The sequence below is a fragment of the Cotesia typhae genome, unplaced genomic scaffold, assembly GCF_013202065.1.
Source record: "Cotesia typhae breed Kobodo isofemale line unplaced genomic scaffold, CoteBio_Ctyphae contig_81, whole genome shotgun sequence".
Classification (NCBI taxonomy): domain Eukaryota; kingdom Metazoa; phylum Arthropoda; class Insecta; order Hymenoptera; family Braconidae; genus Cotesia; species Cotesia typhae.
In genome coordinates, this window is record NW_027423768.1 from 1 (window position 1) to 137,459 (window position 137,459).

The 137,459-nt window shown below is 32.7% G+C and overlaps 12 protein-coding genes and 1 long non-coding RNA gene across 26 annotated transcripts; 5 read left to right on the forward strand and 8 right to left on the reverse strand.

Annotated features, from left to right (window-relative positions):
* Window positions 1-13,971: 13,971 nt before the first annotated feature.
* LOC141533043 (vacuole membrane protein 1) lies at window positions 13,972-17,924 on the forward strand. 6 transcript variants are annotated; one of them, XM_074251699.1, is made up of 6 exons: window positions 13,972-14,263; window positions 14,404-14,491; window positions 15,839-16,189; window positions 16,258-16,767; window positions 16,859-17,128; window positions 17,483-17,924. In XM_074251699.1, the coding sequence occupies exons 2-6, from the start codon at window positions 14,459-14,461 to the stop codon at window positions 17,612-17,614; spliced, it is 1,296 nt and encodes a 431-aa protein (XP_074107800.1). In that variant the 5' UTR covers window positions 13,972-14,263; window positions 14,404-14,458; the 3' UTR covers window positions 17,615-17,924. The 6 variants fall into 6 exon arrangements, with proteins under 6 accessions (XP_074107800.1, XP_074107803.1, XP_074107802.1 ...); XM_074251702.1 differs by lacking the exon at window positions 14,404-14,491 and adding an exon at window positions 14,353-14,403 and having other exon boundaries at window positions 13,973-14,263; XM_074251701.1 differs by lacking the exon at window positions 14,404-14,491 and having other exon boundaries at window positions 13,974-14,263.
* Window positions 17,925-19,017: 1,093 nt separating this feature from the next.
* On the reverse strand, window positions 19,018-21,818 carry Beta4galt7 (beta-1,4-galactosyltransferase 7). 3 transcript variants are annotated; one of them, XM_074251682.1, is made up of 6 exons: window positions 21,664-21,818; window positions 21,384-21,601; window positions 21,110-21,312; window positions 20,816-21,039; window positions 19,564-19,710; window positions 19,018-19,346 (listed from the first exon to the last, which is right to left on the reverse strand). In XM_074251682.1, exons 2-6 carry the CDS (start codon window positions 21,490-21,492, stop codon window positions 19,106-19,108), a joined length of 924 nt encoding a protein of 307 aa, XP_074107783.1. In that variant the 5' UTR covers window positions 21,493-21,601; window positions 21,664-21,818; the 3' UTR covers window positions 19,018-19,105. The 3 variants fall into 3 exon arrangements, with proteins under 3 accessions (XP_074107783.1, XP_074107785.1, XP_074107784.1); XM_074251684.1 differs by having other exon boundaries at window positions 21,384-21,560; window positions 21,664-21,805; XM_074251683.1 differs by having other exon boundaries at window positions 21,678-21,695.
* A 202-nt stretch (window positions 21,819-22,020) lies between these two features.
* Window positions 22,021-32,931, forward strand: Dctn1-p150 (dynactin subunit 1). The gene is given in 19 exon segments (XM_074251716.1): window positions 22,021-22,335; window positions 22,429-22,577; window positions 22,658-22,690; window positions 24,629-24,773; window positions 24,948-25,010; window positions 25,484-25,645; window positions 25,716-25,853; window positions 25,914-26,153; window positions 26,249-26,506; window positions 27,452-27,568; window positions 27,634-27,877; window positions 27,959-28,241; window positions 29,274-29,698; window positions 29,775-30,014; window positions 30,100-30,159; window positions 30,162-30,402; window positions 31,035-31,644; window positions 31,761-31,922; window positions 32,017-32,931. Coding segments are annotated over 19 exon segments (3,957 nt in total). The 5' UTR covers window positions 22,021-22,167; the 3' UTR covers window positions 32,236-32,931.
* Window positions 32,932-35,964: 3,033 nt separating this feature from the next.
* Window positions 35,965-39,879, reverse strand: LOC141533051 (casein kinase I). Of its 4 annotated transcripts, none has more exons than XM_074251721.1 (6): window positions 38,882-39,637; window positions 38,539-38,648; window positions 38,208-38,430; window positions 37,815-38,108; window positions 37,485-37,716; window positions 35,965-36,262 (listed from the first exon to the last, which is right to left on the reverse strand). In XM_074251721.1, exons 1-6 carry the CDS (start codon window positions 39,008-39,010, stop codon window positions 36,252-36,254), a joined length of 999 nt encoding a protein of 332 aa, XP_074107822.1. In that variant the 5' UTR covers window positions 39,011-39,637; the 3' UTR covers window positions 35,965-36,251. The 4 variants fall into 4 exon arrangements, with proteins under 4 accessions (XP_074107822.1, XP_074107821.1, XP_074107820.1 ...); XM_074251720.1 differs by lacking the exon at window positions 35,965-36,262 and adding an exon at window positions 39,755-39,879 and having other exon boundaries at window positions 36,584-37,716; window positions 38,882-39,249; XM_074251719.1 differs by lacking the exon at window positions 35,965-36,262 and having other exon boundaries at window positions 36,584-37,716; window positions 38,882-39,249; window positions 39,329-39,641.
* Window positions 39,880-41,244: 1,365 nt separating this feature from the next.
* Mitofilin (inner membrane mitochondrial protein mitofilin) lies at window positions 41,245-46,758 on the forward strand. The gene is made up of 15 exons (XM_074251726.1): window positions 41,245-41,561; window positions 41,907-41,986; window positions 42,061-42,108; window positions 42,185-42,400; window positions 42,461-42,528; window positions 43,173-43,280; window positions 43,504-43,714; window positions 43,799-44,207; window positions 44,278-44,412; window positions 44,557-44,809; window positions 44,905-45,063; window positions 45,720-45,823; window positions 45,899-46,086; window positions 46,161-46,357; window positions 46,560-46,758. The coding sequence occupies exons 1-15, from the start codon at window positions 41,508-41,510 to the stop codon at window positions 46,562-46,564; spliced, it is 2,235 nt and encodes a 744-aa protein (XP_074107827.1). The 5' UTR covers window positions 41,245-41,507; the 3' UTR covers window positions 46,565-46,758.
* A 616-nt stretch (window positions 46,759-47,374) lies between these two features.
* Window positions 47,375-50,812, reverse strand: LOC141533052 (oxaloacetate tautomerase Fahd2a, mitochondrial). Of its 2 annotated transcripts, none has more exons than XM_074251723.1 (7): window positions 50,685-50,812; window positions 49,540-49,697; window positions 49,313-49,474; window positions 48,338-48,554; window positions 47,946-48,280; window positions 47,782-47,869; window positions 47,375-47,621 (listed from the first exon to the last, which is right to left on the reverse strand). In XM_074251723.1, exons 2-7 carry the CDS (start codon window positions 49,674-49,676, stop codon window positions 47,559-47,561), a joined length of 1,002 nt encoding a protein of 333 aa, XP_074107824.1. In that variant the 5' UTR covers window positions 49,677-49,697; window positions 50,685-50,812; the 3' UTR covers window positions 47,375-47,558. The 2 variants fall into 2 exon arrangements, with proteins under 2 accessions (XP_074107824.1, XP_074107823.1); XM_074251722.1 differs by lacking the exon at window positions 50,685-50,812 and adding an exon at window positions 50,288-50,483.
* Window positions 50,813-51,501: 689 nt separating this feature from the next.
* On the forward strand, window positions 51,502-55,446 carry Uhrf1 (ubiquitin-like with PHD and ring finger domains 1). Its single transcript, XM_074251717.1, has 8 exons — window positions 51,502-51,745; window positions 51,815-52,428; window positions 52,512-52,872; window positions 52,936-53,118; window positions 53,239-53,395; window positions 53,464-53,671; window positions 54,518-54,937; window positions 55,137-55,446. Exons 1-8 carry the CDS (start codon window positions 51,662-51,664, stop codon window positions 55,357-55,359), a joined length of 2,250 nt encoding a protein of 749 aa, XP_074107818.1. The 5' UTR covers window positions 51,502-51,661; the 3' UTR covers window positions 55,360-55,446.
* Window positions 55,447-55,776: 330 nt separating this feature from the next.
* On the reverse strand, window positions 55,777-57,049 carry Nd-23 (NADH dehydrogenase (ubiquinone) 23 kDa subunit). The gene is made up of 4 exons (XM_074251725.1): window positions 56,808-57,049; window positions 56,371-56,629; window positions 56,112-56,304; window positions 55,777-56,036 (listed from the first exon to the last, which is right to left on the reverse strand). The coding sequence occupies exons 1-4, from the start codon at window positions 56,851-56,853 to the stop codon at window positions 55,905-55,907; spliced, it is 630 nt and encodes a 209-aa protein (XP_074107826.1). The 5' UTR covers window positions 56,854-57,049; the 3' UTR covers window positions 55,777-55,904.
* Window positions 57,050-60,593: 3,544 nt separating this feature from the next.
* LOC141533030 (uncharacterized) lies at window positions 60,594-61,781 on the reverse strand. Of its 2 annotated transcripts, XM_074251686.1 has the most exons (3): window positions 61,582-61,738; window positions 61,181-61,407; window positions 60,675-61,119 (listed from the first exon to the last, which is right to left on the reverse strand). In XM_074251686.1, exons 1-3 carry the CDS (start codon window positions 61,703-61,705, stop codon window positions 61,045-61,047), a joined length of 426 nt encoding a protein of 141 aa, XP_074107787.1. In that variant the 5' UTR covers window positions 61,706-61,738; the 3' UTR covers window positions 60,675-61,044. The 2 variants fall into 2 exon arrangements, with proteins under 2 accessions (XP_074107786.1, XP_074107787.1); XM_074251685.1 differs by having other exon boundaries at window positions 60,594-61,407; window positions 61,582-61,781.
* Window positions 61,782-67,337: 5,556 nt separating this feature from the next.
* LOC141533010 (uncharacterized) lies at window positions 67,338-74,729 on the reverse strand. Its single transcript, XM_074251659.1, has 4 exons — window positions 74,293-74,729; window positions 71,934-72,069; window positions 68,273-68,350; window positions 67,338-67,792 (listed from the first exon to the last, which is right to left on the reverse strand). The coding sequence occupies exons 1-4, from the start codon at window positions 74,727-74,729 to the stop codon at window positions 67,382-67,384; spliced, it is 1,062 nt and encodes a 353-aa protein (XP_074107760.1). The 3' UTR covers window positions 67,338-67,381.
* Window positions 74,730-101,849: 27,120 nt separating this feature from the next.
* LOC141533003 (uncharacterized) lies at window positions 101,850-103,938 on the reverse strand. 2 transcript variants are annotated; one of them, XM_074251652.1, is made up of 3 exons: window positions 103,767-103,938; window positions 103,105-103,344; window positions 101,850-103,015 (listed from the first exon to the last, which is right to left on the reverse strand). In XM_074251652.1, exon 3 carries the CDS (start codon window positions 102,860-102,862, stop codon window positions 101,891-101,893), a length of 972 nt encoding a protein of 323 aa, XP_074107753.1. In that variant the 5' UTR covers window positions 102,863-103,015; window positions 103,105-103,344; window positions 103,767-103,938; the 3' UTR covers window positions 101,850-101,890. The 2 variants fall into 2 exon arrangements, with proteins under 2 accessions (XP_074107753.1, XP_074107752.1); XM_074251651.1 differs by having other exon boundaries at window positions 103,105-103,380.
* LOC141533056 (uncharacterized) lies at window positions 103,078-108,551 on the reverse strand. The gene is made up of 3 exons (XM_074251727.1): window positions 106,074-108,551; window positions 105,766-105,887; window positions 103,078-103,344 (listed from the first exon to the last, which is right to left on the reverse strand). The coding sequence occupies exons 1-3, from the start codon at window positions 106,450-106,452 to the stop codon at window positions 103,078-103,080; spliced, it is 768 nt and encodes a 255-aa protein (XP_074107828.1). The 5' UTR covers window positions 106,453-108,551.
* A 17,306-nt stretch (window positions 108,552-125,857) lies between these two features.
* On the forward strand, window positions 125,858-127,242 carry LOC141533055 (uncharacterized). The gene is made up of 3 exons (XR_012480168.1): window positions 125,858-126,264; window positions 126,367-126,641; window positions 126,726-127,242. It is a non-coding gene; the product is annotated as an uncharacterized LOC141533055 (long non-coding RNA).
* Window positions 127,243-137,459: the final 10,217 nt, after the last annotated feature.

Consider the following 137,459-nt stretch of genomic DNA (forward strand, 5'->3'; position numbering starts at 1 on the left):
TTACCAATTTCAAACAGGAGATCCTGATATATTTGTCTTTTTGTGCTCTTCTTTGGCTGAGATGTTGTATTCAGCCGGGGCCGAGAACTCAATGACATAAATGTCATGAGTGGCCTTGTCGAAGAGCACAATATCAGGTTTGTTGTGATCTATTCGCCGGGTTGTTGCAAATGGCATGTTCCAATAAATTTTGCAACTGTCATTCTCAACAACCTGGGGAATATCTCCTGGCAAATAAGGCAGCACTGGTGTCACGTCAATACCGTAGCAATGACGAAGATAGTAGTACAGTACTCTCAGGGCAGCATTGTGACGCTGGATATATGCACCTCTCGCCAGCACTGGACATGCCGACAAAGGTGCATAAGCGTCTCCGGATGTTGTCTACACCTCCTACAGGACGTGTCCGGAAGCTGCACCTGGAGCACCTTGCTACGGTACTCAAGAGTGTTAATGACACCATCTTGGCAGGCAAATATAAACCCTTCAGTCTCGGACATCAGGCCCGCTGACTTTAAGAAGGAAAACGTCAGCTGGATGGACAAGCCATGATCACGCACGTGTTTAAAGAACACGCTGTGCATGGACTTGTCCATCAGTTCGCCAAGGAGTAGGTTTTCCTCGGCGTTCCTGATGACGCTCTTAATTTCCTCCTTTCGGAGTTCCATAAGAGCGTTTATTTCTCCAAGACCAAGGGTTCTTGCCGCATATATTGCTGCCTTATACAAGAATGACCCCTTATGCGCATTTTCATGTTTATGTACAATTTGCGTAAGAAAGTCATCCTCGTCTGCAGTGAAATTGACAACTTCGTGAGTTAAACCCAGGACCAAACGGTCGTGAAGCCGCTCCAAACTCTGCAAACCTCTCCCACCGATGGACCGGGAGAGGTATAATCTGGCGACTGATGAATTGGGGTGCATGCTCCGATTCATATTAATGATCTTACGGGTTTTGATGTCGAGATCTCGTAAATCCTTTCGGGTCCATTTCAGGACACCGAAAGAGTATAGTAAGACTGGGACAGCGAGCATGTTAGTAGCTGAGACTTTGTTTTTGCCGGAAAGTTCGGAGGACCAAATTTTCCGGAGTCTCCTAACATACTCGCTCTGGAGAGTTGTTCGGACTTCAGAGACCGCATGCATGCGGTGCTCTTCCATTCCTAGATATCTATACAACTCCCCGGCGTCTAATTGTCTTAAGACGCTCCCATCCACTAATTCGACATCATCACCAGTATCAGAGCACTTACCCCTCGCCAGATGTACGACCGCACACTTGTCCAACCCAAAAGACATTCCGACATCTCGTGTGTACTCTGCTACGATGTTGAGGGCTGCTTGTAGATGATCTTCATCAGCACTATATAGCTTCAGATCATCCATGTAAAGCAGATGGGTGATCGAATATTTTCGATCACCCGGAGGCCCCACAGAGTACCCACGAGTTTTACGGAGAGCAACAGATATAGGCAGCAGTGAAATGCAAAACAGCAGAGGGCTCAAGGAATCGCCTTGGAAGACCCCTCGTTTGTACTCTACAACTCCGGTTACGTGCAATGCGTTTCCACTTCCAATGTGAAAACGCGTTCGCCAGAGCTGCATTGTACGTCGAATGCATTCCACTATTTCGGGATTGACTCCCACGCATTTGAGTAGATATAAAATCAACTCATGTGGAGTTGAGTCAAATGCCTTGCGATAGTCAATCCAAGCCATTGACAGGTTGCGTTGATAGTAGATCGCATCTTGTAAGACGCATCGATCCACTATCAGGTTCTCCTTGCAACCTGACAGGCCTCTTTACTGCCACGTTGTTCATATATCTGTTGCCATACAGGCTCTATCTGCTGCAAGATACGGTTATTTAAAATTTTTGTAAAAATTTTATAAACCGCATTCAAGCAGGTGATAGGCCTGAAATTCTTAGGGTCAGACAAGTCACCTTTTTTAGGTATCAGTACGGTTCGCCCTTCTACAAGCCAGTTCGGAATCGGATCGTCAGCTCTAATGTACGATGTAAATATGCAGGCCAGATGGAGGTGGGTAGAAGTAAACTTCTTCCACCAGAAGACATTAATGCCATCTGGTCCCGGGGCAGCCCAATTTTTGCTGCCATTTAGAGCTGAACGAACTTCATCCACACTGACTGCAGGGCTCTCTTCATCAGCATTCTGTCGACGGTGTTCCCGACAGAATACTTTGAAGTCGTGCAGAGCTGGAGTGTTGGCGTTCACGTTTGGTTGATCTCCATACAACTCAGTCCAAAAGCTTCCACCCGCTCAGGTGTTGGATAATTCCCGGTAACATCGGTCTTTGGTGTCAGAAACCGTGAAGGGCTGGATCGAAACAACGAGTTGTCGACCAACCGCTTCAGCCTTTTCTCTAATGACTTTTAGCAGCCACTAGAGCCCGTAATTTATTAAGAGACTCTTCCTTGATGACATGAAGAGTACTCTTGTTCAGTGTGTGATGACGCCACCGAAGTTCAGCAGCAATGCGCCGAATTCGGGGCGTGTATGGTGTTTGAGTTGTGTCGTACTCAATCACACACTGAATGCAGGAGACCTGTTTCAGGACATGTCAATTTTCAAGCCAAGTTGTGAGATGCGCTGTTTCAACCTTGCCTCGATCGAGAGACATTGTCTCTCTCTCGGAAAAGCCGAAACTGCTGCACCATACACAACCTGGCTCACAGTGAGCAGGGTGGAATCCTCCAGGATGTTTGCACGGAGATCTTCGTTTACCGCGTCAAGCTGTTGTTGGGAGTAAGTTATCTTTTTAGATATACTTACTTGCCGTCCTACAAAGGGATTGTTGTTGTCAAGGAGGAACGGCGTCGCTCTTGGTGTAGTTGCGCCGGAAAGGAAAGTCTATTAGACTGCCTTCTGTCCGGCACAAGCGATCTTCTATTTCGCCGAAGATGAGCGGCATAATTACGCAGGTGTTTGGGCGTAAAATGCGCTAGCTCCGGATGCATATCACTCCAAAGAGTGTGCATCCGGGCCATATAGCCGCTCACCCCCGGCTCGCTACGTTGGTAGCACACCAAGAGATCGACTCTCAGTTCCTCCGTCCACTTAAAGTAAGTCCTTAAGGCGCCAGGGTCGTCATCATTCATCGGGTCCGGCGTGCTCCTCCCACCTGATGAATGGTCCTCATCCGAAAAGGACCGGTTGTGGGGAGCACTTCTGAGTTGATATCTTGTGGTAACTCAGTTATTTCCATGCAGTGGGTAGTTGGCCCACTGCACGGGCTACGTCGTTCGCCTACAGACCTGATGTTATGGTCTGCGTTTCCCGCGATGCGCCGCTTGGAGGCCACGTAGCAAGCATCGCTTATTATTATTATTATTATTATTATTATTATTATTATTATTATTATTATTATTATTATTATTATTATTATTATTTGTTATTAATTGCTCAGGGGGTTTTCCCGGAGTCCGACTCTCCGAGGGCCCAGCCTGAGCGCCATCCATTACTGCTGCACCACTCCACACAACAAGGCGGTTAGTGAGTGCAGCAGGCCAAATTCATTTGCCTAAGTAGACGCAGGGATCCCAAAATGACAGCCTTTTGCATCCGCACTGCTAGAGACACGGCTGCTGAACTGCAAGCCGGTATCTTCGCAAGTGAAGACACAAAAGACTGTTTCATCCCTCCAAGGACGCCGACAACCAAAACGACGAGCTTGACACGGTAACCTGGGTACAGTTTGCCAATTTCAAACAGGAGATCCTGATATATCTGGTGTTTGTGGTCTTCTTTGGCTGAGATATTGTATTCGGCTGGGGCCGAAAACTCAATGACATAAATGTCACGAGTAGCCTTGTCAAAGAGCACAATATCAGGTTTGTTGTGGTCAATCCGCCGGGTTGTTGCGAATGGTATGTTCCAATAAATTTTGGAACTGTCATTCTCAACAACCTGCGGAATATCTCCTGGCAGATAAGGCAGCACTGGTGTCTCATCGATACCGCAGCTATATCTGAGATGATAATAGAGTACTCGCAAGGCAGCATTGTGACGCTGTATGTAGGCACCTCTTGCCAGCACAGGACATGCCGACAAAAGGTGCATCAGCGTCTCCGGATGTTGTTTACACGTCCGACAGGACGTGTCCGGAAGCTGCGCCTGGAGCACCTTGCTACGGTATTCGAGAGTGTTGATAACACCATCTTGGCAGGCAAATATAAACCCTTCGGTCTCGGACATCAGGCCAGCTGACTTCAAGAAGGAGAATGTCAGCTGGGTGGACAAGCCATGGTCACGGACGTGTTTGAAATACACGCTGTGCATGCACTTGTCCATGTGTTCACCGAGGAGTTTTTTTCCTCGGCTATCCTGACGACGCTCTTGAACTCCTTTTTCGGGAGTTCAATGAGAGCGTTTATTTCTCCGAGACCTAAGGTATTTGCCGCGTAGATTGCTGCCTTATACAAGAACGACCCCTTCCGCGCATTTTCATGACTATGAACAAATTGCATCAGGAAGTCGTCCTCGTCTGCTGTGAAATTGGCAACCTCGTATGTTAAACCCAGAACCAAACGATCGTGAAGCCGCTCCAAGCTCTGCAATCCTCTCCCTCCGATGTTCCGGGAGAGGTACATCCTGGCGACTGATGAATTAGGGTGCATGCTCTGATTCATATTGATGACTTTACGGGTTTTGATGTCGAGATCTTTCAACTCATTTCGAGGCCATTTCAGGATCCCAAAGAGTAAAGTAGGACCGGGACAGCGAGCATGTTAGTAGCTGAAACTTTGTTCTTGCCGGAAAGTTCTGATGACCAGATCTTCCGGAGTCTCCTAACATACTCACTGCGAAGAGTTGTTCGGACTTCAGAGACGGCATGCATTTGCCGCTCTTCAATCCCTAGATATCTGTACAACTCTCCGGCGTCTAATTCTCTTAAGACGCTCCCATCCACTAATTCGACATCTCCACCCGTATCAGAGCACTTACCCTTCGCCAGGTGTACGACCGCACACTTGTCCAACCCAAAAGACATTCCGACATCTCGTGTGTACTCTGCTACGATGTTGATGGCCGTTTGTAGATGATCTTTGTTGGCACTGTATATCTTTAGATCATCCATAAACAGTTGGTGAGTGATCGAGTATACTCGATCACTCGGTAGCCCCGCAGAGTACCCACGAGTTTGTCGGAGGGCAACAGATATTGGCAGCAGTGAGATGCAAAACAACAGAGGGCTCAGAGAATCTCCCTGAAAGACGCCTCTCTTGTACTGAACAGTTCCGGTTACGTGCAATGCATTTCCACTTCCTATGTGAAAACGCGTTCGCCAGAGCTGCATCGTACGTTGTATGAATCCCACTGTTTGGCGATTGATTCCGAGGCATTTGAGCAGATAGAGAATCAACTCATGTGAAGTTGAGTCAAATGCCTTACGGTAGTCAATCCAGGCCATAGACAGGTTGCGTTGGTAGTAGATTGCGTCTTGAATGACGCATCTATCTACCAACAAGTTGATCTTGCAACCTGACACGCCCTGTTTACTGCCACGTTGTTCGTATATCTGTTGCCACACAGGCTCTATCTCCTGCAAGATACGGTTATTTAAGATTTTTGTAAAAATCTTGTAAACCGCATTCAAGCAAGTGATAGGCCTGTAGTTCTTTGGGTCGGTCAAGTCACCCTTTTTAGGGATGAGTACGGTTCGCCCTTCTACCAGCCAGTCTGGAATTGGTTCGTCGCCCTGAATGTATGATGTAAAAATTATTATTATTATTATTATTATTATTATTATTATTATTATTATTATTATTTGTTATTAATTGCTCAGGGGGGTTTTCCCCGGAGTCCGACTCTCCGAGGGCCCAGCCTGAGCGCCATCCATTACTGCTGCACCACTCCACACAACAAGGCGGTTAGTGAGTGCAGCAGGCCAAATTCATTTGCCTAAGTAGACGCAGGGATCCCAAAATGACAGCCTTTTGCATCCGCACTGCTAGAGACACGGCTGCTGAACTGCAAGCCGGTATCTTCGCAAGTGAAGACACAAAAGACTGTTTCATCCCTCCAAGGACGCCGACAACCAAAACGACGAGCTTGACACGGTAACCTGGGTACAGTTTGCCAATTTCAAACAGGAGATCCTGATATATCTGGTGTTTGTGCTCTTCTTTGGCCGAGATATTGTATTCGGCTGGGGCCGAAAACTCAATGACATAAATGTCACGAGTAGCCTTGTCAAAGAGCACAATATCAGGTTTGTTGTGGTCAATCCGCCGGGTTGTTGCGAATGGTATGTTCCAATAAATTTTGGAACTGTCATTCTCAACAACCTGCGGAATATCTCCTGGCAGATAAGGCAACACTGGTGTCTCATCGATACCGCAGCTATATCTGAGATGATAATAGAGTACTCGCAGGGCAGCATTGTGACGCTGTATGTAGGCACCTCTTGCCAGCACAGGACATGCCGACAAAAGGTGCATCAGCGTCTCCGGATGTTGTTTACACGTCCGACAGGACGTGTCCGGAAGCTGCACCTGGAGCACCTTGCTACGGTACTCAAGAGTGTTAATGACACCATCTTGGCAGGCAAATATAAACCCTTCGGTCTCGGACATCAGGCCAGCTGACTTCAAGAAGGAGAATGTCAGCTGGGTGGACAAGCCATGGTCACGGACGTGTTTGAAATACACGCTGTGCATGGACTTGTCCATGTGTTCACCGAGGAGTTTTTTTTCCTCGGCTATCCTGACGACGCTCTTGAACTCCTTTTTCGGGAGTTCAATGAGAGCGTTTATTTCTCCGAGACCTAAGGTATTTGCCGCGTAGATTGCTGCCTTATACAAGAACGACCCCTTCCGCGCATTTTCATGACTATGAACAAATTGCATCAGGAAGTCGTCCTCGTCTGCTGTGAAATTGGCAACCTCGTATGTTAAACCCAGAACCAAACGATCGTGAAGCCGCTCCAAGCTCTGCAATCCTCTCCCTCCGATGTTCCGGGAGAGGTACATCCTGGCGACTGATGAGTTAGGGTGCTTGCTCTGATTCATATTGATGACTTTACGGGATTTGATGTCGAGATCTTTCAACTCATTTCGAGGCCATTTCAGGATCCCAAAGAGTAAAGTAGGACCGGGACAGCGAGCATGTTAGTAGCTGAGACTTTGTTCTTGCCGGAAAGTTCTGATGACCAGATCTTCCGGAGTCTCCTAACATACTCACTGCGAAGAGTTGTTCGGACTTTAGAGACGGCATGCATTTGCCGCTCTTCAATCCCTAGATATCTGTACAACTCTCCGGCGTCTAATTCTCTTAAGACGCTCCCATCCACTAATTCGACATCTCCACCCGTATCAGAGCACTTACCCTTCGCCAGGTGTACGACCGCACACTTGTCCAACCCAAAAGACATTCCGACATCTCGTGTGTACTCTGCTACGATGTTGATGGCCGTTTGTAGATGATCTTTGTTGGCACTGTATATCTTTAGATCATCCATAAACAGTTGGTGAGTGATCGAGTATACTCGATCACTCGGTAGCCCCGCAGAGTACCCACGAGTTTGTCGGAGGGCAACAGATATTGGCAGCAGTGAGATGCAAAACAACAGAGGGCTCAGAGAATCTCCCTGAAAGACGCCTCTCTTGTACTGAACAGTTCCGGTTACGTGCAATGCATTTCCACTTCCTATGTGAAAACGCGTTCGCCAGAGCTGCATCGTACGTTGTATGCATCCCACTGTTTGGCGATTGATTCCGAGGCATTTGAGCAGATAGAGAATCAACTCATGTGAAGTTGAGTCAAATGCCTTACGGTAGTCAATCCAGGCCATAGACAGGTTGCGTTGGTAGTAGATTGCGTCTTGAATGACGCATCTATCTACCAACAAGTTGATCTTGCAACCTGACACGCCCTGTTTACTGCCACGTTGTTCGTATATCTGTTGCCACACAGGCTCTATCTCCTGCAAGATACGGTTATTTAAGATTTTTGTAAAAATCTTGTAAACCGCATTCAAGCAAGTGATAGGCCTGTAGTTCTTTGGGTCGGACAAGTCACCCTTTTAGGGATGAGTACGGTTCGCCCTTCTACCAGCCAGTCTGGAATTGGTTCGTCGCCCTGAATGTATGATGTAAAAATCCGGGCCAGATGAGCATGTGTAGAAGAAAATTTCTTCCACCAGAAGATGTTTATGCCATCTGGACCCGGGGCAGCCCAGTTCTTGCCGCCATTCAGGGCTTTACGAACCTCTTCCACACTGACTGCAGGGCTCTCTTCGGCGATATCCTGCCGTCGGTGTTCTCGACAGAATGCCTCGAAGTCGTGCAGAGCTGGAGTATCCGGGTTGACGTTTGGTTGATCTCCGTACAATTCACTCCAAAAGGCTTCCACTCGCTCAGATGATGGATAATTCTCGGGAACAGCGGTCTTAGGTGACAGAAAGCGTGAAGGGTTGGATCGAAACAAAGAGTTGTCGATCAACCGCTTCAGCCTTTTCTCTAGTGACTTATTGGAAGCCACCAGAGCCCGCAACCTGTTAAGAGACTCTTCTTTGATGACAAGAAGAGTACTCTTGTTCAGTGTGTGATGTCGCCTTCGAAGTTCTGCCGCCAGGCGACGAACTTTGGCGTGTACGGTCTTTGAGTACTAACATACTCTATCACACACTGAATGCGGGAGACTTGTTTCCGAGAAATGTCAATTTTGTGTCCAAGTTGAGCGATGCGCAGCTTCAACTTCGCCTCGAAAAGAGAGAATGTCTTCTCTCTATCGGCAGAAGCGAAGCGGCGGCACCGTAGACAACTTGGTTGACAGTGAGCAGAGTGGAGTCCTCTTGAAGCTGTGTGGGGAGATCTTCGTTCACCGTGTCGAGCTGTTGTTTTGAGTGAGTCATCTTTTTGGAGATGCTCACTTGTCGACCTGTAAAGAGGTTGTCGTTGTCCTCGGAGAAACGGTGCCGTTCTTGGTGTAGCGGTGCTGGAAATGAAGGCCGATTAGACTGCCTTCTATTTGGCAGCAGCGATCGTCGATTATGCCGAAGGTATGAGGCGTAATTACGCAGGTGTTTGGGCGTAAAATGTCTGTGCTCCGGATGCATGCCACACCAAAGTGTGTGCATCCGGGCCATATACCCTGATACCTCCGGCTCGCTGTTCTGCCAGCACACCAAGAGATCGGCGCGAAGCTCCTCCGTCCACTTAAACTTAATCCTATAAGCGCCGGGGTCGTCATAAGTCATCGGGTCCGGTGTGCTCCTCCCACCTGATGACTGGTCCTCATCCGAAGAGGACCGGTTGTGGGGAGCACTTCTGAGATTATACTGTTTTGGAACTCAGATATTACGGTGCAACGGGTAGTTGGCCCGTTGCTCCGGTTACGTTGTTAGCCTACAGACCAGATGTTGCGGTCTGCGTTTCCCGCGGTGCGCCACTAGGAGGCCACGTAACAAGCACCGCTATTATTATTATTATTATTATTATTATTATTATTATTATTATTATTATTATTATTATTATTATTATTATTATTATTATTATTATTATTATTATTTTGTTATTAAATGCTCAGGGGGGTTATCCCCGGAGTCCGATTCTCCGAGGGCCCAGCCTGAGCTCCATCCGTTACTGCTGGACCACTCCGCACAACAAGGCGGTTAGTGATCACAGCAGGCCAAAGTCATTTCCCTTAAGAGACGGAGAGAACCAAGTAAAACAGCCTTCTGCATCCTAACTGCCAAGAACTCAGCTTTTGATGAGCAAGCTGGAACTTTGGCAAGTGAGGATACAAAAGACTGTTTCATCCCTCCTAGGACGCCAACAATCAGGACGACAAGCTTGACACGGTAACCTGGGTAAAGTTTGCCAATTTCAAACAGGAGATCCTGATATATTTGTCTTTTGTGCTCTTCTTTGGCTGAGATGTTGTATTCAGCCGGGGCCGAGAACTCAATGACATAAATGTCACGAGTGGCCTTGTCGAAGAGCACAATATCAGGTTTGTTGTGATCTATCCGCCGGGTTGTTGCAAATGGCATGTTCCAATAAATTTTGCAACTGTCATTCTCAACAACCTGGGGAATATCTCCTGGCAAATAAGGCAGCACTGGTGTCACGTCAATACCGTAGCAATGACGAAGATAGTAGTACAGTACTCTCAGGGCAGCATTGTGACGCTGGATATATGCACCTCTCGCCAGCACTGGACATGCCGACAAAAGGTGCATAAGCGTCTCCGGATGTTGTCTACACCTCCTACAGGACGTGTCCGGAAGCTGCACCTGGAGCACCTTGCTACGGTACTCAAGAGTGTTAATGACACCATCTTGGCAGGCAAACCCTTCAGTCTCGGACATCAGGCCCGCTGACTTTAAGAAGGAAAACGTCAGCTGGATGGATAAGCCATGATCACGCACGTGTTTAAAGAACACGCTGTGCATGGACTTGTCCATCAGTTCGCCAAGGAGTAGTTTTTCCTCGGCATTCCTGATGACGCTCTTAAATTCCTCCTTTCGGAGTTCCATAAGAGCGTTTATTTCTCCAAGACCAAGGGTTCTTGCCGCATATATTGCTGCCTTATACAAGAATGACCCCTTATGCGCATTTTCATGTTTATGTACAATTTGCATAAGAAAGTCATCCTCGTCTGCAGTGAAATTGACAACTTCGTGAGTTAAACCCAGGACCAAACGGTCGTGAAGCCGCTCCAAACTCTGCAAACCTCTCCCACCGATGGACCGGGAGAGGTCTAATCTGGCGACTGATGAATTGGGGTGCATGCTCCGATTCATATTAATGATCTTACGGGTTTTGATGTCGAGATCTCGTAAATCCTTTCGGGTCCATTTCAGGACACCGAAAGAGTATAGTAAGACTGGGACAGCGAGCATGTTAGTAGCTGAGACTTTGTTTTTGCCGGAAAGTTCGGAGGACCAAATTTTCCGGAGTCTCCTAACATACTCGCTCTGGAGAGTTGTTCGGACTTCAGAGACCGCATGCATGCGGTGCTCTTCCATTCCTAGATATCTATACAACTCCCCGGCGTCTAATTGTCTTAAGACACTCCCATCTACTAATTCGACATCATCACCAGTATCAGAGCACTTACCCCTCGCCAGATGTACGACCGCACACTTGTCCAACCCAAAAGACATTCCGACATCTCGTGTGTACTCTGCTACGATGTTGAGGGCTGCTTGTAGATGATCTTCATCAGCACTATATAGCTTCAGATCATCCATGTAAAGCAGATGGGTGATCGAATATTTTCGATCACCCGGAGGCCCCACAGAGTACCCACGAGTTTTACGGAGAGCAACAGATATAGGCAGCAGTGAAATGCAAAACAGCAGAGGGCTCAAGGAATCGCCTTGGAAGACCCCTCGTTTGTACTCTACAACTCCGGTTACGTGCAATGCGTTTCCACTTCCAATGTGAAAACGCGTTCGCCAGAGCTGCATTGTACGTCGAATGCATTCCACTATTTCGGGATTGACTCCCACGCATTTGAGTAGATATAAAATCAACTCATGTGGAGTTGAGTCAAATGCCTTGCGATAGTCAATCCAAGCCATTGACAGGTTGCGTTGATAGTAGATCGCATCTTGTAAGACGCATCGATCCACTATCAGGTTCTCCTTGCAACCTGACAGGCCTCTTTACTGCCACGTTGTTCATATATCTGTTGCCATACAGGCTCTATCTGCTGCAAGATACGGTTATTTAAAATTTTTGTAAAAATTTTATAAACCGCATTCAAGCAGGTGATAGGCCTGAAATTCTTAGGGTCAGACAAGTCACCTTTTTAGGTATCAGTACGGTTCGCCCTTCTACAAGCCAGTTCGGAATCGGATCGTCAGCTCTAATGTACGATGTAAATATGCAGGCCAGATGGAGGTGGGTAGAAGTAAACTTCTTCCACCAGAAGACATTAATGCCATCTGGTCCCGGGGCAGCCCAATTTTTGCTGCCATTTAGAGCTGAACGAACTTCATCCACACTGACTGCAGGGCTCTCTTCATCAGCATTCTGCCGACGGTGTTCCCGACAGAATGCTTTGAAGTCGTGCAGAGCTGGAGTATTGGCGTTCACGTTTGGTTGATCTCCATACAACTCAGTCCAAAAGCTTCCACCCGCTCAGGTGTTGGATAAGTCCCAGTAACATCGGTCTTTGCTGTCAGAAACCGTGAAGGGCTGGATCGAAACAACGAGTTGTCGACCAACCGCTTCAGCCTTTTCTCTAGTGACTTTTTGGCAGTCACTAGAGCCCGCAATTTATTAAGAGACTCTTCTTTGATGACAAGAAGAGTACTCTTGTTCAGTGTGTGATGACGCCACCGAAGTTCAGCAACAATGCGTCGAATTCGGGGCGTGTATGCTTTTGAGTTGTTTCGAACTCAATCACACACTGAATGCGGGAGACATGTTTCCGGGATCTGTCAATTTTGGAGCCAAGTTGTAAGATGCGCTGTCTCAACCTTGCCTCGATCGAGAGACAATGTCTCTCTCTCGGAAAAGCCGAAACTGCTGCACCATACACAACCTGGCTCACAGTGAGCAGGGTGGAGTCCTCCAGGATGGCTGCACGGAGATCTTCGTTTACCGCGTCGTCAAGCTGTTGTTGGGAGTAAGTTATCTTTTTAGATATACTTACTTGCCGTCCTACAAAGGGATTGTTGTCGTCCAAGGAGGAACGGCGTCGCTCTTGGTATAGTTGCGCCGGAAAGGAAAGTCTATTAGACTGCCTTCTGTCCGGCACAAGCGATCTTCTATTTCGCCGAAGATGAGCGGCATAATTACGCAGGTGTTTGGGCGTAAAATGCGCTAGCTCCGGATGCATATCACTCCAAAGAGTGTGCATCCGGGCCATATAGCCGCTCACCCCCGGCTCGCTACGTTGGTAGCACACCAAGAGATCGACTCTCAGTTCCTCCGTCCACTTAAAGTAAGTCCTTAAGTTGCCAGAGTCGTCATCTTTCATCGGGTCCGGCGTGCTCCTCCCACCTGATGAATGGTCCTCATTATTATTATTATTATTATTATTATTATTATTATTATTATTATTTTAATACTATCATCTACTTATCAACAGTGATATCATTATAATAACATAATTATTCGTTAATTAATTTCTATTGTTGCGGCTGTGGTCCGACTTGTGCATGGTGTATCGCATTTGCCCTGCTCCTCACCCCTATCTCTCAGGCTCTTGGAACAGTGACACGGGGAAACCACAGAGAAAACCCATGTCGATACATATATATATAAAAATGAATCTATTATAAAAATATATATTACTTATTATAGAAATACAATTTCCAATTTACGATGAATATTTAAAAGTTATTTTAATATTTCCTTAATTATTCATGTACCAACCGTGCCATTGTTATTTGAATTTATTAATTTAAAGTTTTCTTATTTTGTATTTATATTTTATTGTTTTTGGGAAATATCATTGTAGGATATCTAAATGGTTAAGGGAATCCTTGAAAGGTTCAACATGTGTTTTCCTTTTATGTGTTTCTACAAAGGTCTAATTGTTAGGCGACACGTGTGGGTCATATTCGAGTGTATAATTTTTTATTTTGAAGAGGTTTACAAGGATTTATTTATTTATTGCTTACTCCAAAAGAGTGTTACCTAAAATTTATGAGCCATAAAGATTTCTTTTTGGACGTTCGATTTAACCGGATGTCTTATTTATTATTAACAAATATAGTTTTATATTTTATCGGACAATTTAAATTCGCGCCTCCTAATTGCAGCGTCATCTTACGGATTCCGCTGATGACATTACAATGTTCAAAACAGTTGACCACCAGATGGTGAAAGCCAAATGTTTTTTATCGGGCTAGACTTAAAAATATAGACCACAACAACATATAGTTTTCATGAAACTTCGTGTCCTATAGTTCAAAAAAATATGACCTATAGTACGAGACAGTTCATAATTTTATTCTTGATCTGATTATATTTCCATAGTAATAAATTACTAACAGTCCTTCTAATTTTTCTTCTTCTAATTTTCTATCAATTAAAAAATCGGTTTAAAAAACCGAAATTTTATGAGATATTTGTCTGTCAATTATCTTCAATTAAATGGTCAAGTAAATTTCATTGAACTCCGTTTGATGGTTTTTTTTTTGACACAATGACTCATCACTTGTGATTGTTTGCTATTATATCTTAAATGCAGTGATTTTAACCTAAAAAACTAAATTTTATTTAGATAGTGCCACTGTATGAACTAATTAAGTAACTAGTTACATTCTACATAAATAAGGTGGAGTAAAATATTTAAATACTTCTTTTAAATTATACTTTATTGATGCACAATCATTACAAAGTTAATCATTGAAAATTTTCTTTCAGACAGAACTAAAGTCAGTGTGTTTATTTATTTATTGCAAATATTATTTTCAGGTATGATAATTAAATTTTTGAAGACTCAGTTTTACTAAGTGGGGTGCAAGATTTGATGCTAGCTGAGAATAAGTCTTTTGTCAACTCAGTATGCAGCCTTATTTAATTAGATTAGATTAGATTATGGAGTCTTTGAGAAGTTACTTAATCAGTGACTTAATCTACGTCAAAAAAATATTCATAAGCAACTGTCTTGATAATTAATATCAAATATTCAACAGTAATGGAAAAAATATCAGATAAAAATTAGTGATTTTTTGAGTTTTCTTTAACAAATAATTTTTTATAAAAAAAAATATTTAAACAGTTAACCCATGTAGAAATTGAAAAAAACAGTGAGTGCAAATTTTAAAATTTGTTCAGAAAATCTATTAATCAAACTTATTGAATTAATTTGTAATTTTAAGTTGTAAAAAATCAAATTATCTACTAACAGATTTGCTTTATTTGATCAATCCACCTACAAAAACGAATGACATTGTCAAAAGACATTAAGCTTCAGTACTATTAATAAGACTAGCGTTCTTAAAAATGTATCTATGGCCACATGACAAATGGTAGATTACAGAAAGTTTTTTATCAAAATTTAAAAAGTTAATTTTAGACTTGGAAAAATTTTTAGTCCATCTATTAATTGCAAAAAAATTTAGCCCTAAGTTGTCAAAAAAAAATAATTCTTTATCTATAATAATAAAAGAATGAGTAAAACATTTTTTAGCTGACGTAGTAAAGAATTTAACACCTTTTCGTGATATGCAAGTTAAAACTAGAATTATCAATGTCACAAATTAACTAATGTCACAAAAATATACTTATAGCTTTTATATGAAAGTGGGTAAAAAAATCTATTATGAATATTTTTAATTCCCGTTATGAAATTTCTAAATTTTTAAACCCGATAACTTTTTAAAGCTTTTTAACTCTTGTTTGTCTTCGTGTCTCACACTGATTTTGTTCTGTTATTTTTCATAATCTCTGTTGATTAAATGATTAATAGTACCCTTCCAAGCTATATTAAGTATGAAATTGAGCTTTATCATGATTGAATGAAAAAGGGGGAAGGGAGACATGTATGAACTTTGACACAAATGACTTACGTGCTCTCGTTGTATTCTGTTATAATGACGATACCGATGCCATCTTTTTATTTTATTAAATTTATTGCTAAAATAGTAGATTAATATCTCGGATTTATTAAATAAATGCATAATCATATTGTATTTTTAACATCTAATTCTAACAATCATCACCGTGTTCTTAATACACTTCAAGATCATGTTATCATTGATATGGATAACAAAGTTATTAACATTTTTATGTTATTATTAAAGTCAAAATTTATGCATGTTTGTGTGATTTGTTAGAAAAGTGTAAAAAACATTGAATTTAAAATAACCAGACAATTAATTTAATTTTATTTGAATTAATGTTACAGATAAATTGCTCAAAGGAAAATATAGTAGAAATGAAACAAGCAACTCAACGACGACAAAAAGATCCAAATCATTCCAATGGTATTCAGCGGCCAACAAAAAAAAATCATCCTGCTTCAGATTCGCGGGTGAAAGCTGCTGAAATAAACCATAACAAAATAACAATAGATGCTGATAGTTTAAAGCTATGGCGTCATCCTTTCACAACCATGAGTTTTTTTTTACAAGAAGTAATGCATCTCTGTATCAATTTAGTCAAAGAAATTCCTAAATACAAAAAGACTGTATGGAGTGTGTTAATTTTATTAGTATTATTTTTCACTCTCAGGTATACTTCAGGTCGTCATCAACAAGTGAGTTTTTCTTAAAATAAATCTTAATTTAACCGAGAATGACTTTTTCTAAATAACGTAATTTTTAGGTATTACAAGATTGGGAAAACACTGTATTATGGTGGTTATATTGGGTCGGACTTGGTGTATTATCAAGTGTAGGATTTGGATCAGGTTTACATACATTCGTTCTTTACTTGGGTCCTCATATAGCTGCTGTAACAATGGCTGCGTATGAATGTGGGGGATTAAACTTTCCCGAGCCTCCATATCCTGATTCAATTATATGTCCTACGACTGTAGATGAAGCATGGACCGTAAACATTTTTAACATTATGAGAAAAGTACGTGTAGAAGCAATGTTGTGGGGTGCGGGTACCGCTCTTGGTGAATTACCGCCATATTTCATGGCTAGAGCGGCAAGAGACAGTCAACAAGTAGACAAAAGTGCTGATGATGATCAAGAAGAGCTCAAAGATTTAGAAGCGCTTGAAGCACTTGAAAATGGAGGAAATGTTCCAATATCAATGCGATTGAAATTAGCAATGAAACATTTTGTTCAAAAAACTGGATTTTTCGGAATTCTTCTTTGTGCTTCGGTATATTTATATATTTCTTTATTTTTTATTTTTATTATATTTTTTATCTGATAGTAGTCGAGTAAATTATGACAGTAACTTTCAATTTTAGATACCAAATCCGCTATTTGATTTCGCTGGCTTCATGTGTGGATATTATCGCATTCCATTCTGGACATTTTTTGGAGCAACCCTTATTGGTAAAGCGATTATTAAAATGCACATACAACAACTGGCAGTTATTATTGCTTTTAATGAAACGTTATTCGAGAAAGCCATTAACATATTGTCTGTTATACCATATATTGGCCAACGATTTCAAGAACCATTAAAAAAATATCTCATTGAACAAAAAAACAAGTTTCATAACAGCACTAATGTGGTAAATAAAACTTTTAGTTATTTTTACATTGATCTAAATATCTTTATAGTCTTTTTTTCAAATAACTTGTAAGCTTTTAAATATCCCAATTTCATTCATTGAATTATTCACTTTATAATTTTCTGTTCTTTCTTGAAATTAATAGCTCCAAGTACAGCATGTTGATTTAAGTATTGTATTACATACATCTAAAGTTTTTCGAGCATATTAAATATTAATCACCAAGTATCTAATGCAATGAATTAAATTGGTGGTAGTTTGCATTTAAAAAACAATTGAAAGTATGAGACTATAATTATTGATTTTATTCTTGGCTTAGTATTAATAATTTTTTTTTTTTTTATATTTTCTTAGGATAGTACCACGACTATTTCATGGCTATTTGATAAATTTGTTATTTTAATGTGCCTCTTCTTTCTTACAACGATAATTCATGCTTTGGCACGCAACCATCATCGTAAACGAAGTAAACCACGTGTTGATTGAAACAATAGAAAATTTTTTTTTGTGTCTTGTGTGTTATTACGAAAAACCTATCAGATAGCACTTGGAGTATTTACACAAAATGTTTTTGTACATTGGTTATATTAAGAACAAGCCTGATTTGATGAAGTGTCAATGTAAATATGTATAATCAATTAGTACACTCTAAAAAAAAAAAAATTTTTAAAAAATAGAAAATAATTTTTGCATAAAACAAATAAGAATATTTCATAATTTCTATTTAATTAATATTTATCATTATTTCCTGATGATAAAATTAATATTGTATACTATAAAAAATTTGACATGAAAACTTGAGTATAAGATTCATTTTTTGAGACCAAATACTAAAATAAAATTAAAATAAACAAGCCACATTATAAATGTTGATTAAAAATTTCATTATTGAATTACCCAACTTGACTAAATTTTATTTATAAACAATAACTAAATGTATTAACTGGGACCAACAAAAAATAAGTGATCGTGCATTTGATTGTTGCTTAATACTTTTTCATACTTGAAAAGAGCAGTATTTCTGATGGTCAAAATAAAAAAAATTTTAATTAATGTACTTAACATTTTTTAGTCGAAATCACATTTTACAAAAATAAATTCAACAAAAATGTAAAAAGAAAAAATACTTGAAGTACGATTTTATTTTAGGAATTAATTAGAGATTAGTAATTGATAATTTAAATGATTGAATTGTTTTATCCTCATCTTTTAATAGTTAAAGTCAATTGGAGTAAGTCATTGAAATATTTGCAGTTACTGGTGCGTTTACTGACTACACAGGCGGTGTATTGTCACTATATTTATATCACATTTTAACCGAGATTTTTTAAAAATATATCAGTAATAATTCCTTAATCGTATTCAATATAAAGAATAACTTTCTTCATTAGTTACTTATATGGTATTTTTCATCAAATGCACCATTCAATTGATTCCTATATAATTAATATTATCCCATTTTTTTGGTCCTAAGATTAGAAAAACAATACTTATTATTGATAACTATAGAATAAACTTGAGAATTTCCAGAAAATTTTTGGTAATTATTTACAAATGAAAAAATATAGAAAAAATTTCGATATTATCTTTTTTTGAAAAGTACATCAAAAAACGAACAATTTACAAAAAAAAAAAAAAGTTAAATATCACAATTTTCTAAAAATGTAGAAATTTTTTGAAAAATTGTGATAATCAGTTTTTTTAATTTTTAATTTTTTTATGTATTTTAAAAAAATATATATATCAAAATTTTCAAAAAAAAAAAAAAAAAATTAAAATGGTAGATCCCACTTGTAAATAATGACTAAATTTGTATTATTCACTTCAACTCGAGAATATCTGCAAAGTTTTACTATTTACATATTTATGAAGGAAAATAGATGATTCAATTTTTAATGATCTCAATAATTTTATTAATGATGTTATTTCTCTTGATATTAAATCAAGGCAAATATTAAGACTGAGTATTTATAAAGTCTATGGAGTTTTGTTCTCATTAGTTTTTGTACATTCACACCAAGGTGTAATCGTTTTATCACAATTCAAAGCGATATTCAAAATAGTTAAAGGTACATCAATAATCGTCATATTTATGACTTGTTCTATTTTGTATGATACATTACTTAAACCTGTTTGTCGATCTCGCTTTCTAGTAATCTCTCGCTGATTAAAGCATTTAATTGTATCTCTTTTTCGAACATTTTTGTCATGAATGTGTCTGCAAAATAAAGAAAACGGTATTATCATACATATCATTAATTTAGTTTTTGTTCTACAAAAGTGAAAAAACATAACATAATGCAAAGTTTACTCTAGTTATTTACACTATTCATTTTTTCCATCATTTTCTTTGTAGAGGAATGTAGAGAAAACAAATATTAACTCACTAATGTAGAACAAAAAATTTCATTTTATATCTTTATGCGGATTCTTACTTGAAAGTATTCTGAGATCCAGTTAATATATTTTGTGGCCTATATACTTTTAAATTAGCTTCCTTTAGTCTAACGTAAAATTCATCGTCTTCTAAACCCCAACCCCAATATTTATTAGACATTCCATTAACTGCTTGATAGTGTTTCCTAAAAATAAAGTTAGAATTTTGAATTTATGCAAAAACCTATTTTGATTTTTATGCCAATATAATAAAACATTAATTTAAAAAAAATTACTAGGAATTGAAAAGATTAAATTGATTTTTACATGTATTTAAAAAACAATAGAAAAAATATTTCATTTTTAAACTAGTAATTTAAAAAAAAATCGCGTTACTAATGCCAAAAGGACGTATCTCAACATCTACGCCCTTTTGGCTCTAAGACAAAAAAAATTCTAAAGCCAAAAGGGCGTATCATTCCTTTTTAATCATAATTAATTATTAGCCTTAGAAAAAAATATCAATTTAGCTAGGCACTACTCTGATGCCGTTTCCATTATCATTAACTTTTGCTTCTGAAAATAAAAAATAATAAATACATATTGCTTGTAAATCTAAACTTTGAAAAAATACTTTAATTTGATATGATTTTGTAATTTGCACAATTAAACATAATTCATTACACTTTATCAGTGGAGGCATGATTATTGGGTCAATAGAAATAAAAATTTCGTAATTGAGTCAAATACATTTTTCTTCAAATACAATGTTACTATTATTTTGGTGTTTTTTTAATTCAAATTCATATTCTTTTTAAACAAAATGAGTTCAAGAGTCATTATGTTTATCGCTGTTATAACTTTTGTTTTTAAGACTAACAATTATTAATTATGATAAAAAAAAAATGATACGCCCTTTTGGCTTTAAAAATTTGTTTGTCTTAGAGCCAAAAGGGCGTATACGAAAAAAAAATTTTTTTATTCATTTTTCTTACAGATTTGAATATTAAAAACATATTTGGGTTGAATGGAGGAAAAATAATTTTTTTATACGCCCTTTTGGCTCTGCAGAGCGTAGATGTTGAAATGCGCCCTTTTGGCATTAGTAACGCGAAATAATAGATTTGAAAGTGTTCTTGATTGTATCAGTACGATAAGAAAAATCTCATTTTTATGTTTTAAAATTAAGAAAAAAGTGCATTTTTTTATTCAGTAGATAAATGTATCAATAAAGTTAAATTTGAATTTAAAAAAAAAAATGAAATTTATATTGTACTAAAAATTTTTTAAAAGCAACTATTGACTACAAACCTATTAACAAGTAAAATTCCTCCGATAAAAGTTGGATAATGATATCGTGGATGTAGATCTGGAGATGATACGTGAAAAGGTCCGTTGTTAGGAAACCCATAAGATAAATTTTCATTTAAAGGTAATAAATCTATGTCATGCATAGCAATATAATCGTAGTCATTTTGGACATGAATAAAACCGACATTAATAAGAGATGCTCTGTTAAATCTAAATCTATCCACCTAAAAATGATATAATGTATTATGTTATTTAATAATTTACATTTATTTATTTTAAAAAAATTTTGTTTACTTGATGTAGTATGAATATGTGATATTCAATATTTTGTTTATCTAAAAATTGTTTCATGTGCGGAGCAAACTGTAACAATTCCTCGAAACGGTCTCGAAATGGTACTAAAATAGCAAGCTTGTATTGTGATATTTTAAATCGTTTCACTCCATTTTCAGATGCTTTTTTAAAACGACTAACTTTTTCATGGCAATTGCAGGAATCTGAAATACAATTACGTTAATTAGAATTACATTAAAGTTATCACTTGAATATTTTTCTTTTTGTGTAATACCTGGAGTTAATGACAAAATATTTAAGATACAAGTAAAAATGAATATAACAAAAACACTGAACAATAAATATCTAAAAAGATTTTTCTTCCAATGATTCCGGTAAGTCATTTTTAAAATATTATTTATGATACATGTTATAAATTATTATCCAGTTGAGTTATTTCATGAAATTAGATCTACAAATATTTACTCATCATGTCATAGTAACAATTTTAACCTGAAAATTTTTAAATAAATATAGAGATTAATGACAGTACAACTGTCAACAATGTTTCATACCTTCATAGCCTTACAGCTATGGAGATTTTCACGTTTGTAACAGAGGGTATTACACTCCATACTTATAATTTGTCTATTTTTGATTTTTTAATTAAAAACACACAGCTATGTTATTACACATATTAGATAGATTGTCGACTCTCTTTTCTCTACAGCCGTCCAGATCTGATGTGTCTGATGCGATGTAAAGGCAGCATTTCAATTAATGCTATTTCGAAACTTATCGCAAATTTTAAAATAACCGCTCAACTTCCAGGTAGTGACATCTGTAAGCAACTTTTCATGGTATTTAGAATTAGAGCATTTATAAGTGCTTCAAGTTGTTCATTTCACCAGCTCCATTTCTCCCACTACAGATTATAAATTTACACATTTTTGTGTTATGACATACATATGTACACATACGCTATTAACTATTTATGTACATATTTTGACAGGATTGAAATTGAGGCTGACTAAACTGATGTGAATTTAAACTGGAAAAATTAATTTTTAAATTTAATAATGTCATGCAAAATTGGAGCTAGAGTTGAAATAGCCGGAAAGGATTGTCAAGGTACCATTGCCTACATCGGACATCCATCTTTTGCAAGTGGAAAATGGATTGGAGTGATATTAGATGAGCCAAAAGGAAAAAATAATGGCACAGTTAAAGGTCAATCATATTTTAAGGTTTGTTTATATTGACAAATTAGATTAAATATTAAAAAAATAATTAAACGCAAGTAGTTTTTAAATAATGTTTTATTTTTATTCTTACCATAGTGTTCAGAAAATTATGGAATGTTCGTCCGCCAAAGTCAGTTGATTATTCTTGATGATGCAGGAAATAAAGTAGATACTTCTCTAAATACTTCCAGTATTTCAACTCCGGATGAAGCAGGTGCTGCGAGAGCTCGTAGTCGACTTACAAGGTACATGAATTAAATTTCAGAAATTAAACATATAAATTATTTGGACAATAATTATGTGCAATGATAATATTTCATGCTAGCACAAGTATACGTAGAAGAAATGAATCAACCGTGTAAGTTGCTGAATTTATTTTGAAACAAAGACATTTATTGAACTTGGTTTGTTATTCATTTTTTGAAGAAACAAGAATGAAGAAACAAGCTTAATCATTTGTCGGCACAATATTTGTTTATATAATGCTTAAAAGCAAATTCGCTGCTAATTATTGTATAAACATCACCATGGCAATTTTTATCGCTTTTCAACAATTGGTTCGATAATCAATGATGATGATCAAGTGATTTGGCCAATAAAGAAATAGAATTTTCTTTACAAAAAGTTTAAGATATTTCTATAACTTGGTTAAGCAAATCGAGCAGAGCACGCACGCTTCTTGTGAAATAAAATTCAATATCGTCAATAATCATAAATTCAAATCTGCCGTAAGATTTTTTTAATTACTCAGATGGATGAAAAATCTTTTGTAGACACTCTTGAAGATGTTAATGAAGATAGAACTATCACTAGTAGTATAGGATGTCCAATTTTCACAAACTACTATGCAACCGCGTTAACATTACTTCATGGTATTGATATGGAACTGCGGTTGATTTTGCAAAATCTTTTAGGTTTTACCTCCAATACTCGAGGATTGTTTACAATACAATTATTTTCTTGATATTTCCAAAATTAACAAGCAGAAAAAATTTATAGTTGTCGCTCAATTTAACGGAATAATTGTAAAAATTCTTTTAAAGTGGGAAAAATATTATTTTCAGCTTTATAAACGAATTTAAACATCCTGTCTTTTTTTTTTATGTACACAATTTGGTTGTAAGCAAAATTTCTTATTCACTTCTACTTTCAATAAATATTTTTTATAGGCATAGTTATGGTGAAAATGAAAAAAATATCATATGTTGTTTATAATCAGATGGGATTACATCTATGTATTAATATTCAAGTAGCTAGTTGGAACTTCATCTCCATCATTGTCTGACATGAATTTTTAAGAATGATAAATCATTTTTCATTCACTATTTTTGGGTAGATTTCATAGAAATCAATCTTTTGCATTGGTTCTCATGTCGGAATTTACTCGGAATATAACGCGAGATGTTGCCGCAATTGTGTCTACAGTTCTTGACGGATCTAGATGAAATTTGCCACACATATTCTTTGAATAATAGCCTTGAATGAGTTCGAAGATGAGCGAAATCCGTCAATAAATTTAGAGATGGTAGATCTTCAAAATAATCAAAATAATGAAAATCACATTTTCGGTGACTTCATTGATGTATAACTTTTGATTGAAAAGAGATGGCTAATTTTTGATGAAATTTAAGAGTTCTATTGAACTATTTTCCGGCAATTTGTAGTACAACCAACTTGTGAATGGTATTCTATTGAGAATTATCAACAGACCCTAATGAAATTTCGTATACAGGTTCCGTAGACAACTAGCTTGCATGAGCTTAAAAATGAACGAAATCCTTCAATTAGTTCAGAAATAGTAGCTCTTAAAAATGATCAAAACAGTAAAAATTACGTTTTCGGTGACTTAATTTATGTATAACTTTTGATAGAAAAAAATATAGCTAGTTTTTGATAAATTTATGTAAATTACCTCTAATTTGACGTAAATAACGTTAACTTTTTCATATTATTAGTTACTTTATCGAATTTAAGAGTTCAATTGAACTCTTTTCAGGCAATGTGTAATACAACCTACTTATTTATGTTAAAATAAATTTCATTCAATGTCAAACGAAAGTTATTGAGACAAGATGATAATTCATTCTATGAAATCTACCTTCCATTTCGGGTGTAGCCGAATGGCATTCTTTTTTTTTTATGAAGTTATTTCAATAATAATTTTGCTTCTTAATGACATTCATTAAATACAATTTGAATAGTAAGATTTACGATAATCAAACCAATTATTTATTTCAATTTTCACTATATTCAGTAACTTATAAATGTAAGTAATTCTTGTTATTTGCGCTTACAGTTCTCGTGTGTCATTAACTGGCAGCCGGACACAATTGAGTTACCCAAACCCGGAAACTTCATCAGCATCACAACATGAACGCAAAGACACCAATGAATCTGGAATTCCTGTTCCTACTACAATTAAACGTGCCTCTTTTGTTGAGGTATAAATAGTATATTTATCTCTTTAATTTGACTGTTTTCCGTTATAATTTAGACAGTGACCTGACGTACTAATCCTTTTATCGGAAAAGTATTATTGAGATATCAACTAAAACCATATGATGATAAATAAATAAAATATGGGATTGATTTAGAAATACACGTACGTGTTTCAGAAATCCCCTAGCAAGAGATTGTCTCCTGGCAAAAAGTTAAAGGCTGAAGATGATCGCAATAATGTAATTAATTATTATAGTAATATTTAAACTCGTACTTTACTTTTTATTATTGATTTCGTTGAACTAGACTATTTATTCGAAATATTATGAGCATCATTCAACAAACATATAAACCCGTTTGTACCAACCCGTTTAACTGACATGTCATTATTATTGTTAATGATATTATCATCATCATCATCATCATCATCATCATCATCATCATCATCATCATCGTCATCGTCATTTTTATTATTATTTTTATTTTTATTTGACTATAACTTAATGTTATGTATTAATATTCATTAATAATTGAATTTATTCTTTTCAGTGAAGTTTCTGTATTTATTTTTTATGCTTCCTTACATATTTTAATAAAGTATTTCTTTCATTATATCTCTTAAATATTTTGAGAAAAAAAAGAGTAATCAAAGAAATATTTTATAGTTCACGAACAATAATTATAATTGTATTTGTTTTTTATTTAAATTTAGACTGGTTTTGTGGAAACATTAAAACCAAATTTTGTACCTGGACAAGTAATGGCTGGCTCGATATCTTCAACTTTAGGAGCATCTAGTTCTGGATCAAATACTGTAGAAGAAAAACTCAGTCATTTACAATTAGTTCAAGAAAATGATAACTTGAAAGCTCAGGTATTTATTAGCTCAATTATTTGATAGATCAAATATACTAGCTTAAGTAATTTTTATTGTTGTGATTTAGGTAAATGATCTTAATGAAAAGGTTGAAACATTACGCCTCAAACGAATGCAAGATAAAGAAAAGATGAAGGAGTTTGAAAAAACTAAACTTCAAGTTGAGCAGCTTTTAGAATTCAAATCTAAAGTGATGGAAAGTCAGGTATGTCTAGTTATAATTTGTGGAATTTGCGAACAAAAAATTTAATTTAATATTCTTTAGACAAGTCTTCAAAGAGAACTTCAGCGGACTCGGCAGGAGTTACGTGAGACTCAGCTAGCAAAAAGCACTTTTCAGGATGAAATGGCTGATCTTGCTGAAACTGTGGAAATGGCTACTTTAGATAAAGAAATGGCTGAAGAAAAGGCTGAGACCCTACAAATTGAATTAGAACAATTGAAAGAAAAATTAGAGGAAAAAACACTTGATCTGGAAATTTTACGTAGTGAAATGTCTGAGCAGGTAAATTTATTTTATTTAACATAACTTGATATTATTTTTTTTTTACTTTAAAAAATTATGATGGATGAAATTTTTATATTTGATTTTAATTTTAGATTAGTGGGAGCAGTGTATCTAGTGGAAAGGGAATTTCATCTTATGAGATGAAACAGCTAGAACAACAAAATATACGACTTAAAGAAACCTTGGTGAAAATGAGAGATTTGTCGGCACATGAAAAACATGAGTTTCAAAAAATCCAAAAAGATCTTGATCAGAAAAAATCTGAAATTTTGGAATTAGGAAGAACTAAAGAAAAGTTATCTGCTAGAGTTGAAGAAATGGAGCATCAAATAGCTGATCTACAGGAACAGGTAAATTATATTAATTTTTAAAATATATAATTTAATGTAAATTTTTGTCCTTGTAAATGCTATAAGGTGGCGGGGGCGATACATGTAAAATTTTTTTAAAATCAAATTTTTTTTTTGCATCAATAGTTAGTATAATACCCTAAAAATATACCTGTGAATTTCTAAATATAAATTCGCATTATTTTGTGAGTTATAATTTGTTACAGTGCTCAGCGCTTATCGTATCGCAACAGTCGGCTCTGAATCTAAGCGCGTTTTTTTCGAAACTACTTTTTTTAAATTGGCAGGCAAGATTACTAAAAAAAAAATTCTCAATCGATTCTAATGAAATTTGGTACACACCTTCTATGAAATATTAGCTTCTAGTTAAACCAGTAAAATGTCAAAAAAATTTGCAAAAACTACTATTTTTGATCCAACAATCATCGGAAAATAAGGTAAAAAATCGAACTTTTTTCTGCGGCCTACAAATCTGAGATTTTTTACTTTTTTAATCTTTTATAGGTTCAATTGGAAGATACATGTTTTGTGAACACTGATTTTAACCATGATTTTGAATTTTAGATCACTACAACCAACACTAAAAATCCCGCCGATTGGCGTTTTTTTCCGCGAAGGTCTCAGGAAGTTTATCAATACGGTGGCCATTTTGAAAAAAATTAAGAAAAAATTTTTGTTTCTTGTATTTGAATACATTGTGAATGGATATGCGGACTCTCGAAAAGATTCATTTATTCTTTCTTAATTTTTTAAACCTTTGAAAAACGGCCAAAAATAAGGCAGTTACATGTATCGCCCCACATAAAAATTACGCTTCTATGCCCTAACTTGTTATTACAGCAAATTTTATAATAATCAACTCTAAGTTCTAACTTTCTAAGACCTAAAGAAAGTAATCTTTACTTTTCTGTCTATTGATTGTGATATATTTTATTCAAAAAATAGGTTGATGCAGCATTAGGTGCAGAAGAAATGGTTGAAATGCTCGGTGAAAAGAAAATGGTTCTCGAAGAGCGAGTAAACGAACTAGAAGAAGCAGTTGCAGATTTAGAAGCTCTTCAGGTAATGTAAAATAATGATTTTATAATTTGAATAATTTTTCATTATTAATTTTAATTTTATCGTAGGACATGTCTGACCAACTAGCCGAGTCTTCAAAAGAATTAGAGCTTGAACTTCGGGAAGAATTGGACTTAGCATTAGGTTCCGCTCGAGATGCACAACGTCATCGTGACGCTGCCTTAGAAACTTTAGCAGATCGTGAATTAACAATCGCTAAATTTAGAGAACTTACTAATCGTTTACAAGAACAATATTTACAATTACAAAATCGCATGCAATCAACTGAATCTGTATATTCGGGTGCTAGAGGTTATTTTCTATAAAATAATTGATTATTTATTTATTTTTAACAAGCATCAATAAGTTTCTAAAAAATTGTTTTGAATTTAGGTACTGATCAACAACTTGCGGAGATTTTAGACTTCCAGAAGACATTTGCAGAAACTCGTGCACAAACCAAAGCAGTTGATCTTGAATTACGCCGGTTGGATATTGAGGAAGCTCGTACTCATGTTAAATATTTACTTCTATTCATGCCACCAGCTTTTCTGATTCGAGGAGGTGATCATGATGCAATTATGACACTTCTCCTTATTTCTAGAATGATTCAAAAAACTGAAATATTGATTTCTCAAATGAGGGATAAATATCAAGCTGTTGATAGTATTGAAAGGTATAAAAAATATTTATTTATAAAATTTCATTTAGCTTTTAAATTGCATTGTACTTTAAAATTACAATGCAATTTTTTTTCTTCATAAATAATAATTCACGTTACTAATGTCAAAAGAGCACATCTCAACATCTACGCCCTTTTGGCTCTAAGAAAAAAAAATATAAAAAAATTTTTTTTTGTATACGCCCTTTTGGTTCTAAGAAAAAAAATTTTTTGAGCTAAAAGAGCGTATCATTTCTTTTTAATCATAATTAATTATTAGCCTTAAAAAAAAAAAAAAAAGAAAAGTTATAAAACTGGTAAAAATAATAATAACTCTTCTACTCATTTTATTTGAAGAGAATATGTATTTGATTCAAGAAGAAACTAAAATATCAATTTAGCTAGACACTACTCCGATGCCGTTTCCATTATCATTATCTTTTGCTTCTGGAAGTAAAAAATAATAAATATATATTGCTTGTAAATCTAAACTTTGAAAAAATATTTTAATCTGATATGATTTTGTAATTTGTACAATTAAACATAATTCATTACACTTTATCAGTGGAGGCATGATTATTGGGTCAATAGAAATAAAAATTTCGTAATTGAGTCAAATACATTTTCCTTCAAATACAATGTTACTATTATTTTGGTGTTTTTTAATTCAAATCCATATTATTTTTAAATAAAATGAGTTCAAGAGTCATTATTTTTACCGCTGTTATAACTTTTGTTTTTAAGGCTAATAATTAATTATGATTAAAAAAAAATGATTTGTCTTAGAGCCAAAAAAGGCGGACACAAAAAAAAATTATTTATTCACTTTCCTTACAGATATGAATGCTATAAACATTTTTAGGTTGGTTGGAGGAAAATTTTTTTTATATGCCCTTTTGGCATTAGTAACGCGAAATATTTATTTATAAAATTTCATTTAGATTTTAAATTGCACTGTAGTTTTAAATTCATTTTTAAATATTTAAAAAAAAAATATTTTCTTCATAAATAATAACTATTAAAATTAATTATATGGTTCGTTTCTAGATCATCAATAGTCAAAGGTCACTTGGTAGCTCAATACATATTCAGATCATGCTTGTGTGGTCATATCTATTCTTTGCAAACTGTGCTTGGAGCTTTTGAATCAATTCTCAATGTATGTTCACCAGAAATACTGTTGAAAGTTGGAGCAGCGTATCCGGAAATGTTGGCTCAAGAAAAGGCTGTAGATTCTCTAATTTATCTTGCGAAAAAAGATCAATTAGATGAAAATGTTTCAACAGAAGCCATAGAAAAATGTTGTGTTTATTTCGGAACCATGTTTTCTGTTCTATTTGAAGATAGTTCAATGGCTAATCAGCCAAAAATGATTCTCAATGGGACAAAAACACTTGGAAATCTTTGTGATGCTTTAAACGTTGAAGCAAGTTCTATTAAGACACTTTTGGATGGAGATAGTGGTGATATTGGTAATTTTTATTTCTGTTAATTTTTCTTTTTTTTACGATTATATATTTTATTGCTATTTTCACGATAATATTTCAGATCTTTTGTGTCAACATATTGAAACAACTTGTGAAGTGATTCAACAACATTTAAGTTCAGCAAGAAGACGAGTTCCTCGTGATCAAATATCTAATAATGGAACAAATTCTTCTATTAATTTAGGGCTAGATAAAGATTGGCTTCAACAGTTTGTTAATTGTTATCAAAATGCTGTTAAAGTAGCCAAAACGCTTCAAGACTTATTAAAGAACGCAATTCAAACGATTATTACTAATGGAGGTATGTTTAAAAAGTTTTACTTATTTTGAAGTACACGACACTACATAGAAGTTGTACATTTATAATTTTAAACTTTTTTATTTAGATTTGGACGTTGGTATAAATGCATCTAAATTGAAAGAAATGGCTGCAATATCTAGTGAAAAATCTATGACACTGATGATTTAGGGCCAATTTCAACATTAAAAGCAAGTTTAATTATCGTGCAGCAAATGGCAGCAGACTTAGCCCAAAAAATGGTCGAATGTGAAAATGAAATAATCACAGTTAAGCAAGCACCAGTTAACCAATCAGCATTAACAGATGGAAGTATAGAAAATCAAATTCCGATTAGTATAAGAGCTCAAACTACTCGAAAAGAATTTGAAGAGACGAAAAATCTGGCCAGGTAAAATAAATCTATATTATTAAGAGAATAAGAAAAATTTTGTGTCCAGGATAAAATCGGTTTTTTTAAATGAAATTTAGTGTCATTGCAAAGATCTTGATTTGAATTTGTGCCTTTTTGAGCTTTCATATCATTCTCATCGATAGTCAATTTATTATGATAAGCATTTAGGCTGCATTCGAAAATGCTCTATCTCTAGTCACATAATTAAGAAATGACCTTGTATCTTGTGAACTATTGACATTTTTAAAGATATAAGCTCTCCCCGACATTACAGTCATCGAGACCTTTCATTTAAGTACCCACATCAATTTTTCATATATTTATATGTATACATGAAAAATATATGAAAATGCATGTGGGTACTCAAATGAAAGCTCTTGATGAGTGTAACATCGGGATGAGCTTATATCTTTAAAAACGTTAATATTTAAGAAATAGCAGTGCAATTTAACAAAATTCACTATTTGATAAAGCAAAATTTTATTTATTTATAGTTCACAAGTCACGGCAGTCACATAGTGACTGCAAGATAACTAGTTTATTATTAAAACTTTAAAGATGAGTCATAAATAAAAAGTCGCTAAGTTATTGCATCTAATTATATTTAATCTTGATGAATTTATTTGCAGAAAATTGGAAACGAAAGATGTTGACATACGAGAAGTAAAACTGGCCCTCCGAGAGAAACAAGAAGAACTTTCAGAGATGATGTTAAGAAAGGAATTGGCCGAAAAACGTCTTGCAACTCAACAGCACGATCATGAGCTTACTGTTGAGAAATTAAAACGAAAATTAGAAGAAGCAATTAATCAATTGAAACGAAAAGAAAAAGAGTTTGAAGAAACGATGGATCATTTACAGACAGACATTGATAGTCTTGAATCAGAAAGAGGTCAATTAAAAGAAAAGTTGAAATCTTTAGGCAAAAAAGTCACAACTCCTGTAGTCGGAATTCCTTCGCCCGGAAACAGATCAGATAATAATCTTACATTGTCTGGAAGTAACGATACTAATATTATGTCAGGAGCTCCTATTGCCTTTGATAATAGATTATTAGTACAAGAAATTTCAGCTTTAAAAGAAGCACTCGCAAGCGAAAATCGACTGAAAAACAAACTCGTAGCAGAGTCTCTTAAAAAGAAAATGAATAACTTGAATCCTATTTCTACATCACTTCTACATGACCAGCCAGATTCTAATATTGAATCATTACAAGAAAAGCGACTTGAGTTGCTCAAGGTAATATTAATTTGATTTCTTTAGAGGGTTCCGAAAATAGTCTATAAATGTATTTTTTATTTTTTTTTTTAATTTACCATTTTTCATAATCATTCATTTGATAAAATTGATTGTAGGACATACATAATATTATGGTATACAACGCAATTCCGGATTTAACTAAGAACTCCCAACCTAACATAGAAAATGTAACATTTGAAAAAACAACTCCTGCATATGAATTTATTAAGCGGAAATTACTCCTAAAAAATTTAAACAATAGAGTAGAAAATCTAACGGTAAGTTGATCTAATCAAAAACTAAGATAAAAAAATTATTTACAACCCATGTAAAGAACAACTAGCATTTGTATCATGTGTATATAATTTTCAGAATGAAGTTTATCAAACAAGTGTCAAGAAGGCAATAGGCGCAAGAGTTTCAACAAACTTTTCAGTATTTCCTAGCCGCAAAATGGTTTCAGCAATGCAAGAAGTAAATGGTATATTAGCAGCACAAATTAACATGCCATGTTCCGGACCAAGTCAAGTCCATAGTATCAAAATCGGTACTCACGAGTTACGAAAAGTACATTCACTTTTATGTTATTAAAAATGATAATTATAAATTCACGGAGACATTATATAATTTGACTTAAGTTTTATTATTATTTATTAAATAGATATAATAATTCGTCTGTTTGAAATTTATAGGAAATTTTTTTTTTTTTTTGACTTTGTTGAATTTTTTTTTCTTTATACAAATGGATATATTGTAAATTATATTTTGCTATTTTACTAACTTAATATTTAATACTGTAAAGTTATCATTGTCAGACATTCAGTTAAGAAATCATCTTAATTAAAATTTCCTTATAATAAATAGAATTTGAATTTTCACTATATCATTTGTGGTATAGACGACTTCTTGCTCTGGTTGCTTGAAGTATATATTTTTGCTGTATGGTATGTGTTTTTATTGGTCTAAAATGCCTTAATATATACAAATATGCACTTTAATTAATGAACACATTGCGAAGTTAACAGCATGTGCTTTTTTTTTATACGGAGTTTAAATAATATCTTTGATAATGTTTCGTACAAATATTAGGAAAATGTTCATAGACAGTAGAGTGCTGTACGAGACACGACTGGTTAGTGCCAGAACACGAGTCAGTAGTGTGCAGACAGTAATCAGTACTTTTTAGATAGCGCTCTCTACTGTCCCAAACACTTTAACCTTATTTTCTTGTAGAACAGTACTGAGTACTGTACAAAATAGTAATCAATGCTGTTTTTTTTTCTCCGTGTGTGTATAGAATTGTATTGAGGCTTTAGTTTTTTTTTTACAATTTTTATACAACAGATTTTTTTTTATTTAATTTTTGCAGTAAAACAATAAACTTATCTTTTTATTGCAAGAGATTTTTTTATTGAAATTAAATTAATCCAAACCACCAATGGTCCCTCAAGATTAAATTCACAACAAAATACGTGACTTGAGTTATAACGAATAGTAAAGGAACAAGTTATATGAAAAAATTTCTTGTGTCTAACTAAGTCAATATTAAATTTTGACCAAGGAAAATATTGATTTTTGAGAGTTTATTTGTTGTTTGTCAGGAAAATATTTAAATAAAATTTATTTTTGAGTTTTTTTATAAAAATTACTGTGATTTCCTTGTGTTTAAAACACTTCGCTCTTAATAACAAGATTGGTAGTGAATATGTCATTTTTCGAAAGTGCTCATAACAAGTTCAATGTAAAGTACATCCGAGTCAAAGTCAAATTGTAGGTCAAATTGTTCTATTTTTATTGTTCAAGAAGTCGGTTGAACTTAAAAGAATTAATTAAAAGTTTTTTTTAGCTCTAAGAGTATTAGATGAATAGATTTAAGAGTTCTCAAGAATGAAAAATTTTGAGGAAATTAGGAAGTAATAATAATAATAATAATAATAATAATAATAATAAAAACAACCTTTTTTTAAAGTTTTTGAGTAGCGATATCTTTTGAAAGTTTTTTGAGAAATTTTTTTGAAAGTTATTTTAAAAAATCCTATTCTAAAAATTTTATAACTCCAATATTTTGATCAATTCAACTAATCTAGATACAATTTGGGGAATTCAGATGATTAAGTTTTGAAATTGATCGACACATTAGTTTGAAAATTGCACACGCACAAACGCACAAATTTCCCTGAATAAAAAAAATTTACAATTATCCTAGAAAGAAGTTGGACTGGATTTTTCTCAACAGTAAAGAAATAACTTTTTTGTACTTGTTCGAATCATAACTGAACAAAAAAAAAGTTTTACTCTAAAATATTAAGCGTTTTTGAAGAGGATGAGTAAGTTTTCAAAACCCACTTTCCATTCCATTTACAAAAACGATAATATAAACAAATTGCACATAAAAAATACTAAATTGAAGCTATAGTATGTAATAATCACAGATAAAATTATGAAATCATTCTACTTTAAAGCTCAGAAATTTGTTTTTGATTCCGAGAGCGGTGTTGAAAAAAAAAAATGGTTTTGGAATTTTTTGCGTTATTTCGTTTGATTACTTCGAGTGATTTCAAAATAAATTTTTATCCTAAGATTCGCAAACTTAATATTTTAAGCTCCGAAATAATTTTTTTTTTATTTTGCAACACGACTATTTTTCGACAATATTTGGAAATTTTTCTGCTTCTTAAAATTTTTTGGATGTAAAATTATTTAATTTTTAAAAAATTAGCATTTTATGATAAATGAAAAGTATAAGAATGATTGTGAATCTTATTTACCATGAAAATTATCCTCACGTTCTAATTAAAAATGCAGAATGTGTAACAGATAAAGTAAAACAGTTAAGAAATAAAAATACTTTTAACTAATTTTTTTTTGTTTTTCTTTGATATCAAAATTTTTCAATAATTTATAAGAAAAATAAAAAAACATTGTAGTATGTACATAGGTTGCCTTACCATACATTGATAATACGTATGCACAAGCAATTGTTATTTGTAATTAATGACTATCTTGTGAAAAAGGAGTATAATTACTTATATTTTCAAAAAAAGAAAACATTTTTATTGTATTTAAACATTTTATGTTATTATAAAATCTTTAGTTTAAATTGATAAATAATGAAATGAATGAAAGTATGAGTTGAAGACTTTAAATAGTCTTAGTTTTTAAGCTTATAAATAAAAAAAAAAAATATGTATTTAGTTTGACAAATGTAACGGTGAGATGAGAAACAAGAACTTTAAGAAAAAACAAAATGATATAAAGAGATAAGGAAAAATGATAAATATATGAAATAATCTATGCCAAATTAAATGCTTTAGAAAAAATCGAACTTTGATTTTCTCTTTTTGTCGATAGTAATAGTCAAAAATTTTTCGACTTCGTTTGTCAAACTAAACATTAAACAATTTTTTTTTCTATTTATTGGTATCTGGAAAATAATATCACTTATTTTTTTTTCCATAAAAATAATACTACGTTTTTTGTCCTGGAAATTTCAATTAAGTGTACCAATTAAATCAGTCCATTCTTTACTTATATTATGTCAAGTTCCATATTGTCTTAAAATTTTAATTATTTCTGAATTCTGAAAATTCAACATCTTTGAAGCTCTGTGCTTTAATAGTTAGAAATCAATTGAAATTAGTCTATGGAACTCTGATTGCAGTGAAAGAAGCTATTTTTAGTGAAAAAGTAACTAACTAATTCCGTCCAATCGGCTCATCATCGTTTCAATTGGCTGAAAACGCTTTGAAAGTTTCACTTACAATTAAGAAAATTTTACATAACTATTCTTTGCAATAAATACTAAATAAAGTAAGTATATTTACCGATAAACTAAAAATAACAATTACTAATCATAACTTTGAAATTATTTAATCAAATTAAGCTTGAAAATTTTGAAAATAATAAACATTTATTATACAAAGAAGAAAAAAAAATTTTATTTTACATTCATTTTTATTTGACAAAATTCATTGAAGTGTTGAATTATATATATAAATATATATATATAAAAAAAAAGTAGAAATACTAAAGCTTGAAATTATTTTAACTTAATTTATTTTCAAAATACGTCGACAAATCAGAATTATAATTAATAGTTAATTAATTTTACATATTTTTAATACTTAAATGAAAAATTTTGAAAAACTAATAAACAATTTTTCATTTTCGTAGGTATTATAATGTAAAAAATTCCAGTATTAATTATAAAATGAAATTTTCATAAATTTTAATTTGGCATAAACTAACCAATATATATATACATATATAATATATATATATATATAGTATTTGTGTAAGAATAAAATAATATCAGTGAAGTCTTACAACTTTTTTAATAATTATTATTTAATTGATAAACCTTATATCTATCCGTTTTCCATTGATTTTTAGAATTAAACAAACCTAAAGGTTTATTGAATTCGTTTATTTACTTATTTAGAATTATCTCTAAATCGTCCTTGAATGATCTTCTCAAATCTTATTGAGTCGCTCGCACTTGAGACTCGGGCTCGCACGGTTGTTCGTTGGGTTAATTGGGTTATGTATCATGATTGAGATACCACAGTGATCGCTTTCGGGTTTGGTGCTATCACGGAGTTAGTGTTTTAAGGCGCTCCTGTAACAGATTCGAATAGATGTCCCAATCACAAAGGATTATTACGATTGATCAATCAGAATACGTTTACTTTTAAACACCAGCATTTTTTTCTAGTTTTAGTCATTGAGCGAATTATAAAATATCTATAATTATCTAAATAGTATTATAATATAACAAATCACAAAGATAACAATAAAAAATAAATTAAAAAAATTCATTAAATAATTAATTATAAGATATCTTAAAATTGTTTCAATGACTGCCAGCTTAAAATAATGAATCCAGAGTTGTAGGGTATTAAAGTCAAAATTGTATTTGTAAAAGAGAGACAGAAAAGAATTGATTTCATTTTTGATATAATTATGAAAGTTTTTTTTTTTTTTTTTTTCCACTAAAATATATAATTAAACTCATCTGATGAGATAAGGGTCAATGTAAGAATTTATTTAGAAAGAGCTATTGAATATTTATAATTTCCACTTAATTGTTTGTTTTCAATTCAATAGTTACTACTGACTGTTCTAACAATATCACGACAAATGTAAAGGCTGTGATTATTTTTTATTTAAGAAAACACTATATTGCTGGATTGATTTTCTTTATTTTTTGTTTTATTCAGCCTTATGTATTATTTTTAATAAAAAAAATCAACAGCTTTGTAGTCGAGTCAATCATGGCATGTCGCGTTATTCTTCTGATACCATTTTTGTCTTCTAATTTTGAGTTTAATCAAGTTAAAATTCTGTTTTTTTTTTTTTTTTGACCTTGCTTCATAAGTTTTCAAACAATTGTGTTACATTACGGCAAATTTAATGAATAATATTTTAAAGTGCAGCATAATTTCATATGCATAATTACTAATTTCAATTAAAGATTAGTTAAAAAAGTTTTTTTTTTTTTTTTTTTGTTAACACTATAAATTTACTGGTAGATCGTCTGTACCACATAAATAAAAAGAATTAATTTTAAGTAATGTCATTGATGAAATATTCACAAATTTAGGAATAATAATGACAAAAATAAATTTAGTAATTAAACAGTAAAGCAAAAATGAAAAATGATCCGTCAGGGCTTTTAACGATATTGTAAAACAAAATGACTCGATAGAAGAAAAGATATCAGAAAAGAGAAAGCGAAAAAAAGAATAAAAATAGAAAACGCATAATCTAGAGAACATCGAACGTCTCTGGATTCCTCTGTGTGCTTGTCTGTGCGTTGGCTAGAGCGGTTGTCTGCTGACCTTGGCCTTGTGCTCCAGGAACAGCTGTACCAGTAACTCCAGATACTGCTCCTGGGAGGGCGATTCCTGCTTTCTGTTTCAGCATTGTCCAATCAAAAGTGTAGTCGTACTGATGATTTAAAGTACGGAAGAGAATTCGGAAGAGCTGCCGGAGATACATGTAGTCAGGGCTTTCATCAAATCTTAGTCCCTTGGTATAGTTTATGTACATTGCAAATTCTGCTGGGAAGCCCTGAGAAATATTGAAAATATAATTATTTTAATATGAACAATATTAATTTGATTAACGAAAAAGATGAAAAAAAAAAAAAAAAAAAAAACAACAATTACTTTGCACAAAACTTCAACAGGAGTGGACATTTTTTTCTCACTTATTTTTTCGTATTTTTGTTTTTTTGTTGCTGCTTTCAAACCTTGCCAAGGAAGTGAACCTCTATTGAAATACATGAGAACGTATCCCAGTGATTCCATGTCATCACGCCGACTTTGCTCTATACCAACATGCGCATTTATTGATGCGTACCTCGCAGTACCAGTTAAATTTTTATCTTCACGATATAATATATGACACCTTGTACGAGTATCTCGGTATTTTTTCGCTAACCCAAAATCAATAATGAATAACTAAAATAAACAAAAAAAAAAAATAATTTTTTTTCATTACTCCAATCGTTAATAAATATTCTAAGCAATGAGTTATTAGTTATTTGTTTGATAACATACTTTATTGCAATGACGACCAATACCCATTAAAAAATTGTCTGGCTTGATATCTCTGTGAATAAAGTGTTTACAGTGAACAAATTCAATTCTACCAATCATTTGATCAGCCAACATAAGCACCGTTTTAATTGTAAACCTTCGTGAACAGAATGTGAAAAGATCTTCAAGTGAAGGACCAAGTAGATCCATTACCAAAACATTCCAATCACGTTCTTGCCCATACCTACATTTCGAAATTAACAATAAAATGAGTTCCAATCAAGATTTATTATTTTTCCTAAAAATTTATCAGATCATGTATATATATATATATATATAGGTAAGTAGTTACCAGCGTATATGTGGAATACCGATGCCTCCATGTAATATTTTATATAATTTTGATTCATAAAGCAATTGTGGGTGACGTGCTCGCACATTTTCTAGTTTGACAGCGACTTCCTGCCGTAAAACAAAAGAAAGACAGATGGTATAAAAATATTATTCTTATTTCATTTCGAAAGATACATTATACATAGATGGATATGTATGTACATAAAAATATGTGTGTATATACTTAAAAATAAATTTTGATGTACTAACAATCGAAATAAATTAAACAAAAAAAAAAAAAAAACAGATACTTATACGAAGAGAGAAACAAAGAATAAAATAAAACTGAACGGTATTCTCACCTCGCCATTTGAAATGTTGATGCCAAGATAAATGTCACCAAATGAACCAGATCCAATTTTTCTCATAAGTCTGTATTTTCCACCAACAATAAATTCGCTCTTGCCCAGCACACCACCGAGCATCGCCATGCTTTCTCTTGTATTTTAGTCTAAATAGGAAAACACACCCGTATATACTCTTTTCTTTTCTTCACTGGCCGTCGTTTTCGGTCGATTTATTTTTTTCTCTTTATTTCTCTCTTATCTAAACGCAAGCACACTCTGATATACGTTTTAATATCGTTTACTAAATTTATTGATAAATCTTGTTGGTTTGTTGAATTTGTCAATGCCGTGATTAAAAGTATTTCATTATCCACGAGAGAGCACTAGAAGGTACCAAACATTGTCATGAATTTATCAATATTGTAATTAATATAAAATAACCACAACACCAATTATAATTACATTTGACTTTACAATTATTTAATTTAACATTAGATATTTTAACAGAAGCTAAATAATGTTGATTACACTCCTGTATTACTAAGTTATCGGTTGAAATTATGGACAAATGGTTGGCGAAAGTCACTAGTGGCACAGTGAACCCCACCAATTTGTCGACATTTTCATTCTCTGCAAACTCAGAGAATGGTGTAAAAGGACAGTATATTAAAATAACTCAAAAACTAGAAAGATAAACCAATCAGAGTTAACAGTGATCAACATGAAGTGAGCAACATGAACAAAAAATGGGCTGAAGTGGGAAATGGCCGGAAGTGATGCGGCAACTACATGCTATACGTTTTTTTTTGTTTCTCCACTGCTTATAGATATATGTGAATATTTTTGTTAATTTTTAAATCTACTCTTATTATTACAATACTTTCTTACCGCTTGATTACGAATTATTATCAATAATTATTTTATTCGATTCGGTTCTTTATGACAAAATGAAAAACGATCACTAAAAATAATATTAACCGAGAATGACAGCAGTGCTTGCGTCATTGACCTTTATATTTCAGGACCGTACACACATCAAATTATCGTTCACAAAAGTATACTATAGATGGCTTTGGTTTCAAGGAGAATTGAAATATCCACCAAGCGCGGTTCGCCGGTTCGCAGTTCAAAATGGCTGACAGAAAAACTTTTTAAAAATCACAACAATTTTTTATCTACAACTTATAAAGTTATAAATGTTAAAAAAAAAAAAAAAGTTAGCGGTTAGGTGTCAATTTAAAAAATTTTTTTAACAAATTAATTACAAAAAAAAAAAAAAATGCTTCTAAAAATTTTCACTTGTAATTTTTATTAATTTTCATATGTGAAACTTTTTAATTAAATTTTTTTTTAATAATTTAATTGCTATAAAATTCCAAAAAAATTTTTAATATTTGTCAACTTCAGTGTTATTAAATCTTTTATAAAATTTTCCTATTCATTTAGGAACAACCGCCCAGATCTCTATATTAACTGAAATTTGATCAATGTAATGTTCACTTTAATAAGAAAATGCATGATATTTAATTTAGCTATCAATTGACAGTTTTTTATATTTTTTTTTTAACAAATAAAAATTTGTTCCAAAAAGTTATTTTTAAAAAATTGCATTTTTAGTTTTTTAAAATTTGTAAATGTCAATATCAACTATTTGCCAAATTAATTTTCATAAAAATGTTTGAAACATCGATGACAGTCATAAATTAATGATTTTTTTTGGATTGTTGGTAGATTTTTTTTTTTAAAGCTAGTTCACATCCATGATTACGCCATTTCTGTCAACTTGCAATTAAAGTTGAACGTGTCCTCCAAGTTTGATGTAAATGTCAAGGAAATTTGCAATGAAAATTTCAGTAAAACTAAAATAAAGAAATTCGTTTTTCCACGTTAAAATGTTTAAAGTTTGAAAATTATGAATGAAAATATTAAATAAATGTATTTTCAGAAAATTTTTTTTTTTTAATTACGTCTTAGATAAATTTTTAAATCAAATAAAATAAAGTTTTCGAACTACTAACCATTCTGAAAGCTTTGTAATAGTTCATATGAAAAATTTTTTAAAAAGTAATTAATAAAATAAAATTTCTAAAAATGCATTTACTTCAGTCCACCTTTAAGCTTCGGTCTTGTAAGAATTTATATTGATTTTTCTAAAAATGACAAAATTAATTTATAATTCCTGTTCCATTTATGAATTTTCCTCATTTTAAAGTATTTAAATATCTAATAGATGTTTTGGATGTAGTTATTTATTTTTATATAGATTTTTCAGAAAAAAGTTGATCAAAAACCCTGAAATACTTTTAGAATTTTAGCCTAAGGTGACATTAACTACCTGAATACAGGAATACAGGTATGGAGTGCTGTACAACAGTCATTAGCGAAACTCAACATTGGTGCTGCCTGCACTCTGATCTTTCGACGATTTGAAAATAAAACAAAAATTCAGTTCATCAGCTGTTTTTAGTTTTCAAAGAAAGGGCAAGCAGCGAAGCGCAAGAAAAAGCATAAAAAATGGGAATCATTTTTAAAAACTGTCTTAAATAATATTTCAATATTTTGCATTTCTGGATTATTGCTTAAATTTTTACATTATAAAAATATAAATTTTTTATAAAATTTGATTCCGGATTAAAATAAAATGTATCGTGTCGGCTTTAATGTTTCGAAAAATTCATTTTGTCAAATTTACAAAGTAAGTATTTTTTATTTTATTAGAGTATTATGTTATAATTCAATATTTACATAACATTTATGAATTTACGAATTTCTTTATAATATGCATCATATTTATTTATTATTATATATTAATATATCTGATATTACTTGTAAAAGAATATTTATTCAACATATATACTTCTAAAAATTACACTGCAAGAGTATCATGAGGTACATAATTAAATTTAAAACTTAACCTTTCTAAATTGAGCATTGCTATATCCTAAATTTTATATATAATTCTATACAATTTAATTTAACTTATATAAAATTTAATTTTAACACACCTGTCATAATTTTAAACAAAAATAATTACTTACAGGTTGAGAAATTTGATAATTCAAGGTTATATTCAGCGGTTCGGTGCAAAGCTTTGCAAAATCGCAGTAATGTCGAAAACAGGTATTAAAAATGTATAATTATTGATATTCACTGTGTCAAGATTTTATTAACTAATATTGCAATTAAAATTTTAGATTGTCGCATCGTTTATTAGTAAGACATTCATCAGATGGCTACCAAAGGTACTAGTAGTTTTTTTTTATAGATTTGTTAAAGTTGAAATTAATTAATTGTAAAATTTACTTTTAAAAATTACAGCAGTAAAAAAAGTAAGAGTCGAATCGGTCTCTTGGCTGTCGGTTCACTTGCATTAGGAACAATCGCTGTATTAGGATATGCAAAGAATGATAGAGAATTTAGAGACACTCTTGATAAGTGGATTCCTGGAGCTGATGAAACAATAAAATTGATATTTTTAGAAGAAAATTCTTTCATAGCTTACATTCGTGATTTTTTCAACAATTTCAAGCAAAGGTACGAGTTTATAGTTTGTCTCTTTCAATTTGAATTCTTTTAATAAATTTTTTCCTACAGTGTCCCGTTTGGAATTTTTGATACTGCAAAAGAACCTGAAATTATGAAACCGAAAGAAGAAAAAAAAGGTTAGGAAACAATTAAAAAAACACTTTTTATTTGTTATAAGTGAATTTTATTTACAATTTTTAATAAATTTCGAACTCGTTTTTGTCGTATTAACGCAATTTTTGTTAATGTTTTAAGTAGTGTATAAATCATGTAATAATGCTTTTTGAAAAATTAGTATTTTATTGACTAGAAGTAATTTTACTAATTAAAATATTATTTTATTTAGTTACGTTAAAGCAGAGTGTATTATTTTTTTATAGATTTACAATATTAATTACATTTTATGTTTTTCTTTTTTATTAGCATTTCTTAGTATTATTTTTTTATAGATTTACAATATTAATTACATTTTATGTTTTTCTTTTTTATTAGCATTTCTTAGTGAATTCGATTTTTATTGATGAGTAAATTTTCAATTTCTCCGAACAGTTGGCAAAAAATATCCAATAAAATTTAGTACTGTTCTTTGCAACAAAATTATTCATTTAATTACATCAAAAACTTTATTAAATTAAAAAAAAAAAAAAAGTTTTTTCAACAGATGTTTTGTTTTGTATTAAAACGGCCTGTAATTGATGTCCGTTTATTTATTTAACTGCATTCTTATGAAAATAATTCTAACATTATTATTTTTTACCTTAATCATAACTAACATTCTTAGCTTCAAAAGCAATCATTGAGGCGCCAATTGAAACGAAGCAAAAATCCGAAATTTCAGTTAACACTGATAATAAACCGAAAAAAGCAAAAAAAGACGTAATAGAAGCTGGTAGGTAATTTATATACTTATATTATGTTCTTAAGTTCAATAATAAAGAAGAAAGATGTAGAAATTTATTAAAACTGCTTGTTGATTAACGATTATTTGTTTTAATTATTTATTCACTAAGTTGTTAATAGTTTTTTTGAGTATCAGTAATTATTACAAAATAGCATTAATTTTAATTTTTGTGAATACATCAATTATATATTCCATATTTTATTTGATTCAGAGAACAATCTTCCTCGTCCATCTTCAAAAGATTTGAATCAAGTGAAAGCTACGAGCCTAGATGATTTGAAGAGATCATGCAGTCAATTAGCTACAAAAGCAATAAGTGAATATGAAAATGCTATACAAGTTGTCACCAATTACAATCGAGCAATTGCAGAAGTTGTTGAAGCTAATGTTTCAACTGGACATTCATCGTCAGTTTGGAAAAGGTATTTTCATTAAAAGCACATTTTTCGAAATTGATTTAACAAACCAATCTTCTGAAGTAAAATTTTTATTGAATTGGCTTATAGATTGAAAGAAGATACAGAGAAGCAGAAAAAAATTACCCAACAAGTTGATAAATCCACCTCTGATGCTGAACAAGAAATAAAACAATATTTGAGTTCCATGAATTCGAAATTCGATTTACCCGATACAATGAAATTAGAAGCTCGTAACTTCATTGATAAACTTTTGACTGATCTTCATAAAGCTAAAAAAAGGTATGAAGACGAAAAATCCACTGTGAAGATCACTGAAAAATTCATGGATAAAATGAAAACTGCTAGGCAACATTTTCATGAAGAACTTCAAATATTGTTCCCTGATATGAATGTAAACGATGGACTATTGCCTAGTAGTGACAAAGCATTCGATCTCTTTGTACTTTATATGTATAACAAAGTCAACTATCTGAAATCAGAGTTGGATAAACTTGAAGTTCGTAAAATTTGAAATTACCTTTCGTTCATATCAAATTTTTATTTATTAATTTATTTTTTTTGCTTAGACCATTGGGAATGAAAAACTGAAAGCTGCATTGAATTTCTCCGGGGCAAGTGCGGATGATATCAAAATAAATGAAATTGTTAGTAGAGAATTAAAAAAAGAAAAGCGGCTTCTTCAAGAAGAGTTTGATAAAAAGGTAATATTTTATAATTTTACAGTAAATTTTCATTTATAATATCATTCAAATTACTGACATGTACAAATTAAATTTTTTTCTTTACACTTTGTAAATTTTTAAAAATCACATGAGCCAGATTTAGTATTCTAAAAATTTTTATAGCTTCTATATAAATATTTTTATAGCTTTTGGAAGAAAGAAAAAATTTTTATGGAAGAACTTCGTAAGCAACTGAAACTCCAATCTCAGATTAATGCAGATCAACTGAAGGAAACTCTTGAATTAAAAGAAAGAGAAACTGAACGGTTAGTAAACCAAACTCTTGAGGAACGATTAGAAAATGAATCAAGCAATTACAAAGCACAACTCGGAGTAGTTGTTGGGCGTTTGCGTGGATTAGATGAAGCCCTTAAATGTAAGTACTGCCTTATATAGCAATATTTTAGTTACATTATTATGACATACGTTTTTAAAATTGATATTAACTAAATATTGAATTCTTATTTCTAGTACGTTTATCGGAAGAAAAAGGAGCATGTGAAGTACAAGTACTTTGGGCTGCTTGTCAAGCATTAGCAAGAGCAGTAAAAGCTACACCACACAGTATTTTAGATGATCAACCACTAAGACCACTGGAGTTAGAAATCAAAGCCGTTTCAAAAGTTGCACGTAAGTTTTTTTTTTTTTTTTTTTTTTTTTGTTATTAATTTGCAATGACATAAGATACACTGAGAAAAAAATTTCTCTTTAAAAAAATGAGCAGTATTGTAACAAGAAATAAATATGTGGAAAATTTTCAACAATTTTATTCTTAAGTTGAATAAATCAGAATTTTTCTCATAGTAACTTTCTTGTTGAAAAAAAAGTTTCTTTGGTTTGGAAAAAAAATAATTTTAAATAAACAACCTGCGAGAATCTTCATTTAAAATTGTTTTTTCCTAAATCTAGAAAAATTTTGATTTCTTCAGTTAAAAAGTAAAATTATTGAAAGTTTTCAACAAATTAATTTCTTCTCATAACATCTTTTTAAAAAAAAAAAAATTTTTTTTTTCTCAGTGTAAGGTAAAAGACCCAGTTATTGACTCTGGCCTAATTGACACTTACAATTTTATTTTAGTTTAAAAAAAAAATCAACTTTAATAAATTAATAAACATAATTTTTGAATTATAAATTTTAAGATAATTAGTTTTATAAAAACATTTTATTTTTTTAATGAGAATAAAATTGCAAGTGTCAAATACCTAGACCAGTATCAATAGCTGGGTCTTTTACCTTATATCAAAGTTTAATAAGTACGTCTAAAATACATGTATTTTTTTATTAGCTAAAGAAGATACTCTGGTCCAAGCAACTCTTGCTGCCATACCTCAAGAAGCTGTAAAAAGAGGTGTTTTTACAGAAAATATTCTAAGAGAACGATTTTTAAAGGTCAGTTAAAAAATTAATTTATATATCTTTATTTATGCCTGAAAAAAAATTAGTTTAAAAATATCTTAATTTTAGGTTGAACACATGGCAAGACGACTCGCTCTTGTTCCCGAAGAAGGTGCATCTTTACCAATTTACTTCTTGAGTTACCTCCAAAACTTTTTACTCGTTAAAGCTGAAACTCCTATAACAAAGAGTGAGCTATCTGATGAACCAATTGACGTCAATAAACTCGATACATACGATATTTTGAACCGTGCAAGGTAAAATACTGTTATTGATGTAGTTTCCAATCATTCTATTTTACATATATCACATGTCATTTTTAATTTTATAGATATTGGCTCGATCGAGGAGATTTAAAAATGAGTCTCAAGTATATGAATTTATTGAGTGGAGCTCCAAGAAGCGTAGCTAAAGATTGGATGAATGAAACAAGAATTTTATTAGAAACACAACAAGCAGTCGACACTTTAATTGCTTATACTGGAGCTATAGGACTTTTATTTCTTGGTAGCGAACAGCCAAAAAAAGGTTTGTTAGTTTACATATAATGACTAAAATTATAAAATTTTCTATTTTTAATATTCTTAGTGTATAAATTATTTAAAATGAAAAATACTGATTAAATTTTTAATCAATATTATATTTTGATTTTCATACATTAAAAATCAAGTCAATGTAACATTTTATAACTCTAAAAATATAATGAAAAAATTTAATATTTTGATTACAGGTTGATCATTAATTAATGAACGAAATATTAATTAATCTGTGCTTCACTGTTCTATCAATAGCGAGCGCAGACATCAATACGATATGAATTTTATATTCAGCCAAGAAAAAAAATAGATATTTGTATAATTTAAAAATTAGTAATGTATATTTGAATATAATTGTTGACACAGATAATTAAAAATTAAAAAATCTTAAAATTTTACTCTACAATAATAACATCTATTCTATAAATAATTTCTTTTTATTTATATTGTAGTATTATTGTTCAAAAATATATTTTATTTTTTTTTTTTATTTTATTCACTTACAAAATATTTTGTGTTTATGATTTTAATATTTCTAACTATTATAATTGAGAATTCACATTTTTGTAATTTAATTTACAACAGAATTCTAATTAAATTGAAATTTCCCTTCCTACTAATGATAAAGAGTCATGTAGCATTCCGCCATTTATTTATACACTTATGTATGTATCCAATGGCTTCTCTGTACTGTGATAGTATAATTTTCCGTGGAATCTGAGGTTTCTTTTAATTTGATCAAAAAAAGCATATTAATTGAAATAAATGCGACATTTTCATAACGTGAGATCCTTCGTTCGTCATGAGTAATTAATTTTATTGATTTATTTGTTGTCACAAGTGACTTAATAAATTCAAATGATATTAGCAGAGAATTAATAAGTTTCATAAGAAATCCTATCATTAAGTTCAGTCTTGAAGCACTTTTTATAGAAATAAACTCATTTAGTATGTACTGTTTTACGAATCAAATATTTTTAGTTTTTATGCAGGATAATAAAAAAAATCAATTATATTATATTAAAAATTATATTTTATAACAACATAATATTATACAAAAAATCTAAATAGATCAATAAGTATTCCTTTTATCCGCAAAACCATATAATACCGTAAAAAATGTTTGCCCGTTTAGTAAATTAATCTTACAGAAAAATTTTCTTTTATATTCATATTTACTATGAAACTATTTTCTACTTAACATTATTTTTCAAACGGCCGAGAGAATGAATTTCTGTTTCCAAGATATCTCCTTTCTGTAAAAAAATTCAAATATATGTAAAGTGTTAGATAAGTTTGTTAACACTGAATCTTATAATATATATTTAAAATGTAGATGATCCATTATTTAAAATCTTTCTCTACTTAGAAGAAAAAAAAAAAAATTTAATAAATATTTAAAAACAATTAAATTACTTTGAGGAATTCCGGTGGGTTACGTGTGAATCCTACTCCTGCAGGAGTTCCTGTTAAAATAACATCACCTGGCAACAAAGTCATGAACCTGAAATATTTAGCATTATTACAAAACTAACCTTTTCAATTAAGATTAAAATATAAGTAGATATTTCAGTACATACTGAGAGATAAATGCTACAATATCACGAGGTTTAAAAATAAGTTCGCTTGTGTTCCCATCTTGTTTAAGCTCTCCATTTACCCAAGTTTGAACCGATAAATTGTTAATGTCACCTATCGATTCTTTAGTAACTACAGCAGGCCCAAGAGGACAAAAAGTGTCCATAGCTTTGCCAAGAAGAAATTGTCCACCGTTTCGTTTACCTTTCTGCCAATCACGAGCACTGAGATCTTGAGCTACTGTGTATCCAAAAATACAATTTTCGGCATCTTCCTTGCTCAGCGCTTTACCACTTTTACCAATAACTATCGCTAACTCAGCTTCCCAGTCAATTTTCTGATAATTTTATTAAACAATTAAAATTTGTAAATTTTTTTATTATATTATACTTACATCAGAGTTTGAAGGTAATAAAATATCATCTGTTGGTCCTATAATATTGCTAGGAAATTTATTGAATATCACGGGGCTCGTTGGTGGTTCAAGACCTTGTTCTGAACAATGTCCACTGTAATTAAGACCAACACAAGCTAATTTGTCCATCCGATTTATAGGCGCTAATAAATTTACTTCAGCTTCCGGAATAACACTACGGCTTTCAACAATTATTCTGAAAACAAAAAGTTACAGTTTAAATTATAGTCTTCGAAATTAAAGAAATAATATGTTAAGGGGCACAACTAGTATGAAATATTCAAAAAATTTTTTTCATATTTTAAATCGATTTCTCAAATAGTTTTTGAGTTACAGCGATTTAAAGAGTAGCCGCTCGGCAGTTAGATCGTTGCATTAGCTACAGAAAAACGTGTTTTTCTCGAAACAATATTTTTCGAATTTGCTTGAGTGATTATTCGAAGAAAAATGATCCGATCACTACCAAATTTTTTTGCATGTTCTGTATATAGTTCTCCATATAATGACTCTCCAGTTTTTTGATTTGATCAAAAATCAAATTTCGGTAGGTCAAAAATGACCAAAATGTTTAGTAAAATTCAACCTTTTCTTTAAAAAACGCCGCCATTTTGTCAATTTTTGATATTTTTTTCGTCCGAGGGTCATCGTACGGACAATATCTCCTAGTTTAACGAGAATTTTTTCTTTGGTTTTATCCACGGAGAAAGCCAGAATCACTCCAGCAGTGGAGGGCCTTTTTGTAACTCGGAAAATATTTAATGATTTTCTTCAAAAATTTTATTGTACATTCTTAAAATATGTGTTAATATACCCTTAAAATTTTAAAACAACTCATACAGGAGTTTTTTTTTATTTTAATTCCCAAAAATTGCCTTTTTTTTAGGCTGTCACACTAATTGTGCCCCTTAAATAAACTTTTCATTAAACTAGTTCGATTAGCTTATTTATACATACCGCTTTGCTTTGTTGCTAATAGTTTCTCCACCTTCTAAAAACTTTTTTAAAGTATTAGGTATCCTGGAATCTATTGACGAAATAGCTATGATGTCTCCTCCGGCTTTCAGCTGTACGCCAAGATGCTGTGGCCCGCCTTTTTTATTCGTAAATTGTACAAATCTGTGAAATTTTTATCAAATTAAAACAATAGTTACTAAGTCTATTTACCCCATAGCGATTCATACCTCATTTTTTGAGCTCCGGTAGTTGAAAAATTCTTAGATAAATTGAAAACTTGATTGATGTTACTCTTGATTGTTATTAAAGATGATTTATATTGCATGAAATGATTAAGTCGTTGTAATTTTCCGTAATGAAACATAATGTTTTCTCAGCGATTTTGCTAAAATAATTTTTCATTGATAAAATAAGATTAGATAAAGTGTTATAGATTTTTTTTTAAATTAAGATTGTTTAATATTGTTTCTTTAAAATCTTAGAAAATATTAATGTCTATAAATAACTCATAACATATCAATTCATCAGTTTTTATTAATACTATTACTATTTTTATTGACAAATTAATCAAAGAGCGGATTCAAGGATACATCATATAAGCTTTAACATGGTAACCGAAAAACTTTAGCCTTGAGTTATCATTATTTCATTATTTATTAAAATTAAGATATTGTTTGAAATAAAAATAATATATAAAGAGATTGAATATATTAAGCCTAAAAGTTAATCGGTTTCAACGAAATTTCAGAATTTTTTTCGATATTCTGGAATAATTTTAAACTCAAATTATTGGAACAATTCAAAAAAAAAAAAAAAAAATTCACTGATATTTTTCTCAATTTTTTTATGACAATATAAACAATAACAATTGATTAATTTATTTAGAACCAAAAAAAAAATTTTAACTCTAGATTTAAAAGAATTATTATAATAAAAATTAATAAAAATGAATTATAAATATAAAATATATCTTACTACAAACACGGAATGAATGAAATGTTGTATAAAAAATCTTCGTAGTTTCAAATATTCAGTCGTTGATATCAATTATTAATACTATTGTGCTATTAATAGAGTATATTTCGATATACTATTTTTATTTTTTTAATTTTTCGTGAGCACCTTATCAAGATCAGAACTCGTTGTAAATTATACTTTAGGTGGCGCAATATAAAATATTAATTTTTAATGTTTCGTAGTCGGTAAAAAAATATCAAGTATTTATTTTCACCATTTATACGTATGCAGCTGTATACTTATATAATTCTGATAATTCTGGGAGAAAAAAAAAGAATTTTTTTATTGGCATTTAATAACATTGTAGAATTTTACCAAAAATATAAAATAAGAAATTAATCACAAATTTTCATACCGTTAAAATTTTGATAAATTAGAAGCAACTTCATAAAAATAAGTATTTTTTTTTTTTTTCTAACAATTTATCAGCATAAAAGCTAGCTGATCAGTGTTTTTATATTTAGAGATACACAAAATCCAGAATTATACTCAATTACTGTGCTTTATTTAAATAACTTATCAGTCAATCCAATTGTAATAATAAAATTACCTCTGTAAATTTTGAAATTCATAAAATAAAAAATACTAGAGAGTTAATCGGGAATTCTCGTTATTCTTCGGCTAAAGTTTATTTATAAATATTTGAGTAAGAACGGCTTTTGTAACAATCTAAGGGACAGCGCGCTCTTTTTAAGACATATTCAAAATGGCAGAACTTAATTTCAGTAACCGGTTAACGTTGTGGTTATTTGACCATAACCCATGAAAAAAATTTTTTTGCTTTAATTAATCAAAAATAAATAAAACACGAACAAACAATTTAAATGTTTGAACAATATAAAACTAACGAAGAACTAATAATTAAAAATAAAAAAAGTTAAAAAATTAAAAAAAAAATTCAAGTGCGGCTAAGTTTGGTGAGTCCTTTTGTAAATTTATATTCAACAATACGCTACTTGAAAACGAATTTTGTTTAGTTTTACATTCATTGAAACATGATGAAAATGAAGTTAGCTGACATTTCAAAATTTTTAGAAATTTTTTATTGAAAAATTTCAATTAAATAATTAAAAAAAAAATTTCATCTGTAAAAAACTTGAAAAACTATAAGTGTAATTTTTTAGAAATATCTTTTGAGTTGTAATTTAATTAATAAAAAGAATCAAAAATTTTCAGACATCTGCTAACTTCAGTGCCATTGAAACATGACCTGTTCATTGGTTTTGAAAAATGAATACAAACTTAGTTTGAAAACCGGTAACAATAGTTTTAGTTCACAACATACTTTTAAGTAAACATAAGTGCACATTTTTTAGCGATTTAAATCTCAAAATGTTCATAATAATTCGAACAATCGATGGAAAATTAGAAAAAACCTTAGAAATATCGAAGACTATCAGTATTAGCGATCTTAAGGTATTTAAAATGAAAATAATTAGATAAGATTTGAAATTGTAAACTCTTATATTTCTTTTTATTTTTCAGATTCGAATAGCAGCTGTTTTTTCTATTGAATTGTCACATATTCATTTATTTTATCGAGGTAAACAATTAGAAGATTGTTATCGAGTATATGACTATTATTTAAATCATCATGAGGTTGTTCAATTGTTAATTAAGCCTAAATCTAGCACTGTGGAAAATAAGTGCTTGACTAATTTTACACAAAATGATGAAATAAATGGCTTAGAAATTGTTTCTCCAGAAGAAGACTCATTTAAGATTGAAAAGCAATCGCAATCAACAAGTCGTTATTATCGAGCAGGTGATTTGATCGACTGTATCAATGAAGAAAATGGAGCTTGGTATGAAGCGATTATTCAAAATATTTATAACGACGTTGACAAGCAGTGTTTAATTTATCGGGTTCAATGGAAGTTCTTGGTAGACACTGAGCCTTTTGACGTAAAGGAAAATATGATTAGACCACGGGCGAGACATTTTTTAAGTATTGATCAATTAAAAATTAATGATAAAGTTATGGTTAATTACAACATAGATGAACCTAACAAAATCGGATATTGGTATGATTTTACTGTTAAAAATATTAAAAAAAATAATCGAAGTATTAATTTAGTAGGAGTTCTACACACTGGCAGGTGAAAAATTTTATAATTTAAATAAATAAATTGGTAAATAAATCATTAAATTTTTTTAAATTATCAATATTGATTGTTCGTAGTGATGGAGCTGAATTAAAAATTGAAAATTTTAAAGTAAATTCAGGAAGCAAAATTTATAAAATAGAAAAACCTGCTCTACATTACAATGATTTTGAAAATAACTCAAATTTTAATAGAGTTGATGATAAGCCGAGAACGATAGCAATTACTTGCAAAGTTTGTAAAGATGATAAGAATGTAAAATGTAAAGAATGTGGATGTTTTGTATGTTTAGGAAAAGAAAAAAGTAATGAAATAATTTTATGTGATGAATGTGATAAAGCTTATCATATATCATGCTTGAATCCACCTTTGGAACAAGTTCCAGAGGACGATTGGTATTGTCCAGAATGTAAAATTCATGATGATTTGGTGATTAAAGTAAGTACTTCATAAAGAAATTGCCAAATAACAGAAATCTTAAATGATTTTTTTTTATTTTAGATTGGAGAAAAGTTGAGACCAAGTAAAAGAAAGATTAAGTCAGACTTAAAAAAAGGTCAAAAAGATTGGGGTCGCGGAATGGGATGTATGAGTAGAGTTAAAGATTGTACTATAGTACCTACAAATCATAAAGGCCCAATACCAGGAACTGAAGTAGGAATGAGTTGGAGATATCGTTTACAAGTAATTTTTGAATTTTTATTGCCTAGATACTAGAATCAAAGTAAATTTTTTATTAAAAAATTATTACTGGTCTTGATTATGATGTTGAGAAAAAAGTAGTGAATAATGAGCATATGACAGGTATCAGAAGCTGGCGTACATCGACCACATGTAGCAGGGATTCATGGTAGAGAGAATGAATGTGCTTATTCGTTGGTTTTATCAGGTGGATATGAAGATGACGTTGATAACGGAGACGAATTTTTATATACTGGGTCCGGTGGTAGAGACTTATCAGGTAGTTTATTCTTGGAATAAATTTTTGTTTCAATATATACAAATAAAATTATAGAGTAATGATTTTAGGTAACAAAAGAACAGCAGCACAAAGTAGTGATCAGAAACTAACAAAAATGAACAAAGCGCTAGCTTTGAATTGTAATGCTCAGTTTAATAATGTAGAAGGTGCGACTGCAATAAATTGGCAAAAAGGAATTCCGGTTCGAGTCATAAGATCGGTAAAATTGAAAAAATATCACCAAGCTAAAATTTATGCACCGGAAGAAGGTTTTCGGTTAGTTGGTCTGATTTATTCAAGAAATTATTGACTTGAAAAAGTATCATTTTTCTATTCAACTTCCTAAATTTTTCGCGTGCCTAGAGGTAAAAGGGCGTATAGCTAAGGGTTAATAGGGATTTGTGCTGAAAAGGCGTATAAAAATTTTTTTTTTTGCCATTCGGTTTGAAATTGTCTGAAATGTAAAAATCTATGGAAAAAAAGTTGGTGTCCTAAAGCTGAAAGGACGTATTTTAAAACATACGTCCTTTCAGCTATCAAAAAAGTACTACTTAAAGATAAAAGGGTGCATAAAAAAAATTGTAGTTTTGATACTTAATATTAAATAATAGTTTCACAAGACAAGCTGTACTAAAATAACAGCCTCATATACAAAGTTTGATATAAACAAATAGAAAATAAATCAATCAAAAACAATTTACGTAAAAAGGATATATTATATTTTTTAACTTTAAAAAATTGTATAGTTGAGGTTTTACGCCGCTACTATCACAGAAAGTTTTTTTTTTAAGTTTTTAAAATACGAATGTGTTCTTTTGTAAATTGGCCGAAAAAAAAATTATACGCCCTTTCACCTTTAGATCACAAAAATTTCGAGTTCTAGAAAGTAAAAGGACGTATAATTAAAAACATACGCCCTTTCACCTTTGCAATTTTTTTTTTTTTTTTTTTCAATTTTAAGCGTAGAATGTATCTACTACTCAATTGGCAACAAAAAAAAATATACACCCTTTTACCTTTGTAAAGGTGAAAAAGTGCATAAATTGTTATACGTCCTTTTACCTTTAAGCAAGCGATTTATTGAATTTTATTTCCAATAATTATTTTTTGTTTCTATGGTAGATATGATGGTATTTATAAAGTTGTCAAGTACTTTCCGGAAAAAGGGAAAAGTGGTTTTTTCGTTTGGCGATACCTTTTACGCCGGGATGACCCTAATCCCGCACCTTGGACCTCTGAAGGAAAAAAAAGAATAAAAAATTTAGGATTACAAATAATTGAATATGATTTGCCGAGTAATGTATCAACAGTAAAAGACATGGAAATAAATGATCAGAAAAAAAATTTTAAACGTAAACGAGACAAACTAGGAAAAGACAAAAATGAAAGTTGCTCGAAAAAACCCAAAGTCATTCATTATGAATTAGAAGAGAACACGGTCAAGTTAATAGATAGTGATAAGCTTAATAAAAAAGTTTGGAAGGATTGCTGTTCATTACTTTCCGAAGGAAAAATTAGGTTCATTAATAATGTCATTGATAGGTAATTTTTTTATACTATTATTACACGTTATTGACTAATAATGTCAATACAGTAATGAGATAGCTTGAACCCATCTGTATAACTACTCTTGTGAAAAAAATGTTGGAATAGTGTACTTCAATCACTTACCGGTGGATTCAAGTGACGTTTTAAAGGAATATTACCGTATTGTACTTTAATATAGTTTTTTTCATCATAGATTTATGTGTGTTTGCTGTCAAGAAATAGTTTGGAAACCTATTACAACTAAATGCCTACATAATATTTGTCAAAACTGTATTTGTAGAAGTTTCAAGGCTGATGTATACACATGTCCAATTTGCCGACATTCTATTAAAAAAACTCGATTAGAAAAAATAAATGAACAACTTGCAGCCGCTCTTGAGAACTTATTCCCAGGATACGGTAATGGGAGAATGTAATGGAATGTTTTTGTAAAAAGAACTATATTTTTGTTAACGACGTAACGTTTGTACGATATAAATTGAATAAACTATTTATTATTTTTATTTTTAATAGTTATTTATCCAGTAATTGATCAAATTAAAATATAATGTAACTTAAAGATTTTGGTAAAAAATAATATAATTTGGTAATAAAATAATATAATTTGAAATAAAAACAATCCAGTCTAAAAAAAAAGAAATCTTTTTAGTAGTCATTAAAGTTCTTTTGCGATTTTAAAACGTTTGATTGTATTACAAAATCATCGACGATACTTTGCAAAAAGATTGATTTTATCTTTAAAAATAGCATTTTCTATCCTAAATAATTGGTGTATTTTATTCATCTTGGTTTATTGTCTTTTATACATCTAGGTATAAAATATTAAAACAAAATTGTCTATTAGATATTTTTATTAACTTTCTATACATCTTTACCTGTTTTCGACGATGACAATGAATTATAATATTAAATAGTTTTTATTCATTGAAAAAGTTTAATCAAGACTAAATAAATAACATGTTTATCGGTATAGATGGTCAGCTTGAATATTGCTTGCAATTTCACTTTCCCATCTATCACCATTATTCAAAAGTTTCTCCTTGTTGTACAATAACTCTTCATGGGTCTCAGTTGAAAATTCAAAATTGGGACCCTAAAAATACAAAAAATAGATTAATAGTATTATTATAATTTGCTATAAGTTTAAAATGTGTATAACAATAATTACTTCAACGATAGCATCTACAGGACAAGCTTCTTGACAAAATCCGCAATAAATACACTTGGTCATATCAATGTCATATCGAGTTGTTCTTCTGGATCCATCTGATCTTTCTTCTGCCTCGATTGTTATTGCTTGAGCAGGGCAAATTGCTTCACAGAGCTTACATGCGATACATCGCTCCTCTCCCGATGGGTATCTAATGTAATCCAATAGAAATATATAGACATAACGTCAGAAATTATTCAACCAACTTGGTAATTACCTTCTAAGTGCGTGTTCTCCTCGGAACCTGGGACTCAAGGGACCTTTTTCGAATGGATAATTTATTGTGACAGGTTCTTTGAAAAAACACGACAATGATGTCATCATTCCATTGGCCAACTCTCGGGCATAAACTGTTGTTCCTTCGTCGGGGAGAGCATCGGGCCAGTGAGGATCATCTTTGGGTGTAATAATAAAATATTTACTTCGCGATGGTTGTACAGATACAGTTCTCAGCGGTGACAATTTTGTGATTTGTGCTGGAACATTATAACAATAAAATCAGGTTAATTATTTTTAATAATTTTGTTTTAGTTTGTATGACCGTAATAAATTTACTGAAAATTAAATACAATGAATACAGTAAAATATATCACAATTTTAAACCTGAAATGTACATTTATAATTGATAAACTTAATTGAAAATGTAATGCTTACCAAACAAATTGTTGCCTACATTTCTCAGGATTCCCACATTCGTCATTTTTAAAAGGTACTTCAATTTTCACAATAGCAAGTAAGAAAGAGAATATTTAGTTGTGTTCGTTGACGTAATCTATATATAAAAAACTGAATGAAGAATTCACTTTCGTTTACAATTTGCGCATTATAATTTATTAACTTATTTCGCAAGGATTGAAAAGTATTCCTAAGAAATTTTTAGTATCTACCATTTTGTTTTTTGACTTTCTACTTTTTTGTTTTTACGCTTCGTGGAGCCACTTCAGATGTTCTTTGGGAAAAATAATTTAAATCGTTATCTTAAACACATTTCACGTGAAAATAAATTTAGCAAGTATTGAATAACTTTGAGTATTTTTTTTAACAAATAAATAATGGCAAAAAAAAAAATAAGAAAAAAATTGACATTTAGAAATTTAAAAAAATTAAAAATCTAATTTTTTGAAAATCATTTTTTGAAACTAATTTTTTTGTTAAATAAAATTTAAAAATTTTCTAATGACTGTTAACTTCAATGTCATACATTTCGCCAATTGTAACACATTTTCAAAAATTTTATTATTGTAAATACTTTTTTCAGAAATAATTAAATAAATTATTGTAAAATTGTCGTAACGGTAAGTCAAGTGCTTTTTATTTCGAGAATTCTATTTTTTTATACCAAACTTTATTTAAGACGGGAAAAAGGATCTGAAAAAAAAAAAAAAAAAAAAAAAAAAAAAAAAAAAAAAAAAGTGCATAAAATGATGTGGTCAATTTAAATGATAACATTATTGCCCAATTCATCAGTAGTTACATGGTGGATAGAATTAGTAAATTAATTATTTTTTTTTTTTTTTACAGAAGTTTACTTATTATTAACGAGATGTTGATTGATTCTGATAAATAAAGATTAATTTATTCGATATAAAGATATAAACATAAAAACAGAACATACATGTCTGTATATATGTTAACATTTATTTCTATACTGATGTTACATATAATTGTCGTTATTTCTGTTCGCGTGGGTATGCTTTTTATTGTTTAGTTAAAAAATAACATAACATATATCTGTAGACAAAAATATACATGTACATACGTGGGTATTTGTACACTGAAAACGAAAATTCTTGACTAGAGTGTAAATTTTCTGGGCTCGAGAATATATTAAGGGAGGTGAAAAATTTCTTGAATTAAGTCAAAGTTTCTTGAGCCAAGACAATTTCATCTTGCTCGAATATAACTTTCATTTTTCTTAAAATTTTCTTAGTGCAAGAAATTTGTTTTTTATGTGTAATTAAATATTTCAACTGAAGAAGAAAAAAAAACTGTAAATGTACACCCGGGAAAAAATGATTTTGCCTAATTATATATGGTTATATATAATATAACTTATATATAATTAGACCTGAAAATTGGCCAGGTCTAATTATATATAATCATATACAAGTTATATATAATCATATATGAGTTATATATAATCATATATAAGTTATATATAATTTTATGTACTCATATATAACTACATGTAACAACATTAAATTATATATCATTACCCCTAATTAAATATGTGGTTATTTTTAGGGATATAATATTTGATTTCGGCATACCTAATCCTGTAACCAAAAAAATAAAATCATCACATATGATTTTGCAGCTATAACTCCGACGCGGGTACCCATCCAATTACTAACCACGCGCAATGCTGCTTAACTTTGATGATCCCAGTGCGTCTTGAAATTCCCGGCTGCTATGCTGTCGTCTTTTAAGGAAGTACGAGCGAATCTAATGTAAAAAATAATTTCCAACTTTGAGCTGTGAAATTAAATATACGTATAAATGAATACATCATTTATTTAATCCCAAAATTTTAAAAAGATTAACTATCTAGTTATTTATATATTAAATTTAAAAAATCACACTTTTTATCTCCTTATACACGGGCTCTTATGGCGGACAAACTTTTGTCGAGACTTTGATTATTTTTTTCAATATTAACCTCCCAACTTTAACCAGTAAAAAACTATATACAAGAAACTTGGATTATTGCAAAATATAAAAACAATTCAATAATAATACATTACTATGTAGTATTCAAAATATTTAAAGTTAAATTTTATGTTTTTAATTCGTTTATCGTCAGCTATTTATTCGAAAAAGGTTTGGCAACGTCGCGTCAACAGCTGAGAAGTAGAAAAGAATAGAACTATATTTACAGAGAGAGAAACTATAGAAAATGCCACGATATGACAAATATGACAGCAATTGCTTTTATAATTAATTAATAAGTAAATAAATTAAAAGAAATGACAAAATCTGATATTGAGTGGAATAGTTTAATATATAAGCACTTTAGTAATTAAAAAAATTTTTAAATAAATATACAAACTCTTGAAAAAGTGACTCTAATCTATAATTTTTTTATTACTAAAAATTGATGTTACATTTTTTCAAAAACTTGTGTTAAAACTGAAAATATTTTTTTACTGAAAAAAAGAAAGTACCCAAGCACTAAGCTGTAAATAATTATTTAATTAAATTAATTAGAGGTTATGAAATGCATACAATGGAAATAAAAATTACAGTTTAAAGCTGAAAACTTTTTTTTATTAATAAATAATAAAATGAAATAATTTGAAATTCATAAATAATTAACACAAAATAACTTGAATAATTATTCTATTAGTCTAAGAATTAAAAATAAATAAAAATTTGAAAAATTTAATGAAAAGTTAGGTAGCTATTAGATAGCTGTTAGACAGAATGAGCCCTAGTTTTGTACATAAGCTATCAATAATTTTTTGGCTTTTCGTAATACGAGGTTTTCCACCTACATCTTGTGCCAAAAGTATTCTTATACCTTTTGGACCACTCGATTTGAAGCACTTACTCACAGTATCGAAAGTTAATCCAGTCATTGCCATTTTTTTAATCATGTGTACAGATAAGCCACCGTCTTCTTTTTTGTTCTTGTCAACTAGTAAACACTGAAGAGTTTTTGTATTACGTTAGATTTTATTTTTCTGCACCTTCATTCATTATTTCATAAAGACTTTTAAAGTTCTCCAATATATCATTTTTGTTAATATTTATATCTTTATGTTCAAAAAGCTTTTGAAGTACACACACATCATTAGCTGCATTATGTGCATCACTCAATAAGCTTGCATTTAAAAACTCTTCAGCTAATACCTCCTGTCTGTAACTGACTTTCGTTCCACGTTTATCTTTAAGTTTAGATTTAAATAAAGGTAGAGAATCAGCAAATCCAGCAACTACTTCTGAAAACTCATTCAATAGGCCTGCATTTTTTATAAAATTCAATAATGTTGGACAATCGAACCTAAAACAGTTATGAGCAACCAAAATGATTGTACTGTTTATTGATTTTAAAAATTGTAAAAGACTTTTTGCGGCATTAACTTTTGAATGAGATATTACAAGATTGGAATTGTAATATAAATTATTATTTTTCAACTCAAGGCCTGTGATTTTCGATGCTTGCAAAGAAAATTCGCGCTCTGGTTTAACATAAATATCAAATTCTACATCAGAGTACTTGGCAGCTATTTGAACGACTTCTTTACTTGCATCAAGTCCCGTTGTTTCTAGATCAAAGAAAACAACAACAGCTGACGATAAATTAACTTTAGGATTCGCAGTAACGGTGTCTACAAAATCAATTCCAACATCCAAACCACAACATTATTCTCTGACCAACCACTCAATTCTCTCAAACTATTGACAACATACAAATAAAATTTATATTAAAAATTGTTATAATTTACATGAAAATTACGGTTTTTTTATTTTCATAAAATATTTTACAATTATTTATTAAAAATCATGTACAAAATAGTGGAAAAAATTTTATTTGATACAATTGTTTTAAAATTACCAGTTGAATATTATCATTCGAGTTCCTAAAAACTCTAAAAAATAAATTATAAATTATAAATATATAATTTTTTAAGAATTCAATTAAATACAAAAATCATTACGATAGTTTCCAAATTATAATAAAATATGACGACCACAGAATATAATTTCCAAGTACTTACACGAATGGACCCTTTGTTTCAACTTTATCAAGTAAAAATAATAGCCATCTGAATTGGAATTGAAATATGCATTAATGATTAACTTAAATATTGTTCCAAACCATACCCTTCTTTTTGAATAGTCATCTCCCTCTCTGCCTTCAAATTTTCCAAACAGCTTTCATTCGCTATTAGTTCAATTGCAGCTCAAACTTTTTTCTCGTGACGTTTGAAGACTGTTGAATGCATGACAGGTACTTCTGCAGCTGATAAAATTTTATTGAGATGAGTGCTCCCATTACCACTTTCAATAACACCAACCACCACCTTCGAGTTTACTGTATACGTAGGCTTGGTTTTTGAATTCTTTTCAATAGTTGAAATGTTTACTGGGTACATATTCCCGCACGTTACACACTTGACTTGAAAAGTACTTGCTAATCCATTTTTTAATTCATTCACTGAATTACGGAGACGCAAAGCCTGCTTGCAAGGTTTACACCACAATTCATTATCTAATAATTTTAGGTCTACTAATCGTCGTCCACTTAGTTCTGAAAAACAAAATATAATTTATTGTGAATGTTCAACTTGAATTAAATAATATAATTTATTGAATATATTTTAACTAGAAGAATAATTTATGTAATGAAATTTCTTTAGTTGTCATAATAAAGATACATACTGCTATATATATAACCTCAAATTAATAGTAAATCTATAATTACCAATAAAGTTTGTATTTTCGGCATTTTTCTTATTTTCACTTCGAGCTTTATTGCTTGCAATCACATTTTTTCTCCACTGGGCAATATTTTTTTTAGTAAATCTTCCTTTGTAACGACAACGCATTTTGGTTACTTAGGTGCTCAAATGTTTAACTCACATATACTCATGTACGTCTCTGTATAGTGGGTATAATCCACCGCGCTGTTGCCAAGCCTGTTTATTTACTCCGGCAAGTAATAAATACGAAAGTCATTTTATTACTTTGTTTTATTAAATAAGTAAAAATCATCAATTATTGAATTGTTCACATTATTTTAAATTAAAATAAAGAATTTTGACGAATATTAGGAAAATTAAAATTGTTATGTCCAAGGGCGTTTTTAGAGCGGTAGCGTAAACAGTGGAGGTTTGGACTAACAATTTAAAGAATACGCAACGGAGGTTTTAATTCCGTTGTTTTAATTATTTATGTGGGACGTTTTCGAAGTACGAATTTACCACGCCTTCGTTTGAGACTGTTCACGGATTTATTGAGAGTAGATGTACTTACTGTTACGGGAACTTTATTGATGGTCAGATCCGTGATTTTAGGGCAGCTGTTAGTGCCTGTTCCTTGATTGGGCCCTTTGGTTGGTTCTCGCAGCGGATGGAGTAGGGTGGATTTGGGCTGCTTATATTTCGGGCTTCTTATTTTATGAAATGACTTGTTGGAAACTGATTTCACTTTAATTGAGATTTATTTTTATAAACATTAAAACTTACACTTTCACAATTTGAATTTTTTTTAAAGAATTTAATTTAATGAATTTTAGTAATTTAAATGAGCTAACGTCCTCCAGTCCCCCGTAGGGTAAAGTGCGCAAATTTAGCTTTTAGAGATACTTTATTTAAACTTACTGCCCGGATTCTCGCCTAAGTGCAGAGCAAATTAGAACTTTGAGATTCCGGTTCTCTAGATATTTAGAACTAATAACTAATACGTGGCCTGCTGGTTGAACCGAATCTGAACTCGTCTTAAGTGCAGAGCAAATTAAGATGAGTGATTTTTACAAGGCACGGGTCCGTCAATTAAACGCGGAAGTCGAATTAATTGCTCAAAGACCAATACGTGGCCTGCCAGTTGAACCAAGTCTGAACTCGTCCTAAGTGCAGAGCAAATTAAGATGAGTGACTTTTACAAGGCACGGGTTCGTCAACTAAACGCGGAAGTCGAATTACTTGATCAAAGACAAGGCGTTGGCTGTTGATCGCCTTTTTAAATACTCGCGGTGCTGAGATTGCAGAAGTCCCCGCTAGTCAACCAGCAGTCGCGTAGCTTATATTTTATTGTGGCTTTCACGCATGGAGAAGTCTTCCATCTGCGCGGGTGATTTAAATTTAAAGAAAAATTTTGGGGTGGACATAACAAAATTAAAAAAAAATTTTAACATTATTTTGACTCATTAGTTACGCTCGTACTTCCTTAAGTATTGATGATTCTATGAAGTACATAACTTATCAAATCAATTTATCAGAAATATAATATAAAAATTAATTTTATATTAAATTTTGATACTCTTGATTCGCTTATTTCACTGAACCTAATTATAACAACATATTTATTCCAATAATCATTTTATTATTAAACAGTAGCAGGGCAAACCAAGACATCCTATAGGAAGTGCAATAAATTTTTCATTTTATAACTATTTAAGCGTATTGTAAAACATCATTTTGCACTTTAAGTGATATCTAAAAAAATGTTTGCTTAGGTCTGACTATGCATGAACCTATATATAATTATATATTAACTTATATATAATTTAATAATACATGATAATCTATAAAAGGGTAATTATGTTAGCCAAGTTTGATCACATCTAATTATATATGGACCCGTATATAATCAGATCTGATTACATACAGATTCATATTAGTCAAGTATGAGTAGGTATAATCATATATAAGTCTACATATGGTTATATATAATTACTAATTATTAATTAGATATAACTATATATGATTAGGCAAAATCATTTTCTTCGGGAATATAATCAGATTTAATTCAACAAAGTATACTCTATTAAAATACTAATAAATATATCATGTAAAATTTAGGAAATATTATACATAATCTATTATAAATGTATTACTTCAATATATACAGGGTGTCTCTGAAGTGGCGGGAGTAATTGTTGGGGTCGATAGAGAAAAAAATACTGAATCGAAAGTTCCTGAGCCAAAAATTTTTTTGGGCCATAGAATTTGAGTTATGAATTAAAAACGATAGCCAATCAGAAGCGCGCTATTCGAGAAATGAAAATGAGCGGGGAAGTAGAGGAGACGCGAGAGTGAGATGCTGCAATAGCAGCTTACTCGCTCACACAAAGCCGAGCATGAGAGGGGATTGTGACGCTATGAGCCGAGTACGTAAGTGTGAATGAGTGGATGTATGAGGTCGCAAGCGGACGGCTTAATGTATGAGTGTGTGTCCGTGTATCGCAGCATTATTGGAGGCGTTGTAACGCTGAATTAAAGCTAACCGGGTACTCTAAGACAGAGGAAAAATTTTAATTTTTATTTTTATTCGAAAAAATTTAATAAAAAAATAAAAAGGCCCAAGATTTAACCAGACCCACAGAAACGGAGAGTAAATTTTTAATTCTCATTTATTTTGCTGGGGATTATTTTCAAATACAAAAAAAAAAAAAAGGCTAAGATTCAACTGGAATCCAAAAAGAGATGGATGAAAAAATTTTATTTTTTATTTTTAATCAGCAAAATTATTTTTCTTTAAAAAAGAGCCCAATCTCGACTGGAGCAAGAAAAATGATTGAAAAATTTTATTATTAATTTTCAATCAACAAAATTATTATAAAAAAATAAATGGGCCCAAGTCTCAACCGGACCCAAACAAACGGATAAAAATTTTTATTACTTACTTAATTTGCTGGAAATTATCTTTAAAAACGAAAAAAATGCCCAAGACTCGATCGGATCCAAAAAAATAACAGTACAAAAATTTTTTCCTTATTTTCAATCAGCAAAATTGTTTCTTTTAAAAAAAGGCCCAATCTCGACTGGAGCAAAAAAATGATTAAAAAATTTTATTATTAATTTTCAATCAACAAAATTATAAAAAAAAAAATAGTCCGCAGACTCAACCGGACCCAAACAAACAGATAGATAGTTTTAATTACTTATTTATTTTGATGGGAATTATTTTAAAAACGAAGAAAATCGCCCAAGACTCGACCGGACCAAAAAAAAAAAAAATAAATTGAAAAATTTTGTTTTCATTTTCAATCAGCCAAATTAATTTCTTTTCGAAACAAGGCCCAATCTCAAACAGACTAAGAGAAACTAATTAAAAAATTTTATTTTTTATTATTAATCAAATATTATTTAAAAAAGAAAATAAGCCACAGACTTAACCGGACTTAAACAAACGGATAGAAAATTTTTATTACTTACTTAATTTGCTGGAAATTATCTTTAAAAACGAAAAAATGCTCAAGACTCCATCAGACCGAAAGGAGATGAATAAAAAAATTTTACTATTCATTTTTAATCATCATAATTAACTTTTTTATAATAAAAGGCTCAATTTCGACCGGACCCAGAAAAAATGATCCAAAAATTTTATTTTTATTGTTGATCATCAAAACTAATTAAAAAAACAAATGAGGCCCTAGACTCAACCGTAGCCGAATGAACGTATAAGAAATTTTTATTTTTTCATTTGAATTGGAAGGGAAATTATGGAGAACGAAAAGAATGGCCAAGACTTGTCTCGACCTCGAAAAGACATTGGAAACTTTTATTATTTACTTTTGACGAATAAAGAATGATTTTTAAAAGAAGGCACAAGAGTCGACTGGACCTAAGTAAAAGGATTGAAGAATTTTTTTCTTGATTTTGTTAGCGTCAATAAATTTAAATAATTAGAAAATCACCAAAATTCAAATTAAAATTATTAATTAATAAATTGACTAGCAAAATCTCGAATAACAAATTAAAAAGGAATTGCCCTCAAGACGTGATAATTTTTTTATTATTTCAATTAAAATTAATGATTGATCAATCTACAAGTACAGTCTAAAATCAAAAAATTAACAAGAAATTGTACTCCACTACTGATAATTTAATTATTTAAATTAAAATTATTAATTAATCAATTGACATGTAAAATCTGAAATACAGAAATTACATTCGTCCTGATGGATTTATTATTGTAATCGAATTTAGATGTCGAAAAATTGACAGGTAAAATCTCAAATGAAAAAATTAACATAGAATTGTTCTCAAGTTCTGACAATTTGATTATTTTGATTAGAATTACTGATTGATTAATTGACTAGTAAAATCTTGAATAAAAGAATTGAAAAGAACTTGCACTCAAGTCCTTGATATTGTAATCAAAATATTTACTCGAGTAATTGACCGGTAAAATGTCAAATGCAAAAATAAAAAAGAAATTGCAATCACGACCTGATAATTTTTATATTTTAATTAAAATTATTTTTTGATTGATTAACAGGTAAAATTCCAAGTAAACAAATTTGAAAAAATTGCACTCAAAACCTGATAATTTCGATATTTTGATTAAAATTATTTTTCAATTAATTGACAGGTAAAATGTCAAATAGAAAAATAAAATAGAAATTGCAATCACGACCTGATAATTTTAAAATTTTAGTTGAAATTATTTTTCAATTAATTGACCGGTAAAAAGTCAAATAAAAAAATTAAAGAAAAAATCAGTCCTCAGTCTTAATAATTCTGGAATTTCAATTAAAATTATTTCCTATTCAATTGACAGTTAAATTTCCAAGAAAAAAATCAAAAAGAAATAGCAATCACGACCTGATAATTTTGATATTTTAATTAAAATTATTTTTCAATTAATTGACAGGTAAAATGTCAAATAAAAAAATAAAAAAGAAATTGCAATCACGACCTGATAATTTGAAAATTTTAATTAAAATTATTTTTCAATTAATTGACAGGTAAAATGTCAAATACAAAAATAAAAAAGAAATTGCACTCAAAACCTGATAGTTTCGATATTTTGATCAAAATTATTTTTCAATTAATTGACAGGTTAAAAGTCAAATAAAAAATTTAGAAAGAAATTGCAATCACGACCTGATAATTTTAAAATTTTGATTAAAATTGTTTTTTAATTGATTAACAGATAAAATTCCAAGAAAAAAATCAAAAAGAAATAGCAATCACGACCTGATAATTTTGATATTTTAATTAAAATTATTTTTCAATTAATTGACAAGTAAAATTCCAAGTAAAAAAATTTAAAAAATTGCACTCAAATCCTGATAGTTTTGATATTTAAATTAAAATTATTTTTTAATTAATTGACAGGTAAAATGTCAAATAAAAAAATAAAAAAGAAATTGCAATCACGACGTGATAATTTTGATATTTTAATTAAAATTAGTTTTCCATTAATTGACAGGTAAAATTTCAAAAAATTAATTAAAGAAACATTGAACTCAAGTCCTAATAATTTCGATATTTTAATTTAAATTATTTTCTAATTAATTGACAGGTTAATTGTCAAATAAAAAAATTCAAAAATAATTGCACTCAAGTCCTGATAATTTTCATATTCTGATTAAGATTATTCATTAATTCATTGATAGGTAAAACCTCAAATAACAAAATTCCTTTTCTGTACTAAAATTATGAACTTTATTATCAAATTCTCAAAAATAAAAAAACAATAAAATAACAAAAATAACAAAAATCTGTATAATAAAATTGATTGAGAATTTGTAAATTAAAAAAAAAAAAAAATCATTAATCCATAAGGTTCTCAAAATGGCCTCCATTCCTTTCTAAGCACCGATGACACCGCTCCAAAAGGTTTTCCCGAACACACTGCAGGATTTCCGGCGTTATTAGTTCTCGTGCAGCCATGATCCTTGCCATTGTTTCCATTTGATCTGCAGGTTCATCAAAATATACCCCTTCCTTCATGAAACCCCACAAGTAGTAATCGAGCGGAGTCAAGTCTGGTGATCTTGGTGGCCATCTCACTGGACCATACCTCCCCAGCCACTGTTGGCCATACTGGGCATTTAAGAAATTGGTTATGTCCCCAGATGAGTGGCACGGCGCACCATCCTGTTGAAACCACGTCGGTTGAGGACTAACTCCTGCTAGAAGCTGGGGTAAATTTCCTCCCAAAAACAAGAGATACTGAGCACTCTGTAATAACGAAAAATTTCGACTGTGAAAGTGAGAAAATCAGGGAGTTAAAAATTTCTTTAATTTAAACCAAAGGGAAATTTTGTTAAAAATTTTAAAAATAATTTTCTAAAATTTTAACAGATAAAACGAAGTTTACTCGTAGGGATTTTTCCAATTTTAATGAAAAATTATTTGAACGAATTTTTCGAAATATTTTCGCATCAACAACAGAAGTTACCCCAGAAAATTTTCCTTTATTTTAACAAATTAAGAAAGAAAAAACTCTTCCAAAGAATTTTTATGAAAAATTAGGTATTATAAAGAATTAATTTACAAAAATAAAAATCTTATTTTCAAACACAAAAATATTATTCGAATAATTTCAATATTTGCAAAGTGTCGAAGAATTTTACATTGAAGTTTTAACGGTAAACTGAGTGGAGAAAATTTTCTGAAGCGCGAAATTTTTTAATTGTGTAAATTTTTAATTAAACTTACGTTCATGGTTTCCGGTAATTCGTATAGTAGCACAGTGTCGCCGATTATTCCTCCCCACATGTTGATTTTCCACTTGTTCTGAAAATTACGGTTCACCGTCATGTGAGGATTCTCCTCCGCAATTTGTAGTAAGCCAAAGATTAGTTGCAAACAGAAAGGATGGAACCTCTTGCACGTAGTAAAAAGCATGAAAGTCATCAGAATTATTAATCGAATGAGTACTAGAGGAAACTAAGTAGTAATAGTCGACCTTAAGACCGCCGAATTTTTACATTCACGTTTGCTTAATAAAAGGAGTAAAGTGTAATGATGTGAATGCAAACTAATAACATTAAAGTAAAGTTATCCTTGAACTGCCGAAACACCTGTAGATTTTTTTGAAATGATTTCTTTGCTAAGAAAAAGGGAAACTAAAATATCAAAATTACTAAAACGTGAATGCCATTTCTTTTTCATATTTTCTTCGACATTTTACCTGTCAGTGAATAAAAAGAATATTTAAATTGAAATATCAAAATTATAAGGACTTGAATTCAATGTTTTGTTAATTTATCATTTGACATTTTACCTATCAATTAAGTGATAAATAATTTAAATTAAAATATCAAAATTATCAGGGCTTGGGTGCGATTACTACTTAATTTGATACTTGGGATTTTACCCGTCAATTCATTAGAAATTTATTTCAATTATAAGATCAAAATTATGAGAACATGAGTGCGATTTATTTTTAATTTATTATTCAGGATTTTAACAGTCAATTGATTGATAAACAACTTTAATTAAAATATCAAAATTATCAGGACCTGAGTTCAATTTTTTTTTAATTTATTATTTATTTACCTGTCAATTAATTAAAAAATAATTTTTATAAAAATATCAAAATTGTTCGGACTTGAGTTCAATTTTTTCTTAATTTATAATTTGACATTCTACCTGTTAATTCACCGATAGATAATTCTAATAAAAATATCAAAATTATTCGGACTTGAGTTCAATTTTTTTCTTAATTTATAATTTGACACTCTACCTGTTAATTCACTGATAGATAATTCTAATAAAAATATCAAAATTATTCGGACTTGAGTTCAATTTTTTTTTTTAATTTATTAGTTGACATTTTACCTGTTAATTAACTGATAAATAATTTTAATAAAAATATCAAAATTATCAGGACTCGAGAGCGATTTTTTTTTTCAATTCCTTATTTGACATTTTACCTGTCAATTAATTAAAAAATAATTTTAATTAAAATATCAAAATTATTGGGACTTGAGTTCAATGTTTGTTTTAATTTATTTTTTGACATTTTACCTGACGATTAATTGAAAAATTATTTTACAGAATAATTCCCAGCAAAATAAATGAGAAATGAAAGTTTTCCATCCGTTTGGTTGGGTCCGGTTGAGTCTTGGGCAATTCCTTCTGTTTTCAAAAATTATTCCGAGCATAAGAAATAAGTAATAAAAATTTTCTATCTGTTCGTTTTGGTCCGGTTGAGTCTGGGGCCTATTTTCTTTTTTGAAATAATTTTGTCAATTAATAATTGATAATAAATTTTTTCAATCAGTTTTTTATCGTCTTGTCAAGATTAGGCTGATTTTTGTTCAATAAATTTTTGTTTGTTATTGAAAAGAGAAAATAAATTTTTTTGCATTCTTCTATTCTTGGCTCTGGTCGAGTCTTGGGCATTTTTTTCGTTTTTAAAAATAATTCCTAGCAAAATGAATGGGAAATAAAAGTTTTCGATCCGTTTGTTTGGGTCCGATTGAGTCTGGGGCCTATTAATTTTTTTAAGAATAATGTTGTTAATTAATAATTGATAATAAAATTTTTCAATCAGTTATTCGAAGTCTGTTTGAGATTGGGCCTTTCTTTTCAAGGAAAATTAATCTTGGTGATCAAGTAATAAAAAATTTCTATCCGTTTATTTGGGTCCTGCTGCGTCTTGGGTCTATTTTTTTTTCTTAATAATTTAGTTAATTAATATTTAGAAATAAAATTTTTCGATTTATCTTTTTCGGGTCCGGTCGAGTCTTGGGCAATTTTTTTGTTTCGAAAAATAATTCCCAACAAAAAAAACAGGAATAAAAGTTTTCTTTCCGTTTGTTTGGGTCCAGTTAAGTCTGGGGCCTATTTTCTTTTTTAAAAAATTTTGTTGATTAAAAATTCATTATAAAACTTTTCAATTATTTTTTCTTGCTCCAGTCGAGATCAGGCCCTTTTTCAAAGGAAAATAATTTTGCTGATTAAAAAATAGAAAAACAAAGATTTTCAATTTATTTTATTTCGGGTCTGGTCGAGTCTAGGGCATTTTTATCGTTTTCAAAAATAATTTCCTGCAAAATAAATAAGTAATAAAAATTATTTATCCGTTTGTTTGGGTCCAGTTGAGTCTAGGGCCTCATTTGTTTTTTTAATTAGTTTTGATGATCAACAATAAAAAATAAAATTTTTGGATCATTTTTTCTGGGTCCGGTCGAAATTGAGCGTTTTATTATAAAAAAGTTAATTATGATGATTAAAAATGAATAGTAAAATTTTTTTATTCATCTCCCTTTCGGTCTGATGGAGTCTTGAGCATTTTTTCGTTTTTAAAGATAATTTCCAGCAAATTAAGTAAGTAATAAAAATTTTCTATCCGTTTGTTTAAGTCCGGTTAAGTCTGTGGCTTATTTTCTTTTTTAAATAATATTTGATTAATAATAAAAATAAAATTTTTTAATTAGTTTCTCTTAGTCTGTTTGAGATTGGGCCTTGTTTCGAAAAGAAATTAATTTGGCTGATTGAAAATGAAAACAAAATTTTTCAATTTATTTTTTTTTTTGGGTCCGGTCGAGTCTTGGGCGATTTTCTTCGTTTTTTAAAATAATTCCCATCAAAATAAATAAGTAATTAAAACTATCTATCTGTTTGTTTGGGTCCGGTTGAGTCTGCGGACTATTTTTTTTTTTAAATAATTTTGTTGATTGAAAATTAATAATAAAATTTTTAATCATTTTTTTGCTCCAGTCGAGATTGGGCCTTTTTTAAAAGAAACAATTTTGCTGATTGAAAATAAGGAAAAAATTTTTGTACTGTTATTTTTTGGATCCGATCGAGTCTTGGGCATTTTTTCGTTTTTAAAGATAATTTCCAGCAAATTAAGTAAGTAATAAAAATTTTTATCCGTTTGTTTGGGTCCGGTTGAGACTTGGGCCCATTTATTTTTTTATAATAATTTTGTTGATTGAAAATTAATAATAAAATTTTTCAATCATTTTTTCTTGTTCCAGTCGAGATTGGGCTTTTTTAAAGAAAAATAATTTTGCTGATTAAAAATAAAAAATAAAATTTTTCATCCATCTCTTTTTGGATTCCAGTTGAATCTTAGCTTTTTTTTTTTTTTGTATTTGAAAATAATCCCCAGCAAAATAAATGAGAATTAAAAATTTACTCTCCGTTTCTGTGGGTCTGGTTAAATCTTGGGCCTTTTTATTTTTTTATTAAATTTTTTCGAATAAAAATAAAAATTAAAATTTTTTCCTCTGTCTTAGAGTACCCGGTTAGCTTTAATTCAGCGTTACAACGCCTCCAATAATGCTGCGATACACGGACACACACTCATACATTAAGCCGTCCGCTTGCGACCTCATACATCCACTCATTCACACTTACGTACTCGGCTCATAGCGTCACAATCCCCTCTCATGCTCGGCTTTGTGTGAGCGAGTAAGCTGCTATTGCAGCATCTCACTCTCGCGTCTCCTCTACTTCCCCGCTCATTTTCATTTCTCGAATAGCGCGCTTCTGATTGGCTATCGTTTTTAATTCATAACTCAAATTCTATGGCCCAAAAAAATTTTTGGCTCAGGAACTTTCGATTCAGTATTTTTTTCTCTATCGACCCCAACAATTACTCCCGCCACTTCAGAGACACCCTGTATAAGCAAAATGTATTATAAATTTAGTATTGTTTTATAAATAATAGTAATGAAATATAAAATAAAATAAAACTTAGCTCTTTATATCTGCAATTATTAATAAAAAAATTCAGATCTTATACTTATCTTAAAATTACTAAAGAACATAAAATCAATAATCATTGTTAAATTTATAATTTACGTTTGATTAGATATAATTATGTACATATAGCTTTACGTTTGATTATATATATATATATATATATATATATATATGGTCCTATATAAATTAGATCTGATCAGATCTAATTATATATAGATTTATATAAAATCATATATAGCTCTAGATAACTCAGATCTAATTAGATCTAATCATATAGACTTATATAAAACATACATATAATACATTAGTCCATATATGATTATATATATTTTATATAAAAATTTATATATAATCATATATAAATATATATGGTTAGGCAAATTCATTTTTTCCCGGGTACTGCGATATATGTAAGCAAAATGTATTATTAATTTAGTATTGATTTATAAATAATAATAATGGCAAAATAAAATAAAATATAATTTAGCTCTTCATCTGTAATAATTAATAAAAAAATTCAGATACTTATATTTATGTTAAAATCACTAAAGAACATAAAATCAACAATTATTAATAAAATTATAATTTACATTTGATTATATATAATTATGTATACATAGCTTTACGTTTAATTATATATATATATATATATATATATATATATATATATATATATATATATATATATATATATATATATATATATATATATATATATATATATATATATAAAGAATTTTCTAACCACATGCCACCTATTAGAAACTAAGAACACTCAAAGATTCTAACTGTAAATTCGTAAATTAAAATATGTTAGGTATCAATTAATTCCAGCAGATAGTGTGTGGATAGAAAATTCTTTCCTACCTAGAAAGTTGACTTTAATATTTGATAGTCCAAATTAAATACCGATTGGATTTACTCTTTAAGTAGTATCTGTTTCCAACAGCAAGTGTACTTCATTTGCTGTTGATGTTTTGACTTGCTCAACTATGAGTGATTCGATGCCCATCAAAGTATTTTCGTGATGAAAATATTATTTAAAAAAAATTTTTTTAAAACATGCATTAATTCTTTTTTATAGTTTTATTTAATTCTGATAAGTAATTTTTTTGAAAAGAAATATTTTCTTCTTTTCCTGTAAAACTGAACAAGTCTTATCAAGTCTTAATAACTCTTTGAGAAATTCCGAAATTGCAGGGAAAATTTGACTTTTGAAGAGTATTGCAGAGTTTTGAAGACTTATTAAGTCTTTCCTTCACTTAGTTAGGGATGTGAAGAATTTCGAAAAGTCTTATTCAGAGTTATAAAGACTTGTCAAGAGTTCTTTCAGAGAATTATTTCCACAAGGGCGGTGACAAAAAAGAGACTATATTAAATCTGCTGTGCGATAAAAAAAATTTATAGTGTTAGAAGTTTATTTCATATAATGTATGGCCTGAATGGCCTTTTACATCCCTTTCTGCTTACAAGTATTAGTTGATAATGAATTAACAAAGTAAAATAATATAAGGAAACGTATAACAATATATGTCTATATATAGAGATAAAAATATTAAATTCAAGAAAAAGAATGATTTTTATATAATTTATGTTACTTGAAGACTAATTCTTAATATTCATCCTGGTCGTTGTGTAGCTGCTACGAGGACTTCTCGCTCCTTGGTTGTTGTTCTCTCTCTCTTTTTTTTTTTTTTTTTTTTTTCAGGTTTCTGGCCTGCGCCTATCGATTACCTAAGATGAATCTTTGGTGCCTATTACTACTCTCCCTTTTATTGTAGTAAAAAGGAGTCTAAATGACTACTTATTTTAGTATCATCACTTTTTCTCCTCACTAGCTTCTGTTTATTTCCCGTGCTTGTGAGGATTCTCGCGTCTTCCTGACTAGCTTCTCGAACTCCCTTGCATATCTATATATCTCGGTCTTCAGCTCACCCTGTAGAGTATTAATTGTGAGTCTTTCCAGCTCAGTACCTTCTTTTCCACTTCTCCAGTTTTCCATATCGTCTACTTACTCTTTCTTTATTGCACTTTTTGCCTTGTCGCACATCAACAGGTGATCTAGTGTCTCCTCTGTTTTTCTGCATAACCTGCAGCTGGTGTCACTGTAGTCTTTGAAGGGGTATGAGTCAAAGGGTTCTGTTGTCCCGTCTTCCGTCATCAGTTTATTGACGGATTTTTCATAGATTTTGCTTATCAGGCTGAACATCCTGCCTTTCACTCCTAATTCCTGCAGTTTTTCCAGTAGACTGTTTCTGTCCACTAGGTCGAAGGCTGCTCTAAAGTCCACGAATGCCGCATAAAGTTTACCCTTTTGTTGTTTAATACTCTTCCCTATTATTGAGTTAAGAGTGAAAATGTAGTCTCTGGTGCCGCGCTCGCCTCTGAATCCCGCTTGGCTTTCTCTCAGGAGGCTGTTGTCCTCTGTCCACTTCATTAGTCTGGTGGCCATAATCGTGGCTATCAATTTATAGCCGATAATTAAGAGTGCTATGTCCCGATAGTTCTTGGTTTCATTCTCGTCACCCACTTTGTAGATAGGAAAGATTTTTGCCGTGTCCCACCCCTCTGGAAATTCGCCTTTTTTCTAGGCTTGATTGATTGTCTCGTATAGCTCCTCTTTCCAGCATCCTGGCAAGCCCTTCAGGAATTCTACAGTTAGCCCATTTTCTCCCGGCGCTTTTCCATTTTTTAAGCCGCTCAGGGTCTTCGTGAACTCTTCCCTGTTGGGGTTTTGAGTGGAATACTGGTTCAGGTGAATGAGTAGTTACAAGGAACCGTTACATAGCATCTATACCTGATGGTTTATTATAACAGACTGATTAGTGATTAGTACAATTGTATTTTTATGGTATAGTGATGATGATAGGATAGTGGGGGTAGTTAGGATGACACGCATGAGCCGATGACTCCAACATTCTCAGGTTATTTTCTCATCCATCTCTCCTTTCATTGCTCCTTTCCCTGGAGCTTCACTGCTAGTATTACTTTTAGTGAGCTCCGCTCTACTCGTTCCAGTCCTCTCATTTCTGTTTTCACTTCCAAGCAGCGTTTGAAGATGGGTCACCCATTGCTTATCACTTATATCTCCTCTAATTATCTTGTTTCTTCTCCGGAACTAGTTGATTCCTTCTCAGAAGCTAGACATACTGGAGCTGTTTTCTACCTTCTTCCATTTTTTTCCATGTTCTCTTCTTTTAATTTTTTGTACAGCTTTTTTAACTCGCTTCTCTTTTCCAACCAAATTTTTCTTTTATGGTTATTTTTTCTATCCTTTCTGTAGGCTTTTAACGCTTTCCAGACTTGCTTCCGCAGCTTTTTGCATTTTCCATCGAACCAGTCCTCTGCATCTCCACCTTTGAGTTTCTTGACTAGTTTCAGCTCTTCCGCTGTTGTGAATATTGCCTGTTTAAGTCTGGACCATCTATCGTTGAGATCAAAACCGTTCTCAGACACCAGTGGGATCTAAATTTTTAGCATTATTGTTGTTTGCAGATTTTAAGACATTCAATGGACCAATAGTTGTGTTATGAGAATTAAGATTATTACTATTTTTTATATTAACGGGAGCAATATCAGCATCAATTATAGTGGGGCTACTTTTACGAGAGCTTGTTTCGATAGGCATAGATTTTAAATCATTTAATATACTGGAATTTGTAGCATGGGAATTCATATTATTCATACTTTTAGTGTCAACAGGGGCAGTATCAATACTAATTTTAGCGGGGCTGCTTTTACGAGGACTTGTTTCGATAGGAATAGAGTTAAAATTATTTAATGTGCCGAAATTTGTATCATCTAAATTTATATCATAAATATTTTCAGTGACAACAGGGGCATTATCAGCAGAAATTTTCGCGGGACTGCTTTTACTAGGACTTGTTTCGATAGGCATAGATTTTAAATCATTTAATATACCGGAATTTTTATCATAGAAATTTATATTATTAATACTTTCAGTAACAACAGGGGGATTATCAATACGAATTTTAGTGGGGCTGCTTTTAATAGGACTTGTTTTGAAAGGCATAGATTTTGAATCATTTAACGTTCCGGAATTTGTAATATGGGAATTTATATTATTAATACTTTGAGTGTCAACAGGGGCAGTACCAGTACTAATTTTAGCAGGGTTACTTTGACTAGAATTCGTTTCAAAAGGTACTAATGTACTGCCAGAAACAGCCACGCGGCTTTTCTTTGTCGAAAAATTATTATTAACAGTATTGTTGAGGAAGCAATAACGGGTTTATTTTTAGAACAATTTTTTCTCGAGTTATTTTTAAAAATGTTAGTGTTAGAAGGAGTGTCATTTGAAACATCAAGTTTATTTGGAACTTTTTTGTTTTTGGTAATTCGATTCAATTTGCAATCATTTTTCATTGAACAATTTTCATAAAAGAAATTTTGTGAAATTTTATTTGAAAAATTATTAGAATCTACTTTTTTGGCAAATTCAAAATGACCATCATGATATGGTTCGATAAAAATTAAATTTATGCAGTCATCATCATTTTCAAAATTATCCGGAGGAAATTGCATGATCAATTTTTTATTGTGAGCCTCTTTCTTAGATTTACACGCGAATACTTTAATTGGAATATTAAAAATTTGGACAAATATGAAAATTTCAAAAGAAGTCGCAAATTCTTTAGGTGACATATGATATCTTCTATATTTTTCCGGGGTTTTATATTTCGATTTACCATCAAAATTCAACTCTGCCAATTTTTTTTTTCAAAATCTTAAAATTTTTGACTACATATTCTACAACAATAAATCTTAAATGAAGATGTTCATCTTCAGTATCAAATAAAGCTTGCGAAATAGCACGGTAAAAGCAACTACCTTCTCCTTCATTTGGAATTCTAAAATAAGATTTGAGACACAGCTTTATATCATCACTACCTCCTGCTATATTAATTATCCGCGCTGTATCCGTCGACAATGGCAATGAGGACTCAGAAAGAATAGCCGCAATTTTTTCTTTTAATAACTTTCTTTCCCATTGAGCTTTTAAATCGTCGCGTAAAAATGGGGTATTTTTTTGTTTAATTGCTCTTGAAACCTAAATTGAAAATGTAAAAAATTAAAAAAAAGAACTATTCTATAAATAACTAAATTGAAAACATCAACCCTGAAATTTCTCACAATTTTTTTAACAATTTTTGTGCTTGGTCCGTTCTCAGGCTTTCCATGAGGACAATTTTTTTCGATTTTTGAAAAATAGAAAGATATTTTCTCTATTAAAAATCATTATTATTAAAAATTTTCCTCACTTTATATTTGATCTTGGTAAACATTGAATAATTTTTATACTTCCTTACTGTTAATAAGGGCTTACGATTGATGATTTATCATTTTGTCTGTTTAAAGAACACTGCTAACAAAATTTATAAATAATATCATATATTATAAAAAATTAAAAAAAATTACATTTTAAATTCAATATCTTTGATATAAAACAATTTTAATTAGGTACATACTTATATATTCGTGAAAGATATTAAATAGAAAAAAATAAAAACTGAAAATTCAAAAAATTAAAAGCAAAGTTTATTTCCAGAAAAAATTTTTTTTCGGTCAGTAAAATAAAATTTGTTTAATGATTCGAGTTTGAAAAGAAAAAGGAAATTAAAAGAAGGAATTCAAAAAAATTAGACTTTATTATAAAAATAACAAATTTTTTTTTGTTTTAAAGTCAAATTTATTTTACAAATAACAAATTTTTTTTTTTAAAGTTTTTTAAATTTAATTTTTGTCAGAAATTAAAATCGATTATTTAATAGTAATTTTTAAAATCACTAAATACGTGTTTTATAATTTTCAAATGAGCCAAAACTATTTTTTTTCTTTTTTTTTGAATGAAAAAAATAAAAATTTACTCCGCGAAGTGATGTCTATTAATAAAATAATTTAAATCTGTCTAGAAGTGAAGCTCTCTACCATTGAGAGTAAATTAATAACAAATCATTCACTCCGCAATAACTCCTAAATCACTCCGCACTCGCTCCAAAAATTTTTTACAGTATACCAGTAAGGAAGTGTAAAAAGCTATTTAAAAAAAAAAAAAAAAAAGAATTAAAGTACAATAAGGGAAAATTATATTATTGTATAACCAAGTTTAACACAGTTAAGAAGGTACTAGCTTATGTTTGGAAATTTGTTAAAAAATAAAAAAATTAACTCATATTAAAAAAAGAAATTGGTTCAAAACATTACATATGCCAACAATTTCAAAAAGTTATATATATATATATATATATATATATATATATATATATATATAATAATAATTTTATTTCATTGCATGTCCTTACAGGATATTTGCAATTTGCAATAATACATAGAGTTACATTTTGTCTTATTCCCTAAGATCACAACAGAACATACATTAAATATCTACGCTCATTTTACATTTTTGGCATGCCACTCATTTACAGTCTTTTAACTTATTTTCAATCACTCTTATAAACGTACATAATTCCTCAATTATTTCATCTCTCAGTGTTTTTACAAGCAAACTACGCATCTCACTTTCTATCCGATTACCTTTCCATATTTCCATAAAACTTTTGGTTTCATCTGCTTGTAGTCTCCAAGCCTCACTACAGGTGCAGATGTGTGCTAAAGTTTCCTCCCCTCCCCCACATAGTCTACAGCTCCAATCTTTATATCCCTTTTTGCCAGCCCTGCCTATGTTTCCACATCTAATTCTTGCCCATGTTTCTTTGTCCATTTTCCGCTTAACTTTCATGCTCAAGTACGCTACTCCATTTGCACCCGGTAGGATCTCTTTATACAGACTGTTATACTTTGATTCTACTGTTTTGCTCCATTCCGCCTCCAAATCTTTTTCCCACCAGTTGTTTAGACTTTCCATGAGCTTAATATGAACTTCTTGATCTCTGCCACCCTTCCAAATCCACTCACAAACTTCTTCTGCTTCCCAGTTCTGTAGGATTCCCGCCATCTGAGCACCCCACTTTGATGGGTTGCCATTTAGCACAGCTCTCATCTTTTCAGTCAGGCATATTCGTGGCTACCTGTCTTCTTCCAAGTTTAGGATGTCCTTCACATAGCTGATCACTCTTTTCCTAATGGTATATTGAATACTCTCCACTCCCATTTCACCTCTCCATACGTACATCGGGGTGTTTCTAGCGACATCTAAAGCCATTTTTACATATCTCCCCTGCATCTTCACCATATTATCTACATTGTCCCACCCCCAAACTTCTACACCATATAGTGCCACTGATCTCACCAACGAATTCATTAGACCGACTCTATCTTTTCTCATATCTCGTCCAGCTCTTTTTATCAAGCCCCATGCCGCATTTGCTGCCTTTTGTGCTTTGCCTATCATTAATTCCGTGTGCGCCTTACTGCTGTTTTTAGTAGAAAACGTATACCCTAAATATTTGAACTGCTTTACAACTTCAATTTTCTCCTTTTTATACATCCAGACTTCACTTTTACATGTTTTCCCACCATTCCTATAAACCATCACCTTCGTTTTGTTAACATTCACCGTCAAGCGATTTTTATCTACGTATCTTTCGAGCGTGTTCAACATCTTTTGCAACTCCTCTGCAAACTCCGCCACGATCGCTATGTCGTCAGCATACTTCAATGCTCTGATTTTCCTTTTTCCAAACACCGTCCCCCCTTCATCCTTTCTGACCCATTCTTCATTAATATCATCAATGAACAAGTCAAAAAGTATTGCACTTAGTGTGCAGCCTTGCCTGACACCTGTACCTGTATTAAATTCTTCAGAGGTCTTGCCATTGACGATCACTTCTGCGCTAGTCTTTTTATTATATATATATATATATATATATATATATATATATTTTTTTTTAATAACATGTTTTCTTAACGAGCTTGAGATGAGTCAGAGAATTGTAAAATTTTTTAAAGAATGACATAAGGACAAATGCAATAGTTAAATTTTTTTGATAACTGCTAAGAAATATCATGGTATCTATTTTTAGTAGAAAAAAGTTATATTTTACTTGAGGTTGACTAAAAGTAAAATCTTTTTATTTTGATTAATAATCAATGCAATATACAATAACTACAAAGCCCAATCTTGATTATGTATTTTAAAATAATACGAAAGTAGAGAAATTCGGAAAGAAAGTGGAATCTAACGAACTAATAAATTTCATTCATAAAGCTAAAAAAAAAAATAGCTTTGAACTTAGTATTCAAGAGTGACAGAAAGTTTAGGGTTGATGCTTCATAATTTTTAGAATAATAAACACCAGACAACCATTAAACATTATTTTCATTATATGACATATATAAATAATGAAAAAAGAAATTAAAATACGTTCTAACTTATGAAAATTATCTGTTCTAATGAAATGTAAAAATTAACTTAAATAGTGGAAGTAAGTGATTTGTTTAGAAAAAAAAGTAAATGAAGAATATAAATTTATACACATTTAAATAATTTGAAAAAAATTAATTTTATCATTTCAAAAGATCTAAGTAATGGAAAGAAAAAATACATTAAAACTCAATTGGAAATGTTAAAAAAATTTGACCAATCAATTAATTACTTAAAAAAAAGTCTAATGTTAATATATTTCTTATATTTTATAATTATAATTATAATTGATATAATTATAAGTGATAAATAGTAAAAAGTGCTTACCAGAAAGCAGAGAGAATCCTTACTTATACTTGAAAAAGATACTTCATCGATGCTCTTCACATTCTTCGCAGTCACTTGCGCGATTACCGAAAATGTATGATTTGATATATCCATTTTCGGGATATATTTTATATACATAAAACCAAGCAACGAATGGATTAAGATAATAGCACAATTTTAGTTATATATTAAAAAATCAGAAAAAATAAAAAGAACACAAGCACCACAACTGTATCTATTAATAAACAACGTCAAAATTAGTAAGCTTAAAAAGTTAGAGCTTACATTAAATCATGCATAATAAATAATTCGGCAGTCAAATTAATAAATTAATAGTTTTTAACACAATTCTTAAAAGAAAGAATAAACTTATTAAAAGAATAAACGTATTAAAGACAGAAAACAGAAAAAAAAATAATTGAATAAAATCACAAACACGATAGGGTTAAGGAACACAATAAAATTTGTCACGATGCAACTCAATGGTCTTCCATCTGAATATTGATAACTTTTCTATTAAAAAAAAGACAATCAAGTGTGAAGGGGGGCGGGTCATTTTGGTAATAGCATTGAGCTTGCACGTCTGCAAAAACAGTTGATTGATGCTTGGTACGCGCCAATCTTGTCTGTCTAGGTAAAAACATTGTAAGTGTAAGTAACATTAGTAAGCGACCGCTCAGATACTCGGAGTTTGATTTTTCATCTTCTTTTGTAATTTTTTATTTCAAAGTCTTAATTATCTTTTAAAAAATTAATTCCACAATATAGGTATGAAAAGATCCAGAATTTCATGAATCGTAAAGATATCCTATTATGTAGAAAACTTTTTTTGTAAATAATTTGTCTATTTGTTTAAAAAAATTGTTAGTTAACAGAAAAAAAAATTTGTTTCCACAATATGGGTATCAAACAATTCAGAATTTCATGAATCGTAAAGATATCCTATTGTATGGAGAACTTTTTTTATAAACAATTTTTTCTATTTGTTTAGAAAATTGTTAGTTATTATCGATTTTCGATAAAGCGAGCGTGTTCCCTACCCGGACTAATGGTAGTTTTTCGGAATTAAATTCTAAATTTTTTAGAGTAGGTGCGAGTGCTGTAGTAAATTTAGTTTCGCAGATATTGGCTTCCAAAAAAGCGGTTTTTTGATTTGTAAAATCAAATTTTTGAGATAAAAATTTTGAAAAATTTTGAAAAATATTAAAAATGTTCCTTTTATTACTAGAAATATGTAAAAAATAAACAATGAAATCGGTTGATTTTTCAGCTTGCTAGCTCAATTTGTTTATAAAATTTCGATTGTTAATAACTAATAAACTATAGTAGGTATACAGGGGGTGCATGCCCAGTCGGTAAAACAGATTTGTGGCTTCGTGTCAATACTAAGGGATCTGCATTGCCGACCGTAGGCTCGTGACAAGTATCATCTGTGGATATGGGCGACCTGTTTTGCCGACAGTAGGTGTTGCCAGCGGTAGATATGTATGTCATTTTGAGGTTATGGGTGAGGTTTTTATCGAGGTTATAGGTGGCGCTGGTGGGGAATTCTGCCGCCATCTTACTATCCGCCATTTTTTAAATCTTACTATCCGCCATTTGGTGGCTGCTATCCGCCATTTTGAATTTGAGTTCAACATTTTGAGGTTAAAAAGCATCCTCAACTATTAACCTGCCTTCGGCTCAGCCATAACAGATCAATAGTTCAGGATTACGCATTTGTAGTATGTGGTATATCCATGTTGTATATATTTAAAATGAAGTTATGTCAACTACTTGCGAGAAGGATTTCACGCAACGTCATCTGGTGACAGCGTGCATTACATCTAACCGCGCAGTAGATGACTCATTCTGTTCTAGAATTTTCTAACTGCGTAGTAGATGACGTCATCAGACAGGCTTGAACCTGTTCAAGGTCATATAACTGCGCAGTAGATGACTCATTCTGTTCTAGAATTTTCTAACTGCGTAGTAGATGACGTAATCAAACCGGTTTTGAGGTAGAGGAGTGGGGGTAACTGCGCAGTAGATGACTTATTCTGTTCTAGAATTTTCTTACTGCGCAGTAGATGATGTCATCAAACAGGTTTTTAAGTAGAGGAGTGGGGGTAATTATTATTTATCTTTATTTCAAAATTATTATTTGATAAACTAATATGAGGTTGATGTGCCCTCTATCGTCGAATCCAAAAATCTATCGCTATATTTTTAAAATCAATACTCACTTTTTATTTTCAAATTACTTTATAAAATGGTATACAACTTTTAATTTAAACAAAGTTAATAATATTAATAACAAAATATTAGAAAATAATTATTATTTATCTTTATTTCAAAAATTATTATTATTATTATTTGATAAACTAATATGGGGTTGATGTGCTTTCTATCGTCAAATCCAAAAATCTTCTAGCGATATATTTTGAAAAATCAATACTCAGTTTATATTTTTAAATGGTTATATAAAATAATGCATGACTTTTAATTTAAACAAATATTAATTATAAAATTTTAGAAAAACAAAAACTGATTATTGATTATCATAATTAAAAATCAAAAATCATTACACCATCTGTTGATAAGTATTAATATCAGTAGTAGTGTTGGAAAATTATTTGAATTTAATAACTAACAATAATTAATTCTATTCTGAATTAAATATGTTAGGATGAAATAATAATAACAATTATAATTCATTTATTTTAGATTTATTGAGTGCTTACAAACCAATCTTTTAAATTTTTACATTTTCCAAGGCACATAAATCAGATAAACGATCATGATAATTACAAAAATGATTGTTACAAATTTTCATACTTTTAGAGAGGGACATTTGAAATTATCGAGATCGATTACAATTTTATTATTACAATCAATTAAATTTTGAACCCATAACTTTTTCTCGATACCTTTGACATAAATAATTTTTTTATTACAAGTTAAATAATTGAGAACTTCTTTGAGCTTGTAATATGAAGTTGTTCCAGCATTCCAACCGATTCCATGATAATTTCGAATCAGCCAGGTATTCAGACGTTGATAGTTGGCTGGTAGCACTTTCCAGTGATATGGCGGTTGAAATAGTGTGTATGACAACTCTTCAATATTATCAATATCATGTTGAATTGTTATTGAGGCCAACTCCTTAACAATGAAGCGATTATCAGCTCCTCTGAATCCTTGAATGTCTAGAATGATCTCCATTTCTCTGCTCTTGACAACGAAGAGTGACTGAATGATGACTCTTACAATCAATTCAACCTTTTTATAACCCAATCTCTGGATTTTACCCCCACCACTCGATAATCTTATTGGTCAATTATTTCTTCTTGGTTAATTGATAATTTGATTGGTTATTCAAACTATACGGTAGAGTTTTGAACTGCGTAGTAGATGACATCATCAGACAGGTTTGAGTCTGTTCAAGGTTATGAAGTTCTCTTTGTTCTATTTCTGCTGCGTAAAAGATGACGTCATCGGACAGGTTTGAACCTGTTCAAGGTCGCGTAACTGCGCAGTTTTCTTTGTTTTACTTCTAACTGCGCAGTAGATGATCAAACCGTTTTTGAGGTAGAAGAGTGAGGGGTAACTGCACAGTATCCTCTGGCTATAAAAGCAGTTCGCTGAGAGCGTACTTCACAATAGTGAAGTACAAGTTTACAGTGTGAAGTACGAGTTTACAGTGAAATATTGTGAAGTACCATAGTAAAATACTGTAGTGACTCTGCTGCCCTGGAAGCTGCTACCTGCTGCCGAAATCTGCTGTTGGAATCTGCTATCTGGTCCTGGAATCTGCTACCCGCTGCTGGAATCTGCTGCTGGAATCTGCTGCTGGAATCTGCTGCTGGAATCTGCTGCTGGAATCTGCTACCATCACCAGGATGTACGGGTACCCTCTACCATTCAGGCGAATGCATGAATTGGAAACTGGGCATAATTATGAGATCACAAACATCAGAATAGTTAGAACACAATTTGGATTCAACGTTGAAATATGCTTGGACAACACTTTTTCAACGTTTCTCCCTGCTGCATGCAACCAGAAGTTTTTCAATAAGCCACATCTACTTGCAAAGATGAAGAATATTATCAATAATGGTGAAAAGATTTATTTGTATGACATCGGTACATCATACAATAAATTTAAATTCATTTACACAGCATCTATACCAACTGTGCAATTAATGAAAAAGTTTAAATCTATGTAATGTTACTAATATATTTCATATTTATTATAGTAAGGTTTATAATTAAAAACCCAAAATTATAAAATAGGTTTTTTATTTACTATTTTTAATTACATTAAGTTTATTGATTACATTAAGTTTATTGATTAGTATAGGATCAATAATGTTATTGATTTGTTGTATTCGTCGACGAAATCGTTCTCCGTCTCTTGCTGCTTGTTCCCATGGTCCTTTCCTCGCTTGTCCGGATGCAAAGTCCCACACATACATGTAATGTATGGTGGGTTTGGGATCAAACTGCACCATTAAGTAAGTTTTCTCACAGTGCTGCTGATGGGATTGTACTCAATTATTCGATCGTGAATTATCAAGCAGTAAGCAGCAGTTTGATTTGGAAACTGTGCTGACGATTCAAACTCCAGACGTATATCCACAGGTCCAGACTTGATTGATTCGTTCTGCTTGGAACAGTCAATTATATACAGAGGTGCTTTATTCAGAAAATTTTTTTTAGTCAATAGCGGTTCAGCTTCTTTCCCATAGTAAGCACTTTGAAAATTTGTGTGCATATCATACATCAAGGCATACTGATTATGCACAATGTTGAGGTTCAAATTTCCATATGGATAACTCTGAGAGTTCAAGAACAGCTTAATGTCTCTTATGCTGCAGTGATCAAACTCGCTTGCGTTTTGATTCGATTGATTCTTTCTTGCTGTTTGGAATCCAACGATGACAAAACGAGGTTTCTCAAGCTGATTTGTTGTTTTGATTACCCAAATATGCTTGTTGGTAGCTGGTAGCAGTGGATACTCATACAATTCCCAAGTCCGGAAACTGATTGGGATAGCTGGATCGGAGGTTATGTAATTCAACACCTTGATTTTTGCTTGTCAGACATTGTAATATATGGTACAATCCACTCAATTTTTGAATCGTAATTGAAACATTTTCATTCTCAACGGTAACAACATAAGCATTTTGATCAGTATTTGATCTGATCAGTATCAATTCATGCTTGGCATTCACGATAATTCGTTGATAATCTTCAGCAAATCCAAGAATGAAACTCAGCGGTACTGAGACATCAAAGTAACCGCTATTATCAGTCAGCTTGTTGTCATCTTCATTAACAATCCAACCAGCATTTTCCAGAATATTTTGTTGTCCTGGACTCAGAGAAGCGTATCCTTTCATAACACTGGTGATACCAACATTCTTACATCTATCGATTTCTACGCCATTGAGCTCATAACGTATCTCTTCAAACATATGACAAACAGCCATGTTGACCATCTTCGTAGTAGCACTTACAGCAGTACCATCAGCTTTCCTCATTCTTCCATAAAAATGTAATGTGCTCTTGCTTGGGAGCAAGCATAGATCTTGATGTTGAACAGCAATCCTGATTTCATCACTGTTGTTGAATGTTGATGATGCATATGGCAAGTGTGAATGAGCTTCACAGTGTGCAATAGACTCATCGAAAATAATTGATTTTTTTATATCTAAGATTTCCGCCATGGTATCACACAAGCTAGACAACAAAAATTTATTTTTATCTTGTGAATTTTCCACGTAATTTTAGTCCTAGACTTTTTAGGAACTCTGCGTTTTGACGTGTCAACACTTTCAGAGCTCGATAATGACTGATAATCTTTGGGCATTCTGCAATCCTTTTATACCCGTTACCAGTCTTTGTCTCATATACGATACCCATTACAGGCTTTTTATATGCAGTCTTATCGTGATAGTCTCGCCACGGAAATTTGCTATTCCCCCGTCCTGATCAACAATGCGGAGCCTCAAGTTGTGTATTGCTCGTACGGCGACTGGTAGGTAAATGATGTTTGTTGGCACTTCCACTATCTTGTATCCTGCTGGAACCCTCGGGAAAAATTCATGGATTGTGTGATTCTTCTCACCATTGATGTACGATCCAGTAGTTATATTGCACTCGACTCTCAGAGCATTGATTTTCAATATTTTGACTGGTAAATCAGATTTATGTGCTGTGTTAGGTTCAAGCACGCGGTTGGTAAATCCAAGTAATGATCTAATGGAATCTTCAGGTTCAAAATTTATATATTGATCACATTTTATTTCACTTCTCAACTCATTGTTGTTTGCTTTTAAAGTGAAACTTAGTTCAGGTAATGTCTTGTTTATATAAGTTTCAATATCTTTGATTTCATAACTCCCTGTTGGTATAGTTATTTCTTGAAATCTCTTGATTGTACTTCTTTTGGATCTTTTTGATGACACATAAAATTTATTATTAGCACCAACATCAATATTTGGTATTGAATTAAATGTTAGGAGCTTAACAAGCCCAAGTACATAATTTTTGTTGGTGATAGCTCAATTGGCGGAAAATAATTTGCCTCCAGTATGGAGGAGTTTCCGGATAGTGTCAAGGTGAATGACTCTGTCATGACTGACGCTTGTTGTCTCGACTCACTTCAATTTATAGTTGTCCAGCCAGGAATTTTAAGCACAAATGTCCACATATGATTGTATCAAAGTCTTGATATCTTTTATGATTGTACTTTACGCTACCTACATCGAGATATTTCATCAAGTCTTGTGGGGGTTGTAGATTACCAAAACTGTCAAAGTAAATTACTTGATTATGATTCTTCTTGTATGCAACCCAGTGAGTTCCAGGTCCAAGTTTATCATCTAAATTTATTATTGCTGATTCGTTTGTCTTTGGTCCAGATTTTGGTAAATCATTTCTCATGAAAACTCCACGAAAATTTGGAATTTTAAGCAGCTTGACATATTTTAATAAGTCGATGTTAGTCAGTGCTCGATGTGGTAGCTCTACTGGTTTTTTGACTTCTTGCAGCCAGCTCCTTCTGGGTATGGTTTCAGATAGAGCCCCATACCACTTCGGTAAGGTTTGAGGTATAATCCTCTACCTACAGCTATTTCCTCCATCTTCAAGTTGTGACGTTTCTTTTCAGCTAAGTGATTTTTGGCTGCGCTGGCATCGTTCACAGCTTTTGCAACACCTGCAGCTCCACCTGTTAGAGCATCAACCGCTGATAACCCTGCAAACAGGGGAATCAAGAATGGAAGTACTCCACCAATCTTTGATGGGACTGGTAGAATACGAGGCAATCGAACGTTTTTCTTCCCACCAACTTTCTTGACAGCTTTGCGGGCACCTCCAAGAGCTGTTTTAACTGGATCTCCACCAGGCTGCATGGACTTTTTAGCTTCATCAACAATCTGTCTCAGAGCAACATCCTTCTTCTTGGTTGTCTTTCTTTTGACTGTCTTACGCTTCATTGTTTTTCTTTTAATTGTCTTACGCTTGGTAATAGGTTTTTCTTTTTTAAGACCCATACCGAAGCGTCTTTTCAACTTCATGATTTTATTCACACTCCAAGCAGCAGCTTTTTCACCAATAGCAGCGTCTCTTGCTTGAAATCGTTGCCACGCTTTCTCAGCAAGAATTTTATCAGCCTCGTGACGGGCTTCCAAATTTTCACGATTTTTAGAGTAAGCTATATCGTGTTCCTTACACGCAGCATCCAGAGGATTTATACCTGGATCACCTCGAGCTAACCTCTTAGCTAACTTTGTTCCCGGACCACAATACTGATATCCTGGTATGTGAAGTTCAAGTGGAAGCTTATTGATTATGTTGTTGAATAAACCTTCACCATGTCTGCTCTCAGACATGTCACATGAAAGACTGACTCGCTTATCTATATAAGCCGGTATATATACCTCTTGAGCTCAGAATGCAATCAGCAGTCATGGATAGCAAACCAAGAGCTCAGTTGCCAGTTATCAATTTTGATCAAATTGTTCAAGGAACCGGTGCGAAACTCAAACGACACGGTGCTTTACTTCCCAACAGTATCCGTGCAGTGTTTTGCGGACCATCAAACTGTGGAAAGACCAACGCTCTACTATCCCTTATTGTACATCCAAACGGTTTGAGGTTTGAGAATATATATCTTTACTCAAAGTCTCTTAACCAACCAAAGTATCAGTTCCTGGAGACGCTGCTTAAACAGATTGATGGTATTGGATTCTTCACATTCAGTGAACATGAAGCTGTAATCAAGCCTGAAGATGCTGAACCTAACTCTCTGATGATATTTGATGATGTTGCTTGTGAAAAACAGGATCATATCAAGGCTTTTTTCTGCATGGGTCGACACAAGGATGTTGATAGCTTTTATCTCTGTCAAACTTATACACGAATACCGAAGCATCTGATTAGAGATAACGCAAACTTTCTCGTGCTATTCCGTCAAGATGAAATGAATCTGAAGCATATTTATAATGATCATGTCAATACAGACATGTCGTACAACTCATTCAGAGATTTATGCTCGGCATGTTGGAATAAATATGGGTTTGTGGTAATAGATAAAGACAGTGAATTGAACAGTGGTAGGTATCGCAAAGGATTCGACTGCTTCATTAGTATAAATTGAGGTACATTAGAGTGTGATAGTCATACATGCTGTAGACGTTAACCTGTCAACATGAAGCCTGAAGAGATATCAAAGCAGAAAGATATTCTGCATCAGATATCTCAAGCTAGTGATGCCATCCGACGGAAGCACAAGATGTTGAAGTTGGGTAAAGATACAGCTGAGAAAGCTATGGAGGAAATGTTCAAGCCTATTGTCACACCACTTCAGAGTATAGTTGAATCTTCAAAGTTGAAAGGAGAAAATATTAAAAAAGAAGAAAAACCACAGGTTGAAAAACAAGAGGTTGAAAAATCTTTGTATGATGATCCAGAAGTATACAACAGTTTAATAACAGATGATGAAAGTTCATTTGAGAATACAACACTTGCTATTACTCAGCCACCACCATCAACAAGTACTCCAGCTCGTAGAAATCCTCTTCTCACTAATTATCTACAACGTTTAAGTAAAAAACATAAAGATAATGATATGAGATATGGTGTACGCAGAAAACGTGGTGAAATGCATATGGGTGATTCACCTATTTCATTTGCAAATGATACAATAACTGTCAAAAAAAAAAATTATCCAATAACTCCTGGGTTGTTGGAATTATTATTTAGAAAATCACCAGAGGATGCACTCATCACCCCAGATGATAAGAAAAAGTACTTGGACATAATTCAACATACCAACGCTCATAGGAAAAATTATGACCCAAATCGTACTATTTATGAAGATACAACAATCAAGTTCAATAAATACATTGCTGATTTTATCACCAAGTTCGGTAGAGGGTTACCAAAATATATGATTGCAAGAAAACAGAGATTACCAATGGACTATGTTTACTGGGATGATCCAAATGAACTAGTTGATCGTTTGCGACTACTTATGGCATCTCAAGCTGCTGGAAATCCAAGTCACACGAATGAAATCATGTCAATTATTGAAGAGCTTAGGGAGGTTGGAGTTATATATTAAAAGCTTCTGAAAAATTGAATCATTCACACGCTAACAGTCAAAGTGTTCACAACCATGAGCATCGATATATTTGGACGTCCACTGGACAATGACTTAGGTCAACGAGGCCCTGCTGGTAGAGGTTTCAATGTAACTTCTGATGGAAACTATAACATTGAGAATAAAAGGCTGTGCAATCTCGGTAATCCTTCAAATGAACATGATGCGGCGACAGTGCAGTTTGTACTGAGACAGATGTCTGAACTGAATAAAAGTATAGACAGTGAACAGAAAGACTCACATTTACACTCTGAAATAGTAATACTGAAAGCTGCTGTGGGAAGTTTGCAGACAACTATTGAGGAAGTTAAAGCAGTACTTTCCTCTCACCAAAATAATATCAAATATCTCACTGAGAAACTCAATGAACGACAAAAAGACAGTGATAGCTGAAGAGCTTCACAAACCAGCTCGCAGGAACTATAAACGTCGTCATGTTGACATCCGAGGTCTCGACGAAACTTGGCAAGCTGACTTGGTTGAGATGATTCCTTATGCGACAGTCAATAAAGGATACAAGTATCTCCTTACAATCATAGACATATTTTCTAAATATGCCTGGGCAGTTCCAATTAAGTCTAAAAGTGGTGTAGATGTCACTAGTGCTATGAAGTCTGTACTCCAGCAAGGTCGTGTACCTAAGAATCTCCATGTTGATCAGGGTAAAGAGTTTTACAACAAAGAATTCAAAGATCTGATGAAGCAGCACAAGATAAATCTGTATTCAACATTCAGCAATCTCAAAGCATCCATATGTGAACGTTTCAATAGAACACTCAAGACTAAAATGTGGCGAGAATTCACAGCTCGTTGCAGCTATAAGTGGACTGATATACTTGATGACTTGGTGAATACTTACAACAACACCAAACACAGTACCATCAAAATGAAACCTGTTGATGTTACCGCTGCTCAGGAGAAACAACTATTGGAAAATATATATCAACCACTGCAAGTCAAATCGAAGCAGAAGTTTAAAGTTGGAGACAAAGTCCGAATCAGCAAGTACAAGCATGTTTTTGACAAAGGATACACGCCAAACTGGACAACAGAAATCTTCACAATCAAATCGGTGCAGAATACGAATCCAACGACGTACAAGCTCGTGGACTATCAGGATCAACCAATCGAAGGAGGATATTACAACGAAGAACTCAGCAAAGTCAAATATCCAGATGTATATCTTGTTGAAAAAGTAATTAGAAAACGTGGAAATAAATATTATGTTAAATGGCTAGGTTTTGATACTAAGCATAATAGTTGGATCAATAAATCTGATATGTAAAACACAAATTATATATTGTTTTTATTTACAAACCTTAAAACTATATTTACATTGTTTTTAATATTACAAAACTTTTTGCTTCTTATTATCATTATTATTATCTTGCACAATCTTTCTTTTCTTCAAAACTAGTGGCCCCTTGTAACCCCATGGTAGGGTATCAGTGCCAGCCTCACTAAGTTGATGTTTATCGTCAGCCCAACTGAGAGCAAGTTTTTCCTGTTTAATTGTATGTACTTGATGTTTTTTACTTTTGATCATGTACTGCTCTTTCTTCAGCAGCACATTTTCAAAAAGGCATCTTTTGAAGTCATCAAACATGATAGTCTTCAAGGCTGATCCTCCGATACCCTTTGCCCGTTTCTTAATCCTATCCTTTTCCTTCTCAGGATCATGGATTTCGAAGGCATACAATTTGGCTCTGAGACCCACGAACTCGGACATGATTTTTCCATTGTTCTCATCCTTCATGAGCCCCAGAACCTTTTTATTGACAAGAGGCATGTTGAAGACATTTTCAGGTGGGTAATCGGAAGTATCAAACCTTGAGATATCACGTTTGATGTCTTCATAGATGTTGGGTACATTGAATTGGTAAATTAGACTGTCTGTGTTAGTGTACAATAATTTAGATGTTTTTACATAATTTTCAAGCACATAATTATAGTGGAAGTCATAAATAAAAGTCTTGGATAAATCTAATATACTAAAGCCTACATATATTGGTTTGTTGAAGCAGACTCTAGCTTTTTTAAGTTCTACTATAACCATGTCTTCATCGAAAATTGTAAGGCTGTGGAAGTTAGGTCTACATACTAAATCGGATACATTGTATCGACCTTGCCACTTCGTTCTCAAATATACATCTTTATATTTTCTTACATTTTCCATCGTCTTTCCGAAAACTGCGTTATTCATTAATTTATAAAAATTTTTTTCAAACTCATTTTTCGCTAATTTTCGGCAATCAGTATTTTTATCAATGTATGACTTGAGCCAGTCTGACTGCTCAAATTTCAAGACTCGATGTATTTTCTTAAGAACTAAACCTAAATCTAAACATTGTTTTAAATTCTTATAGTGAATTACATAATTAGACTTGTCATACAGAGTTGTTGTTAATTTTTGTTGTTTGCTACCAGGTGGTACAAAATGTTCTGGGCATAAAGGTAGATTTTTGTGTAGATCATGTAATTTCTCAGGATAGTGTAGGTCCACTTCAAGGATGTAGCCTACACTCTCATCATCATTGAAAAACTGATCTACATTATCTACATTTTCAACCCATTCAAATTTACCTTTAGGTAATGACATACTCATCGCTGCGCCATACAAATTATTTACATCGTAGTACATCAGGTATGTTTCAGGGTTGTTTGAATCAAAATCTTTGCCCATGTACCGGTTGTTAGCTTCAGCGTGTCTATTAGCACACATCGATACCCCACCTTCCATTTGACTCCTTGGTTGAGATCTCCACCAACAACTTGGTTACCGAGTCTGGAGAACTGATCGGCAAACCAGTTGAGTTGGTTGATGTGCGCTTGAACACTTCGTCTCACTTGAATTGATGTTCCAGGATCCAGTAATATTGTGTTGAAGTACTGGATAGTTTCATTGCACACTCGTAAACACCTTTGACGATGTTCATCAGTCAGCTGCTCTCCCAACAGATCAGCATACGAGGTTGCAATTGTATCCACCAAGTTTTTTAAAGTCTCAATGAGGTTAGGTTGGGCCATCTTGGAAAGACACACACTTAACTACTATCTATTTACACAATATTATAGGTTATGTACACTGTAGGTTATGTACACAGTTTATAGGCTATGTTCACTGTTTATAGGTTATACACTGAATTTACACGATAGTTTTTGGCACACTGGACTAGAGTTTTTGTACACACAATAGTTTTTGCATACTGGACTATACTTGCGTACTTCACAGCACTGAACTTCACTATATTTTATAACACTGAATACTTTTTAATTACGAGAGATGTTTCACTGGAGACATGTACTTCGTTTTTGTGAAGTACGCTCTCAGCAAGCTGCTTATATAGGCAGAAAATACTGCGCAGTTACCCCCACTCCTCTACCTAAAAACCTGTTTGATGACGTCATCTACTGCGCAGTAAGAAAATTCTCGAACAGAATGAGTCATCTACTGCGCAGTTACCCCCCACTCCTCTACCTAAAAACCAGTTTTATAACGTCATCTACTGCGCAGTAAGAATATTTTCGAACAAAATGAGTCATCTACTGCGCAGTTAGGAATAGAACAAAGAAAACTACGCAGTTACCGTGACCTTGAACAGGTTCAGACCTGTCTGATGACGTCATCTACTACGCAGTTAAAAAATTCTAGAACAGAATGAGTTATCTGATTCATAGAAATTTCCCCCCACCATTTTCATAAAAACAAGTCTAAACCTGTTTGATGACGTCATCTACTACGCAGTTAGAAAATTCTGGAACAGAATGAGTCATCAACTACGCAGTTAGAAATAGAACAAAGAAAACTACGCAGTTACGCGACCTTGAACAGGTTCAAACCTGTCCGATGACGTCATCTTTTACGCAGCAGAAATAGAACAAAGAGAACTTCATAACCTTGAACAGACTCAAACCTGTCTGATGATGTCATCTACTACGCAGTTCAAAACTCTACCGTATAGTTTGAATAACCAATCAAATTATCAATTAACCAAGAAGAAATAATTGACCAATAAGATTATCGAGTGGTGGGGGTAAAATCCAGAGATTGGGTTATAAAAAGGTTGAATTGATTGTAAGAGTCATCATTCAGTCACTCTTCGTTGTCAAGAGCAGAGAAATGGAGATCATTCTAGACATTCAAGGATTCAGAGGAGCTGATAATCGCTTCATTGTTAAGGAGTTGGCCTCAATAACAATTCAACATGATATTGATAATATTGAAGAGTTGTCATACACACTATTTCAACCGCCATATCACTGGAAAGTGCTACCAGCCAACTATCAACGTCTGAATACCTGGCTGATTCGAAATTATCATGGAATCGGTTGGAATGCTGGAACAACTTCATATTACAAGCTCAAAGAAGTTCTCAATTATTTAACTTGTAATAAAAAAATTATTTATGTCAAAGGTATCGAGAAAAAGTTATGGGTTCAAAATTTAATTGATTGTAATAATAAAATTGTAATCGATCTCGATAATTTCAAATGTCCCTCTCTAAAAAGTATGAAAATTTGTAACAATCATTTTTGTAATTATCATGATCGTTTATCTGATTTATGTGCCTTGGAAAATGTAAAAAATTTAAAAGATTGGTTTGTAAGCACTCAATAAATCTAAAATAAATGAATTATAATTGTTATTATTATTTCATCCTAACATATTTAATTCAGAATAGAATTAATTATTGTTAGTTATTAAATTCAAATAATTTTCCAACACTACTACTGATATTAATACTTATCAACAGATGGTGTAATGATTTTTGATTTTTTAATTATGATAATCAATAATCAGTTTTTGTTTTTCTAAAATTTTATAATTAATATTTGTTTAAATTAAAAGTCATGCATTATTTTATATAACCATTTAAAAATATAAACTGAGTATTGATTTTTCAAAATATATCGCTAGAAGATTTTTGGATTTGACGATAGAAAGCACATCAACCCCATATTAGTTTATCAAATAATAATAATAATAATTTTTGAAATAAAGATAAATAATAATTATTTTCTAATATTTTGTTATTAATATTATTAACTTTGTTTAAATTAAAAGTTGTATACCATTTTATAAAGTAATTTGAAAATAAAAAGTGAGTATTGATTTTAAAAATATAGCGATAGATTTTTGGATTCGACGATAGAGGGCACATCAACCTCATATTAGTTTATCAAATAATAATTTTGAAATAAAGATAAATAATAATTACCCCCACTCCTCTACTTAAAAACCTGTTTGATGACATCATCTACTGCGCAGTAAGAAAATTCTAGAACAGAATAAGTCATCTACTGCACAGTTACCCCCACTCCTCTACCTCAAAACCGGTTTGATTACGTCATCTACTACGCAGTTAGAAAATTCTAGAACAGAATGAGTCATCTACTGCGCAGTTATATGACCTTGAACAGGTTCAAGCCTGTCTGATGACGTCATCTACTACGCAGTTAGAAAATTCTAGAACAGAATGAGTCATCTACTGCGCGGTTAGATGTAATGCACGCTGTCACCAGATGACGTTGCGTGAAATCCTTCTCGCAAGTAGTTGACATAACTTCATTTTAAATATATACAACATGGATATACCATACTACAAATGCGTAATCCTGAACTATTGATCTGTTATGGCTGAGCCGAAGGCAGGTTAATAGTTGAGGATGCTTTTTAACCTCAAAATGTTGAACTCAAATTCAAAATGGCGGATAGCAGCCACCAAATGGCGGATAGTAAGATTTAAAAAATGGCGGATAGTAAGATGGCGGCAGAATTCCCCACCAGCGCCACCTATAACCTCGATAAAAACCTCACCCATAACCTCAAAATGACATACATATCTACCGCCGGCAACACCTACTGTCGGCAAAACATGTCGCCCATATCCACATATGATACTTGTCACGAACCTACAGTCGGCAATACAGATCCCTTAGTATTGACACGAACCCACAAATCTGTTTTACCGACTGGGCATACACCCCCCTGTATACCTACTATCTATCAGTTTGACGGGAATTTACCTAAAAGCAAAATTGTAGATTTTTTTAAGCTCTACAAATTTTATGTGAAAACTTAACTCGCCAAAATAATAATTTCAGAGATATTTAATTTTTAATTTACGTTTTTTTTGTTTGCCTATTATTTATAAACAAATTGAGACCGCCATTAGATACTTCTAAGAATTTCATATTTACCTACTTGATATCAAAATTTTAAGAAATTATAATTTTTCGATCTACTTCCAGTTAGCATAGCCAAACTGGGTAAAACTGACTAATTTCTGTGGGCTATATCTAAAGTTTTTCGCGGTAATATTACATAGACTTTTAACGAAAATTTTCATCACTGGTAAAAAAATGGCATGTTACGGCCTGATAAGTGCATGTATTGGCTTTTGATATAATTATTTATATATCGATAGATTTTCTGATATGTTTATTTATAAATGGGACCACCGTGAGTTAAAATTAACATAGTTAACGGTAAAAAATACGAGTAAATATTCTAAGGGTGGGTCTTAGAGATGGTTCCGAAACTTGGGAATAGTCGGAGTGGGTTTTTGAACACTGGAGTAGTTTACATGAATTTTTAGAAAATTAAAAAAAATTGTTAATGGTGATAAACATGGCTTAACAGTTTAAGGGTGAGTCAGAGGTGGTTGCGAAACTTGAGAATAATTGGAATGGTTTCTTAAACACCAAAATAGTTTAAACAAATTTTTAGAAAATTTTTTAAAATTGTTAATGGTGAGAAATCCGGCTTAATAGTTTAAGGGAGGGTCAGGGGTGGTTCCGAAATTTGAAAATGGTCGGAATGGTTTCTTCGAAAACCGAAATAGTTTACATTAATTTTTAGAATATTTTTTAAAATTGTTAACGGTAAAAAATACGACTTAGAATCCAAGGGTGGGTCGTAGGGGTGGTTTTTCTGTAGGAAAATATCGAAAATCACTTACACATAATTTTCAAGGAATTCGACTATTTTTTAACGTATTTTATTCTAGGCTTAAATGTTTTATTCAAAATAACTTTCCTAAATTACATGGTATAGGAGGGTGAGTTTTTATTGGTGTGACAAACTAAAACTGGGATTAAATACTTTTTACATTACTTCATGATTACCGATGAGTACTTCTATGTAAATCTGAAGGTTATTCCGACCTGAGTTGTGACCAGATCATTTTTTTTACAATTTATATAATTCGTTCAGTTGAACGTTCGAAACTACAAGTACATGCCCTTTCTTGTTTACTCTTATTGCGGCTTTCGCTGTCCACTAGTATTCCCTATCCAAGCTGCTCAAAACACTTTTTTCATTTTTGCGTTCCACCCAGGTTTCCTGCGCGAAACGTCACGACTTTCAAGAGTTCTTGCTCTCTGCTATAGTATTGGCGCTGTGAAACGAAAGTTGCAAAAGTTGTAGCTGCTGCCTGTGTGTCGATCGTTGACGTTGTTTGGAGCGGTTTGGTGGTCTTTCCTGTCGTTATCGGGAACGCTACTACTTCTTTCCCCAGGAAATTCCCAAAGGACTAGCTCAGCTGTCTCTTCGTGTCATTTTCGCCACGTTCCGTCGATGAAGATTTTCTGATACCTCACTAATGCCTTGTGGCCATTTGATACTGCTTCTGTTGCCTTATTCTGCAGCCTGTTTTGAATATCTTGCTGCACTGCTCTGAGGTCATCTTCTGCTGCAGTCTTAGCTTCTTCTAGGCCGCTAAATCTTTTTAACATACCTAGTTTTTCCCTGAAGTTATTTGTTTCTGCAACGACTTCTCCTCCTGGTAGCATTCTTAATTGTCTGCTGTGCAACAAAGAAAAGTTTTTATTAGATCTGCTGTGAGATTACGAATAAATGAATTAACGGTCTGCTATGCAGCAGATAAACTATTAAATGTCTGCTGTGCGACAGAAAAGAAATTAACAGTCTACAGTGCGGATGACAAACTATGAAATGTCTGCTGTGCAACAAATTATAAATTAACAGTCTGCTGTGCGGCTGAGAAACTATTGAATGTCTGCTGTGCGACCAAAAATAAATTAACAGTCTGCTGTGCGGCTGATAAACTATTAAATGTCTGCTGTGCGACAAATTATAAATTAACAGTCTGCTGTGCGGCTGATAAACTATAAACTGTCTGCTGTGCGACGAATTATAAATTAACAGTCTGCTGTGCGGCTGATAAACCATAGACTGTCTGCTGTGCGACAGAAAATAAATTAACAGTCTGCTGTGCGGCTGATAAACTATTAAATGTCTGCTGTGCGACAAATTATAAATTAACAGTCTGCTGTGCGACAGAAAATAAATTAACAGTCTGCTGTGCGGCTGATAAACTATTAAATGTCTGCTGTGCGACAAATTATAAATTAACAGTGCTGTGCGGCTGATAAACTATTAAATGTCTGCTGTGCGACAAATGATAAATTAACAGTCGGCTGTGCGGCTGATAAACTATTAAATGTCTGCTGTGCGACACAAAATAAATTAACAGTCTGCTGTGCGGCTGATAAACTATTAAAATGTCTGCTGTGCGACAAATTATAAATTAACAGTCTGCTGTGCGGCTGATAAACGATAAACTGTCTGCTGTGCGACAGAAAATAAATTAACAGTCTGCTGTGCGGCTGATAAACTATTAACTGTCTGCTGTGCGACAAATTATAAATTAACAGTCTGCTGTGCGGCTGATAAACTATTAAATGTCTGCTGTGCGACAAATTATAAATTAACAGTCTGCTGTGCGGCTGATAAACTATTAAATGTCTGCTGTGCGACAAATTATAAATTAACAGTCTGCTGTGCGGCTGATAAACGATAAACTGTCTGCTGTGCGACAAATTATAAATTAACAGTCTGCTGTGCGGCTGATAAACGATAAACTGTCTGCTGTGCGACAGAAAATAAATTAACAGTCTGCTGTGCGGCTGATAAACTATAAACTGTCTGCTGTGCGACAAATGTCTGCTGTGCGGCTGATAAACTATTAATGTCTGTCTAAATGTCTGCGACAAAATAAATTAACAGTCTGCTGTGCGGCTGATAAACGATAAACTGTCTGCTGTGCGACAGAAAATTAAATTAACAGTCTGCTGTGCGGCTGATAATAAATTAACAGTCTGCTGTGCGGCTGATAAACTATTAAATGTCTGCTGTGCGACAAATATAAATTAACAGTCTGCTGTGCGGCTGATAAACTATAAACTGTCTGCTGTGCGGCTGATAATAAATTAACAGTCTGCTGTGCGGCTGATAAACGATAAACTGTCTGCTGTGCGACAGAAAATAAATTAACAGTCTGCTGTGCGGCTGATAAACTATTAAATGTCTGCTGTGCGCAAATTATAAATTAACAGTCTGCTGTGCGGCTGATAAACGATAAACTGTCTGCTGTGCGACAGAAAATAAATTAACAGTCTGCTGTGCGGCTGATAAACTATATAAATGTCTGCTGTGCGACAAAATAAATTAACAGTCTGCTGTGCGGCTGATAAACTATTAAATGTCTGCTGTGCGAAAAAATAAATTAACAGTCTGCTGCTGATAAAATAAACTGTCTGCTGTAGAAAAATTGTCTGCTGTGGCTGATAAACTATAAAATATGTCTGCTGTGCGACAAATTATAAATTAACAGTCTGCTGTGCGGCTGATAAACTATAAATGTCTGCTGTGCGACAAAAAATAAATTAACAGTCTGCTGTGCTGATAAACTATAAAATGTCTGCTGTGCGACAAATTATAAATTAACAGTCTGCTGTGCGGCTGATAAACGATAAACTGTCTGCTGTGCGACAGAAAATAAATTAACAGTCTGCTGTGCGGCTGATAAACTATTAAATGTCTGCTGTGCGACAAAAATAAATTAACAGTCTGCTGTGCGGCTGATAAACTATTAAATGTCTGCTGTGCGACAAAAAATAAATTAACAGTCTGCTGTGCGGCTGATAAACTATTAAATGTCTGCTGTGCGACAAATGATAAATTAACAGTCTGCTGTGCGGCTGATAAACTATTAAATGTCTGCTGTGCGACAAATAAATTAACAGTCTGCTGTGCGGCTGATAAACTATTGACTGTCTGCTGTGCGACAAAAATTGAAATAAATTAACAGTCTGCTGTGCGGCTGATAAACTAAACTGTCTGCTGTAAAATGTCTGCTGTGCGACAGTAAATGTCTGCTGTGCGAAAATAAATTAACAGTCTGCTGTGCTGATGCTGTCTGCTGCGACAGAAAATAAATTAACAGTCTGCTGTGCGGCTGATAAACTATTAAATGTCTGCTGTGCGACAAATTATAAATTAACAGTCTGCTGTGCGGCTGATAAACGATAAACTGTCTGCTGTGCGACAGAAAATAAATTAACAGTCTGCTGTGCGGCTGATAAACTATTAACTGTCTGCTGTGCGACAAAATAAATTAACAGTCTGCTGTGCGGCTGATAAACTATAAATGTCTGCTGTGCGACAAATTATAAATTAACAGTCTGCTGTGCGGCTGATAAACGATAAACTGTCTGCTGTGCGACACAAAATAAATTAACAGTCTGCTGTGCGGCTGATAAACTATTAAATGTCTGCTGTGCGACAAATTATAAATTAACAGTCTGCTGTGCGGCTGATAAACGATAAACTGTCTGCTGTGCGACAGAAAATAAATTAACAGTCTGCTGTGCGGCTGATAAACTATTAAATGTCTGCTGTGCGACAAATTATAAATTAACAGTCTGCTGTGCGGCTGATAAACTATTAAATGTCTGCTGTGACGAAAAAAATTAACAATAAAATTAAAATGTTAACAGTCTGCTGTGCGGCTGATAAACTATTAAATGTCTGCTGTGCGACAAATTATAAATTAACAGTCTGCTGTGCGGCTGGCAAAGATCCCCTATAAATTTAAAATTCAAATAAAATCTATATTTTTAAAAAATTTTATCAAATCCACGGTAAAGAACGATTTTTGAAAACCACACTTTAATAATCACATTTAAAATAAATATCGTTGGCGCAAAAAATAAAAAATTATATCTTAAAGAAAATAGTAATTATTGGAGATAGAAATGATAAATAAATTATTTCATTTGCAAGTTTACAAAATGGTCACTTTTTAGAGTTTTTAAATAGAAGTTTTTGTGTTAAAAAGAATATGCGAATAACTTGAGATAGAAAAATATTTATTATAAATATAAATAAATATTTATTCTTTTGATATGGAAATTATTAATACGAACATTGAAGCTACCAGCAATTAAGTTTAATTAAAAATAAGTACAGAGTGACATACAAATATTATTTTTTCGCAAATTTTCGCATGCGTTTAGTCATTATTTGACGATTATTTACATTTCGATTGACAAAATCGGTCAAAAAATGACCTCTCATCACAATAAAATTATTTATAATTTTTATCATAAATTCTTTGCGGTGTTTTTCACATCGAAGAATTGGTAAATCTTCCAGGTGTAAAATTTTTTCTAGAATTTGGAACATCGTATTTGATGTAAAATTTTTAGTTCCAACAACTATTAATACTTGAATTTCCAATTGTATTATTAGTAAGAATAAAGCCTCACTTGCATAAATTAAATTTCCATCGCTCATTTTTTCAATTAATTTATCTCGTTCCGTTGGCAATGAAGCAGTTAACATTTCTTTACAATCTGAACACTTCGTAAAACGAGAAACTTTTCTGGCCATAAATCCTGCAATGTATGAAACGACATGATCACTAGTATGGGTTATGTCATAGTCATGATCCAATTGAACGTTATCATCATTTGAAATATTAGACCAATTTCTATTGTCAAAGGTATTATTAGGTAAGGGTGTCTCCGGCGATTTATCATTATAGTTATCGTTAGCATTAGCAGAACTATTATCATCATTATCATTATTATTATTAGTAGTAACATAACAAGCACTATTACTATTATTATTAGTATCAGCATCACAATAGTTAGATCTTTCACCATCACTTAAATTATCATCATTATTATCACCATAGTTATTTTTACTTTGACTAGAGTTCACATTTATTTTATTAAAATCACAGAAATCAGCAGTTTCATTGTTATCATTGTCATCACTTTCATCACTAGTTTCATCGACCCAATGCTCAAAAGGTAAACGTTCATTATTATCATTATTATTCAAAAATCTTGGATTCTCGATTGCCATTCCTGCTTCAACAATAGAGTCAATTTTGTCAAGCCAAATTTTTTTATTTTGACTAGATGCAGTTAATGACTCTTCAGTGTGCATTAGTGATTTTAGTAATTCCCCACCGCTGACGTTGGAACCCCTCGGTGGTGTTGCTAGAGAATAGCTACAGAGAAGACGGAAAACTTGGCCAAAAAGTATTGGATCCGGGTGGTCGTTACACCCTCAAGCTGACCGCATAATTCCGAAAAATTTCTAAAATATACAACGGTTAAAAAAAATCACTACAATTTTTGATATCAATAATAATAATTAATTCATAAATTTACTTCTATATATCTTACTTCCAAAGCATCTTGATTCAAGCGTGACGTCATCAGATAATCATAATTACATTTATCATGTAAAAATTCTAATAATCCCAAAGTAGTTCCGAGAGTTACTTTAAAGCCAGTTAAAGTACTGGATGTGATTGGAAATTCAAAATTCTCCTCAAAATTATCGAAATCATCAGCTTTGTTAGCCTTCTTCTTCTTCTTTTTTTCAGCTTTTTGTTTTGTTATCTCTTCGTTAGCTTTTTTCTCCTAATCACGGAGATATTGATCAAAGTCAATAATAGTCTAGCGATTAAATAGATTATAAGATATTAGTTTAGGAATAAAAGCAATATTTTAGCGATATAACGAAAAAAAAAGTTACAAGTTTTTTATGTTAATAGAAAATATTTAAATATCATTTTTTATGTTAATAGAAAATATTTAAATGTCATTTTTTATGTTGATAGGAAATATTTGAATATAAAATTATGCAAATTAGTAATAAATGAAGCATTAGACATAATAATAAGTAATATGATCCAGGTTATAGATTTTTGCAAATTCATTTCTTTAATTTATTTACTCATAATTATCTGCAGTATCGTTTTATTGGCTGAAGCGTTAGAATATTGATGTCACAAGACTGAAATTATGTAATCAATATGTTATTTTTATATTTATTGAAATACCTTTCTCATTGAGCAGTTAGTGTCTGGACGTAAAGCGTTTTCTGAGGTTCGTGAGTTCATAGCTGTGATTACATTGTCAACTTTTTCTATTAAAACTATTGTAGGTTCACAATCGTGCAGCTCATAACATTCATCTTTATACATGGACATTAGGGTGATTAAAAAAAAAAGAATATTTTTTTTTTCGTTTGGTACTCTGAAAAATAGGTTCCTAGACACCTCTAAGAAAGCCTCTCCAAGCATGAGTTCTTAATTGTAACGGGAAGGTCCTCCTTCTTACAGTTTTCTATTTTTTCTTATTATCAGATAGAAAAATTTATATCTCGCTTCCAACTACTTGAAAAAATATCTTGTTCCTTAGATTTTGTAGGAAATTGAATGCTCTACAAAAAAGGTCTCTTACGATTTTTTTCGTAAACCCAACCGTTTAAAAGATATTAACGGTTAAAGTTTGATTATTTTTGGGAAAATTTTTTTATTTCTTATGAATTTTATAACTCAATGAAAAAAATCATTATGAATGATGAAACTCATAGTTTTGTAGGAAATTTACTGCTCTATAAAAATGGTCTCTTATGATTTTTCGATCAAGTTGAGCGTTTACGAGATATTCATCGTCAAACATCAATGCATATCAATTTTTCTAGTTTTTGATCAATAATTCGAAAAATTTCAATTTATTCTGTGAGTTTCAAGGAAATTTAGACAAATTTGAGTGTCTATGAATAGAAATATGTTATGAACTATTTTTTTAATTAGTTTTTTTAGTCTTGGACATGTTTGATTACATTAAAACAAAAAATTAGTGCATTTTTTAAATATATAATTCAATTTAGTGTGTTTCACATGTGTTTCACTTTTTTATCGAAGAATTTATTTATTTTATTATCAACTGCCATATAATTTTCAATATTTTCAACATAACGGTACACTTTTACTGTAAATAATTTCCTCTATTGCAGTTTGGGTAGTTTTTTCGATGTTCTTTGATAATTTGCAATAAGTATTGGAATTGCTCTTCATTTTTGTCAAGCATTGATTATACTCACTAACTAATGCAACAGCTCGTTCTGCTGAATCATTAACAACTTTCAATTGGTTAAAGTATTCTTTATTTTCAATGTAACTGTCATTAGTAGGCCACGATTCAATATCTTTATCAAGGAAGTCATATGGTAATTCAAAGATTTTAAAGAGATTTAAAGACTTTTTAGAAACAAAGTCACTCAGACTTTTTGCGTTAATGAATTCAAATCGTTTTTATCAATTATAAATTTTTAGCTTTAGAATCTGTACCGTTACGAGTATTAACAGCTCCAACAATATTTTTTTACTTCCAATGAAACGGTATCGTCAAATAATGATAAAATGGCAAGTTCATCACTTCAATACCATAAATGCAAAATCATTTTTTCACAAGTTGCTGAAGAGAAATCAATGAATTGATATTTTTGTACTCGAATAAATTTTTCAAAAACTGCAAGTCATGATTAGCAGCAGTTGTTGCAGAAATTGATGAAAACCAAGCTTTTAAATACAGTGTAACTATAAATATACAAATTTGCCGAAGACCGTCTAATTCTTTATTAGAAAGTTTAAATTCATTTCTGAATAGAAACATTTTTAAACTGTAAATTGCCTTCGCCATCCACCTAGCATGATGAATTGCACCAGGACGTTTGAAAAAAATTTCTTCTTGAGGCATTTCTCCAAGGAAAATCAACGACAATTCCAACAATTCTTTATAGTCATCTCGGGGTTGTAGTAACTATCAAAAACAATTAAAAATTTGTCAGAAACAAGAAAATTTTTTTCTTAAAATCGCAGTTAAATCATACCTGTAAGGATTGTGCAATTAAACTAGATATTTCATTTTTTTATCCAAAATGATATCAGCAACAACAGTATCTTCAATTCCAGATTTATAATTAGTTTTATTTATTTCATCCCATGATTTTTTAAATCTTCCGAACATTGGTATGTTTGGCCCAGATGACACAGGCCAATATACTTCAAATGCACTTCTCAATATGATCTCAAAAATGTGGTGACGACATGGTAACCAGATTAACTCTCTTCCCAAAGTCTTTTCAATTGCCTTACATGTACCGTTATGAATTCCTGTATAAAGAAAATAGATAACTATCGTTAAATTTAATATTTTCAACAAATTGTAGATTATATTTAAAATCCAAATGAGTAAATAATTCTCAATAATTTCAAAAGTGAAATTCAGTAAGCAATAAAAATTAAACTAGAACGTTAATAATTAAATATTTTTAGATTAAATTATCATTGATAAGTTACCTGTATTAACTGCCGTCGTGTCAAAACACATCGCCTTAACATAATTAGTAATACCCCATTCACTCAATGTCGATAAAATGGCTGATGTTTGATTGTCTGCCGTCCCAGAATTCATTTTTGGAACCCCAAGTAATTGTTCGGTACCAAATGCAGTTAAAATAACTGGTAGCCGTTCCACAGATTTTGATCCAACAAGGTCATTCAGCATTTTTCCGTCCCAATGCACAACGTATTTATCGTGTGTCTTAAAGTTGTCATTAAGTCCTTTAGCAATGTCTTCTCTTTGAAGCATACGAGCTCGTTGAATTGAACTATAACTGAGCGTTGTATCTTCAATTTTAATACCTACTGCTAGTAAAACCGGAGCAATAATAAACATCGCATTTCTACTGCTGACATTAGCTCGGTCGAGTCCAAAAATGACTTCAGGAGTTAAGACATCAAGTTTTGCTCGTTTTGTCGGAATTGGAGGTTCATACTCTGAATCAGATCCAAAATTTGTAACTCCACTTAATGTATACGTAGAGAACGACTCTGATTTTTCACTTGGAACAATCGCATGACTGGTAGACGGTTGATCTAAGTCTGGAATAAGATCTGTTTTATAAATTAAACGAAGAAAATGTATAGAATTTATTCATTTTGATGACAAATAATTAAGAAAGGACTCCAAAAATTGTCTAGTCAAATGTCATCTAGTCATCTATGAAAAGTTACACTACTACCTGACTTTATAATAATTAAATATCTCAGATACTTATTACTCTCATCTATTCCCATCATAGTCGTGGTTAAGTTTGATACAGGTACATTATTAGAAAGAATCTCTTTATGGGTACCGAATTTTTGATCCAAATACAACTTTCTAATATTATCATCAAGCACTTTTAAGGATTTTTCGCTCACAATGTCGAATAATTGTTCAAGATCAGTCTGAAATTTCATTTCCTTTTGGTTTTGCGTTGAATTCTTTTTATCGAAATTTTTTTGTAATTTTAACCATTGACTGTGATAGCGAAGAAATTTTTTGACTGCATTAGGAGCTCCACTAGTTGGAATCTGATTTTTTCTCCACAGTTCAATAACTTGGTCAACTGAATTTTTAGCACTTTGTTTGATTGAATACTTTAAAATTTTAAGTTGGTAGAAAAACACACGCATAACCTCTTTCACTTTTGGTAACTTACGTTCCGAAATTCTTTGTAGAGGTATTCCGATAAAACGTATTTCTTTATTCATTGTAGGTTAATTGATGATAAATAAATTTATGTGATGATTATAAGACTTATTTTAAATGAATTATTTTATTACGTATTCAAGATGATCAGTTTTAGGAACACTGAAAATACGGTATTAAATGGGTAGATACTGAAGATAGTTGAGAGTAAAAAACATAGATGGCGTTAGTTTCAGAAGACAAACAGAAGAAGAAATGGAATTCAAAACAAAAATCCCCTCGAACGAAAATTTTATGTATGTTTTGTGAAAAACAATTTAAAAATACGCACTGAACAAATTTCATAATAATAAATGACAACGCGATTAAGATTTTAAATTATTAAAGATAAAATTAAAAAAAAATATTATTAGAATAAAAACTTTCAAATGAATTTTTGAACAGAAAACATCTATAGGAGTTGCTTTTATAATAAAAACTCAAATTTGTCTAAATGTCCTTGAAACTCACAGAATAAATTGAAATTTTTCGAATTATTGATCAAAAACTAGAAAAATTGATATGCATTGATGTTTGACGATGAATATCTCGTAAACGCTCAACTTGATCGAAAAATCATAAGAGACCATTTTTATAGAGCAGTAAATTTCCTACAAAACTATGAGTTTCATCATTCATAATGATTTTTTTTCATTGAGTTATAAAATTCATAAGAAATAAAAAATTTTCCCAAAAATAATCAAACTTTAACCGTTAATATCTTTTAAACGGTTGGGTTTACGAAAAAATCGTAAGAGACCTTTTTTGTAGAGCATTCAATTTTCTTACAAAATCTAAGGAACAAGATATTTTTTCAAGTAGTTGGAAGCGAGATATAAATTTTTCTATCTGATAATAAGAAAAAATAGAAAACTGTAAGAAGGAGGACCTTCCCGTTACAATTAAGAACTCATGCTTGGAGAGGCTTTCTTAGAGGTGTCTAGGAACCTATTTTTCAGAGTACCAAACGAAAAAAAAAATATTCTTTTTTTTTGAATCACCCTAATGGACATAGCTACTCTCAATTGACGTGAAAATAACTAAAAACAATCACATTCAACATTATAATGATTAGATCAAAGATACAAACATTCATTAGTTTATAAATAAATAATTTTAAGTTTATAACAACATGAAAATCACCTGCGTAGCGAGCAAGACATTCATCTTCTGAAAACCTTCAGGTTTTAAATGATGAGGTGATAATTTGAAACCTATTTTTAAGTTCATTTTACCATATGCCTCAAGTTTCAAGAGTGCTTCCCAATGAAGCATTTTTATAATACCATCCGGAGACTAAAAAATAAACTCTTCATCAGTACACCTACATATACATAAATGAATGTTAATAAAAGATAATAATATTACCCAAAAAGAAGGGAGTTTAATTATTCCATTTCTGAAGTTTTTCAGCAAGTGGCAAAAATCAGAAGCAAACCATAGTCGTCTTTCAATATCATAAGGGTGCTCACAGCTAAATTTTCTGTCTTCTATACCAAATAACTTCCATGCGCCCCGATTCCATTGGGCTGCATCGGTAGTAACACAATCCACATGAAACCCAGCTTTTTCAATTAATAATATACATTCTATTAACAGTTTATGTAATATTTCACTTGTAACTGAACTTTTACTGAGAAAGCTTCCAACCACTTGGACCCAATCGCCTTGAAATGGCTGATACATAAATACGAGAGCATGATCTGCTCTTGTGTTTGAAAATTTTCCTGGCGTGTAAGCTCCCAAATCCACAAATCCATCTAGCTTCATTGTTCTTGTGTTTAACTTGACTCCTTCACTCAATGCTATTTCATCAATAAGAAGTGTACCTGGAGAAAAAAATGTCACAACTTTATATTTTGTCTATTGCAGTTAATGACTATTATTATAAAACATGAAAGAAGTAAGTTAATCAAGCAAATCAAGAATTTCTAAATGTTAGAATCTACTAATTTTTTCATTGTTAATAACTACAGATACTTTTAAATTGTTAATGTTGCAGCTGAAGCTCCATATCAATCCTAATCGTAATACCCCTTTTGGAATGTGCTTCCATACGTGAAGCTTTATAACCTAGTGTATCAAAAATAGCATTGGGAAAACCAAATGCGCTATCCAATTTTTTGATGTAGGAATTTAGCGTGTCTTTACAAGGAAGGGGTAAAATTTGCCGTTCTCGAAGACGATCATACACCGCGGAACTTTTTATGCGCATTAACAAGCATTCATAAACCCACTCAATATCATACCCTTGTGGAAATAATTCTCTGAAAAAACTCTTGACAAGTCTTTATAACTCTGAATAAGACTTTTCGAAATTCTTCACATCCCTAACTAAGTGAAGGAAAGACTTAATAAGTCTTCAAAACTCTGCAATACTCTTCAAAAGTCAAATTTTCCCTGCAATTTTGGAATTTCTCAAAGAGTTATTAAGACTTGATAAGACTTGTTCTGTTTTACAGAAAAAGAAGAAAATATTTCTTTTCAAAAAAATTACGTATCAGAATTAAATAAAACTATAAAAAAGAATTAATGCATGTTTTAAAAAAATTTTTTTTAAATAATATTTTCATCACGAAAATACTTTGATGGGCATCGAATCACTCATAGTTGAGCAAGTCAAAACATCAACAGCAAATGAAGTGCACTTGCTGTTGGAAACAGATATTACTCAAAGAGTAAATCCAATCGGTATTTAATTTGGACTATCAAATATTAAAGTCAACTTTCTAGGTAGGAAAGAATTTTCTAACCACATGCCACCTATTAGAAACTAAGAACACTCAAAGATTCTAACTGTAAATTCGTAAACTAAAATATGTTAGGTATCAATTAATTCCAGCAGATAGCGTGTGGATTTGAACATCTATATCAAATACTTTTACATCTTTTCAAATCATTTGAATCTTTTCAAATATTTTTTTTCAATCGGGGAGTAGTATTAGTAGAAATTATTCTACTAATTAATATTAATCAATAGTAGTATCATTAGTAGAAGTATCTATGCTTTATATATTCATGCCTTCTGACATTTTGGACAGATCCAATCAGCCGGTTCTTCCTTAACACCAACACATTTCCAATGACCCCAATATAAACAGCGATCGCACTCAATACTTTCACCTAAACCCAAATCTTCGTGACACACATCACAGCTCCAATCAGTATCCTCTCGTTTTATTTGTATCAAACTTATTAATTTTTTATAAGCATCAACCTCGAAAAATTTGTTGAGAATTTCAGGTTGAATAAGTTCACTTCCCAAAGCATCAGGCATATTATCTTTTAAATGTTTTAGGTCACAGATCTTGATTTTTTTTTTAGCAAGAGCAACATCTTGTATGAAATCTTGGTCAGAATTAAACATTAAATTTAACAAGTACATCTTTTTCTTTGCGAGAGTAAAGTTTTCAAAGGGTTCTGTACTGTACTTTCTTCCGGTAGATGGTAAACCAATAACACGGTTTCTTCGGCTCTTATTACGCCCGCGAGATTTACTAAGATGTATTGAAACGGACCCTAATGTCGATTTTTCACGTTCAATCTCTTTACCATTGATTTTATTTATGATTTCAGTGGCTCGTCGAATTTTAACTTGTTGTTCTTTTGTATTAGTAGTAGATTGAATATTGATTTCAAGGGAAATCAATAATTTCTCAAAATCCTCTTCATAAATGATTGGAATATGCTCTAAATCATCAGTTAACAAGTTGAAATCTTGAGGTATTGAAGATGTTTGAACCTACATTAAAATACAATAATGAGTTATTAAATTAATACTGAAAGCAATATTAATATTATTAATACATATAATTACAAAAAAAGAATAATCGATTACATGAAAAAACTTTAAAAAGATTTAAGTCGTGCAAATAAAATGACTTAGTACATATATTTAGTCTTAAGCTCTGAAATTTTTTATGCTTCAAAAGTTTTTGAAATTCCAATGAAGATTTTGGTGATTTAACAATAAAAAATGATTTATGTTAGGTTGATCTTCTAGGCAATGGAAGTATTCCAATTTAGCCGTCAAAGTCATTTATATGATTATTCTTAGTTGAATTTGACTACCAAGTATAAAGTGAAGCAACAAGAAATAAGTAATTTACAGTAATTTCAAATTAATATATCCCTATGCTTTTTTTGTATTTATAAAACAGATTAAACACTATATAGACTAATGATGTTTTGAACTTACGTTGATTGAGTCAGAGGTTAGTGGCCATGTTTGTTGATTGTTTGATTTATCAGAACTTTTAAGAAATAAACTAAATAGCTCAGCTAATTAAATGAGAAAAAGAAATTTACTTGGTTGAATAATGGTAGTATTATTATTAATTTGATATGAAATAATTAAAAGTTTATTTTATTTTTTGGAAAAAAATATAAATAACAAGTGAATTAATAACTACTTTGCGACAACTATCAATTTTTTTAGTTCAGCGGTTAATAAAGGAACAATGATAAGGTGGAAGAACCCATATACTTATGATAACTGAATCAATTGCATTGTTGTTAGGCAAATTAGCAGTTTGTTTTTTATATTTGTCAAGTCGTCGTTTCTGTAAAGGTATATTTATTAGTACTTAATACTTAGTATTTGCAGTAACTACTAATGCCAATAAAAATTTCATCAAATATTTATTTGCTTTACCTTGTCAGAAAAATCATGGTCATGCTCAGGATGGAATTTGGTTATTTTAAGCTGTTGTTTATTTTTTGTAACTCGTAGAACCAAATGAGCTGGACACAGCTTTACAGTTATTCTGTAAAATAATGAACATTGAATAGTATGAACTTAGCGTATTTAATGTTTAACTTATATAAATTTTTAATACAAAAAGTAACAGCTTACTCAGGATGTTCTTTTGTAAACGCCTTCAAGGCATTAGTTTTTGGATTTATTTCACATTTTAAATATTTGCCGTCAGTAGTTAAACAGGGGGGTGCTACTCAATCGACAAAACAGATTTATGGGTTCGTATCCATACTCAGGGATCTACATTACCGACTGTATGTTCATGACAAGTATCATCTGTATATATGGACGACCTGTTTTACTGACAGTAGGTGTTGCCGGTGGTAGATATGTATGGCATTATGGGTGAGGTTTTTATCGAGGTTATAGGTGGCGCTGGTGGGGAATTCTGCCGCCATCTTACTATCCGCCATTTTTTAAATCTTACTATCCGCCATTTTGAATCCGCCATTTGGTGGCTGCTATCCGCCATTTTGAATTTGAGTTCAACATTTTGAGGTTAAAAAGCATCCTCAACTATTAACCTGCCTTCGGCTCAGCCATAACAGAACAATAGTTCAGGATTACGCATTTGTAGTATGGTATATCCATGTTCTATATATTTAAAATGAAGTTATGTCAACTACTTGCGAGAAGGATTTCACGCAACGCCATCTGGTGACAGCGTGCATTACTTCTAACCGCGCAGTAGATGACTCATTCTGTTCTAGAATTTTCTAACTGTGTAGTAGATGACGTCATCAGACAGGCTTGAACCTGTTCAAGGTCATATAACTGCGCAGTAGATGACTCATTCTGTTCTAGAATTTTTGAGTCTGCTATCTGATTTCCGCCATCTGGTGGCTGCTATCTGAGTCTGAAATCCGCCATTTTGAGTCTGCTCTCTGAAATCTGCTATCTGAAATTTACCATCTGGTGGTTGCTATCTGACTCCGCCATTTTGAGTCTGATTTCCGCCATTTCAAATTTTGATTCTGATTTCCTGCATTTTTGTTAAAAAATGCACCTGTGATCTCAGCATCAATAATAGTTGCTTAGATCACAGGTGCATTTCATTGTTTATATTCTGAAAAGATTAATATATTCAAACTGTACGTATGAGGAGTACATGCGAGAAGATACGCCATCTGTCGAGATTTCTGTCTACTTCTAAACAGGTCTGAACCTGTTCAAGGTCACGGTAACTGCGTAGTTCTCTTTGCTTTATTCCTAACTGCGTAGTAGATGACGTCATCATACAGGTCTGAGCCTGTTCAAGGTTGCGTAACTGCACAGTTTTCTTTGTTCTATTTCTAACTGCGTAGCAGATGACGTCATCAAACCGTTTTTGAGGTAAAGGAGTGGGGGGTAACTGCGTAGTATCCTCTGGCTATAAAAGCAGCGCGCTCCAGCCGTACTTCACAAAAACGAAGTACACGTCTCCAGTAAAGTACGAGTTGGTGGTGACTACAAGTTGAGGTACAAGTTCTTGGTGATATACATCTTCTACCTATCAGTATTACTAATCGTAAGTATTCATTTACTGTCTAATCAAAATATGAATTAAATGAAGAATCATTTAATCAACCATTACAATTAATTAAAAAATTTTTACAGCAATCAATCATGGATGTAACCAAGATAAATGAGGTTAATTGTCTTACTGGGGTTCTTCCTGTTAAGAAAATGAACGAGTTGGAGTTTAATCGAGAATATAAGATTAAAGGTATCAAAGCTATTACAACTGAGTATGGAACTAGGATTGTTGCTAATATAAACGATGAATTTAACATTTATCTACCATCACGAACTACTCAACATCTAAAAGATGATAACTTCATGAAGAGTTTGAATGAATTAATAGATTCAAACTATCTGTTTCTGCGTTATCATGGTGGAAAATATAATAAATTTGAATTTATTAATTCTAGTCTTGATGTAAAAATGACCAGTGGAATTATTTAATCAATAAAATATTGGATTTCAATATAAATAATTCATTGTTTTTATTTATATATCCTCACATTTTTAATTTAAGATTAATATTTATAATTCAAATTCAATAAGTTATACTTAATCATAATTTTTTAAGTTACTTATCATAATGATAGTTTGAATTTCGCGCTTCTTGTACTAGAGCCATCTACTATCAGTTTATTCTTAGAGCGTGAAAGCTGTCAATTCATAAATATTAAAAAAATTTTCTAGTTATATATACATATATAGAATAATACATGACTTTTAATTTAAATAAAAGATAAATAATTATTATTAGTTGATAATATTTTGTTATTAATATTATTAATATTTATTTAAATTAAAAGTTATGTATTATTTGATAAACTAATATGGGGTTGATGTGCTCTGTATCGTCAAATCCAAAAATCTTCTAGCGATATATTTTGAAAATCAATACTCAGTTTTTATTTTTAAATGGTTATATAAAATAATGCATGACTTTTTATTTAAACAAATATTAATTATAAAATTTTAGAAAACAAAAACTGATTATTGATTATCATAATTAAAAAATCAAAAACCATTACGCCATCTGTTGATAAGTATTAATATCAGTAGTCGTGTTGGAAAATTATTTGAATTTAATAACTAACAATAATTAATTCTATTCTGAATTAAATGTGTTAGGATGAAATAATAATAACAATTGTAATTCATTTATTTTAGATTTATTGAGTGCTTACAAACCAATCTTTTAAATTTTTACATTTTCCAAGGCACATAAATCAGATAAACGATCATGATAATTACAAAAATGATTGTTACAAATTTTCATACTTTTTAGAGAGGGACATTTGAAATTATCGAGATCGATTACAATTTTATTATTACAATCAATTAAATTTTGAACCCATAACATTTTCTCGATACCTTTGACATAAATAATTTTTTTATTACAAGTTAAATAATTGAGAACTTCTTTGAGCTTGTAATATGAAGTTGTTCCAGCATTCCAACCGATTCCATGATAATTTCGGATCAGCCAGGTATTCAGACGTTGATAGTTGACTGGTAACACCTTCCAGTGATATGGCGGTTGAAATAGTGTGCATGATAACTCTTCAATATTATCAATATCATGTTGAATTGTTATTGAGGCCAACTCCTTAACAATGAAGCGATTATCAGCTCCTCTGAATCCTTGAACGTCTAGAATGATCTCCATTTTTACTGCTCTTGACAACGAAGAGTGACTGAATGATGACTCTTACAATCAATTCAACCTTTTTATAACCCGATCTCTGGATTTTACCCCCACCACTCGATAATCTTATTGGTTAATTAATAATTTGATTGGTTATTCAAACTCATACGTCGTAGAGTTTTAAACTGCGTAGTAGATGATGTCATCAGACAGGTTTGAACCGGTTCAAGGTCTCGTAGCTATGCAGTTTTTCTTTGTTCTATTTCTGTTGGGTAGTAGATGACGTCATCTCATTTTTACAGGTTATGTTTATGCTTTCCCGCCATTTAACTCATTTTACAGGTTATGTTTATGCTTTCCCACCATTTAACTTATGATTTCAGGTTATGTTAAACTTCTTGTGCGTCATCTATCATAACTGCGCAGTTTCTATTTTTAGATTATGAGTCATACTATTCTAGAATTTTTCCAACTGCGCAGTAGATGACGTCATTACCTTGCTATCAAAGCAGCGCGCCGCGAGCATACTTCATCGAAGTGAAGTACGAGTAAAGTACCATAGTGTTATGTGTTAGGAAATATCAAGCTTTTGAAATCTGCTGTTCTGAAACTGTTTTCTGAAGCCTGCTACCAGCTGTTGAAATCTGCTACCTCGTGCTGGAATCTGCTACTTGAAATCTGCTGAAGAAATCTCAATCATGGCACCGTACCGTAAACACCCTGTTACCGATACAATGCATGAAATTGAGAGATCAACAACTTTCAAGCGTGTCAAAGTTGAAGATAAAACTCCAAGCCCGTTGATGTTCAAGAGGATGTGTGAACTTGAGGTTGGAAAAACTTACAAGCTAACTGGGATTAGAACGGTTATGACAGATCATGGACTCAACGTTGAAATCGATCTGGAAAACCACTTTTCAACGTTCTTCCCTGCTACCACCAACCAGAAATATCTCAACAATCCTGATATGATATTTAAAATGAAATTTTTAATCTTATGCAATACTTTAAATCGACACTACATTGGGGCCAATTATAATAAATTTAAGCTTATTAATCACTCTGGGAAAACAATTACAGAAATTGTGAGAGAATTGTGTTTTGATATGTGCACTTAACTTTTATTCTAAATAATTGTTTTATACTTAACTTTTATACTAAATAATTTTTTATACTTATTCTAGTAAGGTTTGTAATTAAAAAACATTAAATTACAAAAACATTGTTATTTATTTACTATTTTTAATTACATTGTAATTTATTTACTATTTTTAATTACATTAAGTTTATTTACTATTTTTAATTACATTAAGTTTATTGATTAGTATAGGATCAATAATGTTATTGATTTGTTGTATTCGTCGACGAAATCGTTCTCCGTCTCTTGCTGCTTGTTCCCATGGTCCTTTCCTCGCTTGTCTGGATGCAAAGTCCCATACATACATGTAATGTATGGTGGGTTTCGGATCAAACTGTACCATTAAGTAAGTTTTCTTACAGTGCTGCTGATGGGATTGTACTCAATTATTCGGTCGTGAATTATCAAGCAGTAAGCAGCAGTTTGATTTGGAAACTGTGCTGACGATTCAAACTCCAGACGTATATCCACAGGTCCAGACTTGATTGACTCGTTCTGCTTGGAACAGTCAATTATATACAGAGGTGCTGGACTTAGAAATTTTTTTCTTAGCCAATAGCGGTTCAGCTTCTTTCCCATAGTAAGCACTTTGAAAATTTGTGTACATATCATACATCAAGGCATACTGATTATGCACAATGTTGAGGTTCAAATTTCCATATGGATAACTCTGAGAGTTCAAGAACAGCTTAATGTCTCTTATGCTACAGTGATCAAACTCGCTTGCGTTTTGATTCGATTGATTCTTTCTTGCTGTTTGGAATCCAAGGATAACAAAACGAGGTTTCTCAAGCTGATTTGTTGTTTTGATTACCCAAATACGCTTGTTGGTAGCTGGCAGCAGTGGATACTCATACAATTCCCAAGTCCGGAAACTGATTGGAATAGCTGGGTCGGAGGTTATGTAATTCAACACCTCGATTTTTTGCTTGTCAGACATTGTTATATACGGTACAATCCACTCAATTTTTTGAATCGTAATTGAAACATTTTCATTCTCAACGGTAACAACATAAGCATTTTGATCAGTATTTGATCTGATCAGTATCAATTCATGCTTGGCATTCACGATAATTCGTTGATAATCTTCAGCAAATCCAAGAATGAAACTCAGCGGTACTGAGACATCAAAGTAACCGCTATTATCAGTCAGCTTGTTGTCATCTTCATTAACAATCCAACCAGCATTTTCCAGAATATTTTGTTGTCCCGGACTCAGAGAAGCGTATCCTTTCATAACACTGGTGATACCAACATTCTTACATCTATCGATTTCTACACCATTGAGTTCATAACGTATCTCTTCAAACATATGACAAACAGCCATGTTGACCATCTTCGTAGTAGCACTTACAGCAGTACCATCAGCTTTCCTCATTCTTCCATAAAAATGTAATGTGCTCTTGCTTGGGAGCAAGCACAGATCTTGATGTTGAACAGCAATCCTGATTTCATCACTGTTGTTGAATGTTGATGATGCATATGGTAAGTGTGAATGAGCTTCACAGTGTGCAATAGACTCATCGAAAATAATTGATTTTTTTATATCTAAGATTTCCGCCATGGTATCACACAAGCAAGACAACAAAAATTTATTTTTATCTTGTGAATTTTCCACGTAATTTTAGTCCTAGACTTTTTAGGAACTCTGCGTTTTGACGTGTCAACACTTTCAGAGCTCGATGATGACTGATAATCTTTGGACATCCTGCAATCCTTTTATACCCGTTACCAGTCTTTGTCTCATATACGATATCCATTACAGACTTTTTATATGCAGTCTTATCGTTATAGTCTCGCCACGGAAATTTGCTATTCTCCCGTCCTGATCAACAATGCGGAGCCTCAAGTTGTGTATTGCTCGTACGGCGACTGGTAGGTAAATGATGTTTGTTGGCACTTCCACTATCTTATATCCTGCTGGAACCCTCGGGAAAAATTCATGGATTGTGTGATTCTTCTCACCATTGATGTACGATCCAGTAGTTATATTGCACTCGACTCTCAGAGCATTGATTTTCAATATTTTGACTGGTAAATCAGATTTATGTGCTGTGTTAGGTTCAAGAACGCGGTTGCTAAATCCAAGTAATGATCCAATGGAATCTTCAGGCTCAAAATTTATATATTGATCACATCTTATTTCACTTCTCAACTCATTGTTGTTTGCTTTTAAAGTGAAACTTAGTTCAGGTAATGTCTTGTTTATATAAGTTTCAATATCTTTAATTACATAACTCCCTGTTGGTATAGTTATGTCTTGAAATCTCTTGATTGTACTTCTTTTGGATCTTTTTGATGACACATAAAATTTATTAGCACCAACATCAATATTTGGTATTGAATTAAATGTCAGGAGCTTAACGAGTCCAAGTACATAATTTTTTGTTGGTGATAGCTCAATCGGCGGAAAATAATTTGCCTCCAGTATGGAGGAGTTTCCGGATAGTGTCAAGGTGAATGACTCTGCCATGACTGACGCTTGTTGTCCCGACTCACTTCAATTTATAGTTGTCCAGCCAGGAATTTTAAGCACAAATGTCCACATATGATTGTATCAAAGTCTTGATATCCTTTATGATTGTACTTTACGCTACCTACATCGAGATATTTCATCAAGTCTTGTGGAGGTTGTAGATTACCAAAACTGTCAAAGTAAATTACTTGATTATGATTCTTCTTGTATGCAACCCAGTGAGTTCCAGATCCAAGTTTATCATCTAAATTTATTATTGCTGATTCGTTTGTCTTTGGTCCAGATTTTGGTAAATCATTTCTCATAAAAACTCCTCGAAAATTTGGAATTTTAAGCAGCTTGACATATTTTAATAAGTCGATGTTAGTCAGTGCTCGATGTGGTAGCTCTACTGGTTTTTTGACTTCTTGCAGCCAGCTCCTTCTGGGTATTGTTTCAGATAAAGTCCCATACCACTGCGGTAAGGTTTGAGGTATAATCCTCTACCTACAGCTATTTCCTCCATCTTCAAGTTGTTACGCTTCTTTTCAGCTAATTGATTTTTGGCTGCGCTGGCATCGTTCACAGCTTTTGCAACACCTGCAGCTCCACCTGTTAGAGCACCAACCGCTGATAACCCTGCAAACAGGGGAATCAAGAATGGAAGTACTCCACCAATCTTTGATGGAACTGGTAGAATACGAGGCAATCGAACGTTTTTCTTCCCACCAACTTTCTTGACAGCTTTGCGGGCACCTCCAAGAGCTGTTTTAACTGGATCTCCACCAGGCTGCATTGACTTTTTAGCTTCATCAACAATCTGTCTCAGAGCAACATCCTTCTTCTTGGTTGTCTTTCTTTTGACTGTCTTACGCTTCATTGTTTTTCTTTTAATTGTCTTACGCTTTGTAATAGGTTTTTCTTTTTTAAGACCCATACCGAAACGTCTTTTCAACTTCATGATTTTATTCACACTCCAAGCAGCAGCTTTTTCACCAATAGTAGCGTCCCTCGCTTGAAATCGTTGCCACGCTTTCTCAGCAAGAATTTTATCAGCCTCGTGACGGGCTTCCAAATTTTCACGATTTTTCGAGTAAGCTATATCGTGTTCCTTACACGCAGAGTCCAAAGGATTTATGCCTGGATCACCTCGAGCTAACCTTTTGGCTAACTTTGTTCCCGGACCACAATACTGATATCCTGGTATGTGAAGTTCAAGTGGAAGCTTATTGATTATGTAGTTGAATAAACCTTCACCACGTCTGCTCTCAGACATGTCACATCAAAGACTGACATGCTAATCTATATAAGCTGGTATATATACCCCTTGAGCTCAGAATCTAATCAGCAGTCATGGGCAGCAAATCAAGAGCTCAATTGCCAGTTATCAATTTTGATCAAATTGTTCAAGGGACCGGTGTGAAACTCAAACGACACGGTGCATTACTTCCCAACAGTATCCGTGCAGTGTTTTGCGGACCATCAAACTGTGGAAAGACCAACGCTCTACTGTCTCTTATTGTACATCCAAACGGTTTGAGGTTTGAGAATATATATCTTTACTCAAAGTCTCTTAACCAACCAAAGTATCAGTTCCTGGAGACGCTGCTTAAACAGATTGATGGTATTGGATTCTTCACATTCAGTGAACATGAAGCTGTAATCTAGCCTGAAGATGCTAAACCTAACTCCCTGATGATATTTGATGATGTTGCTTGTGAAAAACAAGATCACATCAAGGCTTTTTTCTGCATGGGTCGACACAAGGATGTAGACAGCTTTTATCTCTGTCAAACTTATACACGAATACCGAAGCATCTGATTAGAGATAATGCAAACTTTCTCGTGCTATTCCGTCAAGATGAAATGAATCTGAAGCATATTTATAATGATCATGTCAATACAGACATGTCGTACAACTCATTCAGAGATTTATGCTCGGCATGTTGGAATAAATATGGGTTTGTGGTAATAGATAAAGACAGTGAATTGAACAGTGGTAGGTATCGCAAAGGATTCGACTGCTTCATTAGTATAAATTGAGGTACTTTAGAGTGTGATAGTCATACATGCTGTAGACGTTAACCTGTCAACATGAAGCCTGAAGAAATATCAAAGCAGAAAGATATTCTGCATCAGATATCTCAAGCCAGCAATGCCATCCGACGGAAGCACAAGATGTTGAAGTTGGGTAAAGATACAGCTGAGAAAGCTATGGAGGAAATGTTCAAGCCTATTGTGACACCACTCCAGAGTATAGTTGAATCTTCAAAGTTGGAAGGGAAAAATATTAAAAAAGAAGAAAAACCACAGGTTCAAAAACAAGAGGTTGAAAAATCTCTGTATGATGATCCAGAAGTATACAACAGTTTAATAACAGATGATGAAAGTTCATTTGATAATACAGCACTTGCTATTACTCAGCCACCACCATCAACAAGTACTCCAGCTCGTAGAAATCCTCTTCTCACTAATTATCTACAACGTTTAAGTAAAAAACATAAAGATAATGATATGAGATATGGTGTACGCAGAAAACGCGGTGAAATGCATATGGGTGATTCACCTATTTCATTTGCAAATGATACAATAACTGTCAAAGAAAAAAATTATCCAATAACTCCTGGGTTGTTGGAATTATTATTTAGAAAATCACCAGAGGATGCACTCATCACCCCAGATGATAAGAAAAAGTACTTGGACATAATTCAACATACCAACGCTCATAGGAAAAATTATGACCCAAATCGTACTATTTATGAAGATACAACAATCAAGTTCAATAAATACATTGCTGATTTTATCACCAAGTTCGGTAGAGGGTTACCAAAATATATGATTGCAAGAAAACAGAGATTACCAATGGACTATGTTTACTGGGATGATCCAAATGAACTAGTTGATCGTTTGCGACTACTTATGGCATCTCAAGCTGCTGAAAATCCAAGTCACACGAATGAAATCATGTCAATTATTGAAGAGCTTAGGGAGGTTGGAGTTATATATTAAAAGCTTCTGAAAAATTAAATCATTCACACGCTGACAGTCAAAGTGTTCACAACCATGAGCATCGATATATTTGGACGTCCACTGGACAATAACTTAGGTCAACGAGGGCCAGCTGGTAGAGGTTTCAATGTAACTTCTGATGGAAACTATAACATTGAGAATAAAAGGCTGTGCAATCTCGGTAATCCTTCAAATGAACATGATGCGGCGACAGTGCAGTTTGTACTGAGACAGATGTCTGAACTGAATAAAAGTATAGACAGTGAACAGAAAGAGATTATTTCACATTTACACTCTGAAATAGTAATACTGACGGCTGCTGTGGGAAATTTGCAGACATCTATTGAGGAAGTTAAAGCAATACTTTCCTCTCACCAAAATAATATCAAATATCTCACTGAGAAACTCAATGAACGACAAAAAGACAGTGATAGCTAATGAGCTTCACAAACCGGCTCGCAGAAACTATAAACGTCGTCATGTTGACATCCGAGGACTCGACGAGACTTGGCAAGCTGACTTGGTTGAGATGATTCCATATGCGACAGTCAATAAAGGACACAAGTATCTGCTTACAATCATAGATATATTTTCTAAATATGCCTAGGCAGTTCCAATTAAATCAAAAGGTGGTGTAGATGTCACTAGTGCTATGAAGTCTGTACTCCAGCAAGGTCGTGTACCTAAGAATCTCCATGTTGATCAGGGTAAAGAGTTTTACAACAAAGAATTTAAAGATCTGATGAAGCAGCACAAGATAAATCTGTATTCAACATTCAGTAATCTCAAAGCATCCATATGTGAACGTTTCAATAGAACACTCAAGACTAAAATGTGGCGAGAATTCACAGCTCGTTGCAGCTACAAGTGGACCGATATACTTGATGACTTGGTGAATACTTACAACAACACTAAACATCGCACTATCAAAATGAAACCTGTTGATGTTACCGCTGCTCAGGAGAAACAACTATTGGAAAACATATATCAACCACTGCAAGTCAAATCACAACAGAAGAAGTTTAAAGTTGGAGACAAAGTCCGAATCAGCAAGTACAAGCATGTGTTTGACAAGGGATACACACCAAACTGGACAACAGAAATCTTCACAATCAATTCGGTGCAGAACACGAATCCAACGACGTACAAGCTCGTGGACTATCAGGATCAACCAATTGAAGGAGGATTTTACAATGAAGAACTCAGCAAAGTCAAATATCCAGATGTATATCTTGTTGAAAAAGTAATTAGAAAACGTGGAAATAAATACTATGTTAAATGGCTAGGATTTAATACTAAGCATAATAGTTGGATAAATAAATCTAATATGTAAAACACAAATTATATATTGTTTTTATTTACAAACCTTAAAACTATATTTACATTGTTTTTTAATATTACTAATTTTACAGTAATTTTTGCTTCTTATTATCATTATTATTATCTTGCACAATCTTTCTTTTCTTAAAAACTAGTGGCCCCTTGTAACCCCATGGTAGGGTATCAGTGCTAGCCTCAATAAGTTGACGTTTATCATCACCCCAACTGAGAGCAAGTTTCTCCTGCTTTATTGTGTGTACTTGATAATTTTTAATTTTTATCATGTACTGCTCTTTTCTTAATAATACGTTTTCAAACAGACATCGTTTGAAGTCATCAAACGTGATTGTCTTCAAGGTAGATCCTCCGATACCCTTTGCCCGTTTCTTGATCCTATTCAGGATCCTTCTCAGGATTGTGAATCTCGAAGGCGTAGAGCTTGGCTCTGAGACCCACAAACTCGGACATGATTTTTCCATTGTTCTCATCCTTCATAAGCCCCAGGACCTTTTTATTTGCTAACGGCATGTTGAAGACATTTTGGGGTGGGTAATCAGAGGTATCAAACCTTGAGATATCACGTTTGATGTCTTCGTATACGTTCGGTACATTAAATTGGTAAATAAGACTATCTGTATCGGTATACAATAATTTAGATGTCGTTTCATAATTTTTCATTACATAATTATAATGGAAATCGTAGATAAAAGTCTTGGATAAATCTAAGATACTAAAGCCTACATAGATTGGCTTGTTAAAAACAACTCTAGCTTTTTTCATTTCAATTATGACTATATCCTCATCAAATACAGTTACGCTGTGGAAGGTTGGCTTACAAATCAAGTCTGATACCTGATAACGCCCCGCCCACTTTGTTCTTAACCAAACTTCTTTGTATTTACGAACATTCTCCATTGTCTTTCCGAAAACCGCGTTGTTCATCAACTTGTAAAAATTTTTCTCAAAATCATTTTTCGCTATTTTTCGACAATCAGTATTTTTATCAATGTATGATTTGAGCCAGTCTGATTGTTCAAATTTCAAGACAATGTGTATTTTCTTAAGTTCTAAGCCTAAATCTAAACATTGTTTCAAATTCTTATAATGTATTACATAATTAGTCTTATCATACAGAGTTGTTGTTAATTTTTGTTGTTTGCTGCCAGGTGGTATAAAATGTTCAGGGCAGAGAGGCAAATCTTTGTGTAGATCATGTAATTTCTGAGGATAGTGTAGGTCTACTTCAAGGATGTAGCCTACACTTTCATCATCATTGAAAAACTGATCTACATTATCTACATTTTCAACCCATTCAAATTTACCCTGGGGTAAAGACATACTCATCGCTGCGCCATACAAATTATTTACATCGTAGTACATCAGGTATGTTTCGGGGTTGTTTGAATCAAAATCTTTGCCCATATACCGGTTGTTAGCTTCAGCATGTCTATTAGCACACATCGATACCCCACCACGAACACCCTTTACAATGAAAAGAAGTATCTCAGGATCAGTTAACAGTTCAAGTTCTACTTCAGTATGCTTCAACATTGCAAAGTTTGAAAGACCTGGTGCTGTATAAAAATGTATGGCATCAAGATTGTATGTTTTGAAACAACTCAATCTAAAATTTTCAAACACGTCAGCTAAAAGAAGTACATCTGTTTTCAAATATAAATCTGAGTATTGTTATGTCCAAGGGCGTTTTTAGAGCGGTAGCGTAAACGGTGGAGGTTTGGACTAACAATTTAAAGAATACACAACGGAGGTTTTAATTCCGTTGTTTTAATTATTTATGTGGGACGTTTTCGAAGTACGAATTTACCACGCCTTCGTTTGAGACTGTTCACGGATTTATTGAGAGTAGATATACTTACTGTTACGGGAACTTTATTGATGGTCAGATCCGTGATTTTAGGGCAGCTGTTAGTGCCTGTTCCTTGATTGGGCCCTTTGGTTGGTTTTCGCAGCGGATGGAGTAGGGTGGATTTGGGCTGCTTATATTACGGGCTTCTTATTTTATGAAATGACTTGTTGGAAACTGATTTCACTTTAATTGAGATTTATTTTTATAAACATTAAAACTTACACTTTCACAATTTGAATTTTTTTTAAAGAATTTAATTTAATGAATTTTAGTAATTTAAATGAGCTAACGTCCTCCAGTCCCCCGTAGGGTAAAGTGCGCAAATTTAGCTTTTTAGTGGTATTTTATTTAAACTTACTGCCCGGATTCTCGCCTAAGTGCAGAGCAAATTAGAATTCTGAGATTCCGGTTCTCTAGATATTTAGAACTAATAACTAATACGTGGCCTGCTGGTTGAACCGAGTCTGAACTCGTCTTAAGTGCAGCGCAAATTAAGATGAGTGACTTTTACAAGGCACGGGTCCGTCAATTAAACGCGGAAGTCGAATTAATTGCTCAAAGACCAATACGTGGCCTGCCAGTTGAACCAAGTCTGAACTCGTCCTAAGTGCAGAGCAAATTAAGATGAGTGACTTTTACAAGGCACGGGTCCGTCAACTAAACGCGGAAGTCGAATTACTTGATCAAAGACAAGGCGTTGGCTGTTGATCGCCTTTTTAAATACTCGCGGTGCTGAGATTGCAGAAGTCCCCGCTAGTCAACCAGCAGTCGCGTAGCTTATATTTTATTGTGGCTTTCGCGCATGGAGAAGTCTTCCATCTGCGCGGGTGATTTAAATTTAAAGAAAAATTTTGGTGGACATAACATTCCCCGGAAAAGCGAGAAGCTAGTATAGTTTTTCGGTTTTCCTATGGCCACCTTCCCCATAAGCGAGAGCCACTTACAAATTTTGATTTAACTTAATATAATTTGTTATAATGAAAAGAGTAACAGTAGGAGTCATCTAGTGCTTGTAATTAAGTTTAATTCATATTTTAATTTTGCAATGCATTGCATTGTACGTGTTTTGCTGACAAATGAAAAATTTTTTTTTTTTTTTTTTTTTTTTTTTTTGCTTGCTTCTCGAGTTCGCGTAGTCGGGTTGAGTGTTAGTGTACTTCAAACCGTGGGCTGTTGTAAGGATATTCTCCTCAAAAAAAAGTATAAAAATATGTATACTTGTGAGGTGAATTTTGAAGGCTATGGTACCTGGTACCAGATGGTTCTAATGATGTATGGGGAGAGGGTAAGTAAAGCATTATTTTAAAATTGATAACGAAAATTTGTATATAGAAAAATAAAAATTATTTAATATTTTTTTTTATAAAAAATTTTTTTTTTTTTTCAGGATTTGAGAAGGGCGATTCGTCTCTTAGCGGGGTTGGCTCGTCCTATCCATCCGAGAGAGGCCTTATTTTCGGCTTCATGCCTGGTGACCCTGTTTGGCTCTCTGCTTCCCGAGGTCGTGGATGCAGTTGTCTTCTTCGCGTTCCAGGACCTAGCGATGGTAGCTGAGGTTCAGGACTTTGAAGAAGTGCTTGCCCCCAACCACGAGGACATCGATCGGTTAAGGATCGCCTTGATCGAGACGGTCTTTAATGGTTTGGTCGCCATGGGATAGAGGTATGTTGCGTGATGCTTCATAGTTATTATTTAGAAAAAAAACTTTAGGATTTAATTGTTTTTCCCCTTTTTTTTTTTTTGCAGGCCAGGCGTGTCGGGTGACATCGCTTCCGCCGAGAGCTGGACGCCTTCTCTTTTCTTTTTTTTTTTTTTTTTATTTTTATGTGAAAACTTATGTAAAAGAAATATAAAAATTCTTTTTTTTTTTTCTTTTTGAAAAATAAAGATTATTTCTTTTTATTTCGTATTGTTTTCTCATTTTTGTTTCCTGTACTTTCTCCCTTTTTTTTTTTCAAAATTAATCCTATTTAGAAAAAAAAGGTAAGTAGAGTTTAACGGTATTTTAATAATTGATTAATAAAATAGTTAACTATAGTAATTTAGTTAGATAATTTAGGTTTAGGTAGTGAGGAAAATTTCTTAAAGGTTTAGTTTAGAAGAGTGTGAGAGAGAGAGAGAGAAGTGTATTCGTAATTATATGTGTATACGTGTATTATATGTATACCCATGCGGTAACGCGGTTGTGGGCGTGGCTTGCCGAGAGGCGGTTGCGATGAAGCGGGCGTCGATAAGCTACTCCGCTGGACTTAATAGCTCGTTACGTTTAACGCTAGAAGCCTCTTCTAGTTCTCTTTTCCTATTTTATTTTTGATTATTAAATACTAAACTTTTAAGTTAATCGTTTTGAATTATAAAAAGAAAAATTTTTGAAGAAATTTTGTATGAGTGACGTTAGCTCTGAAATAGAATTTTCATATAAAACGAAGTAAGAATTTTGTATATGGAAATTGTTGGGTGTATATATTTAATAGTTAAATATTTAATAGTTTGACATAATAATAGATAATAATATGACTAAACATGATAATTGGTTACATATAGGTGATATGAATTTTAAATAGTGTATAATTGGGTTCTTAATATAAGTTTTATATGGATTTAATATTGAATGTAATTAACTAATTGAATAATTGGATAGTATATAGAAAAATAAAATTCTTAATGTATGATATAGTGATAGTAAAATGGAAAAGGAAAATTTTATGTTAAATTTATATTATATATAAAGAAAAGCGAGAAAAAAATTTTCAATTGAGGTTTTGAGCTGTTTCCACTCGTCCCCTCAAGGCCGGAGGTAAATTTATCTTCGGTCTTGTGAGTTTTATGGTCGCAAAAAAATTTTGTAAAATAAGAAAAAAATTTTGTAGATTAAGAGAAAATTGTTTTACATTTTACTATCTCTTTCTCTTAGAAATATTGATGTGAAAACCGTTGACTCGTTTTTGGCTATTTTAAAATTTCATAAGGCAAAATGTCATTGGAAGATTTTTATTATTAATGGTTTACTTTATCAATTTTCGGTTTTCCCCAAAATGAGCCATCGGTTTTATGATTAACAATTCTTTAATGTTGATCTTATTTTCCACGATGATGATGTTCGGTTTGTCTAGATCGGTGATTTGTAGTCTTTTAGTCGGAATGTTTTCGACTTCTTTGGTTTCTCGTTGTTCTCGGGCGCTTCTTCAGTCGTTGTTTGCTTACTCGGTGAGCTTCCTTCTTCGTTGGTTTCAGATTTCTCTGGGAGTGATTCATTGACTTTCGACGGTGATGTCGTTTTTTCTTTTGTTGTTTTCACTTCTATAACGACTGGCTTTTCGATTATTTTGTTGTTCTGTCGTGTTTTTAGTAGGCATCGACGAATGAGCTTTTGTATTGCGAACCCGCTTATAATGATCGATAATATTCCGATTGTTGATACCGATCCGATGGTTATTTTCTTATTTATTTCTTCATTTTGGTGATCTAGTGCTATTAATGACATTTTTTCTTCATTTTCTTCTAGCCCTTGACCCCAAGGTTCGAATTTGTCGATGATTGTAGCTGGGTTTGAAAGTTTTGTTAGTAGATTGGGATTTTCGTTGTTAAATATGATACTCGAGTTTAACGTTTCGAGAGATAGATTGAAACTTGGTGCGATAATTTCTATGTTTGTTGATTCTCTAGCTGTTCCTCGGACTTTATATTGGTTGCAGTTTGCTTGGCATCCTTGTTGTAGGTGTATTAGTCCGATTCCGTTGATTATGGTGTTTCCGTTAGTTAGTTCTGGGCATTTCCACTGGATGTTTTCTTCTTTACACGTTGAGTATGCCCACGTGTTTTTCTCGTTCATTTTTATCCAAGTTAGTTTACATTTTTCGATTATTCTTACGTTGCACTCTCTGAGATTTTCTGTTTTTGGATTTATGAGTAACTCCATTTCACAATCTACTTCTTTTTCTAGTTTCGTTATTTTTGTTGGAATGTCGGTTGGGCAGGCCATATCTGGTCCAATGGGTTTGCAGTGGTCCACGTAATCTTGTTCAGCGAGGAAATATTCTTCGAATGCAGGTTCCGTCATTAGATATTTTGACGTAGGCTGAATTGTCAATGTTGATAATTGATCTCCGATTTTCTCGGCCTTGGGAAGTGATTTAGTTCATATGATAACCACGGCGTCTGGTCGAAGAGTGGTACGGTTATTATTATCAGGAAGTGGCCGTTCGATTTTCCTGTTTCTACTTTCGACACCTTCGCTAGCGTGCTGATGTCCATGTGGTCCAGGGGTTGTGGCGGATTTAAGGTCGGATGTTTTTTGATCATGTCCGCGGTGGCTTGGTTTAGTTGTTTAGCTGACACCGTTAGGTAGGTCAGTTTTCCCCATTTTGCTTCCTCTATGGCTTTTTCTGCATTATTAAGAGTTCTTAGGTGGTTAGTCATTCGGTGAATATTTTCATTGCCGATCATTGAGAACAGTTGAATCCTTTGCATGTCAGTTATTTGTTTATTCGTTGTTTGTTGCAGACATGCTGAACTTTTGCTAATTCTTTGATTCGGTTGGTTATATTTATTTCGTGTTTGAGGATTTCGTTGATTTCGCTCTTAATGATGTGGGTGTTATTTTGCGATAAGTGTACAAGTTCTCTGTTGTCTTGGTATAACTTGTCTAGTTCGTTTGAGATATGTTCTTTGTCGTTGTAGTCCATGGTTCCGAATAGTTTTCTTGCAATTGAGCCTACGAAGCCGAACCATGGTGCTCTTTTTGTGCGATTCTGTGGATGTAGTTCTTCGAGTTGAGGATCTTCGAGGAATTGCCTTAGCCGGTGTTTTGCTTGCTCAATTTCGGCATATATTTCCCGGTGTGTGTTGGTTCTCAGGTACGACATACAGGATGAATGATTGAATTTTTGAGAACATATTCCATAAGCTTCCCATATATTTTGATTTAAGTAGGGGTAAAGATTTACTAGGTTTTTGATGTTTATTGAGCTGATGATTTGCCATTCTTCTCTGATGAGGTGGACTCTTTTGAATGGGTCGTATAGTATGCCCGGATTCGCTTCCATTGGTTTTATTTTCACCTCGTCAGCTCCCCATGCCAGGTATCCGATTCCCAGGAGGAGAAGTGGTGCAGCTATCATAATTTTTTTTTTTTTTTTTTTTTTTGTAGATTTCTGCGTCTATATGTATATTTACTGAAACAAACAATCTAAGTTCTTTTTAGTCGAAATTTTCGCGGTGGGCTGTTTTAGCCTTGTTCGGGTGGATTAATTTCCGTTTTCCGTTTTCTTTTTCTATTGTTAAATTTCCCATTTCGTTTATTTCGATTATTTTGAATGGGCCAGTATAGTAATGATCTAATTTATTTTTTCTAGGTTCTTTTAACGTATACACGAAGTCTCCTACGTTAAATTTTGCGGGGTGTATATGTTTGTCAAATCGGATTTTTGACTCGTGTTTAGCTTTCGTTAGGTTTTCCGCAGATATTCGTTGAATTTCGGAGATTCGGTTAATCAGGTCGGCTAGATAATCGTTATATGATTCGATTTTACTGAAGTCGGGAAATTGAGTTGGACTATGCGCTTTTCTTCCGTACAAAATTTCATATGGTGTGAATTTCGTAGCCGTATGTACAGTGGTATTATAGCTAAGCATAGCCATTGGGATGTATCGATCCCAGTTACTGAATTTATCTACGTAAGCCCGGAGGTAGTCGACTAAAGGCTGGTGAGATCTCTCCAAGGCTCCGTTAGATTGGGGATAGTAAGAGGAAGTTGTTATTCTTTGGATTTTCAGTGCTTTGGCTAATTGTTGTATTAATTTGCTCGTGAATGAGGTGCCCTTATCTGATAGAATTACGCGAGGGCACCCATAAAGGGCAATATAATGATTTAATAAGGCGTCTGCGACAGTTATTGCTCTGATATCTGGGAGAGGAACTGCTGCAGCTGCTTTGGAGAAATTGTCTTGGATCGTTAGGATGTGTAAGTTACCGTCAGGGGTCATAGGTAGGGGTCCTACCGTGTCTATACTAATTTTTTCGAAAGGTTCAAAGGGTGTATCTGTGATGGACATAGGTTGTTTGGTCTTTATTCGCGTGAGTTTATTTTTCTGACAGATTTCGCAAGCTCGGATATAATTATAGATATTGTCTTTCATTCCTGGCCAGTAATATCTTTCACGAATGCGCCAATAAGTTTTTACTACGCCTTTGTGGCCGCCTATTAAGCTGTTATGATTTTCTTCGATTATTTTAATTCGTAGGGATTCGTCTGGTACCTCGACATTCCCTTCGCACAAAGTAATTGTTAGTGGGCAGTCTCTTAATTCTTGTAGTAAATAAGCTTGGATGTTAAGGTCATCGAACTCATCTCCTTGTTTTGCACAGCGGAGTGAATGAATGTCATTTTGTGCATCGACTGTCGAAGGTTTCTCAATCCTTCGATCAGGTCTGTTGGGTCTAGTTTTTCGAAATGTTTTGTCTTAATAAATACCGTGAAGATTTTACAACGACCTAATTTGGTGACAAATACATCCCCTTTTGTAGGTTTTGAGGCATGAAGGTCTTCGGCATTTATAAATTTTAAGTCATGGAGCAGCTTCGCTACAGGTTTTATTATTTCGCAGTCGGCCGCTAAGAAATGTAATAAATGGTCTCGGGCATAAGTGAGCCCATCTCGGCTGATTGCAAATTTTATTTTTATCTCGGGACCTTTTTCAGGTATACTTTCGTCTGAACTAGAGGGTGAAGATATTTTTGGTCGATTACGTCGTTCGGCAAAGATATTTTCAGCTTCTTCGAAAGTTGGAGGGTCGAAAGCGATGAAGGGTGGTCCAAATCGGTGTGTCCCTACATCATCCCCCCACTGTTTTATTCCCGCATGTTGTTAACTTATTTTGGGTTTTATCAGATTCGTGGGATTTTTCCGAGTTATTATTATCTGGTGGATTGGTTGATTTAATCCCTTGTGGTAAATTATTTATTTGTTCTACCCGTTCTGGTTCGATAGGGGTGTTACTCGTGTTGCACGGTTCAAGTTCGATTATTTCCTGTATTCCCTTGCCGCGTTCGTCTACGATTTGGCGGCTTGCGTGGTCATAATGGATACCCATGGCCGCTAGTTCATCAGGGATGAGGACTCTTCCGAAGATCGGAGTTCGGGGTTCTGGACCGTCTCTTAAATATCCAGTGAATCGGGATTTAATTAGGTTTTGTGGTGTTAGTGAGTTTTTATTCATTTGTTTTTCCTTTTTATCGTGAATGTTGATGACGTTTCTGATGTTAGCAATTTCTGCTGAGGTTGCAGGTTCCGGCTCTACGATGACGGGGTGTTCCGTTTCGCTGAGAATTTCATTTTCGCTTCTTTCCGTATCTTCTGGGCTGATATCGCTGCTTGATTCTGCTTCGAGGTCATTGCTGTTGTCTCTAAGAAACTCGTCGACATTAATTTCAGTTGCAGTATCATCTACGGAATCTTCTTCGCTTCGCCAGAGTGGAGGCATTTTACTTAGCGATTGGCGGATATTTTTCGCAGTATCGGGGTTAGTTCTCTTCATTTTTGTTAATTCTTGGGGGGTATAGTTAAATATTGCTTCTTCTAGGAGCCTTTTCTCTAGAGCTTTTTCTTTGTAAGCGTTTTCCGGTGGGGGTCGTTTTTTTATGATTTCGTCGAACATTTTTATTAGCTCGATGGTTTTTCGTCTTTGTTTTGGTGGGATGACGTCTTCTCTATTCTTTTCTACTTCTTCGTCCCTCTCTGCTTCGTCGTCCCCCTCTTGTCCCATATCTGGTTGGGTAATCGCGGAGGTCCCGGGAGTTAAGGCTGGCAAGAAAACATCATCGTCCCCCTCTTTTTCGTTTCCGGTTTTCTGCGACTTGGGATCATCTATAGTTAACTCAAGGTTGCTATTTTCGAAATAATTTATTTTGGGAGGGACTCGTGTTTTTCCCATTTCCCTTTTCCTAAGACGAGAAGCGATTGTTTCTCTGACTTCGGGGACGCTGCTGATTCTTGGTCTGTTTTTCGATCCGAGAGGACGACCAGGGCGCTTGACCCATTGAATCGCTTCTTCATCCGAGAGTATTTTACGAGAGTTTTTTATGGTAGTATTCTCCATGATGGGCAGTGCCAAATATTCGTTTTCGGTGGTATTGTTATTTTCGTTTTCTAAGGGCTCGGGGCGACCTTCGGGGTTGTATGAGAGTCCTTCTGCATATTGTTCGGTGATTTTGTGCCGAACTATGACAGTAAATTTGTATTCGCTTAATCTGGACCGCCATTTAGCTTGCCTTTCGGTGACAGTCGTGCTGTCCCTTAGCCAGGTGACACAAGGGCTGCTCGTTATTAAAGTAAAGTGTTTTTGGAGATATGGTCGAAATTGTTGGATGGCATAAACTACTGCAAGGCATTGTTTTTCGATGTCAGTGTATCGGGTTTCGGTGTCGTGAAAGACACGTGAAACACATGACACTATTTTCTCTCCGTCTCCTTTTAAGTCATCGTCCCCTTCTGTCGTCTGCTGACTGAGGATTCCGGATATTCCTGAGTCTGACGCGCTGACAGCGAGGATGAAGGATTTGTTAAAATCTGGGTATTTGAGGAATGAATCTACGCAAAGGGCATTTTTGATATCATCGAATGCCTTTTGTGCTTCCTCGTTCCATATGAAGGGCTTCGTTTTTCGCGTGAGATCTGTTATAGGTTTAGCCCTTTCCGCGAAGTTTTGTATGAATCTTCGGTAATAGTTTGCAAGTCCCATAAATTTCCTGGCTTCCGTATGATTTCTAGGTCTTGAGGCATTTTTAAGTGATGAAATCTTTTTAGGGTCTGGTTTTATGCCTTCTTTCGTTATTACGTGACCTAAATAATCTACTTCAGGGCAGAGAAATTTACATTTTTCGGGTTGGAGGGTGAGACCAGCTTCTCTCAGTCTATTGAATAATCTTTGAACTCTCACCCCATGTTCTTGTAGGGTTTTTCCATAACTGACTAAGTCATCGATATAAATAAACAATTCTGTCCCTTTTAATCCGCTTAAGGTGGAATCCATCATTCGTTGGAAGATAGATGGAGCGCATTCTAGTCCAAAAGGCATGCAACGATATTCCCAGTGCCCGTCTGGAGTAGAGAATGCCGTTTTTGGTGCGTCCGCGGGGTGCATCGGGATTTGGTGGAAACCCATGGCGAGATCAAACACGCTGAAGAAGTTAGCGTCGCCTAATTGGTTTAATATATCGATAATTAGAGGTAAAGGATAGACGTCCCCTCTAGTGATTTTGTTTAATTGCCTAAAGTCAATAACCATTCTATATTTTTTTATAGAGGGTCATTTGATTTTTTTGGTACAATCCACAAGGGTGAGTTGTACGGCGAGTTAGATTTTCTGATTATTCCTTGTTTTTCAAGATTTTCGACCTGCCTGGCGATTTCTTCCCGATGTTCTGGGGAAATCGATATTGTTTTATTCTCACCGGTTCGTTGGTGGTGGTTTCTATCCGGCAGGTGAAATTCTTGGAACGACCTAATTTATCTCCGGGGAGGTGAAATACGTCGTGATTATTTCTAATGAGATTCTGAACTTGTTCTTTTTCTTCCTGATTTAGGTGATCTACAGGTATTTTCTGAAGTAAGATCTTAATACGTTCTTGTTTGTCTATTACACGATTGGAGTTTTCTATAGAAGAGTCGTCGGATTCATCCCCCTCTGAACTAGGGTTATCGAATTCGAATTCTTCGAGTGTTTGAGGTCCTATATCGATATCTACTGGGTTTGAATTGAGGTTGATGACCATGCACATGGCATACCCGTCATTTACCTTGACAACGGCTTCTCCTCCGAGTACCCCTTTTGGAAGGTTCATTCGGGGGAGGTATCCTTCGTCTTTTTCAAACTCTTGGATTGGTACTGATATTGATACTCTCATTCGAGGTGGTAAGGTGTAGCTGGAAGAAGGCTTTGTTTCGAAGCTAAAGGGTGTCGGTTTCGAAGGGCAGGATAATAAAACTAGGGTTTGGTTATCGTAAGAAATTTCCGCCTTTTCGGCTTCGAAAAAGTTGTTTCCTAAAATTCCCACTCCAGGGAATGGTAAATCTTCTAAACAAACTTGAAATTCTACGTCGATATTGAGGATTTTTAAGGTGGCCGTTCCTAACGTTTCGAAAGTGCTATCACTGAGTCCTCGGAATCTCCTAGCTTTTCCGGTGTCGATAATTATTTCGGGTTTTAAAGCGGATGCATTGATGAGGCATACATCCCCCCCTGTATCGATGAGGAAGCGCTGATAATTGCCTAGGAGTGAGTTACATGACACGTATATTTTTGGCCCGGTTCCTAGAGCGAGGACTTTTTGCTCTGGGAATTTTCTTGGGTTAATTATAGGGATGGGTTGTATTGGTTTATTTTTCATTACTAAGGTGTTCCAGTAAAACGAGATGGTTACGCGTTCTCGAATAAAGAATTCATTTCCGAGTATGGCCTTATAACCTCCGGGTGGTTCTGGTACGAGATGGAAGGTAATTTTTGTTCCAAATATTTTTAAGTTTATTGAACCGATTATGGGCATTGAGCTAGTGGCGATGCCTCCTACTACTCCTGTATTTTCGTTGGTACAGAGGACTTCGTTGCATAGTTCTTCGATGCAGAGTAAATTGAGGTCAGAGCCGGTGTCTAGGAGTGCGTTTACCCCTCCATTACGAAATGCTGGGCTTCGTATATGGACCGTGGGGCCTTTTCCGGTCGTTAGACATTTTGGTTTGTCCTTCCCTGGGCTCGTAACTCTCCTGCCGTCATCAATGGCGGGTTCTGCTGAGCAAGTAGTGGTTTTATTTTGTTCGGGTCGGTTCGTTGTTCCAATCTCGGTTGAGTTATCGTTTCGTTCGTTTCTGGGTGGTGTTCTAGGTCTGGCCTCTGGGAGTTTTGGAGGATTGGTCGGGGGTATTGGTTTTGAAAGCCCCGATATGGACCCCTTTGATACTGATGATAGCTGTTGGGGTTCCTCGAAGGTGTGATCGGAGACGGGACGGGCATACTCGCCATTGCCTCCTGTTGACGAGCGCCCGTCCCGTTTAAAGGGTCATAGGCGTCTCGGCGTTCTCCGTTAGGGCAAAAAGGACAATTACAGACTACCGAAGGGTCCCTTTTATGTCGTAATTTGGCTTCTTCGGAATCTTCGTCGTCTTCGAAACGAACCGATCTTTTAGTGGGATTATTTACTCCAGGATGATAACGATTTTGATTAAAATTTTGAAAAGTTCTAGGTTGATAGTAATATTGATTTCTAGGTGGATATTGGGAGTTTCGTTCGGTTCCGAATGTGAAAGTGGAACCTAAACTCTGCTGTTCCCTCTGATAATTCGGACTGTAGTAATTCTCTTCATAAGTGTCAGGGTATGGGTCTTCATAGTAATCCGTCGGATGTACTGATCTATGAGTGCACGTCTCTGGGACTTGTCTGTGTTCATGGTATGATAAAGTGCGAGGCAATTCGCGATAATTACCTCGGTCGTCGTTGTCACGAGAAGATCTCGGCATCTGTGGATAGTGTCTGTTACCGTCTTGTCCGGTTCGTCTGTGAAATTCTACGGAGGGCGGTAGGGATTCGCCTGGTATGACTCCGTCGTCTCTCATTGCGTCGTTTAGTGTTTCGGCTCTTCTCATTTTACATAAGCATCGTAAAAAGTCTGGTAAGTATTCATAGAAAGTAGTGGCTGCTGTCTTTTCGAAAGTTCGTTTTACTACAGCCCTATCATCTTCGGGAGCATTAAGTTCGATACGCCGGACCATTTCGCTTAACCGAAAATAGAAATCTTCGATATTTTCAGATTCTTTTGGGGCTGCAGCAGCTAGATTTTTCTGCAACGTGGTGTATGGGTCGCCTCTTTTTAACTTTCGCCCTAGGATTAGTAAAATATCTTCAACAGAAGCTAGTTCTGCATGTTCTATTAATCTTTTAGCTCGTCCATATAGTTTTTGTGCTACGCGGCGAGCGAAAAAGCCCTGATTATCAGCTGGAATGCTGGGTAACCAGTTTCTTACTATTCCGTCAAATAATTCGAAATCTTTTATCGCGGTTGGACCTTCTCCGTTAAAATACGGGAGCGCATCATGTAATTCTTTAGCGAGGGTTTGAATTTGGGTATTGAGGTTTTCCTCGTTTATAGAGGTATCAACGCGGAAGGTTCTTCTTTCCATAGTTCCAAACGGGAAATCGTTAGAGCAAGGCACGAAAAACGTTCCGGATTCGTCCTCGAATGGTTCCACGATTTTTATTTGATTAAATCGTCTTAAATTTAGCTATTCTGTGTAAGAGAGGTATTTAAATAAGGGTTACAAGGGAGGTTTGTTCAAAAAAAAATCGTGGAATGTTCAAAAAAATGTGGGAATGTTCAAAAAAAAGGAAAAGAAAAATTTCGATTTTATTTAATTTAAATCGCGATGTATTTTTATTCGGTCACTAGGTAAGTAAGTCAACAGCTGTAGAGTATAATGACACGAGGGAAA

Coding starts and splice junctions, on each gene's coding strand:
- LOC141533043 (XM_074251698.1), top strand. CDS start 15,606: ATGCATAATCATATTGTATTTTTAACATCTAATTCTAACAATCATCAC. Junction 15,705..15,838: donor TCATTGATATGGATAACAAA/GTTATTAACATT, acceptor TTAATGTTACAG/ATAAATTGCTCAAAGGAAAA. Junction 16,768..16,858: donor GAATTCTTCTTTGTGCTTCG/GTATATTTATAT, acceptor TTTCAATTTTAG/ATACCAAATCCGCTATTTGA.
- Beta4galt7 (XM_074251682.1), bottom strand. CDS start 21,492: ATGACTTACCGGAATCATTGGAAGAAAAATCTTTTTAGATATTTATTG. Junction 19,711..20,815: donor GGAATTTTACTTGTTAATAG/GTTTGTAGTCAA, acceptor CTTTATTTTTAG/GAAACACTATCAAGCAGTTA. Junction 19,347..19,563: donor GGATCTCAGAATACTTTCAA/GTAAGAATCCGC, acceptor TTTATTTTGCAG/ACACATTCATGACAAAAATG.
- LOC141533051 (XM_074251720.1), bottom strand. CDS start 39,010: ATGGCGATGCTCGGTGGTGTGCTGGGCAAGAGCGAATTTATTGTTGGT. Junction 38,431..38,538: donor GGTATTCCACATATACGCTG/GTAACTACTTAC, acceptor TTCGAAATGTAG/GTATGGGCAAGAACGTGATT. Junction 37,717..37,814: donor CTGTTGAAGTTTTGTGCAAA/GTAATTGTTGTT, acceptor AATATTTCTCAG/GGCTTCCCAGCAGAATTTGC.
- Mitofilin (XM_074251726.1), top strand. CDS start 41,508: ATGTATCGTGTCGGCTTTAATGTTTCGAAAAATTCATTTTGTCAAATT. Junction 42,109..42,184: donor TCATCAGATGGCTACCAAAG/GTACTAGTAGTT, acceptor TAAAAATTACAG/CAGTAAAAAAAGTAAGAGTC. Junction 45,064..45,719: donor AGCCGTTTCAAAAGTTGCAC/GTAAGTTTTTTT, acceptor TTTTTTTATTAG/CTAAAGAAGATACTCTGGTC.
- LOC141533052 (XM_074251723.1), bottom strand. CDS start 49,676: ATGTTTCATTACGGAAAATTACAACGACTTAATCATTTCATGCAATAT. Junction 48,555..49,312: donor ATTAGCAACAAAGCAAAGCG/GTATGTATAAAT, acceptor TTTTGTTTTCAG/AATAATTGTTGAAAGCCGTA. Junction 47,870..47,945: donor ATTGTAGCATTTATCTCTCA/GTATGTACTGAA, acceptor TAAATATTTCAG/GTTCATGACTTTGTTGCCAG.
- Uhrf1 (XM_074251717.1), top strand. CDS start 51,662: ATGTTCATAATAATTCGAACAATCGATGGAAAATTAGAAAAAACCTTA. Junction 51,746..51,814: donor TCAGTATTAGCGATCTTAAG/GTATTTAAAATG, acceptor TTTATTTTTCAG/ATTCGAATAGCAGCTGTTTT. Junction 53,396..53,463: donor CGGTGGTAGAGACTTATCAG/GTAGTTTATTCT, acceptor TAATGATTTTAG/GTAACAAAAGAACAGCAGCA.
- Nd-23 (XM_074251725.1), bottom strand. CDS start 56,853: ATGACGAATGTGGGAATCCTGAGAAATGTAGGCAACAATTTGTTTG. Junction 56,630..56,807: donor TGTAGGCAACAATTTGTTTG/GTAAGCATTACA, acceptor ATAATGTTCCAG/CACAAATCACAAAATTGTCA. Junction 56,037..56,111: donor CTGTAGATGCTATCGTTGAA/GTAATTATTGTT, acceptor TTGTATTTTTAG/GGTCCCAATTTTGAATTTTC.
- LOC141533030 (XM_074251685.1), bottom strand. CDS start 61,705: ATGCGTTGTCGTTACAAAGGAAGATTTACTAAAAAAAATATTGCCCAG. Junction 61,408..61,581: donor CGAAAATACAAACTTTATTG/GTAATTATAGAT, acceptor TTTGTTTTTCAG/AACTAAGTGGACGACGATTA.
- LOC141533010 (XM_074251659.1), bottom strand. CDS start 74,729: ATGGCCACCAGACTAATGAAGTGGACAGAGGACAACAGCCTCCTGAGA. Junction 68,351..71,933: donor ATTGTGACGCTATGAGCCGA/GTACGTAAGTGT, acceptor CGTAATTTTCAG/AACAAGTGGAAAATCAACAT. Junction 67,793..68,272: donor AATTACCGGAAACCATGAAC/GTAAGTTTAATT, acceptor TCGTTATTACAG/AGTGCTCAGTATCTCTTGTT.
- LOC141533003 (XM_074251652.1), bottom strand. CDS start 102,862: ATGCACACTGAAGAGTCATTAACTGCATCTAGTCAAAATAAAAAAATT.
- LOC141533056 (XM_074251727.1), bottom strand. CDS start 106,452: ATGTTTATTATTGCTCCGGTTTTACTAGCAGTAGGTATTAAAATTGAA. Junction 105,888..106,073: donor CACGACGGCAGTTAATACAG/GTAACTTATCAA, acceptor TTCTTTATACAG/GAATTCATAACGGTACATGT. Junction 103,345..105,765: donor CATTTGAAGTATATTGGCCT/GTGTCATCTGGG, acceptor CTCCGTGATTAG/GAGAAAAAAGCTAACGAAGA.